The 119,410-nt window shown below is 42.7% G+C and overlaps 2 protein-coding genes across 4 annotated transcripts; both read left to right on the top strand.

Moving 5' to 3' along the window:
- The first annotated feature begins 11,326 nt into the window (after window positions 1-11,326).
- Window positions 11,327-18,143, top strand: LOC124116877 (zinc finger protein 235-like). The gene is made up of 3 exons (XM_046478460.2): window positions 11,327-11,499; window positions 16,389-16,629; window positions 16,747-18,143. The coding sequence occupies exons 1-3, from the start codon at window positions 11,440-11,442 to the stop codon at window positions 17,973-17,975; spliced, it is 1,530 nt and encodes a 509-aa protein (XP_046334416.1). The 5' UTR covers window positions 11,327-11,439; the 3' UTR covers window positions 17,976-18,143.
- Window positions 18,144-49,329: 31,186 nt separating this feature from the next.
- LOC124116880 (pyridine nucleotide-disulfide oxidoreductase domain-containing protein 1-like) lies at window positions 49,330-107,760 on the top strand. Of its 3 annotated transcripts, none has more exons than XM_048384168.1 (15): window positions 49,330-49,497; window positions 73,479-73,559; window positions 73,736-73,855; window positions 75,124-75,195; window positions 75,977-76,033; window positions 77,462-77,535; window positions 78,751-78,920; window positions 82,438-82,515; window positions 84,645-84,655; window positions 87,046-87,169; window positions 88,068-88,180; window positions 91,218-91,340; window positions 103,624-103,761; window positions 104,723-104,795; window positions 105,335-107,760. In XM_048384168.1, the coding sequence occupies exons 1-15, from the start codon at window positions 49,435-49,437 to the stop codon at window positions 105,508-105,510; spliced, it is 1,473 nt and encodes a 490-aa protein (XP_048240125.1). In that variant the 5' UTR covers window positions 49,330-49,434; the 3' UTR covers window positions 105,511-107,760. The 3 variants fall into 3 exon arrangements, 2 of the variants coding, with proteins under 2 accessions (XP_048240125.1, XP_048240124.1); XR_007218349.1 differs by lacking the exon at window positions 84,645-84,655 and having other exon boundaries at window positions 49,334-49,497; window positions 82,438-82,526; window positions 105,335-106,452; window positions 106,673-107,760; XM_048384167.1 differs by lacking the exon at window positions 84,645-84,655 and having other exon boundaries at window positions 49,334-49,497; window positions 82,438-82,526.
- The last annotated feature ends 11,650 nt before the right edge of the window (window positions 107,761-119,410 follow it).

Raw genomic sequence — 119,410 nt, 5'->3', positions numbered from 1 at the left:
TCGCTTGGTGTGCCCGTATGAGGAAGCAAGACATGGACCAGAGATCTACCAGGTGGCGATAATCAGTCTTACCTATATGTATGCTTAGTCTGCATCGCTTGGTGTGCCCGTATGAGGAAGCAAGACATGGACCAGAGATCTACCAGGTGGCGATAATCAGTCTTACCTATATGTATGCTTAGTCTGCATCGCTTGGTGTGCCCGTATGAGGAAGCAAGACATGGACCAGAGATCTACCAGGTGGCGATAACCAGTCTTACCTATATGTATGCTTAGTCTGCATCGCTTGGTGTGCCCGTATGAGGAAACAAGACATGGACCAGAGATCTACCAGGTGGCGATAATCAGTCTTACCTATATGTATGCTTAGTCTGCATCGCTTGGTGTGCCCGTATGAGGAAACAAGACATGGACCAGAGATCTACCAGGTGGCGATAATCAGTCAAACCTATATGTATGCTTAGTCTGCATCGCTTGGTGTGCCCGTATGAGGAAGCAAGACATGGACCAGAGATCTACCAGGTGGCGATAATCAGTCTTACCTATATGTATGCTTAGTCTGCATCGCTTGGTGTGCCCGTATGAGGAAGCAAGACATGGACCAGAGATCTACCAGGTGGCGATAATCAGTCTTACCTATAAGTATGCTTAGTCTGCATCGCTTGGTGTGCCCGTATGAGGAAACAAGACATGGACCAGAGATCTACCAGGTGGTGATAATCAGTCTTACCTATATGTATGCTTAGTCTGCATCGCTTGGTGTGCCCGTATGAGGAAACAAGACATGGACCAGAGATCTACCAGGTGGCGATAATCAGTCTTACCTATATGTATGCTTAGTCTGCATCGCTTGGTGTGCCCGTATGAGGAAACAAGACATGGACCAGAGATCTACCAGGTGGTGATAATCAGTCTTACCTATATGTATGCTTAGTCTGCATCGCTTGGTGTGCCCGTATGAGGAAACAAGACATGGATCAGAGATCTACCAGGTGGTGATAATCAGTCTTACCTATATGTATGCTTAGTCTGCATCGCTTGGTGTGCCCGTATGAGGAAACAAGACATGGACCAGAGATCTACCAGGTGGCGATAATCAGTCTTACCTATATGTATGCTTAGTCAGCATCGCTTGGTGTGCCCGTCTGAGGAAACAAGACATGGATCAGAGATCTACCAGGTGGTGATAATCAGTCTTACCTATATGTATGCTTAGTCTGCATCGCTTGACGTGCCCATGGGGTAGGAGTAATAGAACGCGGCGTGTCAGTTTGGTGTGGGAGGAAAGCCCGAAGTGAAGCAGGTTTAAGACGTTTTTCCATTTCCACGAGCCATGATCATATTAGTGCGCCATAGACGACGAGGTAGCCGTTTCCCAAAAAGAGAAGAAAAGAGAAGAAAAGAGAAGAGAAGAAAGGCAAGGCAAGGCAAGGCTCAATCGATAATGAGAAATTGTAACTTTTGCAGAGAAGTCGTTTACAGAATCCACACTGTTTAAGAGCATGGCCAACAATATTTTGGAGCATGCCCTAAGTGCACGTGAACACATAAGGATTATATTTCTAAAATAAATGGGAGAGTAATGGCGATAAAGAAGTTTACTAAAATTCGGATTCCAACCTCTTGAACAAAATAAGGACTGGTGTCATCATTGGTTGGAACAAGTATGTCAAGTTTCAGCTTCTTTGGTCCAGTGGTGTCTGATGAGATGATGTTCACATATGATGTTCACAGAACGCTGCCGACATCGATGGACAAACAAGCCATAAACTCACTTGACTTTCAGTGAGATGAACTACGAGTAATCATTGAAAATATCTTTTATCAACAGTAATTCAGAACAACAGCAAGTGTTGTTTGTATTTAAATTAGTGTCTTGTTCGCAGTATGTATCACTTCACCTTCCCTGTGTTTGAACGCCACCGTGCTGATAGTGCTGAGTAATAGGTTGACGTGGGGGGAGTGTCAACTGTTTGCATCAACACGTCCGCGTGGAATGAGACGCCGCCCGTCACACCCCTCCCCTCGCCGGCGTATTGTGCTACCTCGCCCGACCTTGGTCACCGCCACTTGCCTTCACGACCAGGATACAAAACTATCAACACTCGCGTCTTTGTCCACGTTTAATGATCTGAGCAGGGTAGTTATGTTTTAATCTCCAAAGTCAATAGGCGCCCTAACGGGTTGTCTTGCAGCTCCTTTGCAGGAGTCAGAGGGGAACATCTCCTTCTCCTTCAACAATGAGACAACATGGACCATTTGACAAGAAGCCTCTGTCGGCACTGCACACGTGACTGCCACGTGTCCTATCAGTTGTGCCCAAGATAGTAGCCGACTGGACGTGTATCATTTTTCTATTTCCTGTTGACCACTGGCCACTGAAGTGGTGAACTGCTGCCTCACACACATGCCATGCATCTGCTTCTGTGCACGAGGCTCACGGTCCTACCGAACTGCCATGACACATTATATAAAGAATCTCCCAGATCAACGGTAATTTACCTTCATAATGAAACATTCTCTCCACGAGCCTCCCTTTCCATCATGAATGAATAGTGGGCTTACCTTCGTTAAGTGTGGTACTTGCTATAGACGCAAGTGTTTGTGTGCACACATCGAGGGCCGGGTGGAGGAAGCAACACCCAGCACCCAGGAAATGTCACTCACATAAGTGGGACGGAGTGTATGTGTGACAACTTCAGGGCGTTTCATCTCCCCGACATGCGGAAGATGGGGGTACGGATTCCTGTAGATACGTGCATCAGTGTATTTGTCGTCACTCATTCACACCTTCCATATGTCTTTTCCTAATGATACCACGAGGGCACAATTATGTTTTATTGACACACACATGTGCTACACGTGGCGCTAGAGAGACATATGCCCTGATTACAGTCACCTGCCGTAGTCGACCTTGTGTGTACACGACCATCACGTCTTTCCTTCATCTAATGTCTTCCTAGAAAGGGGCTCCTTTAGCACAAGCTAGAGACTATGTCCCTCCTCTTGGTCCCAGTGCCCTTTAGACTCAGTGTATATCCCCTATGTGGGTGATCATCTATGTACTTTCAATATATGTAGTATTTACCAGTGCATGTGTACTATCAATACATACATACAATAACAATAAACGTGTCCTACCTATATATGTCTATAACTTATCAAAACATGAATAAAGCATCAATACATGCATCAATGAAAGTATAATGTATCAATACATGCATCAATACATGTAACATAGTAACAGTGATGCCTCAACACTGATAACATAGTAATAGTGATGCCTCGACACTGGCAACATAGTAACAATGATGCCTCAACACTGGTAACATGTGAATAATGATGCCTCAAAACTGGTAACGTAGTAATAGTGATGCCTCAAAACTGGTAACGTAGTAATAGTGATGCCTCGACACTGGTAACATAGTAACAGTGATGCCTCAACACTGGTAACATAGTAACAGTGATGCCTCAACACTGGTAAAATATGAATGGTGATGCCTCAACACTGGTAGCATATGAATAGTGATGCCTAAACACTGGTAACATATGAATAGTGATGCCTAAACACTGGTAACATATGAAGAGTGATGCCTCAACACTGGTAACATATGAAGAGTGATGCCTCAACACTGGTGACATAGTAACAGTGATGCCTCGACACTGGTAACATAGTAACAGTGATGCCTCAACACTGGTAAAATATGAATGGTGATGCCTCAACACTGGTAGCATATGAATAGTGATGCCTAAACACTGGTAACATATGAATAGTGATGCCTAAACACTGGTAACATATGAAGAGTGATGCCTCAACACTGGTAACATATGAAGAGTGATGCCTCAACACTGGTGACATAGTAACAGTGATGCCTCGACACTGGTAACATAGTAACAGTGATGCCTCAACACTGGTAACATAGAAATAGTGATGCCTCAACACTTGTAACATAGGAACAGTGATGCCTCGACACTGGTAACATAGTAACAGTGATGCCTCAACACTGGTAAAATATGAATGGTGATGCCTCAACACTGGTAGCATATGAATAGTGATGCCTAAACACTGGTAGCATATGAAGAGTGATGCCTCAACACTGGTGACTTAGTAACAGTGATGCCTCGACACTGGTAACATAGTAACAGTGATGCCTCAACACTGGTAACATAGAAATAGTGATGCCTCAACACTTGTAACATTGGAACAGTGATGCCTCGACACTGGTAACATAGTAACAGTGATGCCTCAACACTGGTAACATAGAAATAGTGATGCCTCAACACTTGTAACATAGGAACAGTGATGCCTCGACACTGGTAACATAGTAACAGTGATGCCTCAAAACTGGTAACATAGTAACAGTGATGCCTCAACACTGGTAAAATATGAATGGTGATGCCTCAACACTGGTAGCATATGAATAGTGATGCCTAAACACTGGTAACATATGAATAGTGATGCCTAAACACTGGTAACATATGAACAGTGATGCCTCAACACTGGTAACATATGAAGAGTGATGCCTCAACACTGGTGACATAGTAACAGTGATGCCTCGACACTGGTAACATAGTAACAGTGATGCCTCAACACTGGAAACATAGAAATAGTGATGCCTCAACACTTGTAACATAGGAACAGTGATGCCTCAACACTGGTAACATAGAAATAGTGATGCCTCAACACTTGTAACATAGGAACAGTGATGCCTCAACACTGGTAACATAGTATCCGTGATGCCTCAACACTGGTAACATATGAATAGTGATGCCTCGACACTGGTAACATAGTAACAGTGATGCCTCAACACTGGTAACATAGTAGCAGTGATGCCTCGACACTGGTGACATAGAAATAGTTATGCCTCAAAACTGGTAACATAGTAACAATGATGCCTCAAAACTGGTAACATAGTAATGTGGTGCCTCGACACTGGTGACATAGTAACAATGATGCCTCAACACTGGTAACATATGAATAGTGATGCCTCAACACTGGTAACATAGAAATAGTGATGCCTCGACACTGGTAACATAGTAACAGTGATGCCTCAACACTGGTAACATAGTAACAATGATGCCTCAACACTGGTAACATATGAATAGTGATGCCTCGACACTGGTAACATAGTAACAATGATGCCTCAACACTGGTAACATAGTAACAGTGATGCCTCAACACTGGTAACATATGAATAGTGATGCCTCAACCCTGGTCACATAGTAATAGTGATGCCTCAACACTGGTAACATAGTAACAATGATGCCTCAACACTGGTCACATAGTAATAGTGATGCATCGACACTGGTAACATAGTAACAGGGATGCCTCAACACTGGTAACATAGAAACAGTGATGCCTCAACACTGGTAACATATGAAGAGTGATGCCTCAACACTGGTAGCATATGAATAGTGATGCCTCAACACTGGTAGCATATGAATAGTGATGCCTCAACACTTGTAACATATGAATAGTGATGCCTCAACACTGGCGATATATAAAGAGTGATGCCTCAACACTGGTAACATAGAAATAGTGATGCCTCAACAATGGTAACATAGTATAATGATGCCTCAACACTGGTAACATATGAATAGTGATGCCTCAACACTGGTAGCATATGAATAGTGATGCCTCAACACTGGTAACATATGAATAGTGATTACTCAACACTGATAACAAAGTAACAGTGATGCCTCAACACTGGTAACATAGAAATAGTGATGCCTCGACACTGGTAACATAGTAACAATGATGCCTCAACACTGGTAACATATGAATAGTGATGCCTCAACACTGGTAACATAGTAACAGTGATGCCTCAACACTGGTAACATATGAATAGTGATGTCTCAACACTGGTAACATAGTAATAGTGATGCCTCAACACTGGTAACATAGTAACAGTGATGCCTCAACAGTGGTCACATAGTAATAGTGATGCATCGACACTGGTAACATATGAAGAGTGATGCCTCAACACTTGTAGCATATGAATAGTGATGCCTCAAAACTGGTAACATATGAATAGTGATGCCTCAACACTGGCGACATATGAAGAGTGATGCCTCAACACTGGTAACATAGAAATAGTGATGCCTCAACACTGGTAACATAGAAATAGTGATGCCTCAACACTGGTAACATAGTAACAGTGATGCCTCAACACTGGTAACATATGAATAGTGATGCCTCAACACTGGTAGCATATGAATAGTGATGCCTCAACACTGGTAGCATATGAATAGTGATGCCTCAACACTGGTGACATATGAATAGTGATGACTCAACACTGATAACATAAAACAATAGTGATGCCTCAACACTGGTAACATAGTAACAGTGATGCCTCAACACTGGTAACATAGTAACAGTGATGCCTCAACACTGGTAGCATATGAATAGTGATGCCTCAACACTGGTAACATATTAATAGTGATGTCTCAACACTGGTGACATATGAAGAGTGATGCCTCAACACTGGTGACATATGAAGAGTGATGCCTCAACACTGGTAACATAGTAACAGTGATGCCTCAACACTGGTAACATAGAAATAGTGATGCCTCAACACTGGTAACATAGTAACAGTGATGCCTCAATACTGGTAACATAGAAATAGTGATGTCACCATTCTGGATTAAAACTTACTTTGGGTGGCAGGTGATCATGTCATATTAATCATAACAACTTGCGCAAATAACCTGAATGTTCTATGAGAAGTATAAATACTTCCATAAACCTTAAATATTTAAGTAGGAAACTATTTAGTCGTTTATTGACTCACTGTGGCGTGCACGAATCTCATACTGCATTTGGACGCAATGAAGATTATTACAGAGTAGCCGAAGCAGCATCTTAACTTCAAGATGCAACCTGGGATTAGTGTATCCCATTTCTCGTAATCCAGTGTTCTGTCGGTGGGCTTCTGCCGTACGGCGTCGCAAGACAGCCGTCATTGTTTCCCTGACATACGATACAGTCTACATGACCCGTACAAGAAGTTTAAGGTTTGAGAGCAGAAGTTCTGCAAACAAGAACACCAGCCGACATGTTGAACAGAATGTATGATGTGTGTATCAGCAATAACAAATCAGTTAGTCTCAAGGTATTACGCTTCGTTTCTTTTGTATGTTAAGGAATATGAACTTTGAATATTCTGGGGATGTAGAAAGTTTACTTTCAGTGGGAATTATTTACTTGCAGAGAAAAGCGTTACCAAGCACAAGGGTATGTGTGGTGATAACTACACGTGTACGTATGTCTTGCTTACGAATCCTGTGTCAGAAAAGATGAATTTCCCAAGTGAGTAGTGAAAAGTGTGTGTTTGTGAGAAGTATGTGTTTGTGAGAAGTATATATATATGTGTGTGTGTGTGTGTGTGTGTGTGTGTGTGTGTGTGTGTGTGTGTGTGTGTGTGTGTGTGTTTTATCTCTGGGAAAATCTAACTTGCGACATTTGTTGCATCAAATGCATAAACATTATCAGAATGGCAAGCACTAATGCGGGTTGTTCAGTGAAGACTATTCCCACAGTTATCCCTGGCAGATCCTGGTAGGCTACAGTGTAAAGTAGTTCACGAGAACGGGAGTTGTGCCAGGGAGACGGTAGGGGTTCTTTTATGGATTTTTTTCTGATAGGTTTCCCTTGTATCTACAAGTTTGTTCCGATTCACTGTATTTGTGGGGTCACGTGGTTAGAAGGCGTTACAGGTGCTCCCCAGTCCCGTCATATGGGCCTCTCCCTGCCCTGCCACACGCTACTCTGTGCTACATCAGGCTCACGTCACACGGAACGGTGCTTGCACGTGAACCGCACGCGACTCCATCTCATTCGTCCATTAACACGCAGTTTTACTTCTATTGGACACTCTCCTGCCTCACGCTTGCTTTTTCTTTGGTAGCCGACACGCTGCTACTTCTCCGGAGAAGATTCCTCCAAGTAACACCAGCCTGACGACACTGGCTGGGTGATCTTATCTAATGCGAACTCGTTCCACAGAGCAGTTCAACCCCACCCCGTTTACTCAGGCGACCTCGGTTGCCATCAGCCCATTAATGCAGTGTAGCGGTAAAGGAGCGGAGGTGGACGGGGGTGAACGAGGGGCCAGCCAGGCAGCCAGCCGGGTAGAGTTAACATGTGGTGTATGGGCAGGCCCGTTCTCACACTGCCACACCCAGCGGCCTCGCTTCCTCGACCCCCTGCACGCGACACGAGCCACCCTCTATCATTTCGGCCTGAATTCATTCGCACTGACTATCAGATAACAAAAAAATTACCGGTTTCATTCTTTATTTCTTAAACCACTACCTTGGGCAAAACTTTTACAATAAACTGATTAGCAGGGCTTTCATTATAAGCCGTTTTTAGAGTTGAGGAAATCTGAGTTGTTGAGCGCTGAGTTGCACCTCCGAGAGCCGGCGGCGTGACAGCATGACCCGCATACAGAGTGTCCTCGGAGAGCCAGGAGTTAGGTCTTGTCTATCATCACCTCACAGAGTATACACAGACCTGAGAGCTGAGGAAGAGTCTGTTTCGGGCGGTGGGGTGTACCTGGGGGGGGGGGGGGGGGGGGGGGGGGCGTTAGGGGCGGAGTGCAGTGGCAAAACACAACCGTGGATGAAACACGCTGCCGCCCGTCTGTGTACCACGTGCGTTATGCATGTGGCCGGCAGACCCTTGCTCATCGTGCGGCAACTAACCTCCGAAGTAGTTATGGTGCTTTCTGATAAACAGAGATATTGTAACCTATCTAAGTTGGAATATACACAATATTTTGCCATGACATCAACATTTTAGAATGTTAAATATCGGGAACTGATTAGGACTGTCGCAAAAGAACGAGGCCTTCCGTGTATAACATACACACATAGTATACGTCCTCCGCATATAGCATATCCACATGGCATACGTCTTCCGTATATAACATATCCACATAGCATACGTCTTCCGTGTATAACATATCCACATAGCATACGTCTTCCGTATATAACATATCCACATAGCATACGTCTTCCGTATATAACATACGCACATATTCTTCCCACACAGCTTCCGCACATAAACAGTAAAGAGAAACCCTTATAAAACACATAAACAAAATCAATGCAAACACATAAACAAAGTCCATGCAAACACATAAAGTAAGTCCATGCAAACACATAAACAAAGTCCATGCAAACACATAAAGTAAGTCCATGCACACACATAAAGTAAGTCCATGCACACACATAAAGTAAGTCCATGCAAAACACATAAAGTAAGTCCATGCAAACACATAAAGTAAGTCCATGCAAACACATAAAGTAAGTCCATGCAAAACACATAAAGTAAGTCCATGCAAACACATAAAGTAAGTCCTTGCAAACACATAAACAAAGTCCATGCAAACACATAAAGTAAGTCCATGCAAACACATAAACAAAGTCCATGCAAACACATAAAGTAAGTCCATGCAAACACATAAAGTAAGTCCTTGCAAACACATAAAGTAAGTCCATGCAAACACATAAAGTAAGTCCATGCAAAACACATAAAGTAAGTCCATGCACACACATAAAGTAAGTCCATGCAAACACATAAAGAAATTAATTATGATCTCAAAATTATTTTGTTCATGCTTTATAATTCTATTCAATCGTCGCAGTAGATAATTCGAAAGTTCGTTACAGGTCATTGGAATTCGTAGACATATATTTACATCCTATATAATGATTTTGCACTCGTGTCACGCAATAATTACATAAAAACACGCGCTTTTTCATGATTTTCTCGCCACTCACTTGCCTGGCCGTAAGGAATGGCAGATCTTATTGCCTACAGTGCAATCAACTTCAGGGCTTGTTGCTGCCAAACATTCATTCAGTGTAATGATGGAGCAAACAATACAAACATATGCTGGTATTGTTTTGACATTTTTGGAATTGATACTCGGAATGGGTGTGAATAGGAATGCAATTTTCACGAATTTGGAGTTTTATAACACAAACGAAGTAAACATTTCTTTTCTCTTGGGTCGCAAAACAGAACTATTTATAAACAGGTAATGGCGCCACATACTTCTTTGCGTGGACTCGGATAATTGTAATTATGTCATAATAGTTATAAAGAACCCAATTTGCTGAGATATCCCGAGTTTCATGTTTGTTGATGGGAATCTTGGAGTCTAGATTAAATTACTAATTTCAAGTGTGATACACTGCTGCAGTGTTTGATGTATCCATGTCATACCTAGCATAAATGTTTCTTTCACTGTGACTGTCACAGACTTGATACTCAAAGATATTTCACAATGATCCATATATAACATTCATGGGGCTTTGTTTTTAATGTGCCATGTTTTAGATATTGCAGATGAACAATGATAATAAACATAACAATATATACATACATGTTAAATCCCAATTTTCTTTGCCACCAGAAAACTGTCGCACGGCAAACTGTACCAGAAACTAACTACATTAACTTCACTAAACACAATAGCTGAGGGCAGCGTTAAACAAAAAACAAAAAAACAAATCAAAACAAACTAAAAACTAAGGACAACTGCACTAGATACTACCATACAGGGAGGTGAGCTGCACTGAAGGCAATAAGAGATGGAACCGTTTCAGAAATCATCATCATGGATTTACAGCCTTCTGTATGACGGGGGGTTTCCCTTTGGGTGATTGGTTGTTTTACTCCTCCCTATTGGCCGTGTAGCCACCACGAGTGTCACCACACCAGACACTGGTACGCTGGACTATTTACCTGATCACCATTAAACCTGCTCAAGCTTAGCGATGTGTTCTGGCTGGTAACAAGTGTTCTTATTCTCACATTATGTGGTAATTTATTCTAGACTAGCAAATGCCTGTTTGCTTTCTGACTTTTAAACATTCCCAATAATTTGTGCAATATTTGTGAAGCAAAAAACATAAAGGAGATAAAAATCTATGAAAATTAATCACTTTACATCGTCAGCGAAGCGAGAAGTTGAAAGAGATTTTGGGCTAGGTAGCCACCTCATGTTGATCATATTGTGGAGGTGAACGATCACTATGATTAATTAATCACACCGCCCACTCTACGCTATTGGTTGGAGGGGCGGGCTCTTTGCCAACCGGCGCATGCGCGCACGAGTCGGTCGCGCGCGAGTCCCGAGGATCCGTTAAGCCCGACAAAAGTTAATATTATTAAAAGAATTCATGAGAAGATTCCCAGCTGTAGAACGCAAAACGTTTCACATACATGCATGTGCAGCCTGCGTATACCAGAGATTTAAAAACGGCACAGGCCCCGCTCTACACATCATTTGGAAATTGGCTGCAATGTCGTCAGACGAAGTTATAGTTCCCAGTTCCGTTCCTGTATGCGCCACCTCCTTCAGGGGCAATACCACCGTGGTTGCAGGGACAGACATCCCCACCCACAGCAACGTAGGCCCCTACCCTATGGACACGCTCATAGGGCTGCACACGATGGATTCTCAAACTATTGGACATGTTCTTGAGGTAAGGCCATTTTCATTATATTTGTACCCCAATAAATCATAGTTATATGAATTCATTTAAAGAAGTGCAATCCAAACATATCAAATATCTTTCGTTATTTTTATTTCTGTTCAGAAACAAAATTGTTTAAGCATTTTCTCTTATGCATTTAGCTATATAAAATTTGATTTAGAACTAGTTAAGGGTTATGTTTAAAGTTAATGGTGCTGTGGTGTCATATAGATGATTACGTCCACATGTATCCAAATATTACTGTTTAAAAAAGATCTCCAAAGATTCATATTTATTTTGGATCCTGTTTTCCATAAAAGGACTAAGTTTAGAGTCCACTCCTTTAGTCCTTTGTTCTTCATGAACAGGAATTCAGGGTTGTTGTTTCCTTCACAGATGGAGATAACAAATTCCAATGACACTGATTTATCTTGGAAATAATTTTGTGACACAAGCACATACGCATTCCATTATGTTAAAACTTGTTCACGTGATCACATGTATATTTTCATGCCATCTGAATCCAATCGTTTTTTTTACCGTGTTCAGCATTTTGAATAGCAAAGAAAGAAATGACATTCTAATGTATATAGACAAAGATGAATGAAAATTATGTAAATAAGGAACAATAGTGTACGACCGTTCAAACCTGACAATAAAGCTTCACACGAAGACACAGGAGAAGCGGCCTCACGAATGAGCGACCATTCCTAATTCTGGTGGTCTGGCCTAGAGTTTTGTTTGAGATACAGCATGTATTTAGCCAACTTTTAAAGACATACATTTCTTAACGTACTCAAAACTTATTATTTTTCAGAACCTCCAAAATGTTCAGTGAACTATATTTTTTGGGGTGTAAAACGTGAGGACAGTTTTTAAAGGATTTTCCAGCTTCGATATCTGTACACCTATTACCGACTTCCCTGGCTCTATATCACACATCGATATATATATGTGAATCTATTGCCGACTTCCCTGGCTGTATATCACACATCGATATATACATGTGCACCTATTGTCGACTTCCCTGGCTGTATATCACACATCGATATATACATGTGCATCTATTCCCGACTTCCCTGCCTGTATATCACACATCGATATATACATGTGCATCTATTGCCGACTTCCCTGGCTGTATATCACACATCGATATATACATGTGCATCTATTGCCGACTTCCCTGGCTGTATATCACACATCGATATATACATGTGCATCTATTGTCGACTTCCCTGGCTGTATATCACGCATCGATATATACATGTGCATCTATTGTCGACTTCCCTGGCTGTATATCACAAAGCGATATATACATGTGCATCTATTGTCGACTTCCCTGGCTGTATGTCACATATAAATTATGATTTAAGTAGAATTTCTATATAGGCGGGACCGCCTCCGTGGTCTAGTGGTAGAGCGTCCGCCCGGAGAGAGGAATGTCCGGGGTTCGATCCCCGACCGCGTCATACTAAAAGACGTTAAACATGGTACTTGATGTTACCCTGTCTGGCGCTTTAAGAGGCTAAAACAAGGACTGGTCGGCTCGGAGTCAGTATACTGTGTCTGAGTGGGGTATTCATGTTAAACTGCGGCATGGTATCACTAGCTAGCACTATAAATCGGCATCAGTCCGGACTAGTACAAGCAGCCACACACACACACACACACACACACACACACACACACACACACACACACACACACGTGCATGCACGTCGCTATATAAGTGCAATAATATTGGACGCGACGTTAAACCCCATTTCACCTCACCTCACCAAAATAGGCGGACAACTGACATGTTAAATTTAATCCAAACAAGACTGAATTTATCCAGTTCTCCCGAAAAATCTTAATTCTAAACTAGAACTTAAAACGAATGACAATATATTTAAGAAAGTTCAATCGTACAAACAATTTGGAATTATTCTCCAACACGTTTGCCCATGGAATTGCCATATCGGTGAATTAGTTCAAAAAGTTAGTCCTATGATTAACCGCCTCAGGGGTTTTAATATCGTTTAAACAGGAGAAAAAATAGAAACTACGTACATGTCATTTATGCTGCCGAATTTTCACTACTTCTGTCGTATCTGGGTGCAGTCACTGATTCTTGAAAAACTAAGCCTAAATGCGCTTAGGACTACACGTGGAGTTGTTCGTGGTACGAGTTACTGCCAGCTATATACTGAAACAATGTTTATGTCTCTTTGTCAAAGTAAACATAAAACCAAATTAACTCGTCTACTTTGTACAAAATATTCTATAACCTTGCACCTAGCTATCTCTGTGATCTCGTCCAACATTGAGTGGCAGAAACTGATGACTACAACCTAAGGATAGAGTTCTGAACAACATGCTCGAAAGTGTAGAACAACAAGCTATGCAAATTCCTCTCTCCCTGATACAAACTGTGGAATTCCTTGCCAACTGTGTATACTGAAGCCAGTACACTGAATGATTTTAAAACAATGATAAAAGGGGATGAAATGCAGAGCATCAAATTTTATTTAAATTATGGATCTGGAATTAACCATACTGTGCACTGTCGCCTGAGACTTGGCTGTAGTGACTTCTATGCTGACAGGCTTAAAATGTTTACATCAGCTAATCCAAACTGTTCCTTTGGCTACCACCATGAAGATGCACTTCACTATTTCTTTACCTGTACCAACTACTACAGCAGAAGAAAAAACATGTAACTTTACAACAAAGGTTACGATATAAACTATATTTTTAATGGAAATGTATATGTCACAGCAAATATTAATTTAGAAATAGTAAAATCCGTTCATAAATCAGCATCTGAGCGATTTCCTAATTGTATCTGAGTGTAAGCTATCGTTTAAAATCACTTCTATCTCATTTGTGCCAAAACGTTTTCTTCAGTCGACAACTGTGTTTTTGTGCAAAATAATGGCTTTCTAACTTACCCGTGACTGTACACATAATGGAAGACCGTGACATCTGGAGCGGTGTTTATATACAGTAATATAAGAATTGTTATCAGGCCCTCTTATAAAAGGTTTCTGATCCTGATACAAACTGATCTCCTGTTTAAGCTATTATTGTGTCAATTCGCAAGAGAACAGTTCGTTTGTGAACTAATATTCTGTCTGTTTTACTAGAACAGCACATATTAAGGTGCGCTCATAATAACATTTGCGGCTTAATGTGAACATTCGTTTGGATGAATATACGAATAAACTTTATCTTACTACAAGTCTTTATTTGTTTACTAATCCAGCTTCACACAGTTTGTGAAATAAATATGTGCCCCTATTGCCCACTTCCCTGGCAGTGTATCACACATCGGTTAGTGTGGGACTGTCTCCCTGTTTTGGGGAATGTCTGTTATAGATTCCCAACCAATCAAAAGTCGGACATGACATGTTAGTTAAATAAATCAACTGTTAGCGTTGTAGCGCATGTAACAGCACGCCGACGGACATTTTTCTATCGTTGCCAATATGAGCGTTGACAATGTTGGTGGAGTCTGCTGTGGCAGATGGGCGCCCCACTCGGGGAACACCTACACAGGTAGCAAGCCCTCAACACGTCCGCGGCTCATCGCACAACCATCACGACAATGGCCGCCGAGTACCTCTTCACTCTCACAATCAGGGTTGGGCATTGTTCACAAGTCGACAACTAGTAGGGCGACATACGACTTTAAAAGCATCAAGTTGTTTGAGTGTACTGAATTAGCTTCATTGCAAGATGGTCAAGTTTGAATCGGTTGGACAGAGGAACTGGACCACCTGTTGTCTAGGTGACGGGAGACGCTGGCCTTTGAGTGGCACGTGGTCATTCTAATGCCATGTACACTAGAAACGCACTTGTGTTCAGTTGAGTGGATGTGTGTAATCCTGCGCGTGTACACTCAGTTACACCTGTGCACAACACAGATACCGATATAAACGCCGACTTTACTTACATGTATCCATCGTAGTGGTCAGTAAACACACTACGCGTTCAGTTCATTTACTCAGCTGAGGAGGAAAGCACTTGACACAAACACACTGTTACAATGGCAGTGTTGTTAATGTCCTAGCTGACAGCGGCTGTCCAGGGACTCGGATTCAACTCCAGAGTATACCATCGTCACATACTGGCTATTGTCTTCTCAAGTTATACAACATCTCACGTTGTTTGATGTTTTCAACAGGCGCATAGTATTTGTGATACCGATCACGCTCGCTAAGTACAAAGGTGACAAATAATAGTCAGCTTAGATTTAACTTCGCAAAATGAGTTTGGATAAATCATTCATAATAACCTCCCAAACTTACAATGGCGCTAGGTGCGCTAGTTTAATGAATGGGCTGTTTAGGGTTTTGTTTCTCGTTCGATATTGAAAGACTTCAACAAGGCTCAGTCTATATCTCGGGCAGCCGACATAACATAAGGTATCTCGAAGTAAGAGTAAAAACATTCATTTTTACAATTGCTGTACGAAATGCCTGTCTCTGCCAGGGAACAGCTGATGTAAGGGGTAACACCCAGTAAACTTGTGTGGGTACACTTACGTGGCACCGGTCCCATTAACGCAGACATAGACAAGCTTCAGTAGACCACAGGTCTAAATGAAAACTACTTGCAGTGTTTGGTGTTGAGCTCAATCGTGGAGAGACCTGTCATGTGGTGACACTGCTATAGAAGTGCCTTGTAATGCTCACTTGTCCATCAACATATTTATAATTTGGAGTATTTACTCTTCAGATAGGCAGGTTGTGTCCAGTAATTAACTGTTTGAGTTTACAGAGCCACCACAAGGAGTTCCTGTATCCAGCTGGGACAGCTTCAAATATATAGGTTGACATAAAGAAATAAGATATTACTGTACTGACAACAAATTCCGAAAGAAATAAGTAAGTTAATGTTTTCTAATGTTTCAGGTTGTATATAAAGGTGGCCGAGTGATGTTGCCCGACAATGTCACCGACACGTGGTTGCTACACGTACAACCAGCACGTGACCGACACGAGCAGAACGTTGAAACGTACCGAGACGTTAAGGGTCGTCTATTCTTGCGCTTTCTTCGACATGTCAATAAAGGGGAGCAACTCTTGGTTTGGTACAGCGATGATTTGGCTCGGCAGAGCGGCATCCCAATCCTATCACCAGACAATATCAGAGGTGAGTTTCGGATGAGGCTCATCTCCGCTCTATTAGATCTTTCACGTGTATCCGATTAATAATCAATTATCTCTTTTCCATTATTTCAGCTTCATCTCTATAAGTATCTGTTGCCAGGTAACCAACAATACATGTGCACTGAATGCCAGAAGATATTCAAGTATCCCAACAGTCTTAAAGCTCACATCCGCTTCCGGTGCAGTGAAAAGAAGCCCGATGTTACAGACAGAATACATCCAACCCCCATGTTCACTGTCAGGTCCATCCTTAACCTGCCCCTGACTGGAGATGCACCACAATGTGCCTCACTCCCTTCAATGGGAGCTTTCCTTACAAGCAGCAGTAAATCTGGTGCTTCCAAAGATTCCCTAGAAAACTGGTTATTGACAAGGGCGACTGCACAGCTACAGTTGCCGACGGCTGAGCTGTCTGCCTTTAGGCCTCATTATAAGGCAGGGGACGTCAAGGCTGACCCAGACAGAGGCGAGGCCTCACACACTGACCAGGGTGTCCTCAATCTGTCTGTGAGGGAGGCGCCAAAGCACCCACCACCACAGCAAACCCAGACTTCAATGTCTGGCGTGTCTCAGCCAATACAGATATTCAACCACATCCACCCGCCAGCTTTCCCGATTGCTATTGACCACAGTGCCCTTCGGCTCTACTACCCCTATCTGGACCCCATGCACGAACAGACTAGACTATGCTGTGGCTCTCTACCAACTCACACATCCCTAACAGAGCAAAGGGGGGCGTGCATGTCTCAGTATGGTCGCCATCTTCTCAGGGCCACGTCTAATGCCAAGCACGCGGGGCAGGCTATAAGCTCACAGTGTTACCAAGGCAACATAGCAGAACCTCTGACAGGGAAAGGCAGTGTCTCTTCCATGCCATTCCCTTTCCCAATGCCGTCAGATACAGAAGGAGAACCTCTAGACCTGATCCCGAGATCTCTGTTCACAAGCAAATCAAGAAAAGGACACTTGTGTATTTACTGTGGGAAGCTCTACTCCAGGAAATACGGACTTAAAATTCATCTGCGCACACACACTGGTTACAAGCCATTGAAGTGTAAGGTGTGTCTAAGACCGTTTGGGGATCCAAGCAATCTCAATAAACACGTTCGACTTCACGCAGAGGGAGAGACACCATACCGATGCGAGTTCTGCGGCAAGGTACTGGTGAGACGGCGGGATCTAGAACGACACATAAGGTCTCGCCACCCAGACAAGGCGGAGAAACAACTAGAGGATAAGGTGCTTAGTGACGGGGAACACGCCGACACCACGACCGTGGACACTGCCGATACCTGCGACGTCATGGACAGAGAGATTGTAGTCACATGAAAAGAAGACCGATACATAATTGATGAACGGCTGCTGAAGAGGTTAAGTCATAACGTCCGACTCTAGTCCACTTGTAGCCAGTAGCCGCCCACGGCAATGTCAGAGATAGAGTCACACTGTGATACGAAAGTCCGATTTCTCCACTTCATTTTTTCTCACAAAAGACTGTCGGGAAGTGATATGTTTCTTGATATTTCTGATCTTCAGTATTGAGAATAAAAGATTTTTTCTCATCTAATGTATACTGTCTATCTTGACTGAAGTCACCAGATAGAAAACACTGTCACAGAGTCAACAACACAAACATGTACTCTCAATCTCCTACTCCGCCACAGAGTCAACAACACAAACATGTACACTCAATCTCCAACCCCACTACAGAGTCAACCACACAAACATGTACTCTCAATCTCCCACTCCACTACAGAAAACAATAACACAAACATGTACTCTCAATCTCCCACTCCGCCACAGAGTCAACAACACAAACATGTACTCTCAATCTCCAACCCCACTACAGAGTCAACAACACAAACATGTACTCTCAATCTCCAACCCCACTACAGAGTCAACAACACAAACGTGTACTCTCAATCTCCCACTCGACTACAGAGTCAACAACACAAACGTGTACTCTCAGTCTCCCACTCCACTACAGAAAACAATAACACAAACACGTACTCTCAATCTCCCACTCCGCCACAGAGTCAACAACACAAACATGTACTCTCAATCTCCAAATCCGCCACAAAGTCAAAAACACAAACGTGTACTCTCAACCTTCCACTCCACCACAGAGTCAACAACATAAACGTCTACTCTCAATCTCCCAGTCAACCACAGAGTCAACAAAACAAACGTGTACTCTCAACGTTCCACTCCACCACAGAATCAACAACACAAACGTGTACTCTCAATCTCCCAGTCAACCACAGAGTCAACAACACAAACGTGTACTCTCAATATCCCTCTCCACCACAGGGTCAAAAACACAAACGTGTACTCTCAATCTCCCACTCCACAACAGAAAACAACACAAACGTGTACTCTCAATCCCCCACTCAACCACAGAAAACAATAACACAAACATGTACTCTCAATCTCCCACTCCGCTACAGAGTCAACAACACAAACGTGTACTCTCAATCTCTCACTCCGCCACAGCGTCAACAAAACAAACATGTACTCTCAATCTCCCACTCCACTACAGAGTCAACAACACAAACGTGTACTCTCAATCTCCCACTCCGCCACAGCGTCAACAACACAAACATGTACTCTCAATCTCCCACTCCGCTACAGAGTCAACAACACAAACGTGTACTCTCAATCTCCCACTCCACCACAGAGTCAACCACACAAACGTGTACTCTCAATCTCCCACTCGACTACAGAGTCAACAACACAAACGTGTACTCTCAGTCTCCCACTCCACTACAGAAAACAATAACACAAACACGTACTCTCAATCTCCCACTCCGCCACAGAGTCAACAACACAAACATGTACTCTCAATCTCCAAATCCGCCACAAAGTCAAAAACACAAACGTGTACTCTCAACCTTCCACTCCACCACAGAGTCAACAACATAAACGTCTACTCTCAATCTCCCAGTCAACCACAGAGTCAACAAAACAAACGTGTACTCTCAACGTTCCACTCCACCACAGAATCAACAACACAAACGTGTACTCTCAATCTCCCAGTCAACCACAGAGTCAACAACACAAACGTGTACTCTCAATATCCCTCTCCACCACAGGGTCAAAAACACAAACGTGTACTCTCAATCTCCCACTCCACAACAGAAAACAACACAAACGTGTACTCTCAATCCCCCACTCAACCACAGAAAACAATAACACAAACATGTACTCTCAATCTCCCACTCCGCTACAGAGTCAACAACACAAACGTGTACTCTCAATCTCTCACTCCGCCACAGCGTCAACAAAACAAACATGTACTCTCAATCTCCCACTCCACTACAGAGTCAACAACACAAACGTGTACTCTCAATCTCCCACTCCGCCACAGCGTCAACAACACAAACATGTACTCTCAATCTCCCACTCCGCTACAGAGTCAACAACACAAACGTGTACTCTCAATCTCCCACTCCACCACAGAGTCAACCACACAAACGTGTACTCACAATCTCCCACTCCACTACAGAGTCAACAACACAAACGTGTACTCTCAATTTCCCACTCCACAACAGAATCAACAACACAAACGTGTACAACAGAGTCAACAACACAAACGTATACTCTCAATCTCAGTCTTTATCACTGAGACAACAACAACACACACGTTTACTCTCAATCTCCCATTCCACCACAGAGTCAACAACACAAACGTGTACTCTCAATCTCACAATCAACCACAGGGTCAATCACACAAACGTGTATTCTATATCCCCCACTTCATCAGGGAGACAACAGCACAATCTCAATCTCAAAGTCAACCACAGGGTCAACATCACAAACGTGTACTCACAATCTTCCACTCCACCACAGAATCAACCACACAAACGTGTACTCTGAATCTCCCAGTCAACCACAATGTCAAAAACAAAAACGTGTATTCTCAATCTCCAGCTTCATCACTGAGAAAAAAAACAATGTCAAAAACACAAACGTTTAGTCTCAATCTACCACTCAACCACAGAGTCAACAACACAAACATGTACTCTCAATCTCACAGTCAACCACAGAGTCAACAACACAAACGTGTACTCTCAATCTCCCTCTCCGCCACAGAGTCAACAACACAAACGTGTACTCTCAATCTTCCACTCCGCCATAGAGTCAACAACACAAACGTGTACTCTCAATCTCCCGCTCCGCCATAGAGTCAACAACACAAACGTGTACTCTCAATCTCCCGCTCCACCACAGAGTCAACAACACAAACGTGTACTCTCAATCTCCCGCTCGACCACAGAGTCAACAACACAAACGTGTACTCTCAATCTCCCGCTCGACCACAGAGTCAACAACACAAACGTGTACTCTCAATCTTCCACTCCATCACAGAGTCAACAACACAAACGTGTACTCTCAATCTTCCACTCCATCACAGAGTCAACAACACAAACGTGTACTCTCAATCTCCCACTCCGCCAAAGAGTCAACAACACCACCGTGTACTCTCAATCTCCCGCTCCACCACAGAGTCAACAACACAAACGTCTACTCTCAATCTCCCACTCCGCCATAGACTCAACAACACAAACGTGTACTCTCAATCTCCCGCTCCACCACAGAGTCAACAACACAAACGTGTACTCTCAATCTCCCACTCCGCCATAGAGTCAACAACACCACCGTGTACTCTCAATCTCCCGCTCCACCACAGAGTCAACAACACAAACGTCTACTCTCAATCTCCCACTCCGCCATAGAGTCAACAACACAAACGTGTACTCTCAATCTCCCGCTCCACCACAGAGTCAACAACACAAACGTGTACTCTCAATCTTCCACTCCACTACAGAGTCAACAACACAAACATGTACTCTCAATCTCCCGCTCCACCACAGAGTCAACAACACAAACGTGTACTCCCAATCTTCCACTCCACTACAGAGCCAACAACACAAACGTGTACTCTCAACCTTCCACTCCACCACAGAGTCAACAACACAAACGTGTATTCTCAATCTCCCGCTTCATCACTGAGAAAAAAAACAATGTCAAAAACACAAACGTTTAGTCTCAATCTTCCACTCAACCACAGAGTCAACAACACAAATGTGTACTCTCAACCTTCCATTCCACTACAGAGTCAACAAGACAAATGTGTACTCTCAATCCCCCACTTCATCAGGGAGACAACAACACAATCTCAATCTCCCAGTCAACCACAGGGTCAACAACACAAATGTGTATTCTCAATCCCCCACTTCATCAGGGAGACAACAACACCATCTAAATCTCCCAGTCAACCACAGGGTCAATCACACAAACGTGTATTCTCAATCTCCCACTTCATCACTGAGAAAAAAAAAAAAATGTCAAAAACACAAACATTTACTCTCAATCTCCAAGTAAACCACAATGTCAACAACACAAACGCGTACTCTCAGCCTTCCACTCCACCACAGATTCAACAACACAAACGTGTAGTCACAATCTCCCAGTCAACCGCAGATTCAACAACACAAACGTGTAGTCTCAACCTTCCGCTCCACCGCAGATTCAACAACACAAACGTGTAGTCTCAACCTTCCGCTCCACCGCAGATTCAACAACACAAACGTGTAGTCTCAACCTTCCGCTCCACCGCAGATTCAACAACACAAACGTGTAGTCTCAACCTTCCGCTCCACCGCAGATTCAACAACACAAACGTGTAGTCTCAACCTTCCGCTCCACCGCAGATTCAACAACACAAACGTGTAGTCTCAACCTTCCGCTCCACCACAGATTCAACAACACAAACGTGTAGTCTCAACCTTCCGCTCCACCGCAGATTCAACAACACAGACGTGTAGTCTCAATTTCCCACTGCACCACAGAGTCAACAACACAAACGTGTAGTCTCAATCTCCCACTCCACCCAAAGTCAACAACAGAAACGTGTAGTCTCAACCTTCCGCTCCACCGCAGATTCAACAACACAAACGTGTAGTCTCAATTTCCCACTGCACCACAGAGTCAACAACACAAACGTGTAGTCACAATCTCCCACTCCACCACAGAGTCAACAACACAAACGTGTACTCTCAATCTCCCAGTCAACCACAGAGTCAACAACACAAACGTGTACTCTCAATCTCCAAGTAAACCACAATGTCAACAACACAACCGTGTACTCTCAATCTTCCACTTCGCCAAAGAGTCAACCACACAAACATGTACTCTCAATCTCCCAGTCAAACACAGAGTCAACAACACAAACGTGTACTCTCAATCTCCCACTCCGCCACAGAGTCAACAACACAAACGTGTACTCTCAATCTCCAAGTAAGCCACAATGTCAACAACACAAACGTGAACTCTCAATCTCAGTCTTTATTTCTGAGAAAACAATACAAACGTGTACTCTAAATCTCCCACTTCACCACAGAGTCAAAAACACAAACGTGTACTCTCAATGTCTAATTCCACCAAAGGGTCAAAAACACAAACGTGTACTCTCAATCACCTATTCCACCACAGAGTCAACAACACAAACGTGTACTCTCAATCTCCCACTCCACCACAGAGTCAACATCACAAATGTGTACTCTCAATCTCCCAGTCAACCACAGTGTCAACAACACAAACGTGTACTCTCAATCTCCAAGTAAGCCACAATGTCAACAACACAAACGTGAACTCTCAATCTCAGTCTTTATTTCTGAGAAAACAATACAAACGTGTACTCTCAATCTTCCACTCCACTACAGAGTCAACAACACAAACGTGTACTCTCAATCTCCCACTCCGCCATAGAGTCAACAACACAAACGTGCATTCTCAATCTCCCGCTCCACCACAGAGTCAACAACACAAACGTGTACTCTCAATCTCCCGCTCGACCACAGAGTCAACAACACAAACGTGTACTCTCAATCTTCCACTCCACCACAGAGTCAACAACACAAACGTGTACTCTCAATCTTCCACTCCACTACAGAGTCATCAACATAAACGTGTACTCTCAACCTTCCACTCCACCACAGAGTCAACAACACAAACGTGTATTCTCAATCTCTGGCTTCATCATTGAGAAAAAAAACCAATGTCAACAACACAAACGTGTACTCTCAACGTTCCATTCCACTACAGAGACAACAACACAAACATGTACTCTCAATCTCCCGCTCCACCACAGAGTCAACAACACAAACGTGTACTCTCAATCTCCCGCTCCACCACAGAGTCAACAACACAAACGTGTCCTCTTAATCTTCCACTCCATTACAGAGTCAACAACACAAACGTGTACACTCAATCTTCCACTCCGCCATAGAGTCAACAACACAAACGTGTACTCTCAATCTCCCGCTCCGCCATAGAGTCAACAACACAAACATGTACTCTCAACGTTCCATTCCACTACAGAGACAACAACACAAACATGTACTCTCAATCTCCCGCTCCACCACAGAGTCAACAACACAAACGTGTACTCTCAATCTTCCACTCCGCCATAGAGTCAACAACACAAACGTGTACTCTCAATCTTCCACTCCGCCACAGAGTCAACAACACAAACGTGTACTCTCAATCTTCCACTCCGCCATAGAGTCAACAACACAAACGTGTACTCTCAATCTCCCGCTCCGCCATAGAGTCAACAACACAAACATGTACTCTCAACGTTCCATTCCACTACAGAGACAACAACACAAACATGTACTCTCAATCTCCCGCTCCACCACAGAGTCAACAACACAAACGTGTACTCTCAATCTTCCACTCCGCCATAGAGTCAACAACACAAACGTGTACTCTCAATCTTCCACTCCGCCACAGAGTCAACAACACAAACGTGTACTCTCAATCTTCCACTCCGCCATAGAGTCAACAACACAAACGTGTACTCTCAATCTTCCACTCCACCACAGAGTCAACAACACAAACGTGTACTCTCAATCTTCCACTCCACTACAGAGTCATCAACATAAACGTGTACTCTCAACCTTCCACTCCACCACAGAGTCAACAACACAAACGTGTATTCTCAATCTCCTGCTTCATCATTGAGAAAAAAAAACCAATGTCAACAACACAAACGTGTACTCTCAACCTTCCATTCCACTACAGAGACAACAACACAAACGTGTACTCTCAATCACCCGCTCTACCACAGAGACAACAACACAAACGTGTACTCTCAATCTCCCGCTCCACCACAGAGTCAACAACACAAACGTGTCCTCTTAATCTTCCACTCCACTACAGAGTCAACAACTCAAACGTGTACTCTCAATCTTCCACTCCGCCATAGAGTCAACAACACAAACGTGTACTCTCAATCTCCCGCTCCGCCATAGAGTCAACAACACAAACGTGTACTCTCAATCTCCCGCTCCACCACAGAGTCAACAACACAAACGTGTACTCTCAATCTCCCGCTCGACCACAGAGTCAACAACACAAACGTGTACTCTCAATCTTCCACTCCGCCATAGAGTCAACAACACAAACGTGTACTCTCAATCTTCCACTCCACCACAGAGTCAACAACACAAACGTGTACTCTCAATCTTCCACTCCACTACAGAGTCAACAACACAAACGTGTACTCTCAATCTTCCACTCCACTACAGAGTCATCAACATAAACGTGTACTCTCAACCTTCCACTCCACCACAGAGTCAACAACACAAACGTGTATTCTCAATCTCCCGCTTCATCATTGAGAAAAAAAAACAATGTCAACAACACAAACATGTACTCTCAATCTCCCGCTCCACCACAGAGTCAACAACACAAACGTGTATTCTCAATCTCCTGCTTCATCATTGAGAAAAAAAAACCAATGTCAACAACACAAACGTGTACTCTCAACCTTCCATTCCACTACAGAGACAACAACACAAACGTGTACTCTCAATCTCCCGCTCCACCACAGAGACAACAACACAAACGTGTACTCTCAATCTCCCGCTCCACCACAGAGTCAACAACACAAACGTGTACTCTCAATCTTCCACTCCGCCACAGAGTCAACAACACAAACGTGTACTCTCAATCTCCCACTCCGCCATAGAGTCAACAACACAAACGTGTACTCTCAATCTTCCACTCCACCACAGAGTCAACAACACAAACGTGTACTCTCAATCTTCCACTCCACTACAGAGTCAACAACACAAACGTGTACTCTCAATCTTCCACTCCACTACAGAGTCATCAACATAAACGTGTACTCTCAACCTTCCACTCCACCACAGAGTCAACAACACAAACGTGTATTCTCAATCTCCCGGTTCATCATTGAGAAAAAAAACCAATGTCAACAACACAAACGTGTACTCTCAACGTTCCATTCCACTACAGAGACAACAACACAAACATGTACTCTCAATCTCCCGCTCCACCACAGAGTCAACAACACAAACGTGTACTCTCAATCTTCCACTCCGCCATAGAGTCAACAACACAAACGTGTACTCTCAATCTTCCACTCCGCCACAGAGTCAACAACACAAACGTGTACTCTCAATCTCCCACTCCGCCATAGAGTCAACAACACAAACGTGTACTCTCAATCTCCCGCTCCACCACAGAGTCAACAACACAAACGTGTCCTCTTAATCTTCCACTCCACTACAGAGTCAACAACACAAACGTGTACACTCAATCTTCCACTCCGCCATAGAGTCAACAACACAAACGTGTACTCTCAATCTCCCGCTCCGCCATAGAGTCAACAACACAAACGTGTACTCTCATTCTCCCGCTCCACCACAGAGTCAACAACACAAACGTGTACTCTCAATCTCCCGCTCGACCACAGAGTCAACAACACAAACGTGTACTCTCAATCTTCCACTCCGCCATAGAGTCAACAACACAAACGTGTACTCTCAATCTTCCACTCCACCACAGAGTCAACAACACAAACGTGTACTCTCAATCTTCCACTCCACTACAGAGTCATCAACATAAACGTGTACTCTCAACCTTCCACTCCACCACAGAGTCAACAACACAAACGTGTATTCTCAATCTCCTGCTTCATCATTGAGAAAAAAAAACCAATGTCAACAACACAAACGTGTACTCTCAACCTTCCATTCCACTACAGAGACAACAACACAAACGTGTACTCTCAATCTCCCGCTCCACCACAGAGACAACAACACAAACGTGTACTCTCAATCTCCCGCTCCACCACAGAGTCAACAACACAAACGTGTCCTCTTAATCTTCCACTCCACTACAGAGTCAACAACTCAAACGTGTACTCTCAATCTTCCACTCCGCCATAGAGTCAACAACACAAACGTGTACTCTCAATCTCCCGCTCCGCCATAGAGTCAACAACACAAACGTGTACTCTCAATCTCCCGCTCCACCACAGAGTCAACAACACAAACGTGTACTCTCAATCTCCCGCTCGACCACAGAGTCAACAACACAAACGTGTACTCTCAATCTTCCACTCCGCCATAGAGTCAACAACACAAACGTGTACTCTCAATCTTCCACTCCACCACAGAGTCAACAACACAAACGTGTACTCTCAATCTTCCACTCCACTACAGAGTCAACAACACAAACGTGTACTCTCAATCTTCCACTCCACTACAGAGTCATCAACATAAACGTGTACTCTCAACCTTCCACTCCACCACAGAGTCAACAACACAAACGTGTATTCTCAATCTCCCGCTTCATCATTGAGAAAAAAAAACAATGTCAACAACACAAACGTGTACTCTCAATCTCCCGCTCCACCACAGAGTCAACAACACAAACGTGTATTCTCAATCTCCTGCTTCATCATTGAGAAAAAAAAACCAATGTCAACAACACAAACGTGTACTCTCAACCTTCCATTCCACTACAGAGACAACAACACAAACGTGTACTCTCAATCTCCCGCTCCACCACAGAGACAACAACACAAACGTGTACTCTCAATCTCCCGCTCCACCACAGAGTCAACAACACAAACGTGTCCTCTTAATCTTCCACTCCACTACAGAGTCAACAACTCAAACGTGTACTCTCAATCTTCCACTCCGCCATAGAGTCAACAACACAAACGTGTACTCTCAATCTCCCGCTCCGCCATAGAGTCAACAACACAAACGTGTACTCTCAATCTCCCGCTCCACCACAGAGTCAACAACACAAACGTGTACTCTCAATCTCCCGCTCGACCACAGAGTCAACAACACAAACGTGTACTCTCAATCTTCCACTCCGCCATAGAGTCAACAACACAAACGTGTACTCTCAATCTTCCACTCCACCACAGAGTCAACAACACAAACGTGTACTCTCAATCTTCCACTCCACTACAGAGTCAACAACACAAACGTGTACTCTCAATCTTCCACTCCACTACAGAGTCATCAACATAAACGAGTACTCTCAACCTTCCACTCCACCACAGAGTCAACAACACAAACGTGTATTCTCAATCTCCCGCTTCATCATTGAGAAAAAAAAACAATGTCAACAACACAAACGTGTTCTCTCAATCTCCCGCTCCACCACAGAGTCAACAACACAAACGTGTACTCTCAATCTTCCACTCCGCCATAGAGTCAACAACACAAACGTGTACTCTCAATCTTCCACTCCGCCACAGAGTCAACAACACAAACGTGTACTCTCAATCTCCCACTCCGCCATAGAGTCAACAACACAAACGTGTACTCTCAATCTCCCCCTCCACCACAGAGTCAACAACACAAACGTGTAGTCATAATCTCCCACTCCACCACAGAGTCAACAACACAAACGTGTACTCTCAATCTCCTAGTCAACCACAGAGTCAACAACACAACCGTGTACTCTCAATCTCCAAGTAAACCACAATGTCAACAACAGAAACGTGAACTCTCAATATCAGTCTTTATTTCTGAGACAACAACACAAACGTGTACTCTCAATCTTCCACTCCGCCAAAGAGTCAACCACACAAACATGTACTCTCAATCTCCCAGTCAACCCCAGAGTCAACAACACAAACGTGTACTCTAATTCTCCCACTTCACCACAGAGTTAAAAAGACAAACGTGTACTCTCAATCTCTAATTCCACCAAAGGGTCAAAAACACAAACGTGTACTCTCAATCTCCTATTCCACCACAGAGTCAACATCACAAACGTGTACTCTCAATCTCCCAGTCAACCACAGAGTCAACAACACAAACGTGTACTCTCAATCTCCCACTTCACCACAGTACTGTCAATCTCTAATTCCACCAAAGGGTCAAAAACACAAACGTGTACTCTCAATATTCCACTCCACCACATAGTCAAAGACACAAACGTGTACTCTCACTCTCCCAGTCAACCACAAGGTGAACAACACAAACATGTATTCTCATTCTCCCACTTGATGACAGTGTCAAGAACACAAACATGTACTCTCAATCTCCTATTCCACCACAGAGTCAACAACACAAACATGTACTCTCAATCTCCCACTCCGCCACATTGTCAACAACACAAACATGTACTCTCAATCTTCCACTCCACTACAGAGTCAACAACACAAACGTGTACTCTCAATATTCCACTCCACCACAGAGTCAACAACACAAACGTGTATTCTCAATCTCCCGCTTCATTACTGAGAAAAAAAACAATGTCAAAAACACAAACGTTTAGTCTCAATCTTCCACTCAACCACAGAGTCAACAACACAAACGTGTACTCTCAACCTTCCATTCCACAACAGAATCAACAAGACAAATGTGTACTCTCAATCCCCCACTTCATCAGGGAGACAACAACACAATCTCAATCTCCCAGTCAACCACAGGGTCAAGCACACAAACGTGTACTCACAATCTTCCACTCCACCACAGAGTCAACAACACAAATGTGTACTCTCAATGTCACAGGCAACCACAGAGTCAACAACACAAACGTGTATTCTCAATCCCCCACTTCATCAGGGAGACAACAACACAATCTCAATCTCCCAGTCAACCACAGGGTCAACAACACAAATGTGTATTCTCAATCCCCCACTTCATCAGGGAGACAACAACACAATCTCAATCTCCCAGTCAACCACAGGGTCAATCACACAAACGTGTATTCTCAATCTCCCACTTCATCACTGAGAAAAAAACAATGTCAAAAACACAAACATTTACTCTCAATCTCTAAGTAAACCACAATGTCAACAACACTAACGCGTACTCTCAACCTTCCACTCCACCGCAGATTCAACAACTAAAACGTGTAGTCTCAATTTCCCACTGCACCACAGATTCAACAACACAAACGTGTAGTCACAATCTCCCACTCCACCACAGAGTCAACAACACAACCGTGTACTCTCAATCTCCAAGTAAACCACAATGTCAACAACACAAACGTGAACTCTCAATCTCAGTCTTTATTTCTGAGACAACAACCCAAACGTGTACTCTCAATCTTCCACTCCGCCAAAGAGTCAACCAAACAAACATGTGTACTCTCAATCTCCCAGTCAACCACAGAGTCAACAACACAAACGTGTACTCTAAATCTCCCACTTCACCACAGAGTCAAAAACACAAACGTGTACTCTCAATCTCTAATTCCACCAAAGGGTCAAAAACACAAACGTGTACTCTCAATATTCCACTCCACCACATAGCCAAAGACACAAACGTGTACTCTCAATCTCCCAGTCAACCACAGGGTGAACAACACAAACATGTATTCTCATTCTCCCACTTGATGACAGTGTCAAGAACACAAACATGTACTCTCAATCTCCTATTCCACCACAGAGTCAACAACACAAACGTGTACTCTCAATCTCCCACTCCACCATAGAGTCAACAACACAAACGTGTACTCTCAATCTCCAACTCAACAACAGAGTCAACAACACAAACGTGTACTCTCAATCTCCCAGTCCCCCACAGAGTCAACAACACAAACGTGTACTCTCAATCTCCCGCTCCACCACAGAGTCAACAACACAAACGTGTTCTCTCAATCTTCCACTCCACTACAGAGTCAACAACACAAACGTGTAGTCACAATCTCCCACTCCACCACAGAGTCAACAACACAATCGTGTAGTCTCAACTTTCCGCTCCACCACAGATTCAACAACACAAACGTGTAGTCTCAATTTCCCACTGCACCACAGAGTCAACAACACAAACGTGTAGTCATAATCTCCCACTCCACCACAGAGTCAACAACACAAACGTGTACTCTCAATCTCCTATTCCACCACAGAGTCAACAACACAAACGTGTACTCTCAATCTCCCACTCCACCATAGAGTCAACCACACAAACGTGTACTCTCAATCTCCAACTCAACAACAGAGTGAACAACACAAACGTGTACTCTCAATCTCCCAGTCCCCCACAGAGTCAACAACACAAACGTGTACTCTCAATCTCCCGCTCCACCATAGAGTCAACAACACAAACGTGTACTCTCAATCTCCCGCTCCACCATAGAGTCAACAACACAAACGTGTACTCTCAACCTTCCATTCTACTACAGAGTCAACAAGACAAATGTGTACTCTCAAACCCCCACTTCATCAGGGAGACAACAACACAATCTCAATCTCCCAGTCAACCACAGGGTCAAGCACACAAACGTGTACTCACAATCTTCCACTCCACCACAGAGTCAACAACACAAATGTGTACTCTCAATCTCCCAGTCAACCACAGAGTCAACAACACAAACGTGTACTCTCAATCTCCAAGTAAACCACAATGTTAACAACACAAACGTGAACTCTCAATCTCAGTCTTTATTTCTGAGAAAACAACACAAACGTGTACTCTCAATCTTCCACTCCGCCAAAGAGTCAACCACACTAACATGTACTCTCAATCTCCCAGTCAACCACAGAGTCAACAACAAAAACGTGTACTCTAAAACTCCCACTTCACCACAGAGTTAAAAACACAAACGTGTACTCTCAATCTCTAATTCCACCAAAGGGTCAAACACACAAACGTGTACTCTCAATCTCCTATTCCACCACAGAGTCAATAACACGAACGTGTACTCTCAATCTCCCACTCCACCACAGAGTCAACATCACAAATGTGTACTCTCAATCTCCCAGTCAACCACAGAGTCAACAACACAAACGTGTACTCTCAATCTCCCACTTCACCACAGAGTCAAAAACACAAACGTGCACTCTCAATCTCTAATTCCACCAAAGGGTCAAAAACACAAACGTGTACTCTCAATATTCCACTCCACCACATAGTCAAAGACACAAACGTGTACTCTCAATCTCCCAGTCAACCACAAGGTGAACAACACAAACATGTATTCTCATTCTCCCACTTGATGACAGTGTCAAGAACACAAACATGTACTCTCAATCTCCCGCTCCACCACAGAGTCAACAACACAAACATGTACTCTCAATCTTCCACTCCACTACAGAGTCAACAACACAAACGTGTACTCTCAATCTCCCACTCCACCATAGAGTCAACAACACAAACGTGTACTCTCAATCTCCAACTTAACAACAGAGTCAACAACACAAACGTGTACTCTCAATCTCCCAGTCCCCCACAGAGTCAACCACACAAACGTGTACTCTCAATCTCCAACTCAACAACAGAGTCAACAACACAAACGTGTACTCTCAATCTCCCAGTCCCCCACAGAGTCAACCACACAAACGTGTACTCTCAATCTCCCGCTCCACCATAGAGTCAACAACACAAACGTGTACTCTCAATCTCCCACTCGCCACAGAGTCAACAACACAAACGTGTACTCTCAATCTCCCGCTCCTCCATAGAGTCAACAACTAAAACATGTACTCTCAATCTCCTATTCCACCACAGAGTCAACAACACAAACGTGTACTCTCAATCTCCCACTCCACCATAGAGTCAACAACACAAACGTGTACTCTCAATTTCCCGCTCCACCATAGAGTCTACAACACAAACGTGTACTCTCAATTTCCCGCTCCACCATAGAGTCTACAACACAAACGTGTACTCTCAATCTTCTATGCCACCACAGAGTCAACAACACAAACGTGTACTCTCAATCTCCCACTCAACCACAGAGTCAACAACACAAACGTGTACTCTCAATCTCCCACTCCACCACAGAGTCAACAACACAAACGTGTACTCTCAATCTCCCACTCAACCACAGAGTCAACAACACATACGTGTAGTCTCAATCTCCCACTCCACCACAGTGTCAACAAGAACACATACGTGTAGTCTCAATCTCCCACTCCACCACAGTGTCAACAACAACACAAACGTGTACTCTCAATCTCCCACTCCACCACAGAAAACAACACAAACGGGTACTCACAATCTCCCACTCCACCACAGAAAACAACACAAACGGGTACTCGCAATCTCGCTCCCCGCCATTGTAAACAACAACAAAACGTGTCCTCTCAATCTCCCACTCAACCACAGCAAACAACAACACAAACGTGTACTCTCAATCTCCCTCTCCACCACAGAAAACAACGCAAACGGGTACTCACAATCTCACTCTCCGCCACAGTAAACAACAACAAAACGTGTCCTCTCAATCTCCAACTCAACCACAGCAAACAACAACACAAACGTGTACTCGCAATCACAATCTCCGCCACAGTGTCAACAACGGCACAAACGTTTACTCTCAATCTCCCACTCTTCCACAGAAAACAACACAAACGGGTTCTCGCAATCTCACTCTCCGCCACAGTAAACAACAACAAAACGTGTCCTCTCAATCTCCCACTCAACCACAGCAAACAACAACACAAACGTGTACTCTCATTCTCCCTCTCCACCACAGAAAACAACACAAACGGGTTCTCGCAATATCACTCTCCGCCACAGAAAACAACAACAAAACGTGTCCTCTCAATCCCCACTCAACCAAAGGAAAAATTAACACAAACTCCCACTCCACCACAGTGTCAACAAGAACATAAACGTTTACTCTCAATCTCCCTCTCCATTACAGTGGCAACAAGAACACGAACGTTTACTCCCAATCTCCCACTCCACCACAGTGTCAACAAAACACAAACGTGTACTCTCAATGTCCCACTCCACCATAGTGTCAACAAAAACACGAACGTTTACTCCCAATCTCCCGCTCCACCACAGTGTCAACAAGAACACAAACGTGTTCTCTCAATGTCCCACTCCACCACAGTGTCAACAACAACACAAACGTGTTCTCCCAATCTCCCACTCCACCACAGTGTCAACAAAAACACAAACGTGTACTCTCAATCTCCCACTCCACCACAGTGTCAACAACAACACAAACGTGTTCTCTCAATCTCCCACTCCACCACAGTGTCAACAAGAACACAAACGTTTACTCTCAATCTCCCACTCCATCTCCCACTCATCGGTATTTCGGTGGTGCTCAGATGAAGCACAGTTGTGCATAGTCAGAACAACACATTTTCGTGTTGATCACTCGAAGCATACCATGGCGTTTCCTACACGACTTGAGACACAGGGGTCACTGGACCCATAACGTATATACACAGAGACATTAGACAACTACGGGACTAGACTAGACTAGTTTTCCTGCACGGTATAGTACATGTATTCCGCACGGCTATAATCTACTGTTTAGTGACACATTTCATTACATATACATCATTACAAAAACAAAAACAACTAACAGAACGACTATTGTTAAAAGGCAAAGTTATTTCAAAGTAATATTGTAAAATTTAGAATAAACTTCAATACATTTCTTTCTTTATCATCTAACATCATCATTAACATATTGAATATCCAACTGTATTTAAAATGTACTGTACTTCTACAACGATGTGTACCTTGCTGTGAGCGGCTGTGGGACGACTTTCTCGGAGAATGTCTTGCACCTTGCAATAAGAGCCCTGCAACAGTACCCCTTGTGATGAGGACAGGCATAAACCATAACATTGGTTCTTCTATTGGCGGGAGTGATTATGCTGTCTCATTTTAAAACTTATCTCCGTTACATGGTTGCAACCGGACGTCAAGTCCTATAACGATCACGGACAAACGGTGCACACTTGTCTTGGTAATAATAAGATCGGAAAACATAGTTGCTTGCGAAAGAAGTTCTAGTTTGTAAGTATACTTACCATTGTGAAAGAAACCTGCTTCTGCAAATAAAACGCTTTGACAGAATTAAACTTGGTTCATTTCTGAGATTGTAAAAGGCCAAATAAATTCTTTGAGCTTTGGAGTTTCCAACATAGTATTAATGCCACTTGTCTGTGAACATGAAGTCCTTCCTTAAATTGTATTAAGGATTTTGGTCAATCTCTGAGACAGGGGTTTGGTGGTACATTGCTGGACTCCAACAGTATCCATACTGAATTTAGAGATCCCAGTTGGTAGGAGGAGGAGGCTGCTCACGATATTTTGGTTTATATTTGAATAACTGACGAAGGTTGTTATTGTGCACAATACAGAAGTAACCTGTGATTATATGACCTACAGGTTGGTAGCAGTAGGACGTGTGGAAGTTACGTAATGAGCTGCCAAGTCCAGGTTCTTCAACACGATGAAATGGTGTTCGTATGGGAAAGTTAAATTGTTGCTGATTCCTGGAATTTGAAATATAGTGAGACTTTGGGGAAATTGATTTTTGTCTGAGAATGTTACTTACATTTAAGGTATCAGTTCCCTTCTCAAGAACATACCGTCTTTATCTGGAGTTTGTTTCTGGTTTGGCCAAACGTGTCAAAGCAATATGAAGAACTATACTATCTTGTCGCTAATGTGCATGGGCTCTTACTGTTTGTAGATCAGCTAAAGTTGCTTGAGTCATTTCATTCCTTCCAATGGGTATAGTCATGTTCTTACTTTGTGTCGTCCCAGTAGTTCCTCTTGGAGATGCAACGAATCCAAATGGTATCATTGGACTTCATTCTTTCTTGTGACCATGGTGTGTCGATGTCTTTGGGATATCGGAAACAGATTCAATACATTGACATTGCAGTTTGTTGATTAGCAAAACCGCCAATCCTTTGTTTTGTCATTACACCCATATGACATTGCTGTACACAACAGTCTAATCCAATGATTTTATCTGGACATTCAATAAAGTCGACTGCATTTAAGGCTATTAGATGGATGGTATTTTTTCTATAATATCCTCACCTTCGTCCACATGATGGAGTGATTTCAGAATTGAAATGTTGTAGACACAGTTGGAAACATTTCTGTTGATGCCGATAATGTCGATAATGTCTGTTGTGTCTCCAACATTAATCAATCCACAAATGGTAACCTAATGCCATATAGGACATTTTAAGTTTGGCATGATAGGCCTTCGAAAGGTTTTGAGCAGTATGTTTTAGTTATAAAGTTTGATTTGAATTCAGGATCAGATATCAAAACAGGACAGATTTGCAATTTTTGTGCCACATAAAAAAATACTGCATTGAGATGGCTCAAAACGAAACATTACTGAACATTTTTTGTATGATGTTTGTAAATGAATCTACGTTTTTGAAGAAAGGAATCCCGCTGGGTCAGCAACTGTACTTCTTTGAACATGGGTGCCAGTCACCTGTGAACAACCATAGGTTCCATCCCTAGCTGCCAATCACTACACGTGCAACTGCAACTGAAGCAGACGACTTTGTCTCCCTGGTTACGGTAGTAGAATCCGGCCGCCGACATTCTGTTGGGCCGCGCGGCCGGGTAGGACCATATGTGGAATGTTCCATATCTGACGATTTCACTGCTCATGTCCATAGTATCTACCCTCGGGGGAAAAGCCGGTCTGGTCTTGCATGGACCTGGCTGGATGTGGTGTGTGGTAGAGTGCAGTATATTGCCCCTCATGTGATGAGGTTGCATGAACCTGTGTGTGTGGTATTCTAACCAAAAGGGAATTACATCTTGCTGATTCGTAAGGAACCTTAGAAAACGATTTCTACATGCGTGTGCAGAATTTCGCATCTTCTGGTGTACCCCAAGTTTCATTTATCACCTGTTGGACTTCCATATTCGTGACATTTCGTGGAAGATGACGGATGACAAAGAAGACACAATTTATGGATAACAACTTCTCTTTTTATACTATTAAAGCGACGTTTCGGTCTTGCTTGACAACAGTATAAGGGTCTGTTAACATTGATTGTGTGGACAAGCACTTTTGTTAGCAACAGCTATACATTTTATGAACAATATCTGTATGAGTTTTACAAGTGTCCACCAACCAACAATTTGCTTTGTGAAGCTGGCAATGCAGGTATCCGTACATGCGAGCTCCGTGCGACGAGTGATGGAATGCTGTTCTAATTTGACCCAGTTTGGAGACTCTTAATGTCGGGTGATATTGAATTAAACCCAGGACCAAGGTCGGCAAGGAATACAGAACAGAGTCGCGAGAAAGAAGATTAGGATCTCGCCACTGTCTTATTGAAGGACTCTATTGAAGGACTATCCAACCACATGGTAACATTGACAATTACTATGAGGACATTGAGTGAAACACTGACAGCCCTGAAAGAAAATTGAAGAAAATAATGCACGTGTGACTACACAGCTAAGACGATATTCAGAAAAAAAAACCTGTGAACTTAGGTCAATGGTGTCAAAACAATCCATTAAGATTGCGGCCTTAGAAGATAAATCAGATAGAAGTGAGAGCTACTCAAGAAAAACAATCTACTTTTTTTCGGCATCAAAATGGACGGGAGGGAAGATCCATATAAAACAAAAAAAAGTAAGAAATTTATTGAAAGAGAACTTGATAAGAGTAATTATGACACCATTCATTTTGATACGGTTCATAGACTGGGTGCTAAACGTGAAGAAGGATCGAACCGCCTATAATTGTACCGTTTGTGTCAAAGGGATGCTAAGGCACCTGTATACTTCAAGGCCAACGAGCAGTTATAGGGAACTACAGTACCGTCGGAAATGCTAGAAAAATGCTTTTCTGGCTTCATTTCATAAATACGACTCATAGGGCTATAAAAACAGCATATATCATATATATATATATATATATATATATATATATATATATATATATTGACCTAATCTAGCCTACCTAGCTATGAAACGGGATTGGGGTATTGGAAGGTTGCGGTTTTGGAATCAAGATGTATTTGTTGTATTTGTCGATACTAACACCCAAAGGTATGATAACTGTTTCAACCAGGCTGATATCTCACTTTGACATGTGTGAATTTGAATGTTGTGTTATGTCTTGCCACGAACCCTTTACAGTTAGCCAAGATAGGCACAGTAGATTTGAGCTCACAATGTCTGACAATGTCGCCAGCACATATGTCTTGCACTTTACTGGTTTCTTATTAAGACCAACTTCCTCTCTGAGTTGAACTTTCGTTTCAGATGGTCTGAAGTCGACAATGTCATGTATTCCTGCATGGTCGCCTTCAGTCTACTCATGGTCTTATTCCTGGACGTTGTATTAAGTGGCGTTATCCATGACAATGACACTGAGGTTGTTTAAAATGGGCTATACCATTTGTTCCAACACATTATCTCCTATAATTTCGCCTCGAAAACTAGCACACATCTATCAATAAGCCCCAGATCACGGGTTGCGGCCAGCAAAACAATGACACGATTACCTTTACCTGCATGATGGTACCATCTGCTGATACCCACATATAGTCAGTAAAATGATCAAAGTAAATGATCTGGAAGCCCTGACTGCGATGAATGGTGCGGAGATCATGTGACCTCACCGTCAGGATGGTGAGTGAGTGAGTGAGTTGGGCTTAACGCCGCTTTTAACAATATTCCAGTTATATCACGGCGTGTCAGCTTAATGAGGAAAGCCCGCAGTGATGCAGGCCCCAGACGTTTACCACTTCGGTGAAACCCATGAGCACGGGTATGGTGCTGACAAACCTAGAAACATAATCGGGGCGAACCGGGATTCGAACCCACAATCATAGGTTTCTGGCGTGCCCAAGGGACGCAACTCTGCACAGCGAATCGCGGCGCCTTAGACGACTGGGCCACCCGTGCCCCCTCGTCAGGATGGAATATTTTCCTCTGAAAACTGCTCGGTCGTCGCCACGCGCAGTGTATCGAAATCGGCAATATTTAGTGCAGTCCGGGAAACATTAATTGTATCTTTAATCTGCTCCCGGATTTTACAACAGGTCGGGGGTACATTCTGCTCATAAAGCTTGTACACTATATCCTCTTACGTCCCGGTTTCGTTTATTGAGACCACCCTTAAACCTTTTTGTTTTATTTATCAATCAGTAGACTTGATGGTATGAATCGAAAACCCCATAGCTTGGGCAGTTCGGTAATTCGCGCTGTCTAAACTTATAAATGTTTTTCCTTTATCTCTCACAAGTGTAAAGAACTTGTCTAATACAAACTCCATGTCGTGTACCATGGCTAGCGCTATGCAAGTGTAAAGAACTTGTCTAATACAGACTCCATGTCGTGTACCATGGCTAGGGCTATGCAAGTGTAAAGAACTTGTCTAATACAGACTCCATGTCGTGTACCATGGCTAGGGCTATGCAAGTGTAAAGAACTTGTCTAATACAGACTCCATGTCGTGTACCATGGCTAGGGCTATGCAAGTGTAAAGAACTTTTCTAATACAGACTCCATGTCGTGTACCATGGCTAGGGCTATGCAAGTGTAAAGAACTTTTCTAATACAGACTCCATGTCGTGTACCATGGCTAGGGCTATGCAAGTGTAAAGTAACATGGATCATGGGAGCAATGTTGACAAAACAAACGCTGCGTCATTTTGTTATTTTAGAAGATGCAATCTAGAATTTTCTCCATATGATTTATTTTGTGTGGATTAGATGTTTTATGAAGACTACAATATTATCATTATAACGGAGTCACGTGCGCATATTTCTATAGTCCGTTTTAGACTGACATCATTGGACAAATGGATAAATGTGAACTTACTGTTTCGTTCGAATTTTTCTCCTGTAATCTTGTGACTGAAATACTTCCAACCACAGTTAAGTCGATCGGTAGTTACTCGATATTACAATAGCAACATCCTGTGAAAAATGTTATCATTGTCAAACGGGCAAAAATATTTTTTTCTAGCATTTCCCACAGTACTTTACCACGTATCGCATGTCAGAGGACACTTCGTTTAAAACCAGGGAAGGGAGAAAGAAACTTGTCGTGTATATGATAAATGCTAGAGAAAAAGGTGAAAAGTTCTATTTTGATGATCAGACAGAAGACCTTACGAAAGTAACGACGGACAGAGATTATGTGAAGTCGCCGCCAAGTGATCTCTCATCTGACACCCGTTATGAAGCTTTATAACGAGGAGGCCCTGACCCTGAAACAACGTCAATGGATGACGTCAGCACGAAATGCACGTGCATTTCTCCAGCATAACAACTCACTTCTGTGTTGTGTTGGAATGTGAACTGTTTATACTCTAACATAAACAATAATGACTTCCATCACTTTGTGTGTAAGCAGAATATAATCTGTTTAAGCGAAACGTCAGTTCGACCTAAAGAGAAGAAGGCATGTCGCTTCAGTGGAGGTGTCGCGGTATATGTTAGTGATAAACTTTCACCTTATTTTTCAAGGATACATGACGAATGGGTTCACTGTGTTTTCGTTGTATCCAATGATGTACGCACTACTGGTAGAAGGCTAATACTTGGATGTGTGTACTTGAAACCTGAAACATTGAGCTATAATGAGGGCATTGAAGTTTAGAAAACTTTCTTGCAGAGGTCATGGACGAATTCCCGGGAAGGGACTACATCTTGTGTGGGGACTTTAATAGTAGATCTGAAACCGTATTAGTTATATTGGTTTTGATGCAGTTGATAATCTACCAATGGATGATATTGTGTACGATCAGTATGACAGTCCTGCAGAGCGAAAGAACAAGGACTAGGTTGTTACCAATTATGGAAAAGATTTCTTACACGTTTGCAAAACGTTTGGTTCATATTTACTAAATGTCGGGTTTTCTGATGAAGGGGATTATACCTATGTTGGAGCAACAGGTGGTAGCTCACCAGATTGTGTTTGAGTGTCAGCATCTATGTACAAGAATGTAAAGGGCTTTAAAGTTATAAGTCGCACTGAGTCAGACCATCGTCCCTTATTTGCCTCTTTCTCATCATTGTTTAATGTAGCAGACACTCTACAACAGGATTACAGCCTCGGCGAGGACAGCTGTAGATATATATGGAACACATATAAGAGTGAAGACTATATGAATAATTTTGAAAGTGAATTAGTGCAAGAAATGTTAAATGAATTCATTAACTGTGTGGAAATTGATATTGACAAAGCCGATAAAGAGAAGTTACAGCATATAATACTCTCTTCAAAAAAAAGAAACGCATAGTTAAAAAATAAGGATATTTATTAAGCGGATGTAAAAGTATATACACAGAATATGCGTGAACACAATCAAATGAAATTAGACACAGTGGTCGACAAAAGCATTGTCGTAATTGTCAGCATTAATTCAGTTCAGTCATCGCGCATATGTAGCAACAAGGGGGCGTCATGGTCAGTACCTGGTCACACCACCTCTTGCAGCCGTCACTGCTCGACACCTCCTTGGCACAGATTGCACAAGTCGTCGGATTTTTTCGTGGGGAATTCTTTGCCATTCCTCCTGTAAGGCGTTGGCGAGTTGTGCCAGTGTGTGGGGGCGCTGGTGACGTTGACGGACACGTCGATCAAGTTCGTCCCACAAATGTTCAATCCGGTTGAAATCAGGCGATTTGGGCGGTCATGGAAGGACATTGATGTTCTCATTAACAAGGAAATTAACTGTTGCACATGCTGTGTTGGGCCGAGCGTTGTCATGTTGGAACAGCTCCCTCTGGCGGTCCAAAGTTGGGAGGAGGTTAGGACGCAGAATTTGGTCTATGTATCGGTTTGCTGTAAGATTGCCCTGGACAACCACTAACTGTGATCTACCCGTGTGGGATATGGCTGCCCACACCATGACACTCCCTCCACCAAATCGGTCCACCTGTCGAACGCAGTTCGGCGCAAAACGTTCATGTCGACTTCGGTATACACGTTGTCTTCTATCCCGTCGTTGAAGAAGAAAACGTGACTCATCGCCGAACCAAACGCGTCGCCAGTTCCTGAGATCCCATGCCTGTGTAGACGTCGCAAGACAGATCCAACTTTTGGTCGTCTCGCTCGAATTCCCACTTCCCTCGATTCCTGATGGTCTGGTTAGAAATTCTTCGCATACCAGGCACTTGTCCTGCAGTGTCCGTTGCTGTAGCAAATCGATTCTGAAGGTGATGCAACCGGATTTACCGATCCTGAGCAGGGGTGGTCACTCTTGGTCTTCCACTTCTGGGATGATCTTGAGTCGAATTAGTGCGGGTATATCGATTCCATAGTCGAGATATGGTGCTTTGGTGAACGTTGAAGTGTCTTGCAACGGCAGACTGGGACTCCCCTGCTTCCAAACGTCCAATGGCGATATTCGGTCAGCTGCAGTTAATCTTGGCATTTTTCGATCTCCGTTCACGTCAGAAAATTCGTACGGTCTTTTATATTCAGTGTCTCCACTCTTGTTTCCAACATTTTGCACGTGCATTGTGCTGAAAACTTTTTCTGAAAGCAATTTCCGTGCATCCTTTGCATTTTTGCTGATAAACGTTCACAAAAAAACATTTTGAGATGTGTTTGCGCGCAATGCACAACAAACATGACATGGTTAACGGGAATCAAACATAAGAATTGTCTTTATGACGATTGCTGGAAAATAAAAATCTAATTGGAATTCTCAAAACACCTATGCGTTTCTTTTTTTATAAGAGTGTACAATACTGTATAACCTTCATTGGGGATTCAGTTGATGACAGAGATAAAATTTATGTATTTGATGCTTTTGTGCATATGTATTGAATCAATACAAGTTAAACAGAATATTATGGAGTTGTAAATCCAGTCAAACAATTGTGTAAGGTAAAGGAATGCAATGTTTTCAATTCTAAAGAATTTTACAAAACTTTATTAGCACAGGAGTTTGTTAAATTTCATGGCATTGAAAAATGGGAAAGTACACTAAATAAGACATTGTAACGGATTGACAAGAACATATATTGATGGCAAAAAGATGCACACGGGCTACAGAACTGCAAATACAGTAGCCTATGGTGAATGTGGCAAGTATCCACTTCATACTTTTTTATAATGTAAAGTGCATTAAATATTGGCTTAAGATAATGCAAATCAGTCCAAACAGATACCCATACCAGTGTTATGAAATGTTATTATCCATTGCTGATAGAAAACGTTCTAACTGGGCATCCCATATCAGACTTTTGCTAAGTCATTATTATTTGTACATATGTTCAGAGAAAAGGTTAAAGCTTGATCGTTTCAAGACCGGCATGCATTTCTAGGCAGCAAGACCCTCTCAATCTATAAACTGCATAAATCTTATATCGTTTGCGAAAAATATTAGGCATTGTGAATGTAGAAGGCTTATAACCAAATTTAGATGTGGACAAAATACTCTTTGTATTCAACTTGTTCGTAGGGGTGTTGCCAATATTGAGGAAAATAGTCTATTATGTAAACACTATCATGTAATTGAGGATGAACTTCATGTTATTTACAATTGTCCACTTTACACATGTTTATCCAAAAGACAGTTAATCATCATTATTTTTGTTAGAAAGACTGTCAATTATCCAACAATGATACAATGATAAATCTTGTTTGTATTTTCAACAAAAGAAAGTATCAATTAGGTAACTGGTAGATAAAAATATATAATGTATTTTGTACCATGGGTCAACTGGCCTTTATAAAAATAAATCTGTCTGTCTGTCTGTCTGTCTGTACCGAAACGTCGCTGTAATAGTGTAATAAAGACATTCAGTCTGCGTATTTCAACGTCATAATTCAATTCTTCGGATATTTTGTCAGTTTGAAGATGAACATATTTTGGTCCTTCTCCGCCTCCCAGACCACTTACAACCATCGGGCCTACTGGGCCAGCGGATGTAGAGTGACAGTGACGTGGTGGCCAAAGGTACCATGGCTACAGTATTTGTTGGTGTAATGGGTACAGCGGTGTGTGGAGGGTGCTTCATTGTTATAATTCATATTACATATAACACGAATTTCCAACTTTTATAACTATGTGCTTGATCCCAAATGAATTACGAATAACTCTGAAATATTGACGATCGGTAATTGTTGCAAATTAAAAGTGTGTATTTTTAAGGTGCAATCTTGACACAGTTTTATTGTGAAATAGAAGAAGTTTGATTCATTGATAGTACATGCATAATAGTGTAATTATCGCATTTCACCAAACATATCTACGTATTTTTTGCGTTCAGTGGACCACGTGTAATTCATTCCAGGCGTACAGTGATCCCATGTCGTGACTTTCCTCCATCATGGAACTTATTGTGTAGAAACCTGTGACATGTTTTGACGAAGCGTTGGCAAGGGAGTTCTCCTGTCGTCAATTTTGACTACGGTATGGGATCACTGTACGTCAGGAATGAATTACACGTAGTTCACTGTACGCATTACTAATAATATATAACTCTTCACAGAGGCATAAATGTTAGGTCGTAATAGTTCTGGGGAAGTGAAAAATAAAATGAAAGTTTTGATACACTTACATGACATGAGTCTCACTCAATTAACAGATGGGTATGTTGTCCCGTATCTCCGTATACATTTTAGCAAAGATCGAAATGACGAGATTCGGTGCTATAAATAGCCGGGGAATTTCAATTTCTTTGGACGTTAAGTCCTCATACACTGGTTCCAGTGCAAGCTTTAGTTACTAAGAGTTAGTTGGAAGCCCAGTCTTCAGTTGAGGGCCCCGTTGTATTACTCTCTGGGTGAAGAGACAGGTGGGGACAGTAAGTCACACCTGTGAGGTACAAGGTGATTTCTTTATTCGTTTTGATTTGATATCTCTGATCCCGCTAAGGTTACACATACAAGGTCATGCTGCAACGTTTTTTTTATTCGTAAACAATAACTAGACTTTTTCGATATGAACAGTTTATTAAACCTCACGCATCAGACAAATTCCAATCATTCTATACCTAAGCTCATAGTTATTACCCCATTTCACCTTGCTTCCCCCATCTTCCCGAGGCAAGGGAGTTAATTGACTATAAAAGTCCATTTTCCACCCTTGCCGAACTAGGCTGGAAGTTCTGGGCTCAATCGTAGCGCTACCAGTGGCAATTACGAGTTATGTCCCGTCTATGTCCCTCTTATTGACCAATCAGATTCAACCTCTCATATCACTTGCCATTGCTTCAAACAAAATGGCAGCGCCCAGTCAAGACGAACTGATTGATAATCAAAATCTATGTTGTAATAAAATGGGCCTTTCTTCGCGAAGTTCATCAAATCACGTGAGCACCTTGATTAAAACAACAGATTTGGAAAATATCTGTTAGCGCGTTCTGATTGGACTATGCATAGACTCGTTAGTCTAGCCAAAATAAACTGCATAATTCCAGCCTAGTTCAGCAAAGGTGGAAACTGGACTTTTAAAATCAGTTAAATCCCTTGCCTCGGGAAGTTGCAGCTCACTCAACAACAGACATTACATTCGAGTTATATAGCCTAGCCATTTGCAATGTACGATTACAGACAGGTCGTTGTCCCCATGAGCGTGGTGTCACCTGACCACTTTTGATTCGAAAACACGAAACATAAACTTAGCTCCTCTTCATTTAACGACCTTTCATTGATTCGAAAACGCAAAGCATGAAATGGCAGACGACAAATTGATAAGAACAAGAACTGCTAAAACAAGATAACGGCGGGGACTGGTACAGTTACTTAACGTGAAAGTTGTATTCCACAGTATGAAATGAGATTATTTTCCACGAAAAATGAGTTATAGCAGAATGGCAAACTTTTATTCCGAATATTTCAGAAATTCAAATAACACAAAAAATATGGCGATATTAAACTGATCGGTAAATAATGTGTGTCAAAACTTTATTTTTTTAAACAAAATTATGGACTATGATTCTTTTTATTAAAAGTTTATTTTCAAAGAATCACGCTAAAATGGCGCCACGCTGAAATGGCACCAAATTGTCCCAGGGAAACAGAACCACAATGTGAAGTAAGTGGAAACCTGAAGAGCGAGCGCCATGGCATATTTTGTATCACAAATTTGTAATTCGGCATCTAAGTAAAGAACAAAGGCATCTCGGACACCCAAATATTGGCACTGAAATAACATTTGGAAGAAAAAATGTTTTTTTAAATGTCTTCAGTTGCATTTGTCTAAGCATTTCAAAACCTTACTGGTGCAACTTTAACAGGCATTAAAATACACAAGAACCATCTTTTTGTTGTGGATAGGCAAACAACGCTTCGGAGTATCGTTCTCTTTCATTAACGAGATGACGAATACATTTGTGTGCGTGTGTGGTGGTAAACTGTGGTCATTATTCTAATCAGCGATGTCGCTTTGTAAATCTGCCCCAGAGATCGAGTTGTATTTTCTTCTTATTAATTCCAGTGGCAAACGTATGTTTCTAATCAGATCCGAAGAACTAGTGAAACCATAGCTTTATATGTTTTAATAATGTTTATACGAAAAGGAAAAACAATGCTTAGTCCTTTCATCAATTATGGTATAATAGGTTAATTTATATGTTTATTAATAACTCATATTTTTTTCTGAATGTGTACTAAAATAGTGCATTATCACTTTTATTTGTTTCAATTTCATATTTTTTAAATATATTTTTAAAGGAAGTATTTCGATCATTTAATATTTTCCCAAAGCGCAGCAGTAATGTGTGTCTGTGTGCATGTTCGCTTGTTATTCAACTGGTGCAACCAATTGCCCCATGGCCAGAATCTTCATATGCTGACTGGCCAAGCTAACTCCTATTGATAAACTGCATGCTTTGATGACACTGCATACTCTCTCAGCACACGAACTGACAGAACTGATCAGACCTGCAAGGAAAAAAGTTGCGTATATCAGGTGAGTTAAACGAATACAATCTCTATTTTGTGTGGTATTGAAATAAAACAGTATGTTTAAAGTGTTCTATTAAGTAAACTAAATGTACGTAATCCGTTATGTCTAATTATGTAAATCTGCATAAGGTAAGCTAAACAACCATTATTTATCACTAAAATAGTATATCACTTCAATGAAATATGTGTCGAAGTGTTTTACTTCTAGAATGTTTTAAAAAGCTTTGTGATGTACAGATTACCGTGTTCAATAGATTATATGTTAAATAGTGTTTTAGTTTATATATTAGTTATTCAGATCCATGACTTTGGTGTTGCCCTAAGTGTGGCAGTGGGGAGTGACACCCTTGTGTCCACTGTGGTTGTGTCACCTAAAGGGTATGCATTGCATTGTTTATATTTGTCTAGGACTTAAGGTGTAATCTAAATATTAAATATATATATATATATATATATATATATATATATATATATATATATATATATATATATATATATATATATATATATATCATTAAGTTCTGTCTTAAAGTATTGTATATGTTAACACAGAATGTGTAAGCATTGTGTATTTATTTTGTGCATTATAGTCAATATAAAAGTCAAGGAGTTATCTCCCTTGGATGTCAGTCTTGTGTATCATGTTTATTACTGTATATGCTCTAGTATAAGCGTCTAGCGCACAGTCTGTCTAGTGTTTTAATGGATGATTGATATGTAATACTTACGTGTGATAAGCCAATGCTATGTATATGTATGTAGCGTTGATGATAATGTTGTACCTATTATTTATTGTGCAATTATGTGTTACACGGTGTCTTAAATCTTAGATAATTGATCTTTGATCTCCTAAAATAACGGCAACGCATTAAAGACCTCAACTCCGTAGCGTTTATTCACTTTACGAAACGACATCCACTACACTGCTAGATAGATAGCTAGATAGCTAGATAGATAGATAGATAGATCGATCGATAGATAGGATATAGATATTCTGCGCATTGCTTCAGGGCGATTTGCACAAATGCCATAAAAAAGGGGGGGGGGGGGGGGGGAGGGGCTAAGCGCGATTGATACATGAGAATGCGTGCACACAAACTAGAGAATATGTTGTATCACATAGGGGACATGTCGCTCTAGAACTGGCAGTATCATCCTATGGTCCTTGCAAGCAGACTCGGGGGTGGGGGTGGGGGGGTTGACCTTAGACAGGTGTGGGGTAACCATGGCAGAATGTATCGGCCCCCGACATACCACCTCGGGTAATTCCCTATTCCAAACTATTAAATCACATTTTACACTAATCAGGTTAAAATGTGTGCTTCTAATGTTCTCGGGGAATGACACTTTTGTATTATATTAATGTCAATTAATTAAGATGTATTTTTATTTTCTAAACTATTTTCTAAATATAAAAGAAAGAGCGGACTGAAGTACTTGAATTGTGTGTGCGAAGTATTTTACGCGCGTTTCAGATGGATGATAATTGTCTCGACAATCTGAGAGGGGTTATGACCAATCTCATTAAAATCAGATCTTAGTTTTAGCTTTTGTTTAGCGATAGCGAGAACTAAGATCTGATTTTAATGAGATTGGTTTAGGACCGTTGTATTTATATAACATTATGTAACGGCCATTTACTACCTCTCATGTCAAAGATGTACTTTGCGTGCAGTTCGCAACACATTTGTACAACATATACAACGCCTTCTAGTTCTCAGTCAAGTGATCAAAACTAAATGATGATGTTTATTGCAAGTAAAATGGATGTTTCTTGAAAAGCGCACCCTGCAATTTGTGTCATTGCTGTAATGTCCCTTATCGGCGGAATGACTTGTTTTCACTTGATTAGTGTTCGAATACATGCAGCTATCTTCGTTAATTAATCATCGCGATGTTTCGTGATTGTGTTGCAAGTGGCGAGGACTATAGTGTATTATCGTGATGTCAGCAGACACGCTCCCCTCGGAACCATCGGAGGTTACTAGTGTTCCATATTATTCACTGTTCTTTGCGATTTGTCGCGTAGCTATCTTAAACGACGAGTGATCGTTGTTTATCGTTTAAGAAAACACTGGAGAGAGAATAAACCACGAGGGGCGCACGTGGTCGTTCTTTGTCGTATACAATAAAACACTGCAGGGAGAATAAACCAATCCGTGGATTGTCTGGTCCAGACATAATTATTTACAGACCGCCGTCATATAGCAAAATATTGCTGAGTGCGGCGTAAAGCAAAGAAAAAAACCAAAATAAAAACAACAAAACCAAAAAAAACAACCCAAAAACAACAACAAGAAAACAAAACAAAGCTAGTGCTAGCATGTGTCCTAACTATATATTAAGTGTCCATGGTGTCATCTGAGTGATAGATGGCCCATAGTTCAAATTATGTGGCAGACTTGGCCTTCTGCACTATTCATTCCGATCGAGCTTGCCGTCGGCGATAAGATGGATATGAAGAGGCAACACGTGCGATTCTTTCTTCAGGAGCGGGTTTGATTATGCTGTAGGTTAAAGCTGTTACCTGTTACGCAAGTCATTTTCTGATAAGATAAGATTAAACAATAATGTAGATCTATATATTTCATTACACAGCAGTCGTTACCCGTAAACTGAGTTCTAACAGCTGCTAGACATACATGATTTTCCAAATTATATTTCCGAACCAGTTAATAATTCACAAATTGTATATTGCGTTGTGTGAGACGGGGCCCAGCTTATGTGTACCTGCCCTACCCAACCAGCCGAAAACCAAGACAATCTTCCTACATCGACAGCCAGTTTGGTGGGTGACGAAGGTGTCACGCGCTGGGAAGGAAATGAAGGATTATCTCCCCTGAATGTTCGTCTTGCGTTTGTGGATATGGAAACATATACTTTTGCAGTTGTTGGAGGAGGAATAGCTGGAATTTCCTGTGCCGAGACGGTGTGTATATGATATGATGGTAATTAAATGTAGAGTGGCTAGAGCCACTTTACCACATCACTGGCACCAACAATAATGGCCAATGTAGGCCTTCTCAAATTATAAGCGGATAGTGTATTGCGTATCCTAAATTCGTGAGTATTCTAAGTTCGTGATGTTAACAAACCACAAAACCTGCGTTTTGATTGCTTCGCTTTGAGAAGTAGGTCATGTACAGGTGAGGTTATGGAGTGGTACCTTACTTCCGTTTACCCTCATAAAATTCTTACACTTAATCAGGCCAAAATTGCTTGGAGAAAAGGGCACCAAATTGCTCTAGGTAACAGTGCAGTTGTCCGGGCGCAGGTTTAATGTAGCGCTAATCCCTTAGCCCTTGAATCCCCTTTGATTGATTTTTAGAAAGTTTTATAGGTGTTCGGGCAACTAGGCCCATGTACACCTTGCCCATAATAAAGGTTTGCTAAGTACCTAGATAGTTCATAGAGTAGTGAAACTGCCACACGCTTTAGGTTAGGAATTAAGAATGTCTCCTTAAGACAAAACATCTGGGTCAAAACTTAATACAAACTTTAAATCCTGGACCGTTAGCACTGAGTGATCTAGCATCAAGAGATCCATAAGAAGGATGGATTAAGACTTCCATTGTTGACCCTTAACCATGCTCGTCAGATCATCAGGGGACAATCTTAACCCCAAGAGGGACTGGGCAGCTGACGCTATCGTCTGAAGACCATCAGACTTGAATGCACGAGTAGTGCCAAGATTAGCAACTATACAAATAACAAAGTTGAGAAAGTCAACAGGAGAGACATTGTTAAATAGAGGTTTGCAAGATGACTCAGGCATGATGTCAACAACAGGATCAGTCTGACATTCAACTTCAAGAGTCTCAGTCTGAGTACTAGCAGTCACCATGACTGGAGAAGACACAACATCTAAAATTGTAACAACCTGAGACAGTGGTTTAGCTGCAGGAGGTGGTTTAGGGACTGCTGGAACCTGAGCGACATCAAAATCTCCACGCACCTGTCGAACAGCCTGAGAATAAGACAACTTACCCTCCACTCGGACTTTCTGAATCTGGACAGCTTCCTGGTATTTAATGCAACCTTTATATGCCGCAGAGTGTGCACCACCACAGTTCTTACATTTAAGGGAACTTTCATTGCACTCCTCGTATTTGTGCTTCCCTCCACATTTAGCGCACACATGATGAGTGCTTCTACACTTAGCAGAGACATGCCCAAAGGACTGACACTTGAAGCATCGAAGAGCAGGAGGAACATATATCCGGATTGGAAATCTCTGGAAGAAAATGACAACATGATCCGGTAAAGACTGGCCAGTAAATGTAAGAAGAACAGATTTGGTGGGAACTTTATCAGGCCCACGAGTCAGACGCACAGCAGAGCACATTAGAGGTAACACAGGTTTCAACTCGTCCTCAATTTCATTCATCTCAATATCCAGATCAATACCATAGATGACTCCACGTGTTCTCATTAAGGATTCAGGCTCATGAGGGGTGACAAAATGTTCATCAAGTTCTGTGACTTGCAAAAGTGTTTTGGCAGCCTCAACGGTTTTTGCAGTGACACTAACATCTCCCCTGGCCATCCGCTTAACACTGACTATTTCTGTAGTGATCTTAGCCAAGGCTCTAGCCAAAGCACGCTGTGTCATAAGTTGACAGAGGGTCGGTGAACCATCATCATATTCATCTACATCGGCTTTGAAGATAACAGTGGTTGATTTGACCCGCGCTGGCTTATCAAAGACAAAAGTAAGATCAGACCTTGCAGTAGGAGGGACAGTATTTGGTTGCTTGGCAACACAGGCTTTTTTAGAAGTACCATCTGAAGCCACCACTTTAAATCCTTCCTCACATTCCATTCTGTTGTCAGCCATTGTCGAGGACAATCCCCAACAACTGACTGTAACAATCAGCAAACACCAAATAGAAATTAAAAGTTTGAATGCACTCCAACACAAGAGAAATCAAAAGCCAAAGAACAAAAGAGGAAGTATCATAAACAATAAGTGTGTTGTATAACACTAGACAAGTTGCTGAGAAGCAAAAGACGTCCGAACTCGACGGCAGTCAAGACCGAACTCCTTGAATCCCCTGTTGTGGAGACAAAATAATAAAAACAAAAGAAACATTGTTTTGTTTCCTGTAACATGAACATTTAGCATAAACGCCCCATGCTTCGTGGAAATCAGATCGTGGCATTAGTTTCACGTGCAGAAAATGAATGCTGACACGTGATGCATTGCAATCGTCAGTGCAGGTTTTTTGTTCGTTGGAGCAAGACACACTTTATGGTCGTTGACCAATATTCTCGTTCTTTATACGAACTAGATGTCGTTGGACCAATATTCGTGGTCTTGGTATCAACTAGATGGGACAATATACGTGGCCCTTAGAAACATAAAGTGTGTACTTGCTCCTATAGTCAATTATTCATTCCTGCATTTGTGGTCATGGACCTTGCATAGTTTCTTTATTTTTCATTAAGAAGAGAATCACATTTAGTTCCCCACATGTCATAAAAAGGGAATCACGTTTAGTTCCCCATTATGTCATAGGAAGAGAATCATGTTTAATTCCCCATTAATCGTATAATTTCCAGTGGAGTAGAAAAGACAAAAGGTAGACACGTGAACGTTGCCTTCCACTGCGCAACAAACATTAGTAGCAGAGCGTGGTTACAAACGTGGTTTTCTGCTTATTGAGTGTATATATTTTGTCTTTCTTACTTTACTTTGATGGTTCAGATGGTTTCTTTGTAAATCATTTTTCATTACATTACCTGTGAATATAAGGCTTTATAGGCCTACATTTAAAAAAGGATATTGTCTCATAGTTCGGAATCAAAAGTGGATTCTAAAGGATCAGAATCCCCAGATGACAGTGATAAAGTCCAAAAGTTCTAAATCAAAAGTGGATTCCAAAATGGCTGAATCCACAGATGATGATTTAGATGTCATAATAGCAGCTTTAAGGCAACAAAAGACAGTTGCTAAATCAGCGTTGACAAAAAATAAGAATAAATTGTTGGAGTTGCTTGAACAAGAACTTCCAACACGTAAAACAATAAGGGAAACAATTGATAAAGTATGTTCTCTTCACAGTCAAGCTGTTTGTATAATTGTAAAGCTCTCGAAGGCTTACAAAAAAGCTGGTAAAGTTGATAAGGCGAAGAAAACAAGCATTGAAATAGATGAAATTGAGGAAGTCATAGATTCAGCTATTGACAAAGCACAAGTGTATATTAGCAACACGTTGATTCTAGTTCGTCTAAGTCTATGCTATCGGGAATACCTGATATATACTCTTCAAAAAAAGAATCTTGACACTGACTTTCAAAATGTAATATAATGCGATTGTTTCAAAATAGGACACAGAAACCATAATTGAAACACTGTTTGAAGATCAATGTACACAATATTCAAAACATTTAATCATGTCACCTAGACAGACACACGTACACGATACAGTTAATGTCACAGGGGTACAGAAAATGTCAGTATCGGTTGTGCCCACCACGTGCATCAATCGCCGCTTGACACCGACTACCCATAGATGCAATCAAGTTGTCAATAACACACTGTTGGATGTGCTGCCATTCATGCTGAAGTGCATCAAGAAGCGCCGGAAGTGTTTTGGGCGGTGGATTCCTTCTGCGAACGCGTCGATCCACCTCGTTCCACAGATGCCCAATCGGGGACAAATCTGGTGACCGGGGTGGCCAAGGTAATGTCTGGATGTTGTTGTGCTGTAAGAAGTCCTGACAAACACGTGCAATATGCGGTCGAGCGTTGTCCTGCTGGAACTGTACGCCATGAACGTTGACGTGAGGAAGAATGTAAGGCTGTAGGCCGTGATGAATTCCTGCCCATACCATGACACTCCCGCCGCCAAATGGGACAACCTGCTGCACACAGTTGGGGGCGTAACGTTCACCCCGACGTCTGTAGACACGTGCGCGCCCATCAGCACGTGTGAGTAGGAAACGGGACTCGTCAGTAAACAGTACATTTCTCCACCTTGCACGTGCCCATCTAACCCTCTGTTGGCACCAAAGCAGACGGTCCGCCAGATGATGTTGGGTCAATACATGACGTCGAACAGGTCTTCGTGCAAAAAGTCCAGCCTCCCTCAGTCTGTTGCGTACCGTTTGATCTGATATTCTGCGTACCCCAGGGATCTGTGTGGTTGTAGACGTGGCTGTGGAAGTGCGGTCTCGGAGGTGTTGCAGCCGGATTTATCGATCTTGTGCTTGGGTTGTCACCCTTGGTCTTCCTTACCTTGGTCTGTCGTCAACTCTGTTGGTGTTTTTGTATCGGGTCCACAGTGCGGAGATTGTCTGTCTGGATACGCCAAAGTGCCTGGCCACTTCTTGCTGAGTTGCTCCAGCTTGTAATCTCCCAGTGGCGTTGTTCCGTTGAGCTGCATTCAGTCTTGGCATTCTGTCACCGCCTCTACTGCTGTTATAAGGACTGTATGAACAGCCGTTGATGTGGATTTTTATACCCATTCAGCAGGGGGGCCTGCATGCCTAAATGCAGGATCCTGTGCTGCACAATTTTTACAGGCGGTTGCGTTTGGATGAAGCTGTAAAATTGATCCCCAAACGCTACGTTTATGTGCTTTGCATGTGTTTTTCGCGAATTATAGACACATCATCTTTCTGTTTGACTTATTTGGTTCTCATTTAATGTAATCATTTTAGATATTTGGCAAAAAGTGGTTTTACATCTATGTCAAGTTTCTTTTTTTGAAGTGTATATTTCATTCAGAAAAAAGTCAAACTTCTCATGGAGCAAAAGGTAGTAAACAGGCGTTTGATAAGGGAGCGAGTGTTGATGGTGCTCAGAGCTGCAGTTCTGATGGTAAGTACACACAGCAAAAATCTAAGAATGATGAACAGGTTCCACATCCCAAACCAGAAATTGACGGAACTCTTGATTCGAGACTTCCGTGTCACAGATATCATAGCACAGGTAAGTCGAATCAAAACAGTATTGGCCAGGATTTATGGAAGCAATTGAAACGAGTTTCAATACCAACGTTTTCTGGAAATACACTGATGGAATAAAATAAAGGATCGCATAGATGGCGCAGACATAAGATTTTAATACAACACTTGATCACATGAAAGCTACATGGTAAATAATGACTTAATCTCAGTTCTTCAGTATGACGTGTGACCACCACGAGCTCTCACAACAGCCTGACAACGTCTTGGCATACGCCGAATTAATGCCCGGATTGTAGCCCTTGGAACATTGTGCAACTCTTGTCTTAAACAGTCAAACATCTCGCCCAGATTACGAGGTTGATTAATGCGATCTCCAACCCGACGACCAAGAACGTCCCATAAATGTTCTATCGGGTTAACGTCTTGACTTTTAGCCGGCCATGGAAGCACAGCGACCTGGTTCTGCCTAAAAATATCGGCTGAAACACGAGCAGTATGTGGCCTTGCATTGTCCTGCTGAAACTCGAACAACCGCCCAACTCTGTTAGCGAACGGAAGCACCACTGGGCTTAACACTTCGTCACGGTAACGAACACCAGTTAGACGACCATCCACAGGAATCAAATCTGTTCGGTTGTCGTAGGTGATTCCACCCCAGACCATCACTGATCCACCTCCGTATCTGTCATGCTGTTTGACAGTGCATGCTTGGTATCGTTCATTACGTCGTCTCCAAACACGTATCCGACCATCTGCATTGTCCATATTGAAACGAGACTCATCGCTGAACATGGTGTATCGCCAGCGACGCAGCTGTCTGGCTCCATGCTGCCTTGCCCACTGTAACCTTCGCCGTTTGTGTTCTTCGATCCCCTTGGTATTTTTGCACCTTTCATCATAAGGGCCAAAGTTATCCTCCAAGAAATATGGACAACAGGTGCAATTAGAACAGAAAGCATGGCAGTGGTATCATGAAATAGAACTTCTTAGATTCTTCGGGTACCAAGATGCATTCAAGTGGCTTCTGCTTTAGAAAATACAAAGCTGCACGTTTTTACAGATGCTTCACAAGAAGCATATGGGGCTGTTGTATATGTAGTCACTATGGACAAAGGTGAGGTGGTCTCAAGTAATCTCGTAGCTGCAAAGAGTCATGTGGCACCTCTTAAAGCAGTCAGTATTCCAAGAATGGAATTGCTTGCAGCTGTCATTGGAGTTAAACTTCTCAATGCTGTTGTAAAGGCCTTTGCAATAACACCTCAGTCTGCAACACTTTGGTCTGATAGCTTAAATGTGTTGTAGTGGGTGAAAAGTCCGAGTAGAAGTTTCAAGTCTTTTGTGGCAAATCGTGTTGGATACATCCATGAGAATACAAATCCTAGTCAGTGGAGGTATGTCCCCTCACAACTGAATGCCTCAGATATTGTCAGCAGAGGTGCTAAAGTTCTAACATTGGAGAACAGGAAATGGTCAAACGATCCTGAATTCCTGACTTCAACAGAAAATGATTGGCCAAAACAAGTTGTTGACTTCAGTAACTGTGATAAACTTGAACGAAAAATTCCTCAGATGGCAGTTACAATGTTGTGTGAAACAGATGAAGAAACACCATGGCGTTTAGAACCTTCTAGGTTTTCAAACTGGAAACGACTTTGCAGAGTTCTTGCATGGATTTTCGGATTCTTCAACAACTCTCGTATACCAACCTGTATTCGTATTAAAGGTGAACTGGATCTTGAAGAAATTGAAGATGCTCAAAATGAAACTGTTGACGAAAACACAGAAAGAGGCATTTTCTGAAGAATACAATGCCTTGGGTAAGGGTAAACCATTGCCCAAAACAAGTAGGATTCTATCTCTCAATCCAATGCTTGATGAAAATGGCCTCCTACGATCTGGTGGAATATTGAAATATGCAAAGGTGTTATCTGCAGATGCTAGATTTCCCATTATACTTCCAAGACGAAAATGGGTTACAAAACTGATTGTCAAAAATTACCATGAAGAAGGTAAGCACATGGGTACAAACAGTGTTTTGGCAGCACTATCGTCAAGATTCTAGATTATTTCATCCAGGGAAGAGATTCGTGAGTGGGAGAGAGAATGTTCTTGGTGTCGACGCCTGAAGACAAAACCCACACATTTAATCATGGCAGATCTTCCGGCAATTAGAGTGAAATGTTCATTACGTGCATTTACTCAAATTGGTGTTTATCACCGTGCAAGGTAGAGGAAAACATCGACAAAAGCGATGCCTTTGTCTCTTTACGTGTCTTTCTACATGAGCTGTACGCTTAGTGATGGCGTATGGACTTGACACAGAAGCCTTCTTGAACGCCTTTTTTAGAATGGCACATAGACATGGAATGCCAAAGGAAATAATTTCAGACAATGGCACAAATTTTGTTGGATCTGCAAAGGAGTTGAAGGTTCTTGTGTCAGAACTGGACTCAGATGCAGTAAAAACCACACTTACAAACAAAGGAGTTATCTGGACATTCTATCCTCTGCATGCTCCCCACTTTGGTGGTGTCTTTGAGTCCATGATTAAGTCGGCCAAACGCTCTATCTTTGCAATATTGAGCGCTGGAGATGTTACTGATGAGGAGTTAATGACTGCCTTCACAGGTGCAGAAGCTCTTGTTAACTCTTGACCATTGACTTACCAGAGCGCCCATCCACAAGATGAGACACCTTTGACACCAAACAATTTCCTTCATGGACAGATGGGAGGAGAATTCGCTCCAGAAATTGATTCATCGTTCACTCCAAGGAGGAGATGGAGATGAGTCCAAGAGCTTGTGAGACATGTATGGAGACGTTGGATGAGAGAATGGTTGCCAACTCTCAATGTCAGGAAAAAATGGTTCACTGCAACCAAAGACTTTAGAGTTGATGACGTTGTGATTGTCGTGTCTCCGAATACACCTCGTGGTTGGCCTCTTGGCAGGATAGTAAAGATATTTCCTGGACAGGATGGTCACGTTAGAGTTGTGGAGATTCAAGTTGGACAATCAAAACTTACGAGACGTGTGACAAAGATATCCATTGCGACCGACGAGTGAATGAGACTGCTTATCATTTGACTAACAGTGTTAGAATATTTGGCGCAGTTTTCAAATTTTGGTATGTTGACATGTGCCTTTCATATCTGTTTGAAGGCTTGATATTCCAAGAAAATAATGTGCATTTAGTTGAGTAAGGGAATGGAATGTTTTACAATGAGAAAGCTGTCAAAATGGATCCAATATTAAACAACCTAGATTTTTAATATTTTGGCTTCATCTATTAGAATCTTGAATGGTTCAATTTATAACATCAACAGTAAAAGTAATAAGATCTACTCACAATATATAGATAATCGATTTCTGAAAGACAAAATGTTTTCAGTGTAAATGTGATTTTGTTTTGATGTTTTATATAATGTTTTATATAATTCCATTACCTTCACTGACCTACGATCATTATCTATTTCAAACTGTTCCTTTAGTAGAATGGGATGAAATGGGAAACTACTGGAAATAAACTATCACGTATGTCCTTAAATGTACATGTATACTACCCATCAAAAGTTTAGACTCACTGAAACCACTCACTATATCTCGTAAGAAAATCGTATTTGTGAAAGCTACCAATACAAAATAACAAAATCATTCATTTAGGTCTTCATATCCTTGTTCACAAGGACGTGTGCATTGATGATTAGTGAACCAGAATGCCGTATTGGCTAGTACCATACAAAAGTGAAATTGCAAAATTTAATAACGGGTATGACCACCCCTGGCTCTAACACAGACATTGCATCGACGTTGCATACCACGAAAGAACAGTTCAATCTGCCGCTGGGGAATGTTTGCCACTCCTCAAACAAGACCGCCTCCGTGGTCTTGTGGTAGAGCGTCCGCCCGGAGAGCGGAAGGTCCAGGGTTCGATCCCGGGCCGCGTCATACAAAAAGACGTTAAAAGATTGTACTTGTTGTTACCCTGTCTGGCGCTCGGCATTAAGGGGCTAAAACAAGGACTGGTCGGCTCGGAGTCAGTATACTGTGTCTGAGTGGGGTATTCATGTTAAACTGCGGCATGGTATCTCAGTGAGCTAGCACTATAAATCGGCATCAGTCCGGACTAGTACAAGCAGCCACACACACACATACACGTGCATGCACGTCGCTATATAAGTGCAATAATCTTGGACGCGACGTTAAACCCAATTTCACCTCACCTCACTCCTCAAACAATGCATTGCGAAGTTGGCGAAGGTTAGCAGGGGGAGGAACTCTGGCATAAACACGCCGGCCCAGCAGATCCCAAACATGCTCAGTGGGGTTCGTATCGGGCGATAATGCTCGCTAATCCATTCGATTCACCACATTTTGTTGTAAACAAGCTGACACGATGCGAGCTCTGTGAGGCCTGGCATAATCATCTTGGAAAACCGCGTGACCTGGCATGGCCCTTACGAATGGAAGCACAATAGGAATGATGATCTCGTCCCTGTATCTCTGGCCAGTCAGATTCCCATCCTGTTCCAGTAAATCAGTTCTTCCAGTCAGGGTGATACCTCCCCAGACGATAACGGATCCACCTCCACATTGATCATGCTCAACAACAGCAACGTCAGTGTACCGCTCTCCCTGACGTCTGTAGACTTGGATCCGACCATCGTTGAAATGCAGATTGAACCTTGATTCGTCGGAGAAGAGTACCCTTGCCCATCTGCGGGGACCCCAGCGTAAATGTCCATTTCCCCAATTCAGTCTGTTCTGACGGTGGCGTGGTGTAAGAGGGGGTCTTACAGCTAGACGACGTGCCCGCAGTCCGTAGTGACGTAATCGGCGGCGTATTGTTGATACAGATACACGTCGTCCTGTAGCTTGTTGGAAAGCATTATTGGCTGCTGTGGCTGTAATGTTTCTGCCCTGCGAAACAGCAAAAAAACGCATCGGTCATCTTGCTGTGATGTTACCCTTGACCTACCCGACCTGGGTCGATCCTGGACGGAGTTGGTCTGTTGAAAGCGTACCCAGAGGTTGGAAACTGCCTATTGGGATACGCCAAGACGTCTGGCAACATACCGTTGTGATCTGCCATCTTGCAGCAGTGCCAAGGCTTGGTGTCGTTGCTCAATACGGAGACTTCTCCCTCTACCCATGCTTGCATCAAAGAAGAATTTCTCCACTAACTCAGAGGAGCCAACTGCAATCCTTATAAAGATGAATTGCACGAGTATCCCGCGTCAAATTGCTGCTAAGACACATGCATTATCGTGCATGTGAACACCTGCGTTTTGGTGCGAATTTTGTTTAAAAATGTGCGACATTTCACAGAGTTTTATCAATTAATGAACGAAAAACTCTAATCTTTTCACCGTTACAGATTTGGTTTTACGCCACAACAGTTCATGTGTTAACAGTACCTGTAAAAAGTTTAGAATATTTGGCATTATCTGGTTTGAAACAGTTGAGTATAGTGAGTGGCTACATTTACACTGGTGAGTCTAAACTTTTGATGGGTAGTATATATACCTAGGTGTAAATACACTTCTAAAGTCGTATTTATAAAACAATATGAAAGAAAAAGTTGCATTTCATGGACTGGCCATACATGTATATTTTGAGCAAAGGTCTGAGTAAGGCAGCCAAGTGCGAAAAACTAGCTGAGATGAGGATGTAGTTTTCTAGTGGTCATAGTGAAACAAATTTGTTTAGAGTTTTGAGCACATGAACTGTATATACATTGAACACTACTTTAATCTAAGCAATTCATATTTTTGTAATTTTCTCTTTCACTTAATCTAGATATTATTTATAATTGTACTGTAAAACAATAACATGCCTTCTTTCACCTGTACTGAGTAAGTTATCGTTTTCCTTGTATTACCGGTAAATATAGCCTACTCTACTCTTCTTGAGCTTTCAAATTCAAGTATTTAAATTGTCCAATTAAATCTCGTTTCAAGCATTATATGAGTTAGATTTAAACCATTAACAACACATCATGACACCCGAAGTATCAATAAGCGGACTGTGTGATTGCACAACGAAGCAATGACACATGGCACCTGAGTTGTGAGTGATTGAAAATAGGTTTGTTGAATAGATTTGCTGCCCATGAAAACGTTTCTACGATTTTGATTGAATCTACATGTACTTATTCTTGGGTGGTACTACGTTAGCTTAATCTTGTTAATTATTAAGAAATATTGTTGATGTCCGGTATTAAGCGATGTCAATTTGAGTATTGTTAGGACTGTTTAGCGATCTTTCACATTTTGTCCTTTGAAAATGTACAATGTCAATTACCCCAAAGTTCTTTTTATCACTAATAAAAGAGCATGGTCACTGAAACACACATGGACGTAACCGGGATTTCTTCAAGGTATACATTCCAAACTGTCATTCGTATTGTGACATAATCTTTGAAACAGTCTGCATATGAATTAATCATGACCACTTCCGTCAATTTTGTTTTGTTGTCAAAAACACGCACAGTTTCATCGGGATTTTTTATCGGTAAATATAACTCAGGGAAAATCGTCAGTGAATGTGTACTTCAACATACATGTCATATGTCTATCACTGTTAGGACATGTACTTGCCAATGATATGAGTTATTGGACATTTAGATTTCAAACAAGGGCGCTTACTTGACTTTGATTGCCATATTCATGTGCTTCTATTTTGCGATTAATGTAGAAAAGTAGGAAACTTATAATACCAGCACTTTTATCAATGGCTAAGCAGTGCATAGATCTTTTGGATTTGGTGACTTTAGATGGAAAGACAATCAACTCGAATTGCATGTTATACAATTTGGTTACACTGTGTGAAGAAATAGAGACATTGTAACACTTTTGATACAATGTATATGTTTTTGAAACCCGCGACGTCATCACAGTGCAGCACTGAGCGGTATGCAGGCTGACTGACGTCCATGCACCATGAGGGTTAAAAAAGAACCCACTCGTCCGATGGTAGATGACCAGATGGTGGAAACACGAAGACACACATACACCCGAAACACAAGTGTCAGAACTTGTGGTGTCACCCTGGGCAAAGGACTTTGTTCAAATGTGCCTGTGTTCTTCCCCGGGGGCACGGTTTACCCAGTTGTCTAAGGCGCCGCGAATCACTGTGCAGAGTTGTGTCCCTTGGGCACACCAAAAACCTATGATTGTGGGTTTGAATCATGGTTCGCCCAACTTATGTTTCCAGGTTAAACCCAACTCACTCACTCTGTTCAGCCTGCTGGGTGGGTACCCGATATGTGAGGTAGATGTAAAAACCTTCTAGTGCCCCTAGGCAGCTTGGGTTGTATACTCCCCAGGGAGTTGAGCATAATAACTCGAATGCGAACGGATCCACTGGTCGGGGAACAAATAAAACCACATTTGAGCAGATTCCAGTACCTGGATACCTACAGTATATAAATGTATAATACAGGGCTCAAAGTTCACTTTTTGACTAACCAGTAGAGTGGAGGCGGGTATTACTTATGATGTGGCAAATCCCATCTCAAACATCTCAAATTTACCATCATAAATGCGCATGTCAATAGTTAGTATACTTTCTTTTCCGGATTGAACCTTCGATTGCCAAAAAGTACTTACTATCAATCCATAACAATCGATGTGCAACACGGCCTTCTTGAACTCAGTGCCACATTGCCCATAAGCCAATCATATCTTGCTGAAGTAAGGTTTCCACCAGATATTTATAGACTAGCCAACCGTGGACTCGATGACATATTTCCTCCCAAACTGCAGTCGTCCCGCCCCACTGGCGGTCGTTATAGACTGTATCAGTAAAGGCCTCCACTTGAAACGTGAGTGCAGCATTTACCAATAACTCAACCACCGATAGTCCTAGTTGTATATGCAAATATTTAGTGAATTGAAACAACTGATGTTTATGTTTTCTTTATCTACAATTAACATATATGAGATTTATACATAATATATGCAAAATTTGCACGAAATAAAATTGAATGCAAAATACACAAGAAAGCCGTGCTCACTTGATTTACAGTTAGATGAAATTATTCACATACCTAAAGTAAAGCGCTAATGTGAATACATTTAGAAGACAAAATGAAATATATAATAGATCTAGTTTGAATATATTTATCTATATAAAACATATAATATATATTGTAACATGTGAAGTATTTTCACCAAAAAGACAATGTAAATCTTTATATCACATTGATAAAAATTAACGAATAATGTTATAATTATAGCATTTAGTAGAGTAAATTTCTTTTTTTAAAAAAGGCAATCTTCAAACAGTAATCTTATTTCAGGAAACAATGACTCGCCAAATCGGGTCTACCAAACAAAGACAAATATGCCTGTGTGTGTTATTAATACATGAATTTAAATAAAACGTAAAAAGAAAATGTGTCCAAAGAATATTTAGCGTTTCTGTTGTAATCTAAGGAATTTTGAAACAAGCTATAGTCCATCAACATCTTCTCATCACATTACCACATTGACATTATTTGGGGGCTTACACGTTTAGGATTTCATAAATATATCTTTAGCACTTCTCACAGGTACTAATTACTTAAAGGTGGGAGTTCAATTTAAATTATCGGTAATTACCGACAGCTGTCATCGGCAGACCCACCCTTGATTGGTAAATGCTGAACTTCCGGGTTTGTGTTTTCGTGCCGTGTTACGGACCCACTACGCCCAAAATACGGCCACACTGCATATTGTCGTAATAGTTGACTGAAAACACATTTGAGAGAACTCGTCACCCAAATGCACTATAATACCCGCCTCTGCTCTACTTTCTAAGTAAATATTTTTAATCAGGAGCAAAGATGAAACACTAGTGGCCATGCAACTTTATCCATTACAATCGTGATAAAAAAAGATTAAGTTATATTTGAAGTTGTTTGTTATTTATTATAATTGATTACAGTAAAAGACATCAAATTTGAACACAATGTTGCAATTGTAACAATGTTAAATGTTTGAGCATTAATATATTAGCTGGCTTTCAAATAGATGTTTGTTTTGAGAACTGTCGAAAATGATATGACATGATCATGGGTAGTCAGTTTAAAAAGATACTTTACTTCAATCTCAATTAGGTACACAATGGTGTATGCCTGATGCCTGATGTCTTGAAAGTTTGAAAAAATCAAAATGTCAGTGAAATTGACTTTTTTTTAACTTGTCACTGATTTGTGTAAATTGAAAGCTCCCAGAGACTCTTGTGTGATAGAGGAAGTCAACATTTATCAAGGAAAATATCTGCTTGTAAAACATCTTTGCTACTACATGTTATACACCATTTGAAAGGTCTAATCCTACTGTTCATACACATGAAAGCTATGGTTATTACATTATTTAAAAAATACATTTACAACTTAATTAAGTTTGTTTTAAATTAAGATGTAAGCTCACACATTCATAACGTCCAGATTATGGACCAAGGAAGGGAAAAATTGACTATTTGCAGCAAATATAAGATTTCATAAAATCCACTTACCTATTTCTTCTGTATTTTCATTGTTTACGTAATATGAATTTTTTTTTTTTTTAAATAAAAAAAATGATATGTCTTCACCCATTTCCCAATACAGTGGCTGTCCTCTAAGTAACATGAAGAAATACCTAAGGATTCGAAGCTTCGTATGAATAACACATACGTCGAAGACTGCCATATGACACACCATTAGAAAGCTTATTTTTTATCTACATGACAGTTACCTGTCCCAGAGTCTTTTTGTTGCTGTAACATACAAATTTATTGGATAAAAATTTATTTCTAATGACGCTTTCTTGCTGAAATCTGCTACAAGGTTTGGTCAAATTTGAGCATGTAACCTAGGGCAGCCAATCAAATTACAGCAATGGTACTGTCCTTGTGCATGATGAATTTCAAGTTTTGACGAAAGTTTTTTTGATAATTCGTGTTATTCTGAACATTTTAAGCAGGAAATAGCGATCTGTAATATATAACTGGAACTTCATGGATGTATTGTGCTAGGTTACGAGCTTTGACAAAAGTTTTTCATGCATATATTTAATTTTGGCAATAAATATCCGAGCGGAGATATCGAGGCAACAAAAGGAGAGATGTCATTTGACTTACACTACACGCAATCGCACGAAAAGATGGAAATAATAACCAAGCTGTGATTTCACAACTTTTACATATATTTTTGTTGATTATTTAAATTACTTTGTATAGTATATTTAAAGAGTTGCTTAAAACATGTCATTGCTTTTTGACATGTCCGATGTGGACCGGTTGTCAAACTTGAAGCGTGTTTTCAATATCATTGCGGGAAATTAGTGAATATTTTTTTTAATTTAGTGATGAAAAATGATCAAATGAAATGGAATACTCTTTCGTACATTGTGAAATGCGAGAGATTTAAAAAATGAATGATATGACAGGTAGGTTCTTAAAATTATATACTATTTTGACGTGATTACGGTTTGGTTGGTCTACCGGCCTGCAGTGTCTGGGGACTGAGGCTTCTTGGCCAGTATACCGGCCTACAGTGTTGAAAAAGTTAAATTCATGATTTTTTGTCTGGACTCCCAAAGTGATAAGTGTTTTTAAATATTTGGTTGCATTTCTCAAACTTCACTCGCAAATGCGACAAAATCACTCGCAACTTTGGGCCCTGTAATATAATATAAATAAAATTTTAAACTTATCCTATCTCACACTATGCATTTCTTCTTATTCGTCGATCTTGGTGTGGAAACTTCCAAGAACAAATTTTCCATCTTCAAAAACACCACTAACCCAAACACATCCCTTACATCACCAATCACCACTGTGATCCTGGTTCACGCACCACTAAAATCCCGTGCGACACGACCCCAGCGACCTGATCACCTGACATATCCAGCACCCTCATTCTCAATTCTATTGCTATGGTGTTCGGACGTTATTCTTGAACAGAGAATTTTTGTTTGTTTGATTTTTGTTGTTTTTTTATATATAATATTTAAATACACGACATCACTACTAAAGTTTACCATTACCACTGAGAGTGAGTGGTATTAATAACGATGTCTACTGTGTACCACATTGCCAGAATTGGATCTCAACTTACTTAGCTTAGTGTTCGATAAAGGCGACTGTTCGTCGGTTCAAGGCGTTGTTTACGGTTTTCGTGCATGTTGTTTTTCCTCCGCTTTGAAACCCAAACGATTGTGTTATCCCCTGTGGCTGTACCTTAGTTTTCTTGCTTAACCAAATTTTATAGTCAATTTGGCTTGGTTACATCGCTATCCGTAGAGGAGGATCGCTTTCCGTCTCGTTTGACTGCTGCGATTCCCGCCTCTGTGCGGACCAAGCCCCTGTGCACTTGCCTGCTCCCTGGCTTCTACAGTCGTCCCACATTTATATGGCCAGTTCATCGTGTTCGACTACGGCTCTTTACTCAGCTTGGGAAGTCAAGCCGTCAACTGAGGGTTGCCTCTACCCCCAACATGCTTGTTACTCGGGTCATCACTTCTACAGAGCTCTGAGGATACAGCTACACCTCTTCGGCTTTCTAATGAAGACAACCCTTCTGACCGAAAACACTACAATCGTCAGCGAGGAAGTGATAGCCGATTGACGACGGATCTTCACTCACGGGATCGTCCACCTTCGCTGGATCGTAACGCCCGAGTGATCAAGGGATCATAGATGACCGAGGGATCGACAGATCGACATACTTCACCATTATCGACAAGACGCTGATGTTGGATGGGCGGTCAGTCGGATCGTACCTTGGAGGATCGACAGTTTCGCCTCTCTTACAGATCGATACCGAGGGATCTCCACTCTACGAAACACATCGATACATCGATACGTCGACACAGGGATAATTCGATACATGGACACAGGGATAAATCGTGTAATGGATAAATCGATACGTCGACACAGGGATAAATCGATACAATGGATAAATCTATATGTCGACACAGGGATAAATTGATACGTCGACACAGGGATAAATCGATACAATGGATAAATCGATATGTCGACACAGGGATAAATTGATACGTCGACACAGGGATAAATCGATACAATGGATAAATCGATACGTCGACACAGGGATAAATCGATACAATGGATAAATCGATATGTCGACACAGGGATAAATTGATACGTCGACACAGGGATAAATCGATACAATGGATAAATCGATACATCGATACATCGACACATCGTCCGATCAAGAACTCGTCCGCTTGTACGACTTTACTTGCAGGAAGCCTCGGTGGCTGAGTGGGTTAGATCACTGACTTTGTGTGCTGGCGATTAGGTCCCTTACTCTGGCAGTGTGGGTTCGAATCCCAGTCAGGACTCAACCCCATAAAGTACGAGCATGTACTTTACTTAGAAGAATGTGAATTACAACCATTCCAGGATCTCCATTCCTTGGGATCAAGTCTAATGAGCCAGACTAACATCCTAGTACCAGAACACATTGAGGAAACACCTCTTGTGAAGGAGAGTGGATTCGATTGTGTATGCAGGAACTTGTTTACACAAGCCGGAATACAACATCCCCGTGTTCATGGATGCCTCACTTCAAGGTCGGGAAACTCACTTCAACTTGGAAGTAACATCAGGCCTATGGTCAGAAGCAGACAGATCTATGACATCAATTATCTGGAATGCGAGGCTGTAATCCGGGCAATATTTCTTTGGACCCCACAGACAAGAAACCTATGTCTGATGATCGGGACACTCATTTCAACTGTGGCATGCACCTTCAAGGCACGGTGAAATCAGAGACCCTCCTGCAGTTGACTTTCACTTTTGGTTGATAAGCTCAACTTACAGATAAAGGCAAGACATATACCGGGAGCGGCAAGTGGATTAGCAGACACCTTGTTCAGACTATCGCCAACAGAATGGAAGCTACGGCCAAATCATTCCAACTGGCAATAAAAGAAAAGGTTGTCTACTAATAACCCTATTTGCATCAGATAACATTGTGTCACCAGCACCGGGCCCACCAGCCTGGTCAATCGATGCTCTGACAATATCATGGGAGGACCTAAACGTGTATGCGTTTCCCCCTACCAGCCTTGATACCAAGGATTCTACAAGATTCTACACATGAGCTACCTACAACTGCTGTTGGTAGCGCCTTCTGACCGACAAGAACTTGGGTTCCAGAGATTGTCGAACTGGCAGAGATTCCACTACTAAGACTTCCAAACTGCTCACATCTACTGCTACATCCTCCCTCCAATCAGGTCCATCCAAGACCAGAATTATACAAACTTCATGTATGGAGTATATCAAGAGCAGTCTCGTAAGATGATTTCCATTAGAGCAGCTAAGGCAGCCTCCTTAGCACTTCGTTAATCAACGAGAACACAAGTGACTAAACCAATTGCTGTTCGTCACACAGGATACCATAATACAATCTTACCTGGACGAAGGGATTCAAGCCCGGATATCAACAATTACTCAGACTACATTTTTTACCCGGTAATTATTAACTCAACTACGTTGGTTAATAAATAATCAGAATCTAGGTGACGATAAATGGAAAAGTTTCACCAGTTTGCAAGATCCAGGGTTTTCTGCAGCCAAGCTACTATACCACAAGTAGCAGATTACCTATGTCACTTAAGAAGTACAAGGCACCTTATGATTCGACACTGGGCACTTACTGGGCAGCGATCAGTTCTGTACCAACTACTCACTAATGGGATAAAACTTGCTATAGCTCCCGAACCGATAGATCTACACAGGTCTTTCAGACTGCGAGCAATTCAGGCGTTACCATGACTTCAGGTTTTAAGTTTTCTGCTGTCGCGGACCTTCGGACATTGATTCACTCATACCACCTTATGGACAAATCTTCCAGACTTCGCCCTCCAGCATGGGATCTCCCTGTATTCCTCTCCGACTTCTCCTGGCTGGCTATAAACCACTTGTGGATAAACCTCAAACTTTGCGTTCATGACGATCTTCCTGCTTGCGTTGGCTCCTGCAGCTCGTGTAAGAGGGACTCTTGCTTAGACGTCGGTTTAGTCCAGTTCCAGCGTCTTCAATAAGATACATATTCAAGGACAACCGGATCGTCTTTTCAGCCTCCACCACTCTCATTGATTGAGAAATGATGTTATGGAAGACGTCTCGCTTTGTCCAACCTGAGCCTACAAGATCTACTTGAAGGCATCTCAGACCATCCGTCGCTGTCACAAGCATGTTTTCATCCAATTGTCGACGGCTGCAACTTCTGATGTATCTTGAACCACCATCTCCACTGGCTGCGTTCTATCATCCTCAGGGTCTACACCTTTGAGGGACTACCACCCCAGCTGCTTCCAATCCTCATGAGATGAGGGCAGTGACTTCCACCTTGGAGTTGCATAGTATTGCACACTTTCAGCCATCATGGAGGGATGTTATGGCGTTCTGATATGGTCTTGCCTCCTACTCCTTTCGGAATCTCAGTCGCCGATGTCCAAGGTCCCAGCAGCCACACAGCGCAGATGAGGAAGCCCAGTGGACTACAAGTCCCAAGTCTGGTTTCCTGTATATACTGCAATATTTATTGCTTATGTTAATCGGGTTTCCCAGACAAGCTCCCAAAGGGAGGGTATATATGCTTGTCTGTTGGGACTTCGGTCTACGTCAATAGAAGTCACCATCCGGTGCGGCCATGTGTTAAATGGTGTCCCAATCTTCTACCTGCCACCTCTGCCTTTGAGCATGTGATGTCTCAGTAGTTGATTGAAGACCTGTGTGATAAACGGGTATCGTCAATCGTTCCTCTTCTCGTTCTTACCTTATTCAATCTCCACGTGAGTTTGATAGGTTGACGAAGCGATAAAAGAGATGCCAAGCTGGTCCGCCTTACATCCTTGGGAGCGTATGTGTGAGGTCTGTCTTGTAGAACCTGCGCCTGGGACTGGGTGTTTGAAACAAAACACCTCTTCCTATCCGGGGTGAGGTTAAGTCGTGACCGGGTAGGTGTCGCCTGGCTCATGGTTACGCGGTCGTTCCTGGAACGGCGTCCTGTGTGAAACCAAGGAACACATGATTCCCCGATGTCATGATGTATATATCTTTGTAGCACAAAGAGAGTTTTTTTATGTAACCCTTACACAAGTTTATCACTAATCCTCGTAAAATTCTTTGAATTTTCCTGATTAGTTCCAGCTTCCTCGTGTACGTGTCACGGTTGAAGTCCTTACAGGCTAGGATATCTGCGCCCCACCATCCAACCGTGGGATAAATGCATGGTGTGAGATAGGATAAGTTTAAAAATTTGTAAATTTTCTAATAAATTGTATATTTGTATACTTATCCTATCTCACACGCTAAAGGCCCACCCAACCATACCCGCATCACAGTTACACCCGCCTGTACGCTCTAGACTGAGAATGAGGGTGCTGGATACGGCAGGTGACCAGGTCGCTGGGGTCGTGTAGCAACAGGATTTTAGTGGTGCGTGAACCAGGATCACAGTGGTGATTGGTGATGTAAAGGATGTGTTTGGGTGAGTGGTGTTTTTGAAGCTGGAAACTTTGTTCTAGGACGTTTCCACACCAAGATCGAAGAATAAGAAGAAATGCATAGTGTGAGATAGGATAAGTATACAAATATACAATTTATTAGAAAATTTACAGTAATATTAATAATAATAATAAATATCGCTGCAAAGCAGCAATGGCGAGCTCCAAGTTACACTGTACACAAACATTCATGTTCGAATCCTCAAAGGGTTTCCTTGTACCAAATCCGTCACATGTAGGCACAACTTGCAGGGTATCGCCGCTACGAAACGTGTGTGCTGAGTCTGTTCTAAACCCATTTACGACATCGAGCATGTTCGAATCCTCAAAGGGTTTAATTGTACCAACTCTGTCAAAAGATAGTCACCGTTTGCAGGACATCGCTGCTACGAACTTGGCGTGTTCCAGGGGTGTCCCAAATATTAATCAAATATTACCACCAAGTGGAGTTACTTTTTCCATGCACCCATGAACAGAAAATAAGATGCATATGACACACTAACTTCAACAAACTAACAAGATATGATCTTTAAAGTAAAATTTCATCAAAATCAAAATCCAATACAACCGCAACTAAAACAGATATCCAAAAACGGCTATTACAGTTTGTTGTGTTCTATATGGAGACAATTCTCAGAAAGTTTGGAAGCATTTCATGCAGTGGACTCGGAGTTGTTTTGCGTTTGAAGACAGGTGCCCAAAAGACACTGTGAAAACTTTGAATCCAATATGGCCGCAACTAAAAAAGATATCCAAAATCGTCTATAAAGGTTTGATCTGTTATGTATGGAGACAATTCTCAGAAAGTTTGGAAGCATTTCAGACCGCCTCCGTGGTCTTGTGGTAGAGTGGAAGGTCCAGAGTTCGATCCCCGGCCGCGTCATACCAAAAGACGTTAAAATATGGTACTTGTTGTTACCCTGTCTGGCGCTCAGTATTAAGGGGCTAAAACAAGGACTGGTCGGTTTGGAGTCAGTATACTGTGTCTGAGTGGGGTATTCATGTTAAACTGCGGCATGGTATCTCAGTGAGCTAGCACTATAAATCGGCATCAGTCCAGACTAGTACAAGGAGCCACACCCACACGTGCATGCACGTCGCTATATAAGTGCAATAATCTTGGACGCGACGTTAAACCCAATTTCACATGGAAGCATTTCATGCAGTGGACTTGGATTTGTTTGCGTTTGAATACAGGTACCCAAAAGACACTGTGAAAACCTTTAATCCAATATGGCTGCCAAACCACGTGACCAATGACCAAAGAAAAGAACAAAAAATGTCAAGCGGCTCAAGCAGCAGATACATGCAAGGTTTCAAAGTAATCGGATAAGCGATTGCGGAGCAATAGGGCGAAATACATCTTTAAAAAATTCTTGTATATAGTTATCTGCCCTTGGCCTTTGGGCCTACGGCTTTGGGATTTTGGAGGAATCTAGTACTCACAGTTTTTCACACACATACAAAATTTAAACAACATTGAGCCAGTGCTTATTTTGCTAGCTCTGGTAAAAAAATTGATGGAATAATAAATAATAAATAATAATAAACCGAATGATTACAATAGGGCTCTACAGCCTTTCGGCTTGGAGCCCTAATGATAAATCAAACAATTACATTGGGGCTCTACAGCCTTTCAGCTTGGAGCCCTAATAATAACTGACTATAAAAGTCAAATTTCGATCCTTGCCGTACTAGAGTGCAATATTATGGAGCATTTTGTCTGGACTAACGAGTCTACGCATAGTGCAATCAAATTTGCGTAACAAACTAGACATCTGGTTCATAAACAACATGGATTTCAATGTGCAGATTTCTGTCAACTGCAGAATTTGCAAAGCATGTGTACCGCCAACTGGGCGTTGACAGATATTTTGCAAATGCTTTCATGGTTTTAATCAAGGTGCTCATGTGATTTGATGTAGTTCGCAGGGTAAGACCCGTTTTACAATATAGATCTTGATTATCAAGCAGATGTCTTGACTGGGCACCGCCATTATGTTTGAAGCAAATGCATGTGATATGAGGTGGAATCAGATTGGTCAATAGGAGGAACATAACTTGAAATAGCCACTGGTGTCGCTACGATTTTGGCAAGGGTGGAAACAGGACTTTTATAGTCAGTTAACGCCCTTGCCTTGGGGGACAAATGCATAGGACAAGAGAAAACTATTTTACTTTTCTAAGATGAACAGTTCAGTCATTTCTTTGGTCAGTCAAAGTTCGTGAAAGGTCGTTGTTGGGTGACCTGTACAAGGACGCTCTCAGATCTTTGTGTGGAGATAGCATCACTATCAGATTCAAATACCAATACATGTATATCTAAAAAATGTCTGCGGACAAGTAGGCCAAATGATAATTTTAAAGTGTGTATGGGTCAACCAAAGAATAAATGTATTTCTTTATCATTGTGTACTGGTCCAAAAAAATTGTGAATGTGCATGTGCAATAAAAGTTGTCAGCAAACTGCCACTGTCTCAGTATCTGTGGCAGAATGTAAACATGCCACTTCAAACTAAAGGTTTATGCCCGCGACATCTGCGTAACTCTATCAACTACCCCTCATCATGGAGACAACTTATTATTCTATTCACATCTGCATTCTAACCTCGTGTATGAGCCACATACAGTGAGACACAGATCCTAATGAAATACAAGGACACAAGCCAGACCAGAAATTATTTTCAATGGTGGATAACGGTTCACGAAAGTGCTTCTCAAACTTGTAATGAAAATGGAAGCAAATACAATAGAAACTGCAGTCTCTGGAAAGAGCAAGAAAGTGTCAAGGGATTATCTTAGATTCATCCTGGTAATGGTCCTTGGTTTGCCAGCACCATACCCATATTTCTGTGTTCCTCCAAGGTGGTATCTGCATCACTGTGGGATCTCACATCACTCTACTCATTCTAATGACACTTTGTGTCAATAGCCCTTAGAAACTTTGTTGAAAAGGAAATACTTCCATAATTCATTCTGTTATGACAAGGAAATATGTTGTTTTAATATCTTGATATTCTGTTGGGGGGCACGGGTGGCCCAGTCGTTTAAGGCACAGCAATTCCCTGGGCACGCCAGAAAGCTGTGATTGTGGGTTCGAATCCTAGCTGGTTCGACCTGATTATGTTTCTAGGTTTGTCAGCACCATACCCCTGCTCGTGGGTTTCACCGCAGTGGTAAACATCTAAGACCTGCATCACTTCGGGCTTTCCTCCCACATCAAGCTGACACGCCGTGATATAATTGGAATACTGTTAAAAGCGGTGTTAATGCAAATAACTCTGCCTTTGAACTACAAAAACTAATCATCAAACGATATTGTACACCAAGACTGTAGACTTGATATTTTAGAAATTAAGTGTCACTAAACACACAAGTCCTTATCAGGATAATATTGTGATAGTCAAGCACATAATAGGATTGCAATCTCTATGCACTGTTGATGTAATCTGACGGTGTGACTGAATTTAGTTACTGTTTCCTTGTAGTTGTCTGCATTGTGCCCAGATGAGAGAGTGTTGCTTGTTACTGCCAGTGATCTTGTCAAGGCTGTAACCAACTACCAGAAGGTAAGCCTAACAGATAATAGAAATATTATGTTTCTTTAAAAATTTATATAAGGTCTAAGCGAAAGATATATAGATAAGAGATGCTATTGTGACATCAGCAGACGTACTACTTAACACCACTGTGTGACTTCAGTGTCTAAATATTGAGTTAAGCTGGAAAGTGTTACTTGTTGCAGCTATCTCGAACCTTGGAGACATTTGATGTAGAAGAGAAGCCCTCAAGCTCTGTGGAGGCTGACTGTCCCAATGTGCAGGTTCACAAGTCTACAGTCACATCGCTGGATGCTGTCAGACATGTAAGAGTGAGTGAGTGAGTGAGTGAGTGAATGTTGTTGTAAGTCTCAGTCAGCAGTGTTCCAGTGAATATGAACTATGTCTTCACAGCCTGTATACCATGGTATACAAGGTATATTCTGCATATACTCTAAATCAGGACATAATGCCAGTGTACCTTGTACACGTGTTGCTCATAAGACTATAAGAGGTCGGTGTGACAAGTCGATACTAGAATTGAAATGCAAAAAGTCATTTGATAGAAGTTAATTACAAACAAATAAACAGGTGCAAGCTAGGTAAGCATGGCCAAATCATACATTCTCAGGCTGGAGAATTGTCCTATAAACCCCATAAACAATCACATGGGATTAATTAAGGAGTATGTCAATGAGTCCATTATCTCTATGTTAAGGTCTCAACCTTCACAATCATATGATGAATGACATGACACAATTCATTATTGCTCTGAGGTATTTTTTAAAAAGGTTTTCCATTTTCACAGCAAATGAATTCCCGTCCTCATCACAATACTCACTTGTTTTTCTCTATGCAAATTTGCTATCACTATTTTCACAGTCATCGTGTACCTCAAATCAGCACATGCTATTATGTGCTATTGAACTCACCACTCGAACTCTTTGTTAGCTGAGACATGCATATATCCATTGTACTACTTGTCGCTGACCAACCACTTCCCCTTTCTAACCTACATCATTTGAATATGTGCTGTTGGAATCTCCTGCCTTCGAATTCGTGTCAAGCAGTTAAAGTAAGTTTGTGAGAAGATGGCAAATGATTTTATTCAATCGAACTGCTATCACTACATATCATATCAAGTACACAGTCTTGGTGTACAATATCATTTGCTGATAAGTTTTTGTAGTTCAAAGGCAGGGTGACTTGCATTAATTTCACGACATATTGTGGGCTTTGGGTTGTCACTCGTATTGATTTGGTGACATATTTATTTCATGGGTTTGGGACATCCAATTATGTGCTGGTTATCTGTTACCGTTGTTGTCAATGTTAATCTGCTGCTTATCACAACGTGTCATGCATATATACCTCTCATCACTTGGTTGTTGTCACTCCAGCTTGATAACGGGTAGAATCTACATCAAAACGTCGCTATATGCAATAAACCAGAAGTTGTTATCCACGAAGTTTCTTACTTATCTTGCCAACTTCTAGAATGCCAATCAAACAGTTATTGCTCCCCATTATGTGTTAAACCTGTCAGCCTAGCCTCCTGAATGCCTGTTATAAGAAATATATCTCTCTGAACCAGGAACTACGATGTGCTGATGGGCGGACTGTCCAGTATGACAAGCTGTGTATATGCTCTGGAGGAAAACCAAAGGTATATCCACTTAGCAAATTATTAGCTCAACACATTCAGTTACCATGGTTACCATCAGTTTAGTGGCAGACTCAACAACCCTGATTAATTACCAAACTTTGATTTCATCTTGGACACATCATGGATGGGATTGGTTATTTGGGGATATCCAATGAAGCTGGATAAAAATTTCATGTTTCCAGATTTGCAACTGGTACTTTGAGCTTATCTGTTTCTAGCATACAGATTCTATATGTGGGATTATTTGTCAGTCACAACTCCTTTTTAACAAAAAGAATGAAACGACCCTATTAGGTTACAAAATATCCCCCAATAAAAATAATACTGTACAAGCGGTCTTGAAACAATATCCAAACTGTACAAACCTTTCATGTCCGTTGTTCCTCCATAAGGAATGTGCCTTATTTTACTTTGTCTCTGGTCACTCATATCAGGAATTATAGATCAACATGGGAATCTGCTGTGAAAGGGAAATGGTTGAGCATAAAATATTGCTTTTGAAAGATGTTGTCATTTCGATATTGTCTGTTTATTATCTCTATATCATGTTTTACTAATTGCAAAATTGTTTATGTAGCATTAAGCACTCACTCACTCACTCACTCACTCACTCACTCACCAACTCACTCACTCACTCAAACTAACGTGTGCACTGACACTTTCTCCATTAGGTAGATGTCACAGCTCTGTAGCTGGTCATTTATGCCCACTTAAGAAAATTAATTTCTAACTGACCGGAAAGTTGATAATGTTAGCCCATGTTGTCATCTCTGTTTGTCAGGTGATCAGTAATGGCAACAAGCATGTCATTGGCATTAGGGATACAGAGAGCGTGAAGGTAGGAGTCATCACAACAGTCTTACATATTTAAGTGCTATCATACATGCACAAATTCCCAAATCTTCCATATCTATTCTGGGTGACAATGTGGAAAAATGCTGTTTAATCACTGATCAGATGGCATAATATATATCTTAAAGTTCAAACTCTTCACAAAAGTCCGCTGTCTTCAGAATGGCATTACTTTATGCAGTTCCATGCAAGGAATGCTCTAAGTTCTTGTCCGAATCTGACCTCCACCACACCCCCTCTTCTTGTTATTGTAAGAATTATGCTTGGACATTTCACAGATATCATATTGAGTATACCTCCTTTATTGCCCCTTGGGATTTTGTGTGTGACATTGATCAGTCATGTCAAGAGTTCAAGTTATACTCAATGTCACAGCATGAAAGTTGTTGGCCGCCTAACCCAAGAGGCAGCTACTGTATGTAAGTGGGACTTGGTGAGGCCATCTTAGGGTAATGGTTGTTAGTAACCTACATATGGGCTCAAGGTCACAGTGAAGGTAATTTTCTTGTTTGTCATTTTTACTACAAAGCATTTTCCTGCAGATATTTTCAAGTACTATTCATGTAGTGGTTGAATGATATGAATACTTACAGGTATATATGTGTCAGGTGACCAACCGAAGAAAATACTAGTAGGTCACAGTGATTTACCACCTGAAATCCAAGTATTAGTATATGGCTTATTCCGTGTGCTTGGTTTAATTCCATGTAGAGATATTACATTTGGTTGACATGCTATATAGCCCCTAAGAATGTTCCTATAACACTTGTAACTGATGTTGATGATCAAATTCACTGTCAAAATTGTTTACTCAGAAATGTATTTGAAATGATAACTCAAGAAGTATGTAATGTCATGGTTTGAGAATGATTTTTACATGTGGTCTTTAGGGTGTAGCATTGATGTGGTCAGGTTTTAGGTGACCTGTGATAGCTACTGGAATGATCATTCTGAAGGTAGTTCTGCTTCTGTGTGTAGTGAACCAAATCCTGTATTGGTATGGCATGCTTTATAACTTTATTTCTTAATTCATCAAAGAGGTATGGAACTTTCTGTTTTAAGTCATATTTCAGTTGACATTTTTCCATACCAGAAGTGAGATACTTGAACTGGACATGCAAATATGTTAGGTAAAACATTGTGCTGCATTTGAGATGCATGATGTCATAGATATCAGAATGGAAGTGAAATAGAAATTGATGTAACTTTTTTCATGTAAGTATTGAGATGAATTAGACTTTTTGATTTGGAAATTTGGCTGGAAATGGCTGTGAACATGTTCTTCAAGAAACTGTCCATCAAGAAACTGTCCATTAGGGCTGTGAAACTGCTGCCTGAAAAGCCCTTGCTGTGATTACCCCTGATTGATGAACTGTGCTTTATCCTCACACAGTATATACTCTGTATATTTCAGGTGTTCCAACAAAGACTTACTGCTGCAAGACGGATTGTAGTGGTTGGCAATGGAGGCATCGCAACAGAACTGGTGTATGGAGTTTAATGCCTGTTACTTGTAGTTCAGTGTAGATCCATAAAATGTCTTACAACAATGCTAATAACATTAGTATTACAATGGTACAACAGCAGATTAGATGTTAGATTTAGACTACCTACATATGATGTATACTCGGACCCCATGGTACCGCGGCATTCATCGTATCGCGGCATTTGTGATTTCCGGTAGTTCACGCGGGACACGCCTCTTAGCGGCTGTCTTTTAATGCTAATCAGTAACCAGGAAGTGCACACTTCGTAAATAGTTTCAATTTCCTCGGAATGTTCCGTCTGCTGTAAGTAAGGAGTTATTAATGCGTTGATACATATTTCTGGCATCTTTTGTAATATTGCCTTACCCCCATCTACAATGGCCAACGATATAACCGCAGTTCCCCAAGTAAATTTTCTCTATCGACCCGAACTACATCATCTGCATATTCATGGCGACTAAAAAGGTAACGGAAGTTACGTAGTCCGCACATTTTCTCCCGCTCTGTGTCCAGAATCTATTGGGAGATCATAAGGGCCATAATGCCAAACTTAGAAATACAATCTTCACTAGTAGCCAAAGATAAATACATACTTTGGGCATACTAGGAGTGTTTTTTATATATTTATTGTTAACGTTTAACATTTTTTCCATTATGTGACAAATTATTATCATCCAATTTTTTTTTATAAACGATCTTAGAATATCATTTCTGATATTTTGTTTTTGATTTTTAAAATATTTTTCTCTTACTTTTCTGTAAACATGCATTGAATACCTATTACAGATAACACATTTAGAATTTTACTTGTGCTGTCTTTGCACTTGTCTGGAAAAATCACTGATATCTGGCAAGATCATACTAAGTGGTTTGTAGAATTATGTCCTCTTTTTGTCCAATTCGGACCTCCATACACAACTTTTCTCTGTACCGCGATACGATGGAGTTCTCTCCCCTATCAAACTGAGCGCGAGGCCCAGGTTTTACTCGGAGCTACTAATGTAAATAATGAACTTTTATCAATAAAATATGCATCGTTTGATAACATGAATGATATCTGATACAGAGAACACGAATAAACATAAAGGTTAGTGAGTGCATTTTGTTCCGTTTAGCGTACATGACAAGTACCGCGATACCCCGATGTTGCAGGCTAAACAGTATGAAAATTCACGATTCTGTCTGAAAACCACAATTGTTTGTTTCCTGTGAGCAGCTATGAGATAGAGGGATGTGAGGTGGTATGGGCCATCAAGGACAAGTCCATAGCTTCAACATTCATAGATGCAGGTGCTGCTGAGTTCTTCCTGCCGCAGCTCAACCAAGACAAGCCTGACAGCAGTGGCCCAGTGAAGAGACTCAAGTACATGCCAGAAGGGCACACAGGTCAGCATAAAGGCAGCAATGCCACTTGTTACCATTTCTAGTTTCTTGACAATAACTCCAGAAATATTGATGGATGATTATCAAGTTTTGTTTTTGAATTGTCCATTATAACAATCAAGTAGAAACTGGTAATGATGAAGTAGGTTCATGTGACGTGGGATTTGTTCCTGGATGATAACAAATATTAATGGTTTTACACCAAATTAGGTAAATAGATAGTCCCTCACATTTGACAGGGAAAGTCTTTCACAGTTTTGTATATTGATGTTCCCAGGTCAAGTCATTTTCCAAATTTGGTTTTGAGCAATTCCCGAAGCAAAGCTGTTAACATAAGGGCATCAATGGTCTCATGATGGTGCCATGCTAGATCAAAAATGTAATCAAGCAATATGTTCTATAAGCATCCAAGTAAGTGGCCAAAGGTCACTGAATGACAAATATTTAAGAAATCTAATTTTACAGAAAGTTTAAGGGTGCAGAAATCTTAATTTTGTGTGGATGGTTATGGCTATAAGATCCAAGTTTGTTCAAGGAAGCATGATTTGCACTCAACACAACTGATTCTTTTTCCTAGAGCCTTTTGCATCAGTTCTCCTTTAGCCTACTAAGTATGTTTGTTCACCCAAATTAGGATGAAATGTCATAATTTGTTTTTGTAAGTCAAGTGAGCTACAGAGCCTTGTGACTCTGTTTTGTTCAAAAGTGTAATGAAATTGAGTATTTGTTTGGATCATAGTGGGTCTCAACATACATGTACCTTTTTGTGTGTCATATTTAAAATGTTGACCTTGATTTCACCTTTATACATCAACCATACTGATAGCTTAAATTTCTTATGACCATTACTCAGCCATTTCTTTTTGAAAATATAATGAATTGTGGTATATTTTGTACTTATCCTGCATAGTTTGTTATTCTCTTAAAAATGTTCAGTTATAAACTGTAAATTTCTCACTAAATTCGTCAAACGAGACTGTTCGTTTCGCAAAGCGCCATTTTTGTTACTGACCAGCGTGTATTCTTTCTCTTCCAACAGTGGTCTTGAAGTTTTCTAGTATATTTTTGTTAGTTTTGTTTATATTTTATATGATTTTGCAAACATGAATCTACTTTTTTAGTCCCAAATACAGGGGCTTGTGACCCGTCCCTTTGTGTTAGCTAGGGAGAAATTACGTATCAAGGTTTTCCATGTGTCTCATGAAATATCATGTTTCTCTCATCTTGTGACAGGTGAAAAGGAGATATTTTCAATCGTGGCTACGCCAGATTTGCTTTCATTGAGACTGAAATCAGGCATGTACTAAAACCTTTATCCGCACTAGTGTCCACAACCCATGCAATGGAGCACTTTTTATCGGAGGTTAGACCATTTTCAGACAGTGGTTGACTTTCAACAGTCTCAGATCGACCACATGAGGAACAATCTCCATGTAGCCCAAGCAGAGATCACTGTTACACGCAGCCTTATTACTTAGTACTCTCCAACTGGGATTCAGAGTTAAACCCACTTTCGACTCACATCTTCCTCTTGTGGGGGTGGGGGGATTTGTAGGTTTCCCAGCTGGTCACCATCCCCAACTAAGAGGCTTTGACTCTTCCCAATGTTGGGAGTTGACCTTTCGACCACTCAGCTGCTTGTCACCCCAGACGAGAAGGTTAACATGCTACTTGCATTGGCTCAGTACGTCAGTCTTAGACTATAGCTTAAGGCTTTTTTCTGTTACTGCACTGTTACCTGGACATCCTGCATCCCTCATACTCTTGTCTCCTTCCGACGGGGTCAACCCCCCAGTCATCGCTAAGAAAGCTTCGCTGATTGTCTGGATCTTGTCGAGGGTTTTATTGGGGATCACATCTGAAGGTATGCCCTGCATTGTACCTCCGATAAAGATGCATTAATGAGCCATGCAGGATAAGTTAAAAAATGTTGTAAAATCTAGATATTTTTTATATTTGTATACTTATCCTGCATTACTATGTCTGAACTGACCCACCTGTCACAGAGCTACCTCACGGCAATGTCTTAAGATGTTCCGATCTACGGTAATATGTTGGTCCGTGACATCATCACTTCTGTGGTCACATGGGCGCTATGTGATGGGATGGGTTGCACAATTTGTTGGAACAACTTCTTCAGCTGGACCTCACACAGCTTCATCTTTCTGTCAAACAACAGGAGTAATGCAGGATAAGTATACAAATATAAAAAAATATCTAGATTTTACTAGTATTTTGGCCTTGTTTTGACCATGCTCTTAAATTCTCTCAAAATGCATATTTGGCTCTGTAAACTTCTTTGCCTTTGCCTTGTATGTATCTCATTATGATGACATATTTGTTCAGGTCATTAGAGTTCAGTATTTATGCTGACATTTTTCTGAATATCAGCGTTTGCATGGGCTGTGTCAAGTGGCAGTCATAGTTGACATTTTAAACTGTTGACTACATATTCAGGTGAGCTACAGTGCTGTGGTACTATTTGCTGTGGTACTTCAGTAGATTTTTACCATAAATCATGGAATTAATGTGAGCATGAAATTAAAATGAAAAGTGTGAGTGTCCTGTGCGCTCTATAATAAGGTGACACATTTGTATCTGGACATATTGGTGTATATTGTCATGTCAGGTTCACTGCACATAGGTGGAAACAATGACGTACACAACAGAGCTCCCAATAAACAATGTAATGGAGTGCTTCAAGTTTTCCCACCGAGTTCAGTATCAAGTGTGGTTAGTTTGGTTACACAATCACCAATCTTTGTTCTTGGTAACATGTCAAATAATGTTATGATTACAAGCAAAACACCACTCGCTCATGAAGGGAAAATGTCCAGTACAGGAGTGAGTGAGTATGGTTTTACGCCGCTTTTAGCAATATTCCAGCAATATCACATCGGGGACACCAGAAATGGGCTTCACACATTGTACCCATGTCGGGAATCGAACCCGGGTCTTCGGCATGACGAGTGAACGCTTTAACCACCACTCTACCCGACCGCCCCCCAGTACAGGAACAGCAGTCGTAGTGAATACATGACACTGCTCAATATGTTCATAGGATTGTGTAACAATCCATGAAACAATCATTGATCTGACCTATCTCATTTGAATATGACACCTTTTCATTTCATTGTAATTAGATCACATGTCAAGCAGCTCAAGTTAAGTTTTTGATGATATAATATATCAACTGAACTGCTATCACCCCATCCTATATAATGGAATAATAATTCTAGTCTTGGTGTTATTGTTTGCCGATTAGGTTCAAAGGTTCAAAGCGCTAATCAGATTGATTTCATGACACATTTTAGGCCTAGGGTTGATACTCACATAAGTTTCATGATTGACAGTATATGGATATAAAACAACTTCATCATGTGATTAGAATATTGGTCAGACACATGCCCACAACTGAGTACAAATCCACAAGAATTCCTGGTTGATGGATTGTTCATACTAATTGAGAGATGACAATCAGCTGCATGAAGTGATAATGCATCTGATTGATTGCTCACAGTTAGCAAGAAGACATCTGATGACAGACCACATGGTGGAGCTCTTGGGCCTGACTGGGCAAGCAGTAGAAAGATGGCTGGTGCAGGGCAGGTAGGTTACAGTTGGGATGTCTGCTGGGGTGTGTTTGTATATAAGCAGTAGAGAGATGGCTGGTGCAGGGCAGGTAGGTTACAGTTGGGATGTCTGCTGGGGTGTGTTTGTATATAAGCAGTAGAGAGATGGCTGGTGCAGGGCAGGTAGGTTACAGTTGGGATGTCTGCTGGGGTGTGTTTGTATATAAGCAGTAGAGAGATGGCTGGTGCAGGGCAGGTAGGTTACAGTTGGGATGTCTGCTGGGGCGTGTTTGTATTTAAGCAGTAGAAAGATGGCTGGTGCAGGGCAGGTAGGTTACAGTTGGGATGTCTGCTGGGGTGTGTTTGTATATAAGCAGTAGAGAGATGGCTGGTGCAGGGCAGGTAGGTTACACTTGGGATGTCTGCTGGGGTGTGTTTGTATATAAGCAGTAGAGAGATGGCTGGTGCAGGGCAGGTAGGTTACAGTTGGGATGTCTGCTGGGATGTCTGCTGGGGTGTGTTTGTATATAAGCAGTAGAGAGATGGCTGGTGCAGGGCAGGTAGGTTACAGTTGGGATGTCTGCTGGGGTGTGTTTGTATATAAGCAGTAGAAAGATGGCTGGTGCAGGGCAGGTAGGTTACAGTTGGGATGTCTGCTGGGGTGTGTTTGTATATAAGCAGTAGAAAGATGGCTGGTGCAGGGCAGGTAGGTTACAGTTGGGATGTCTGCTGGGGTGTGTTTGTATATAAGCAGTAGAGAGATGGCTGGTGCAGGGCAGGTAGGTTACAGTTGGGATGTCTGCTGGGGTGTGTTTGTATATAAGCAGTAGAAAGATGGCTGGTGCAGGGCAGGTAGGTTACAGTTGGGATGTCTGCTGGGGTGTGTTTGTATATAAGCAGTAGAGAGATGGCTGGTGCAGGGCAGGTAGGTTACAGTTGGGATGTCTGCTGGGGTGTGTTTGTATATAAGCAGTAGAAAGATGGCTGGTGCAGGGCAGGTAGGTTACAGTTGGGATGTCTGCTGGGGTGTGTTTGTATATAAGCAGTAGAAAGATGGCTGGTGCAGGGCAGGTAGGTTACAGTTGGGATGTCTGCTGGGGTTAGTTTGTATATAAGCAGTAGAGAGATGGCTGGTGCAGGGCAGGTAGGTTACAGTTGGGATGTCTGCTGGGGTGTGTTTGTATATAAGCAGTAGAGAGATGGCTGGTGCAGGGCAGGTAGGTTACAGTTGGGATGTCTGCTGGGGTGTGTTTGTATATAAGCAGTAGAGAGATGGCTGGTGCAGGGCAGGTAGGTTACAGTTGGGATGTCTGCTGGGGTGTGTTTGTATATAAACAGTAGAGAGATGGCTGGTGCAGGGCAGGTAGGTTACAGTTGGGATGTCTGCTGGGGTGTGTTTGTATATAAGCAGTAGAGAGATGGCTGGTGCAGGGCAGGTAGGTGACAGTTGGGATGTCTGCTGGGGTGTGTTTGTATATAAGCAGTAGAAAGATGGCTGGTGCAGGGCAGGTAGGTTACAGTTGGGATGTCTGCTGGGGTGTGTTTGTATATAAGCAGTAGGAAGATGGCTGGTGCAGGGCAGGTAGGTGACAGTTGGGATGTCTGCTGGGGTGTGTTTGTATATAAGCAGTAGAGAGATGGCTGGTGCAGGGCAGGTAGGTTACAGTTGGGATGTCTGCTGGGGTGTGTTTGTATATAAGCAGTAGAGAGATGGCTGGTGCAGGGCAGGTAGGTTACAGTTGGGATGTCTGCTGGGTTGTGTTTGTATATAAGCAGTAGAAAGATGGCTGGTGCAGGGCAGGTAGGTTACAGTTGGGATGTCTGCTGGGGTGTGTTTGTATATAAGCAGTAGAGAGATGGCTGGTGCAGGGCAGGTAGGTTACAGTTGGGATGTCTGCTGGGGTGTGTTTGTATATAAGCAGTAGAAAGATGGCTGGTGCAGGGCAGGTAGGTTACAGTTGGGATGTCTGCTGGGGCGTGTTTGTATATAAGCAGTAGAGAGATGGCTGGTGCAGGGCAGGTAGGTTACAGTTGGGATGTCTGCTGGGGTGTGTTTGTATATAAGCAGTAGAAAGATGGCTGGTGCAGGGCAGGTAGGTTACAGTTGGGATGTCTGCTGGGGTGTGTTTGTATATAAGCAGTAGAGAGATGGCTGGTGCAGGGCAGGTAGGTTACTGTTGGGATGTCTGCTGGGGTGTGTTTGTATATAAGCAGTAGAAAGATGGCTGGTGCAAGGCAGGTAGGTTACAGTTGGGATGTCTGCTGGGGTGTGTTTGTATATAAGCAGTAGAAAGATGGCTGGTGCAGGGCAGGTAGGTTACAGTTGGGATGTCTGCTGGGGTGTGTTTGTATATAAGCAGTAGAGAGATGGCTGGTGCAGGGCAGGTAGGTTACAGTTGGGATGACTGCTGGGGTGTGTTTGTATATAAGCAGTAGAGAGATGGCTGGTGCAGGGCAGGTAGGTTACAGTTGGGATGTCTGCTGGGGTGTGTTTGTATATAAGCAGTAGAGAGATGGCTGGTGCAGGGCAGGTAGGTTACAGTTGGGATGTCTGCTGGGGTGTGTTTGTATATAAGCAGTAGAGAGATGGCTGGTGCAGGGCAGGTAGGTTACAGTTGGGATGTCTGCTGGGGTGTGTTTGTATATAAGCAGTAGAGAGATGGCTGGTGCAGGGCAGGTAGGTTACAGTTGGGATGTCTGCTGGGGTGTGTTTGTATATAAGCAGTAGAGAGATGGCTGGTGCAGGGCAGGTAGGTTACAGTTGGGATGTCTGCTGGGGTGTGTTTGTATATAAGCAGTAGAGAGATGGCTGGTGCAGGGCAGGTAGGTTACAGTTGGGATGTCTGCTGGGGTGTGTTTGTATATAAGCAGTAGAAAGATGGCTGGTGCAGGGCAGGTAGGTTACAGTTGGGATGTCTGCTGGGGTGTGTTTGTATATAAGCAGTAGAGAGATGGCTGGTGCAGGGCAGGTAGGTTACAGTTGGGATGTCTGCTGGGGTGTGTTTGTATATAAGCAGTAGAGAGATGGCTGGTGCAGGGCAGGTAGGTTACAGTTGGGATGTCTGCTGGGGTGTGTTTGTATATAAGCAGTAGAGAGATGGCTGGTGCAGGGCAGGTAGGTTACAGTTGGGATGTCTGCTGGGGTGTGTTTGTATATAAGCAGTAGAGAGATGGCTGGTGCAGGGCAGGTAGGTTACAGTTGGGATGTCTGCTGGGGTGTGTTTGTATATAAGCAGTAGAAAGATGGCTGGTGCAGGGCAGGTAGGTTACAGTTGGGATGTCTGTATGTTGTAGGTGTAAAAGTGAGACTGTATGTTGTAGGTGTAGAAGTGAGACTGTATGTTGTAGGTGTAGATGTGAGACTGTATGTTGTAGGTGTAGAAGTGAGACTGTATGTTGTAGGTGTAGAAGTGAGACTGTATGTTGTAGGTGTAGATGTGAGGCTGTTTGTTGTAGGTGTGAGACTGTATGTTGTCGGTGTGAGACTGTATGTTGTAGGTGTGAGACTGTATGTTGTAGGTGTAGAAGTGAGACTGTATGTTGTAGGTGTAGATGTGAGACTGTATGTTGTAGGTGTAGATGTGAGGCTGTTTGTTGTAGGTGTGAGACTGTATGTTGTCGGTGTGAGACTGTATGTTGTAGGTGTGAGACTGTATGTTGTAGGTGTAGAAGTGAGACTGTATGTTGTAGGTGTAGAAGTGAGACTGTATGTTGTAGGTGTAGAAGTGAGACTGTATGTTGTAGGTGTAGATGTGAGGCTGTTTGTTGTAGGTGTAGAAGTGAGACTGTATGTTGTAGGTGTGAGACTGTATGTTGTAGGTGTAGAAGTGAGACTGTATGTTGTAGGTGTAGAAGTGAGACGGTATGTTGTAGGTGTAGAAGTGAGACTGTATGTTGTAGGTGTAGAAGTGAGACTGTATGTTGTAGGTGTAGATGTGAGTCTGTATGTTGTAGGTGTAGAAGTGAGACTGTATGTTGTAGGTGTAGAAGTGAGACTGTATGTTGTAGGTGTAGAAGTGAGACTGTATGTTGTAGGTGTAGATGTGAGACTGTATGTTGTAGGTGTGAGACTGTATGTTGTAGGTGTGAGACTGTATGTTGTAGGTGTAGATGTGAGACTGTATGTTGTAGGTGTGAGACTGTATGTTGTAGAAGTGAGACTGTATGTTGTAGGTGTAGAAGTGAGACGGTATGTTGTAGGTGTAGAAGTGAGACTGTATGTTGTAGGTGTAGAAGTGAGACTGTATGACTGTATGTTGTAGGTGTGAGACTGTATGTTGTAGGTGTGAGACTGTATGTTGTAGGTGTAGATGTGAGACTGTATGTTGTAGGTGTAGATGTGAGACTGTATGTTGTAGGTGTGAGACTGTATGTTGTAGAAGTGAGACTGTATGTTGTAGGTGTAGAAGTGAGACGGTATGTTGTAGGTGTAGATGTGAGACTGTATGTTGTAGGTGTAGAAGTGAGACTGTATGTTGTAGGTGTAGATGTGAGGCTGTTTGTTCTAGGTGTGAGACTGTATGTTGTAGGTGTAGAAGTGAGACTGTATGTTGTAGGTGTGTCACAGCATCCATGTGGAATATAATGTGGAGGTGCATCACGTGTTAGATGGAACAGAGATGACGACTTATGGATATTCAGCTTCAGAACCTTTCAAGGCTCCACAGTCACATGTTTCAGGTAATAGACGTTACTTTAACTCATTGAATACAGTCTTTGGCTAAACACAACTATAGATTTAACCTGTATAACCTTGGACTCATTCTCATGTTCCAGAAAATAAAAAATTTATACGTAACTGATCTGATAACAGATGATATGTAGATATACAAAAGACGCAGGCCTATACTTTCACAAGGCAATCGTAGAGCTGCAATCATTGTAAATTCTTAATATCATTATCTCGTCCACTTGCACAAAGTGATTCAAGGCTAAGGTCATAAGGTTGGATGAGATGGTATTTAATTGTGTATAGTGGGAAGTTAAGGTTAATTGCTATTTTGTGTATTGTGCACAGCCAAAAACTACATCTTATGGCTTCAGGTGAACATGCAGGAGATAACAAACTCAGTCAGTGAAAATGAGAAATTTGATGATTTACCATTTCAAATATATTTCTTGTTATGCGAGACATTGTTTTATATGCAGAGATTAAGATCACCGTGTGTTTTTGTCTTATAAACTCGGACAGAAATTGCAATCAGCTGTACACACATTTTCCCCCAATCTACCGGTGTTAAAGTTAAAAAAGTACCCAATAATATTACTTAAAAGAACTTTGAGGCAATGATCGGAAGAAATACTATCTGAAACTATTATTTTATCAGGAATAATATATTCTGATATTGTGTTATTTTAGTTGAAGCTTTTGCTATATAGTTAAAATAAAAAAAACCCAAGCTTAATATTTTGGTATATTCCATAATATCTAGGTATGGAACAATGTGAAGTTATTTCTCCATTTTTCCAGGTTTTCTGGCTAAACGTTGGAGTATGTCATTCTATTCACTAAATTCCTGTGACTCCCTGTAATATTTCGCAAGTGAGATGAAATGAAGTGTAAAATGTTTTGTTGTAGACAGTTGGCCAGTGTATGTTCGTCTCAGCAATGGGAAAGTTTATGGTTGTGATTTCATCGTCAGTGCAACGGGCGTAGTCCCCAACACACAGCCATTTGTTGGTGACAATTTGGTACGTACCCCTAACACAAGCAGTTGAGATGAGACACATCCTGAACCAATAGCAGACTTGCTGTACAATCAGAGTTAATTAACATGATCAGATGATGCTTAATGTGACTTTCAGTATGTACTTCTATGCTGCACAGTGTCATGTACCAAATATATTCACTTAAAATCTGTTTCTAAACAGATTGTTGTATCAAAATTTCAATGTAAGTGCCGAAGCAGTGTTTTTTTACTGTGAGTTTTGCCACATCGTCTGACCTGTTAGGTGAACAACTCCACATTAAGCTGGAGAACTGTACCATACATCTTAGGTGAACCATGGGCTGCATCTCCACATTCAGCTGGAGTACTGGTACCATACATGTTAGGTGAACCATGGGCTGCATCTCCACATTCAACTGGAGTACTGTACCATACATGTTAGGTGAACCATGGGCTGCATCTCCACATTCAGCTGGAGAACTGTACCATATATGTTATGTGAACCATGGGCTGCATCTCCACATTCAGCTGGAGAACTGTACCTTACATGTTAGGTGAACCATGGGCTGCATCTCCACATTCAGCTGGAGTACTGGTACCTTACATGTTAGGTGAACCATGGGCTGCATCTCCACATTCAGCTGGAGTACTGGTACCTTACATGTTAGGTGAACCATGGGCTGCATCTCCACATTCAGCTGGAGTACTGTACCATACACGTTAAGTGAACCATGGGCTGCATCTCCACATTCAGCTGGAGTACTGGTACCTTACATGTTAGGTGAACCATGGGCTGCATCTCCACATTCAGCTGGAGAACTGTACCATATATGTTAGGTGAACCATGGGCTGCATCTCCACATTCAGCTGGAGTACTGGTACCATACATGTTAGGTGAACCATGGGCTGCATCTCCACATTCAGCTGGAGTACTGGTACCATACATGTTAGGTGAACCATGGGCTGCATCTCCACATTCAGCTGGAGAACTGTACCATATATGTTAGGTGAACCATGGGCTGCATCTCCACATTCAGCTGGAGTACTGGTACCATACATGTTAGGTGAACCAAGGGCTGCATCTCCATTCAGCTGGAGTACTGGTACCATACATGTTAGGTGAACCATGGGCTGCATCTCCACATTCAGCTGGAGTACTGGTACCATACATGTTAGGTGAACCATGGGCTGCATCTCCACATTCAGCTGGAGTACTGGTACCATACATGTTAGGTGAACCATGGGCTGCATCTCCACATTCAGCTGGAGTACTGGTACCAAACATGTCAGGTGAACCATGGGCTGCATCTCCACATTCAGCTGGAGAACTGTACCATACATCTTAGGTGAACCATGGGCTGCATCTCCACATTCAGCTGGAGTACTGGTGCCATACATGTTAGGTGAACCAGTGGCTGCATCTCCATTCAGCTGGAGTACTGTACCATACATGTTAGGTGAACCATGGGCTGCATCTCCACATACAGCTGGAGTACTGTACCATACATCCTAGGTGAACCATGGGCTGCATCTCCATTCAGCTGGAGTACTGGTACCATACATGTTAGGTGAACCATGGGCTGCATCTCCACATTCAGCTGGAGAACTGTACCTTACATGTTAGGTGAACCATGGGCTGCATCTCCACATTCAGCTGGAGAACTGTACCATACATGTTAGGTGAACCATGGGCTGCATCTCCACATTCAGCTGGAGTACTGGTGCCATACATGTTAGGTGAACCATTGGCTGCATCTCCACATTCAGCTGGAGAACTGTACCATACATCTTAGGTGAACCATGGGCTGCATCTCCACATTCAGCTGGAGAACTGTACCATACATGTTAGGTGAACCATGGGCTGCATCTCCATTCAGCTGGAGTACTGGTACCATACATGTTAGGTGAACCATGGGCTGCATCTCCACATTCAGCTGGAGAACTGTACCATACATGTCAGGTGAACCATGGGCTGCATCTCCACATTCAGATGCAGAACTGTACCATACATGTTAGGTGAACCAGTGGCTGCATCTCCACATTCAACTGGAGTACTGTACCATATATGTTAGGTGAACCATTGGCTGCATCTCCACATTCAGCTGGAGTACCTTACATGTCAGGTGAACCATGGGCTGCATCTCCACATTCAACTGGAATACTGTACCATATATGTTAGGTGAACCATGGGCTGCATCTCCACATTCAGCTGGAGTACCGGTACCATGGTCAGCTGTGATGTCACCGACCTCTTCACCAACATCCCTTTACAAGAAGTATTTGACATCCTCCACAACAAAAATCAACGACCTAGACACCAAACTCACCACAGATAGCATCATCAAACTAGCCTCCAGCTGCTTTGACACCTCATATTTTACTGGCCACAGGGCATTGTGTGAATGTGATGAGCAAAAGAAGACTTTATTCAAGGCATCACAATGTTGTAAAAAAAGGTTTTTTTCTTTTCCCCCGACCATTTCTCTAACTGAACATTTTTGTACTTGAATATGGTGAAAGTGTCATAAAATTAGTACTTCATAAGCCAGGATAACTTGAAGCCTGGTGGCTCTATTTACTTCTGTGAACATGCTTCTCCTGTGAACATTCTGAAAAAGACAGGATGAGGAGCTGCTTCTTATGACACTATTGTGTTCAAATCATTAGATTTAGTGTTGATTACATATCCAGGTGAGCTGCAGTGCCATGTAACCACTTGTCTGCAGATATTTTTAAAGTCTCATGCATGTAGTAGTGATAATATTATATCAATATTTGTGTATATGGTAAGTGATGACAGGTCAGAGTGACCTTCTTTCGATGAGTTGCACAAGTTACATTTTGTAAATACTAATAAGTGATTTTTCACCCAAACTTGAGAAGTGTTTTGCTTAGAGGGATGAAATGTCACATATATATCATCTTTAGGGTGGTGGTATTGAAGAGGTAAGGTTTTGAGTGACAGGTTGTTTAATAGGCATGTTCAACAGGGTAATAATACACAGGGTTGTTGGACAAGGATGTGATGATGGGTTTATGACTGTATGTTCTGTTTGCAGCTATCAGTGTCCCCTGATGGAGGTATTGAAGTTAACAGTTGTATGGAAACCTCTGCTACTGATGTATATGCTGCTGGTGATGTGTGCACAGCATCATGGGAACACTCCAAGCACTGGCTCCAGGTACCTGGGAAATCCCCCTTTAATCACTCACTTCTTATTGTTGATTACGTTCAAGCTGTTAGCGCAATTGGCGCCTGCTCAAGAGAAAGACCACAGCAGTTGAAGCATGGTATGATGCAGACTCTTTGTATTCAGGGGAAGAGGAATATGTCAGATTAATGGTTTTGAATTTATGTAAGAAGATGACAAATTTACTAATGTTCTAGTATTGATGTGTGCAGATGAGGCTACAGTACTGTTGTTGTTTGTTTCTGGAATATTGTAACGTTTTGTGAAACAAGATGGTGTCACTTCTTCTGTCACTTCTAAGATGTGCTCGGTTTGCCTCACTCACACAAGAGGTTTTCGCCAAGGTTGCGAAATCGTGGAAGTAGGCGAAAGGGAAGGAAGTAACCAAGAAGACAGAGGCACTGACTGCAATCACTGCTGTCAATGAAGAGCTATGTCCTGAGCTGCAGGAGGATATCCCAAGACCTTCCCCAGAGCCTCAGAGTCCATCCCAGGCGCCTCAGAGTCCACCCCAGGCACCATGCCTACACTGTCCATAAACATGTTAGAAGAATTTATGAAGACACCTTACCTGCCATAATGGATCAGTGTCTGACAGCGATTTCTTACTTGGATGGCTGCCATCAGGCAAGATCAGCAATCACCCCTGCAGGACATGAGTGGTGGAACAAGTATCTTGGCTGAGTTAATTGGAGCAGAGAGACAACATTAAAGATTACGTCACCATAGGCTTGAAACGGGAACTGTATGGTGGCATGGAAGGCCAGCAACTGTCAGCCCCACAGAAGAAAGCCTCAAAACTGTCAACATTAAAGCTTGCTACACGATCATTGCTGATCTTCATCTTAGCCTATCATTTGACAATCCAGGGAACCGGTCGGGCACCAGCAACATCACAGGCTAGGATCTTGGCCCAGAGCTGGACACAGATGGATCAGGATTACCCCTGAACAAACAAATCTATTTCGCGCACGTATCACACAAAACCTCAAAATATGATCAAACCTGGAGGAAGAAGAGATTGACTTTTCTGACTGTCTGGCAACCAGATCTTTGAGAAGAAATCCTTTCCAACTGGCTATGTATATGGCTTAGATTTCAATCTGATGTGTTATATGGAAGTGTATGTAATTGTTTAACAGTGATTGTAGCTGTGTTGCATTGTTTCTTTTGGGATTTGGTATAAGCTCATTGCATTGTGTTTGGACAGTGATCAGTCATCAGGAAGTTACTATATTTAAATGCTAGTGTGGTGTGTAAACTTCTGGTATGGTGTATATCGCGGATGGTGATAGTATGTTAAGGAAAATTCTTGATGGTACAGTGCTGATAGACTGGTGAGGACACTGTGTGGAACCTTACTGTGGCTGGGTAGGTTATGTATAAGGGGACAATAGCGTGTTTACATTTCTCTCACGCATTACTTCGCTTCAGAACCAGCTTTCATGTGAGGATCGCTGTTGCGCAGTGGAAGGCGACGTTCACGTGTCTACCTTTCATCTTTTCTACTTCACTTGAAATTATACGATTAATGGGGAACTTAACGTGATTCTCTTCTTAACACGTATGACGAACTAAACACGATTCTCTTTTTAAGACATGTGGGAAACTAAATGTGAATCTTTTCTTATGAAAATGAAGAAACTATGGTAGGTCCATGACCACGAATGCAGGAAATGAATAGCTAACTATAGTACACACTTTACGTTTCTAAGGGCCACGAATATTGGCCCATCTAGTTTATACAAAGACCACGAATATTGGTCCAGCGACAACTAGTTGCTATAAAGACCACGAATATTGGTCACGACCGTAAAGTGTGTCTTGCTCCAATGAACGAAAAACCCAAAACTGACCATTGCAATGCATCACGTGTCAGCATTCATTTTCTGCACGTGAAACGGATGCCACGATCTGATTTCTGTGAAGCATGTGGCGTTTATGCTAAATGTTCATGTTACATGAACCGAAAAAATGTTTGATTTGTTTTTATTATTTTCTCTCCTCAACAATTGCTCATCCTCTCTGATTCCCTGTCTAGCCCATTTCGGAAACTTGACCACTTGTGGTATCACCGCTGTAATTTTATATTTGATACTGACCACTGCCATCATATTATTTTTTGCAATTGAAAATTCTACTACCACTCTATTTTGTACTGCCATTGTAATTTCTGTGCAATAATTTGTCTTATTTTTTACTTATCCTGCATTACTCCTGAAAGCATATTACTGCTTGTTCTTGACAGAGAAAAGAGCTGTGTGAAGGTCTTGAAGAAGTTGTTCCAACTAGCTGAGAGGCCAACCCTATCACGCAGCTCCCACATGACCAAAGGAAGTGACGTCACAGATCCTCACATTACTCTTGTCACTTGCTGAGTGAAGACCTGTTTTTTTGCTGTAGCATAAACTGATTCAAAACCTTACGTGTTTGCTCTTAGAGTTATTGTTTTTTGTCTTTGTGTTGTGCCTACGGTTTGCATTTTGTACATTCTGTGTTTGATAAACATGTGCATAACGTAATTAGATACTTACTGGCGTTTTCTCAAAAGAAAACATAATGCTAGGTGTCTTGTTGTTTCAAGTAGGAATCTTGAATATTTTACGTGGCCAGTGAGTTAATGAACTGGCTTGTGTTCTATATTCTTTTTGTTTGGTGCCCCATGATTGGCGTATCCTCGCAAATATGTTTGTTTTCATTGTATGTTGTCTTACGTTTGTTGTAATAATTGTTTCATAAACCCACGCAGTGGGATAAACAAATTATAGCATACATAATCGGGCAGGGACGCATTGTGATTTTACACTGCTTAATTGCAGATATCATGTCATCCTGCTCAAAGTACCGGCGTAATATGTCGGCGTGGGATCCCCACCCCCTGTGCCTTAATTGTACATCTCAATGCCTCCATGGTCACCGATGTAAAGACTGTCTACTGCTTTCACCCACAGCTTTCAGTCAGTATCTCTGTGTGTCTAAGAAACGTGGAACACAACAGGCCAGGAAACACTGGCGCAGGATGTCCAACCTCTCCGAGAATTCGCCTACCAGATTGTAAATCTCGGATGACTACCCTCGGACTTCAACTGCTACCTTAATGTAGGACCCCATGGTCTTGGTCTCGTCCCTGAGCACTCTGACGACCACTACAGCGTCTCTATCTTTACGGCGGCGGCCACCTTGACACCCGGCATGGTGCTCACTTACCAAACGACGCCTATACTTTCCTCCGGACAGACGCTTGGTCTCCCACAGGCGCCCCCACCTACGGCACATGACGCCCATGATAGACGCCTCTCTCCTTCAGTACATTCAGTACTTGCAGACCAGGCAGACGTCGACGCCAGCACCCTTACAGACGCCTCAACAAGCGCCTCCTATAGCGCCTCTGCAGACGCCTCTTCAAGCCCCTATCTTTCCTACAGCGCTCGTGCCTCTGCCTCTGCCTCGTCGGTCGACTATACAGACGCCATCTACCTCTCGTTACTCCGTGGACTCAGCTTCCCCAAGTACGTCTTTACGTCGGAGTGACAGTAGATCTGATCATCAGTGTCATCGATTAAGGAGCCGCTCCCCGGTTCGCAGACGCTATCGGTCTGACTCCTCGGAGGGCGCCTTCGTCTCGTGTTATGACGACACCCCCACGGACAGAGAGTCCCACCTGGGTTAAGACCCAGTTTGCAGACTTTCTGGCCGACAGAATGGAGGCAATCGCCCCCTCACCCGGCCTAGAAGTCTATAGCAAGACAGCCATCCGTGATGACCCTACTTCGATCCCACCTGACCCACTGATCAGAGACATGTCCTCCAGAGCCATACTGCAAGACTTATCGGAGGATAGCCCCCATAGGATTGACCACCTAACAACTGTCATATCCTACCTCCAACATCAAGTGGAACAAATGCGCTCTCATATGCGCGCCGCTCTGATTGAGGTCACAGCCAATAGACGCTTAGAGTACCTTGCCTTGTCGGACTGGGACCTAGAGTTTAAGAGAGACCTTTTGCGCCAACCTTGGTCTGCCTCTGACCTCTTTAATGGACAGGTATCCAAGATGCACTCCCGGATCTCAGCCTTCGCCCGAGATGAGACGGCGCTCAAGCTCCTGGCAAGGGTGTCACAGCCAGCCTTTATTAAGGTGTCCTAGTCTGGCTCTTACCAGCCCCAACGCCAAACCCTCCAGACTCGGGGTAGGGGCTCCATCTAAACCTCTCAGGGCAGAGGCAGAGGAAAAGGGAAGTCCTCGGGCGCATACCAGTCCCACCGCGGCCACCCCCAGCCGTCCAAGTTGTTGACACTCCATTAGGTGGGAGACTGGGTCGATTCTGGCAGAATTTGGAGATCCTGGGGACGAACATTATCCGACATGGGTACAAGCTGATGTTTCTAGACGACCTGCCACTCACGTCGTCCACCATAGCTGACACCTACCCCCCCTACTCAACAGAAGCTACTGAGCCGGAACATCACGGCGCCGCTAGACAAGAAAGCCATAGAGGTTATACACTCCCCAGCCATCACACTGGGCTTCTATTCACCTAGTTCCTAAGAAGGACTCGGACAAACACAGGATGATCCACAACCTCACCGCTTTCAACAAACACTACCTGTCGCGTCCACCTTATTTCAGGATGACCACGCTCAGGCTACTGCGATCACGGATCCAGGCACAGGATTTTCTCATCAGCGGGGATATCGAGGACGCCTACCTACATGTCCCTATACACCGCGAAGACTGGAAATTCCTCTGCTTCATCATTGGCAGATTTGCCAATACTCGTACCTCCATCGCAGGGACATTCAGTTCGAGGCGTACTGAATCATTGGGACACTGTCACTCTACTCTGCCACAGGGACTTCACCATCTGGCTCCTGTACCAGCAGGACTTGACCTACAGAAGAAGGCTCCAACTGCGCCCAATACAGATGTTCCTGGCTCCTTACCAAGCCGATAGACTCGTACCTCCATCGCCGGGACATTCAGTTCGAGGCATACTGAATCATTGGGACACTGTCACTCTACTCCGCCACAGGGACTTCACCCTCTGGCTCCTGTACCAGCAGGACTTGACCTACAGAGGAAGGCTCCAACTGCGCCCAATACAGATGTTCCTGGCTCCTTACATCAGGCGCTAGGACCCCTCAGTATCCATCGTCCTCCCGGATCTCCGGTGGTGGACAGTGGAATCGAATGTCTTAGGCGGCGTCCCCTTGACAGGGCTTACGACCTCTCTGCACCTATTCGTAGACGCGTCCCTGCAGGGATTGGACGCACACCTGGAGGGACAGGTCTCCTCTTGGCTGTGGTCTGCCGATCAGCGCCTATGGCACATCAACAACCTCGAACTTGAGGCGCTTATCTTGAACATCGCTCATTTGAAGCAGGCCCTTAGACACATCCTGCTCTCCATCTCAACGGACAACTTAACCGTCATATGGTGGGAACGACTCATTCAACCTCGCACCTTCAACAGACGTTCCAATCATCTGGGTGGATCATCTGGGGATTCAGTTCCAGGTTCAACAGGCAAAGTCGCACCCTTAGAGTGGAAGCTTCACCCAGAGGCCTTCGCTCTTGTTTGTCGAGACCAACCATGGTCTCCTCAACATAGACCTATTCGCCACCAGCCAGAACTACCAGATCCCGACCTACATATCTCCGGTCCAGGATCCACTCAACTCTGCATCGCCTCATTCCTGGCAGGGTTCATGCTCCATCTGCATCACAAGCGTAAGGTCAAGGGCAGTACCACCATGACCTACCTTGTGGCACTCAACTCCGTCCTGGCAGTTCCGAAAGATCGGCGCATGACGAAAATCCTGGAACTCCAGGCTCTGTTCCACTCATTCAGGCTGGAAGACCAAAAGGCGAAATTCCGTCCTCCAGCTTGGGACATGAATGTCATTCTCACCTTTCGAGCCACGATGTCATTCTACAATCTGACGAAAAAGTCTGTCTTCCTACTGGCGCTCGCTATAGCAGCCCGTGTCAGTGAGCTACACGCCCTGGACGTCACGAGCATCCCCTTTGAGCATGGAACACACGGAGCCGTGCATCTGGGCCTGTGCTGGGACTTCATTCCAAAGAATCAGCTCCCAGGACAGCCTGAGAGATCGTTCCTCATCCCTCCCCTCTCATCGGTTGTGAGCATGGAAGACGAACTAGAGCTCCGCCTATGTCCGGTTAGAGCGCTTTGTTGCCGCAACACGATCGCCCTTTGGCTACGAGCCATCATTCTCCAGGACTACGAGGCCGTGGGATTGGACCCTCGACGCTCCAACAACCCGCACGAGATCCGAGCGGTTGCCTCCGACATGGCGCTACATAGCAACTGCTCTCTATGCGCCATCATGGAGATATGTTTCTGGCGATCCAACATGGTCTTTTGCCAGTCACTACCTGCAAGACGTCACATTGGAGGATGTGCAATGCACGCACAGCTTTGGTCCGTTAGTAGTGGCCCAACAGGTCACCACTACTACACGTCACTGACCTCGCCTCTTAGTCCAGAGCCGGCCTTTCGACCTCCCCTGGCGTATGCCCTGGACTAGAATTTCATGCCCACTTTAATACGGCTCGGTACTCCAGTGTAGACCTAACTGAGGACTATTGTCAGGCTGCGTAGTACCAGGACACAACACATACGTGACTCTTCCCTTCCATGTAATGGTCATCCTGGCTATCCATACAGCCAAAGACGGGCTGAGGGAAACAGAGTTTTCCCATACATGGAGTGGTCACCCGAAGCCAACCACACAGCCAAAGATTGGCTAGGGAACAGAGTCTGGAAATAGTCTGGAAGAAGATGAAAGTCCAAATCTGAAGGTATGCCTTCCACCATTTCCGTCCAATAAAGATGCATTAAGGAGTAATGCAGGATAAGTAAAAAATCTAGTAAAATCCTAGATATTTTTTATATTTGTATACTTATCCTGCATTACTGCGTCTGAAGGGACCCAACCATCGTAGAGCTACCTCCCCACGATGCCTTCCGATGTTTTGGACTCCAGAGTAATGTGAGGATCCGTGACGTCACTTCCTTTGGTCATGTGGGAGCTGCGTGATAGGGTTGGCCTCTCAGTTAGTTGAAACAACTTCTCCAAGCAAAGACCTTCACACAGCTCTTTTCTCTGTCAAGCACAAGCAAGTAATATGCATTAAGGAGTAATGCAGGATAAGTATACAAATATAAAAAATATCTAGGATTTTACTAGGATTTATAATTTATGTAATTCATTTATTGATTATATACCGCTTGTTGGTTGTTTTTTGGTTACAAACTTGGTTCTTTTACGTACAGATTTCTGATTTCTTATTGCTTCAATTTGGGAATCAACATGTAAGATATGCCAACATCAGGACCAATGTGGGGAAAACTGGTAACATTCGCAGAAAATTGGAAGCCCATCATGTCTGAGGATACAACAGCTGGACAATGTCCTCATCACTTGGGCGTTCAGTAACAAGGATGTCTCGGTCTGCGTCTATGTACTCTTGGAGAGTCACTTCAGTTGGGATGTCAATTTCTTCAACTCAGTGGGGATATCCCTCAAGTCTGATAACAGAATGCCTTCAGGTTCGTCACTCTTGGATTCAGCCTCACCATCGGTCGACACGAAGCAACCATTTCGGAAACAGTTCTTGATTCATGTTGCATGTTGCGGTGAACCGAATCTCAATTGCATTCAGTATGCTTATCACATGGTCTTGTTTTTTATCCAAACAGGATAGCATATTTGTCATCATCTCATGTTTGTAATGTTGTTTGAGACTAGTGATAATGCCCTGGGCCATCGGTTGGATCTTAGATGTTGTGTTTGGTGGCAGAAACACAAGCTTAATGTTTGTCAGATTAGACACAGTTTGGTGCACAGGGCAGTTTTCGGTGCCCGTCATATTGGCTGATACTAACAGATTTATGGAAGTTAAGAGGTTGTTGGAAGTCGTTGACGATGTTTGTGTCAACTGCTGTGCATTCACCATGCTTAATGTTTGTTTTACAGACAAGATTAGTCTTGTCACAGGTAAGATTAACGTAAAGCAAGTTTTACATGGTTGAATTGTCACTGCTGATAGTGTTGATTGCGCATAGCCAAGTGTCAGTGACACTTGACACTGAGTGAGATTTCTCAGTTCGCTATACACATCACTAATTAGTGGTATTTGGGCTTGTCGGGGATCAGGTGTCAGTTTGCTATGTACATTAGTTCACTGTAGAGAGTTTGTTATATACGTACATTTTATATGATAATATAGAGGAGATAAATCTGGGGTTTTGTCACACTTTTTATCCGTTTGTACTCTATCTGTGTTCGTTAATTTTTTAACTTATCTTTCATTACTGCTTAATTCATTTACCTTGTACCCTGTCGTACCCTTGCGATATTATCGTTATTAAAGTGGTGTTTTTTCGTGTCCCTTGCGTAAACTTATTCTTCATAAACCCACATGGCTGGGATAAAAGATAACATACATAATTGGGAATGCATTTTGATTACATACTGCTATCATTGCAGATACATGCCATGTTGTATCAAGTGCCACGGCAATAAGTCTGGGTGGGACTCTCATCCCTTGTGTCTCAGCACCACTGTCTGCTCCCAGGTTACTAAAAGTACCTTCAGGTATCTTGGAAACTACAGACACACCAGGCCCGGAAACGTCGACCTGATTCGTCCAAACTACTATACCCCCACCAGCCACAAACATCTCTGTATCAGGCAGGATCCCTTTGGCGTCCATTACCCTATCTATGTCTTCTTCGAGGATTACATCTACCACCTCATCAGCCATACAGACCATGTCCTCCTTTGTTGATACAATGCTCACACTGATGCCCATCCCTTCAGCGTTGATATACTTTTCTTCATCTTCTACTATGACGCCTGGCATGGTGCCGAGGACCCTGATCTCCTCTCTCTGTCATACCCGTTATCGATGGCGCGCCTCCACTTGACTTTGCCAAGCTATCCCTTACCCCCTCCTTCAAGGTGCCCAAATACAGGAAGGACAACTTTCCTGGACATTGCGGACAGCGCTCATACACTTTATGATGATTTGCACAGCATGAGGGGGTCCAACCGTTCCACAACCATCCGTGTCCCGGACACAAGATTCGCATACATTGGGACGGAGATACGTCAAGCCTCTATCCTTTATGGCATCCACCTCCAGAGCCATCATCCAAGACCTCTCCGAGGATAACCCACACCGTCTCGACCACCATGCCACTGTCATGGCCTACCATAGCATTAGATAGATCATATGAGGGCTCACATGTGTGCAGCATTTGTAGAGATCACCACTCCCAGACATTCGGCTACCTGGTGCTCACAGGAGTGGACTATTTACATGCTTCACCAAGCCGGCAGCCACCTACCTTCATCTGAGCAATGAACATCGAACACTGCCTTCTGCACCACCTCATCCACCAGGGATTTTACATAATGCCTCCTTCATCTGTTGGGATGGATCATCAATGTGTGGAAAACGGAGATCAAGGTCGTTCAATCTCCAGTTCATCGGAGGCCTCTTTCAGACTGACCAACCCTCCTCTCTGTACCCAGAGACAGGTGGCACAGAATCCAATACCACCTCCCCCCAGCACTTCAACAACCCCATATCCTTTGCCAGTGGCAGGCGCTTCTGGGTCTACTCACGTCAGCCCTTGACCTGACCTCCAGAGGAAGGCTTCAACTGCACCCAAGACAAATGTTCCTTGTTCCCTCCATCGGGCGCCAAGACCAATCCGCCTCCATTGTCCTCCTAGACCACCTCAAGCCAATGGTGGACAGTGGAGTCAAATGTCTAAGGAGGCATCTCCTTGACCGAGCCCGCAACCTCATTATGCCTCTTCGTCAACGCCTCTCTCCAAGGCTGGGGAGCACATCTAGAAGGCCAAGTCGCCTCGGGGCTGTGGTTCGCTGTTCAGCATCAGTGGCACATCAATAAACTAGAACTAGAGGCTCTCATCCTGGCTCTCTCTCACTGTAAAACAGATGCTTTGGCGCTTGGATCACCACATCCACGGACAACATCACCATCGTATGGTACCTCCACAATCAGGGGATGACCTACTCTGCCTCCCTGTTACGGCAGACGTTCCCTCTCCAAACCGGACGTGTTCGATCTTGTCTGTCGACACCTCGGCAACCATAACATCGACCTGTTTGCCACCAGCCAGAACTTGCAGGTCTTGATCTTCATAACTCCAGTGCTGGATCCACAAATCAGGGCAAATCCACAAATCTAGGCAGTCGATGCCCTCAATGTCCCCTCAACGTCCCCTGGGAAAGACAAAAAGCGTACACATTTCCACCTCCAGTACTCCTTCCCAGGGTCCTTAAAAAGATCAGGTCGACCTAGAGCCTCGCTCTGACTTTGATAGCACCTTGGTGGCCTGCGAGGGGCTAGTCTGTTGACCCCCTAGAACTCCCAGATTGGCCAAACCTCACAGCAAACGGCCCAAACCCAGCTCCAGACAGGTTACATCTTCACGCCTGGTCCATCTACAAAGAGCCCTAAGCGCCAATGGTTACTCAGCAAGGTTGGCAAAGGCAATCACCTTGGTGCACAAAGCTTCTTCCAGGGACCTGTATGAAGACAAGTGACGCTCCTTTGACAGTTTCTGCCACCTCTGCGTCAGCCCAATTCTTGGCTGAATTGCTACTGTTTTTGCACCACAAGCGTTGTCTGAAGGGCAGCACCATTAGGACCTACATTGTGGCCCTTAACTCCATCTTGACAGTTCTGGAACATCAAAAGATGACCAAGATTCCTTTGAGCCATTCCACTCGCCGTCTTACTACAACCTCACCAAGAAGACAGTCTTCATTTTGGCTCTAGCAACAGTAGCACGGGTGAGCGAACTGCATGCAGAGGGCATGGAGCCGTTCATCTTGGCCAAGAATCAACTCCGAGGACAGCTGGACAGATCCTTCACCATCCCACCGCTCTTTTTGATAGTGGGGGTTGAAGATAAACAGGAACTTCTACTATGTCTCCCAAGAATCGTTGATGACAACATTGCTGCCTTTTCATCCCGGTATCTACGGCATCGCAAATAGAATTCACATGCAAGTAGTTTGCCCTATGGCTTCGTGCCACCATTTTTCAGGCCCATTAGGCCGCGGAACTGGACCCTTCTTGAGCCAACAAACCGAATGAGACCCAGGCGGTCGCCTCTCTCAACCTTGGCGCTTCACAGCAGCTGCTCCATCCCTGCTGTTATGGAACAGTCTTTGCCAGCCACTACTTGCAAGATGTCGCCTTAGAAGACGTGGGAGGCGTCCACAGCTTTGGCCCTTTTGTGGTTGCCCAGCAGGTCACCGCCTCAAGGCACCACTGATGCTTCCACATGACCAGAGCCGACCTTCCTACCTCTCCAGTGTGTGTCACCCTAGACTAGGAGGTTACACGCTGCACGCATTGGCTCGGTTCCTTACCGACAGGAATGGTCACTCAAGGGCGTACATCGCTGTTGCTGATTGATAGGAATCTATGGAGAGTTTATTGAAGATCACATCTGAAGGTATGTCCTCCACCATGCCGTCCAATATAGACGCATTAAGGAGTAATGCAGGATAAGTTAAAAAATCAAGTAAAATCCTAGATACTTTTTATATTTGTATACTTATCATGTATTACTTCGTCCAAAGTGGTCAACCAGTCGCAGAGCTGCCTCCCCATGATGTCTTCAGATGTTCCGGCTTTTAGCAGTAATGTGCTGATCTGTGATGTCACCCCTTCTGTGGTCACATGGGAGCTGTGTGATAGTGTTGGCCATTCAGCTAGTTGAAACAACTTCTTCTTCAGCAAGACCTCACAAAGATCTTTCTCTGTCAAGCAGTGAATGCAATATAAAAAATATCTCGGATTTTACAAGTGTCCTTGTTCTAGTGTACTTTCATTCTCAATGAAATTTATGACATTGTAGGCCAAATCTCAAGCCTGAGAATGTATGAATTCCTTCGCTGCCCCGCTACATGCATCCAGGTCCCCTGGATGGCTTTGTATTATTGACTGAGTAAACATCATGTTGTACCAGCATCTTGTTCTGTTCCATTTATGAACTTCAATGTATCAGATTGCTTCTGAATTAAAAATTTAAAATTATACAGTATGTTGTGATACATATCGCAATATGGCCTTGTGCATCGCAAAATATTGTGATACACTTTAAACTTCCAATATAGGACACTGTGATGTAGATGTGCTGGTGCACACTGAACACTAAAGATGAGCACTTTATGTTGCGTGGTTTTGTTGTATAGGTTCGACTGTGGTCCCAGGCCAGACAGATGGGGTGCTTTGCTGCTCAGAGCATGGCTGCAGCAGTGAGAGGAGAGAAGATTACACCAGACTTCTGCTTTGAGCTGTTTGCTCATGTCACTAAATTTTTCAATTATAAGGCAGGTATTTTTTTTCCCTTTGTGTCAAAGGCATATAATATATATTATCGTTAATACATTGAAATCCACTCTAGCATAATCATATTTGGTTGATATGCTGTGTAGCCTTTGGAAATGTTCTTAAATACTTGTATAGGATGTTGATATTCAAATTCACTGTCTAGGTTTATACACTCAAAAATGCATTATGTTCCTAACTCGAAAAGTGTTTACTGTCACTGCTCTAGTATGATGTAATTTGAAGGAGTAAGGTTTGAAGTGACTTTAAAGACGGTGAACTTCCCTGGAATGGAACATTTGCATCTTCATCACAAACAAGCCTGTGATTGACTAATTTAGTGTCAAGGTCATTAAACAAGAAGTGCAAATAACTTTGTTCATTAAGGTAATCAGATGCAAAGTACTCCGTTGTTTAGAATTATATTGCATTTGGCATGTTTTTAAAAAAAACAGAAATGGTGTCATTAGACTGGAAATGATGTTTTTTTAGTTTAGCAGAGTTGCATGTAGTTTTCTCTTTTGAATAGGGAGAGGAATGGTTTTCTCAGACCATTCAGTAATGTCAAGAGACCAGAAATGTCTTTAGGTTCCCCATTATATTAGCAATAGGCAAGGTACTTTGATCTGGTTTGAGGTTGTAGTAGGCACATATTTTCCCTAACATAAGGTAATGGTATCAAACTAAGGTGCATGGTGGTATGTAATGATATCTGTAGTCTTACAAAATTGTCGTTGAAGGGGCTACTCCTGTTTTGGCCAACACTTTTCCACAGTGTGAATATCAGGTCATACACCGGAGTCTGTGGCATGTGTCATTAAGGGATCAAAGTTGTCCTGAAGTTTGTTGGAAAATAACAGTTCCAAATGTTATATTAATTATAAATATGACATGAAAAATTGGGAAAGAAATGATAGTCTATGAGAAGCATGAAAGAGTGTTCATGTGTTGTTTGTATTGCAGGTGGTACTACTTGGCAAGTTCAATGCACAAGGACTTGATGCAGGGCATGAGCTGCTTCTCAGGGTTACTGAAGGTAAAAATGCCTTTGCAATTTTGTAATATAATTATCCTATCCACAATGAATATGAACCTTGAGGAAAAGGTGAAGCTAAGTATCTGTTCACATTCGTAACAACTTCCTGAGTTGGTCCAAGGTGTCATCAAGCTGACACTGAAGTAGGATGGATCTCAGCATGAGGGTCATTATGGTCATGTGGACGGTCTCAGGAGGCTGACCATGTGTGGCTTGGTAATGATGGTAGGAGTAGACAATTTCGATGCATATTTTGTGCAATAAGGAGGAATGTGACATATATAATAAGCCAGGGCTGATAATCATAGCAATTTTGTCACAAGCAATGATATGGAAGATCACACACAGACCAGGCTGTAACTGCTGTCTGTGGTTTAACTTTGACATATGTTTATATCAATCCAATTCAACATGAAACATAGGCCAAATTCTGTCAATATTCATGAAACGGATGCAGTCCAAGCACCTGGAATGCCAATTTAGACACAAATCCCAAAGATTTCTCCATTTTATATGCTTCTGATATTATGTCATTTCAGGTAAGGAATATGTTAAGGTGATTATACAAGATGGCTGCATGAAAGGAGCTATCTTAATAGGTGAGACGGATCTGGAGGAGACCTTTGAGAACCTGATACTTAATGGGATGGACTTGACCCCATTTAAGGAACACCTTTTGGACCCCAACATTGATATAGATGACTTCTTTGATTGACTCTCTCCATCAGGGCATTTTTAGTAACTGTGATGCAACAAAATAACAATGTGACTGTATATAGAGGTGTCAAGTGCGATGGAGACTGTATACACAGGTGTCAAATGTGATGGAGACTGTATACACAGGTGTCAAATGCGATGGAACTGTATACACAGGTGTCAAATGTGATAGAGAGTGTATACACAGGTGTCAAGTGTGATGGAAACTGTATACACAGGTGTCAAGTGTGATGGAGACTGTATACACAGGTGTCAAATGTAATGGAGACTGTATACACAGGTGTCAAGTGTGATGGAGACTGTCTGTATACACGTGTCAAATGCGATGGAAACTGTATACACAGGTGCCAGGTGTGATTGAGACTGTATACACAGGTGTCAAGTGTGATGGAGACTCTGTATACACAGGTGCCAGGTGTGATGGAGACTATACACAGATGTCAAGTGCAATGGAGACTGTATACACAGGTGTCAAGTGTGATGGAAACTGTATACACAGGTGCCAGGTGTGATGGAGACTATACACAGGTGCCAGGTGTGATGGAGACTGTATACACAGGTGCCAGGTGTGATGGAGACTATACACAGGTGCCAGGTGTGATGGAGACTATACACAGGCGCCAGGTGTGATGGAGACTATACACAGGTGTCAAGTGTGATGGAGACTATACACAGGTGCCAGGTGTGATGGAGACTATACACAGGTGTCAAGTGTGATGGAGACTGTATACACAGGTGTCAAGTGTGATAGAGACTATACACAGGTGTCAAATGTGATGGAGACTATACACAGGTGTCAAGTGTGATGGAGACTATACACAGGTGTCAAATGTGATGGAGACTATACACAGGCGCCAGGTGTGATGGAGACTATACACAGGTGTCAAGTGTGATGGAGACTATACACAGGTGCCAGGTGTGATGGAGACTGTATACACAGGTGTCAAATGCGATGGAGACTGTATACACAGGTGTCAAATGCGATGGAACTGTATACACAGGTGTCAAATGTGATAGAGAGTGTATACACAGGTGTCAAGTGTGATGGAAACTGTATACACAGGTGTCAAATGTGATGGAGACTGTATACACAGGTGTCAAATGTAATGGAGACTGTATACACAGGTGTCAAGTGTGATGGAGACTGTCTGTATACACAGGTGCCAGGTGTGATGGAGACTGTATACACAGGTGCCAGGTGTGATGGAGACTGTATACACAGGTGCCAGGTGTGATGGAGACTATACACAGGTGTCAAGTGTGATGGAGACTATACACAGGTGCCAGGTGTGATGGAGACTGTATACACAGGTGTCAAGTGTGATGGAGACTATACACAGGTGTCAAGTGTGATGGAGACTATACACAGGTGCCAGGTGTGATGGAAACTGTATACACAGGTGTCAAGTGTGATGGAGACTGTCTGTATACACAGGCGCCAGGTGTGATGGAGACTATACACAGGTGTCAAGTGCAATGGAGACTATATACACAGGTGTCAAGTGTGATGGAGACTGTATACACAGGTGTGTGTGTGTGGGGGGGGGGGGGGATGTCATCTCCTGATGACTTTGTTAATAACAGGTCGAATCTACATGTAACGTTAAAAACCTATAATTTTTTTACTCTGTCAGAGGCAATTGATCTTAACAGGAGACACAACTTTGTTATAATACCATTAATGGCATCGGTTAATCCAGTTACCGACTTCTCACTACTTAGTATATATACAGTGAGAGAAAAGATGGAAGAGAAACTTGGTCAGTAAAAAATCTACATTAGAGGCTATTGTCAAAAAATTCATAAATCAAGAATAAAAGCTTTTTGGTGCAAAGAATTGCAAAACTCCAGGAACAATGTATGACTTTTGTAAATTATTCAGCCCACACTTGGCTGGTGTAAACAGGGAAACTCAACCTAAATAAGATGATGTTTAAGTATGTTATGACTTTAATAATAAAAATATAAATTGTGGAGTCCTTAACATACCTATTTCAAGGTTGGAAAGTCTTCAGTGCTGTCCAGGCCATGAAGCTGAATAACACTGCAGGAATTGACCAGATACAGGCAGAAGTGTTGAAGAACAATTCGAGTGTTGATGTTTGACAGCGAATGTTTAAACTGTTTTCAATAAAGGACCCCAAAACAAGGTGCATCCTTTAGGCCTTATTTGGCCTGAATTATATTTGTGACCATAGTGTATATAATTGTAAACATGACACTGTAATAAACTATATTATTATTATTATATTATTATATTATTATATTATTATTATATTATCATTATTATCATTATTATTATTATGATCGTTTGTGAACAGACTGCCTCCGTGAGGTGTAGTGGTAGAGCGTCCGTCCGCATCACACCAAACGACGTTAAAAGATGGTAATTGTTGTTACCCTGCATGGGGCTCGGCATTAAGGGACTGGTCCACTGAGTCAGTATACTGTTTCTGAGAGGGGCATTCATGCTAAACTGCTGCATGGTATCTCAGTGGGCAAGCACTATACAATCAGTGTTAGTCCGGACTAATACAAGCAGACAAACACCACACAGGTGAATGCATGTCGGTGTATAAGTGCAATAATATAGGATGCAACGTTAAAACCCATTTCACCTCATCTTTGTGAACACAATCTGTGATCACCTATATTTGCGTATTTTGTTGTATTGAAGGTATTGAGAGTCTCATTACCCAAGTCCAAGACCTAGTTTCCATTTTACCTGAACTGACTGTAACATGCAAACCGAACAGTATGACCTCAAGTTCTGTTGATGATATTGCTGCATCAATTATTCAGCAGGACACTGGCAGGATGCTGAAGACTCAGTGCACTGAAGGTGACAGCAGAAACAGGAGCGCTGTACAACACTGCTCAACGCTTTGGCATGTATATTCAACAACAAAAGTTACTGTGACACCAATATTTCAGTGTATTTTTCAAACAAGTAAAGTTTGGTTTTCAATATTGTAATACATGTATGGAATCAAGTTACCAAAACGCAACTGCTACAGAAAAGGATGCATTCCATGCAAAAGTTGACTTTTCTGCAAGCCCCATGCATTTCACTACCCAAGAATGGGTATAAAAACGTGCGTTAATGGGATTCCATTTGCATTGTTTAGCATCGTGCTGACAACAACCACTCAGAAAAACAAAAATATTACGCAATTATTCAACATTATGGAATGCCACGCCTGTCCGAAAATGAGCCTCTGTGAGCCATTGGTATGCTTGCAGCAGGATCGAGTCAACGTGATGTTGCAAGACAATTTAAGGTCCACAGAAACACCATTTGGTGTTTATGGCAACGTTGGCAACAGACGAATGCAGTCGGAGACCATCCTCGGAGTAGTAGAGTAGTTTGATAGTGGTAGAGGGAAATCTCAATGGACAGCACTACCGCGAGATCATCAGACCTGTTGTTCTACCGTTTTTGCGTCGTCATGGCCAGGCATTACCTTTCAACATGCATGTTGCTCGGCTTGTTCAGGATTCTTTTCAACAAAACAACGTGAATGTCATCCCCTGGCCGGCTCGCTGCCCTGATCTCTCACCAATCAAGCACATGTGGGATGAGATGGATTGGCGCCTTCGACGTCAACCACGTGTTTCACAGACACTCCAGGAACTTCGAAACATGCTTGTTACGACGTAAATCGTAATAAAAAGGTAAATTGTAATACTTGCAGGAAATTGTAATAATTTTGACGTAATTTGTAATAACAACGTAAATTGTAATAAAATTTGACGTAAATTGTAATACGCAAATTGTAATAAAAATTGATGTAAATTGTAATAATCTCAACTTGCGGTAAAATGTAATAACTTTTTACGTAAATTGTAATAACCTTATAAGTTTTGTGTCAAAGGCGTTAAATGACTAGAACCTATCCTTGTCAGGGTTGGTACAGGGTTTATCGTACAATCGTCATTAAAGTATGGGTGTGGGGGAGGATTGAGGTCGTTATCGTACATTGTTGTATAATTATATGTATATATAAACGCATTGGAATTTCATTTCTATGGTTGTCCAGACGAAGATTAATTACTAGAATGAACTTAGGTTTCTTATTTAATTGAGAAATATTCTGTGTGTTTTGTACTTAATTGTTATATATCCTATTGACGATTTTCATCAGAATTGTTCATATTTAACCTAATGGAATCATATTTCAATTGGTAAAGTAGGTAGTTATATACACAATGGAATAATTATAACGTAACAAACTTACACAAATATATTGATGTGTAAATGTGGAAAGTCTGACTTTTACTGACTGAAGCAAATTTATTTATTTTGCAACTGTATATTTGTGCATATTTTATGCGGAGAGGGGTTTACTAAGTTGCAAGACCTTGTCCCCAATACAATTCTCATTTTGTTCTGTGAATAAAATATTTTTAAACTAAACTAAACTAGCAAATGGATGACATGTCATTCTGCAGTAGTCTTGTGTGCAAGCTGATTTATACATGTTCATATACATAATATCAATTTATTATTATTCAAGTTTCATTTTTTTTAACGTTGCTCGGAGGATGTAGAGAAAATAATGACAATGTCCTGGCCGCTGTACATGTAGGTATGTGCACCCGCAAGGACTACCTTAATCAATTATTTTACGTGCAGCTTGTGTCATGTCTGTATTGTTAGAATGATACTCTAGCAACTGTACACATCGAAATTTATGACTGAAAGATCCATCCTCGGGTTAAAAATGATGGATGACATTAGGTACGTCTATTCGACAAATAGCTTAATTGATTTATTATCCAATAGTAGCTTAGCTAGGAGTCCATTGCAATAACATTGAGTTACGAGTTGAGATAAGGAGCACATGACCGTTTCCTGGAACAAACGAGACAATTCAATCGTATTTATACATTATATTTTGATGAAGAATTCAAATACAACAAATGAGTGACAGATCTCCTGTGCAATGTCAAAGGAAAAAAACCAGTTGTCAGCAAATGCAGCATAGATTTCCCATGCATGGGAAAGGAGAATACTTAATACATAACATTATATGTGTTTATTAATATCAAAAGAGGGGCGTGGATATTCTTTACCTACATTGCATATACTATTAGATATTGTGTATTCTCGATCTCTGTGAACTTCTCACAGATAAAGAAAAAATATTAAATAAATGCAAACCATGTTAACATATGCAATATTTGTAGCAATGTATGATTAACATATGGATCATTAATATAACATAAAATATTTCCTTTCATAGGAAGAAGTATATTTAATGAAATAAATGAATAAATGTAACTGTCTGGATTCCTTTCATATGACCTGAATAACTAACAACAACTTACTGACAACTTTGGCTGGGATAATAACTCCTTGCCCCAACAACAAAAACAGAATCCATCATGATAATGGCACGAAATCATAATTCAAAGCATACACAAATAATATCCGGTATCTTCGGGAATGTCTTGTTGAGTTTCAAAGAGCATCAGAATGTATAATAAATTTGTTGCAACCAATTATTGCTGAAATATATATGTTATGATCAAAATTGAAAGGATGGAAAATCTATAATGAAAAGGGTTTTGTCACTAACGTACATATTCTCTTTGACCTTGTACGAAGAGTATTCTAAGATCATTAAACTCGGCAATCGGTGGATTGCGCCAAGCAACCTTGATACCAACTTAGGTACCTCACGTATAATGCGGTACATAATTTTCGAAACAGATAATTACGTTTTTCATAAGTTATCACTAATTTGTGACATATAAACGAACAAAAATTACCTCAGATGATAATCTTCTCTGGAGGTTTAAGAGGATTAATATAATTCCAGCTAACATCAAGCACTGTAATAAAATATTGAAATTATAGCATACCTTCTTAACATTCCAATGAAAAGAATAGTGAGAAACCAAATTATATTTATCTCCGATACTATGCCCTCATCAGTATACGCACACACACATACATACACACCAACACACACACACATAGGTATGTATGTATGTGTGTGTTTGTGTGTGTGTTTATGTAGTATGTATGTATGTATGTAAATACGATAATGTTTTACTGTAAATGTTTTACTGTACTCCGAACAGTTGGAGTACATATATATATACAAAGGTACAAAACTGTATAGGGAAGTTTGGTACAGCATTTATCGTACAATCGTCATTAAATATGACTTAGTGTGGGGTGTGAGAACTTTTTGAAATTTGATACATCGAACATTGTTGTATATATATATAAACTCACTGGAGTGTTATTTCTGTAGGTTAAGTACGTGGTTATCAACACAATGTATTTATATATAAAAATATATGTTTGGGATGCTTTCCTTGCATTTAAAGTGTGTTAGCAGTTGTTGAAAAGAGCGATTCAGCATGTCGCGCGCACCTCAAAGAGGGCGTCGCCTCCGTGTCCGGTTGTGCGTGCACCTCCAAGAGGACGTTGCCTCCGTTTTCCGGGGGAGGAGGAGGAGGAGGGAGGGAAGGGGGAAAAAACCCAGGGAAGCGGTCGTAAAACGTGAACAAGAAAAGAGTTTTGTTGTTGTTGTTGTTCTAAACATAGACGTGGTGGTGGTGGTGAAGGGAGGGTGGTGGTGAAGGGAGGGAGGGAAGGAGGATGCGGGTTCATGGTGTGGGTGTTTGAGGGTCGTCAAAGCAAAGGATGAAAGCGTTCTTTCGGGAGAGATGGGTGGCCCTGGAAAGGGCCGTTGGAAAACAAACTGGAAACCGGAAACGGCAGGAACACTGGAAAAAACTGCAAACGATGGGAAACTGGAAAAAACAGTGGAGCGTTAGTCACTTTGCTCAGATGATCTATCTTCTTCATCCTCTACATACATCTCATCCTCGGACTGAAGGTGTCGTCGGCGCTTTGAAGCATGTTTTCTTGAGAGGCTTCTGTCCCGTTTTCTTTTCTCTAGACGAGGTGTGATGCCCGCACGGAGTTGTGTGAGGCATTCTTTTAGGTCGAGGACATCGATATGCGTGTCTTCGATGAGATGAAGCACTAGTGTCACGGGTGTCACCGGTGTCACCGGTGCCATGGATGCCACGGGTGTCGACGTGGACGGTGTTGCTGACGTTTTCTTTCGACTAGGTTCTGGACAATCTGCAGCAATATGACCCACGACTTGGCAGTTGTAACAGGGGCACTGGGGTGTCTTCTTTCGACTGGGTTCTGGACAATCTGCAGCGATATGACCCATGACTTGACAGTTGTAACAGGGGTCCAGGTTCTGCTTCTCTTGACTGTTCATCTTCGGACAGACATAGTGATGGTGACCTTGAGCGTGACACTCGAGGCATGTCACTTCAGGGCAGTACAGGTAACTGTGACTGTCGGTCTGGCACTTCATACAACTGTATCGAGCTGGCATGGTTGGTTTCATAGAATGCATTGTGTGTGAGTGGCTTCGCTCTTGTTTTGTTTTTATAGGAGAGCCAATGACACCCTGCTTCCTGATTGGTTCCCCAGGCAGTGCTCCCGATTGGTTCATTCCGGTGCCTGGCCTGCACCTCGGTTTTCCAAAACGGACCGACCCTTGTATTTCTTTTCCATAGGAAATGGATTTTACCATGGGAGAGAAAGCACAACCCCCGGTTCGGCCAGTCAGAGCCCAGCATGGTCCGAGCGCGGTCTCTGATTGGTCGACAACCCAGGCTTCGGATTGGTCCGATTTCGATCCGGTTTTTATCGGGGTGTGCATTTCGATCCTGTTTTGTTTTTTCTTCATCCTACACACAACATAACACTACTATGTGTTCAACTTTTTTAATCCCCCTGATCACATGAACCAACACAACAAAACAAAAGTCACAGGATGAGGGGGGACATCCCTGTGATTTTTGTGAACACGAGGGGTGACCATGGGGGTGACCACGAGGGTATGAACGTCTGTACACTTTGAAAAAAAGAAACTTTGTCACTTGGGGTGAACAAGACACTCGACTCTTCTCTTCCGTGCTTCTTGGGACACCAAACGTCTGTATTTTTCGTTCACTTCTCCATCAGGACAAAACACACACAAGTATTCGCAGGGGACTTTGGTGTGCTTCAGATGTTCTTTCCAGGGTTGGTCTGTGGCTTCCCATTGGCAGAGTGTCACACCGCAGCAATAAAAGATAACACGGTCACCTCGTCCTGGATAGAAATAGCCAGCCATGGCCATGTCATAAGGGGTCTGGGTCATCTGTTTAGGCCACGTTTGAAAAGACCTCAGACGTTCTTGAAATGAATCATAGTTGGGATGAGAAGGATGACACAAGGTGTAAGAAGGAAAAGGTCTCTCCAGAATGTCACTGAGTCGCCATGTGTCGTCCATCAAGAGTGTGTCGTCCATAAAGAGTGGGCGTTTTCTCGCTTCTTGTTCTCCCGCCTTTTCAGACACCCACTCGGAATCGGGGACGACATCTCGGGAGGATGACATGGCATTCATAGAACGTCTTTGCTCCATGATGACTGTGACTTCACTGAAAGAAGGTCTGAGGGTTCGCCTGCTTTTATGAAACTCTCCACCCTACCCCCTTCAACGGAAGGTCATGACCTTAGCTTCCACCTCCTCACGTGACGTCATCCTGTGCTTGGGCTGACTGACACACGGCATGATACATGACATGACACATGACATGACATGGCACACGGTGGTAGTGGTGATGTGTACTGGAATGACTGACACCAGGCAGCTGATCTTTCAAGCATGGCCTTTCTCTTTTATCTATTTTTTATTCTTTATTTTATTTCATCACTTTGGTGTGCACTGACATGACAGACGCACAGACAGACAGACAGACAACGTAGACGACATCTCAACTCAACCTCTACCCTCAGTTCGGCACTCTATTGGAGTTGAGATCAATCAAGACACAAAGAGTCAGTTCAATCAACCACTGTTTAATAATGAAAAAAACAATCACAACCAGATACATTGGAAATACGAAAAGACAATGGAGGAGGGAGTGCATTGCATGTCCCTACAACAACAACAACAACGCGACAACGTTTCCTCTTCCATCTTCAAGCTCTTCTATCTTCAAGCTCTTCGAGTGAAGATGGGTCACCCTAAGATGTGGTCCTCCATTAAACATGTGAGAGGTCCATCAGTTAAACAAGTACAGTCTATGGCCTCCCTGAAACAGACATGACACATCACTTGACCACTGTTGCAGCTTACATGTTGTAAAGCTCTTCGAGTGAAGATGAGGATCACCATAAGATGTGACCCTCCATCATACTGTCCCAAACAGGTCCCGAACATGCGAGAGGTCCATCAGTAAAACAAGTACAGTCTATGGCCTCCAGACAACAGACATGACACATCACTTGCCCACTGTTGCAGCTTATGTATCTTAACATGTTGTTGTGTCGGCAAACACTACATTCACATTGTAGGGGAGTGAGTTGAGCTTCTCCATAAGGATCCTGGTCAACGATGTGATCGTCGCAAACCAAGGGCATACCCAATCATATGAATAGGCATATTCATCATCAACATCGGCATCGGCATCAACATCAACATCATCATCACATCAAGAATGACTGAGACAAAAAAGAGCATGGTACTTACAGCTGTTCTTGATGAGAGATCTTCAGAGATAATTTCTTCCGTGATCGTCTTTTTGCAGATGTTGCAGGTGTGCAGGTTTTAAAAAAGCATGTCCCCTTCGTTTCGGTGTCTGCTGCTGCTGCTGCTGCTGTGGTGGTGGTAGTGGCTGCAGCCACTGTCGGTCTTTATCTTCGCACACATCACGTCGTACACTTCACCCTACAGTTCAGCAGTCATGTCACCGCTCCCATCTCCATTCGCTTGGCCACTCATGTCGCTCCGTGTCTTGACATTCATCGGTGTGGACATGATGTTGTCGATTGTCTGTTGTTGTTTTTCTTTCCAAGTCTTCACGGATGTGTGTCAACACTTGATGGTACTCTCCCCAAACACGTGTTTCTTCAGGATAAAACGCCAACAACCAACACAACGTGTTGTTGCTTGGTCCGTTCATTGAAAAGTGATGACCGGAGAGCGTTGGTCGTATTAAAAGCCACGGAGGTCCTGCTTTCTGATTGGCCCGTTCCGGTGTGTGGTCTGAGCTTCAATTTTTCCAAACTGGACCGACCCTTGTGTTTCTTTTCCATAGGGTTAGGCTTGTAACGTGAGAGAGAAAGCACTACCTCGGTTCGACCAATCAGAGCCCAACATGGCCCGAGCACGGCCTCTGATTGGTCGAAAACCCAGGCTTCGGATTGGTCAGATTACGATCCGTTTTTTCTGTAGGGGTCCATGTCGATTTAGTTTCGATCCGCTGTGATACCCCCATGGTATGAACTATTTATAGAAAGTCGTCTCTGTACCCAAAGGGCAGCGTGTCTACAGGCAGCCCTGTGGTTTCATCGTAGACGAGACGTCCCTTGTCGTACACGGTACGATAGTCTTTTTGGGTGGGTCGGGTCACAAGAGCATTTTCGTACCGAGGTCCTTTTCGAATGATCTGATGAGGGTAATCCAAACTGATTTTCTCCCCCTCTTTCCCAGGCCGTTGGCCCAGTATCAGTCCTTTCATGGTGTCAAAGTTGAGATGTTGTTGGTTTCGGTAATTCAAAGTGAACCCTCGCACTTTGCAGGTCGTACGCGTTCCATCGGGTCTGGGGTTCATTAACTCATAGCCATAGTTTTTGGGACCTCCTGACACAAACGTCTTGATGGTGTTTCCGTCCAGTTCATCTGTAAACTCGCCCAACGAATGGCCCAGCTCTGGATTCGCGTTGTGGGGTCGATGAATGTAAATGACGCTGTCCGTGTCAAAGTACAAGACCCTGCGGCCACCCAGGGCAAGGGTCTGGTACAGCTTGAGACGTGCTTGGGCGGTGACCCAAGCAGCGATGGCGACATTGAAATGAGAATGAGGGGTTTGGAATTCTTTCTGCTGGGTATAGGTCACTTCCACCATGTGTTCGTTTACAACGGTAACATCCTCGATGGTATTGCGTTCATTCCTCCACAAGGCAAAGTACTGTACAGGATCGTTCATATAGATGTTCTGACTGTAGTCTACCCGTTGTCCAAACTTGCCCCAGAGCGAATTCAGTTGCATCTTGGCAATCGTGCGACGTCCTGGATTATTTTCGATGCGGTCCTTGTCCAACCCAATGCCTTCTTTGTCGTAGATCTCCTGGATGTAAGCGTCATGATCTGTACATCCTTCGGGGTCGATCGATATAAGTGTCAAAGAGTCCTACTTGCTGGGTGTCAGGGTCATGCTGTGCAAAGGTGTCAGCACCTGGTAGTCATACTTCTTCATGGCTTCCTGGAGTTCTATGGTGGCGTACGTGCCCACCCATGACCTCTCTTCATCCGTGTGCTCGCAGGGGGAGTCTGACCGGGTATCGGCACACGTACGGCACAAAGGACAGAGCAGTCTGTAAGGCAGTAGCAGATGGTAGAGTCGTTTCGGGTGTAGGACATGGCATTGGATCAGGCCTTTCAGTTCAAACGTGTCCACAGGGGGTTGATGGGGAAGGGTCGGGTGTCCCGTGGGAAACGCTCCGGTCTTACAAATGTAAGGATAAAGGGAACAAATATCGATGTACTTGATGGTTTCACCTTCTTTGGCTTCGTAGCATAATTGCGTGGCATTGGTGCGTCCTTCATAGAAGGCGTCGCGAGGGTTGAGCGGCCCAGGGACGTGGATACAGTGGGGCCCCTGCAAGAAAGCACGCAGAGCGGAGTCCCCCTGTTGCATTTTCGTAAACTCATGCTCCCACAGGGTGACGATCCGTTTCACCTCAGGGTGTTGACTCAAGAGACTCAAGCGGTAGTGGGTGTCGGTGTAACGGGCTCCCAATGACGTGCCCAGGACGGGATGCGGTTATCCACGTTGGGTCTTGTGACAGGTCTGGCACCCATGCCAGAAACAGCCCAGGAATTCGTAGATGGTGCCTGTCGCTGGATCGTAGCCATCCACACTGTACCGATGTTGGCCCTCTCCACACGTGAACTCTTTTTCACCTCCATTCCTGGCGTGCTAGAGGTGCAGATGGGGGTCCGTTTCCATCAGATAATTGAGCCAGTGCATACAGGCCTGGGAATAGTTTCTCTTGGGTTGCTAGCCTTGAGGTGGAAGAATGGCGATGGTATTGGGTTTCAGGTCGTGTTTTCTGAAGGATTTCATGGTGAACGCAGCAGCTGTCATCACTTCTACAAAGGGATCCATGCCAACCGAGGTGATGGCGTTCTGTCGGAAGTCTGCGCATCCCCATCTCAAAATGTCCACATCGCTCTGGCAGTAGGCTAAAAGTTCTCCTTGTAAGTCCAACAAGGCTCCTTCTTGCACTTTTTGGGTATGCCACTGGAGGAAGACTGTGCATTCCATGGGAGACATGCCATCGGGATCGTACATGACGGCTGGTGGATAGGGACCTCTGTAGGTCTGGTTGGCTTCGGTATTGAAAAAGTGCGGAAAGTACCCTTTCTTCAGTTCTTTCAGCCCAAAGCTCTTGGGAAATGCTTTCAGGGGGTAAGGTATGAAATATAAGCTGTCTTCGAAACACAACCGTCCCAGGGTCACCTGCAAAATTTGTTGACCATTTCGAATCTTGGTGGGGAGTTTCACCAGGAGAGGGGACAGACCCTTCAGTGTAAATCATAGGATCGTGCATTATGGGCCATCACATAAATGCGATCCTCCTTCTGGGCTGTATTGGTGGTGGTGTTCTTGTTCTTTGGCTTCTTTGTTTTCTCCACTTCCATGACCTCTTCGCCCTCCACCTCTTCCTCTTCCTCCTGCTGGGGTGATGAATGTCGTTGACGTTTTGAAGTGTGGTTTCTTGAGGGGGTTCCATCCCATTTTCTTTTCCCCTGGCGTGCTGTTGTGCCCTTGCGTGTGCTGCCCTCCTCTTCCTCTTGGTTCTTCTTCTTCTTCTTCTTGGGTGTTTCAGCCAGCGTGGTCAACCACACACACACATCATGTCGCGTGGTGGGGCCTCAAAACACGATCTCACGACTTGGACCATACCCTTCTTCTCTCCATGGACAGTGTTCGCACAAGTCCTTGCTCACTTCACTGATGCACCATCCACATCCCAACTGCACCACGCACAAATTTGGAATGTGTTCCCCCGTGTCTTGCATGCATTCAAAATTGTAGAAGACGTATTGGACATTGTCTCGTAGGTGATGTTGTTCCTCTTCCCCCTCTTCCCCTTCTTCCTCTCCCTCTTCCTCATCCTCGTTTTCTTCACGGAGAGGCGTCATGTAACAGCGATGGTCTGGGGTCATGGGTTCTCGGCACACCAAGCAGGGATGTTCTTCATCTGAGCACTCTTGGTGAACCATGGGCGTCTCCAAGACGCGGACCATCTGAAAACAGGTCGGGCACCTGTGAATCGATTGACAGGCGCTGGGTTTTCCCTCTGACGGTGACTGGAGATGTCAGGTGTAACACTGTTGACTTGGGAACCATCGTTGACATGTCAAGCAAGGGATCCCGTGCTCTTCCTTGGGTCCGCAATAGCTAGAGTGAAGGCAGCGGTGGCAGCGGCATTGCTTGGTGCAGGGGTGTTTTTCGGGATGGTCGTAACGTTTGTCGCAGTGTTCGCAGTAATGGTTAGAGCCATAAAAAGCTGACATGGAAGTGATGACATCGTAGTGCTGATCATGATGATATACATGTAGCACGGTGGCATGGGGTGGAGCCTCATCACTTGTACAACAGTCTCTGGTCCACCTCTTGACTGTAGACTTTCAGTTGATAATTCAGGTGGGCCAAGGCGCATCCCACGCGTGCGAGGTCGTCCAGGCCCTGACAGGGACCTTCAGGCAGGCCAAGGCGTCGAAACAAGCCCCGTGCCCGTATGCCTTGAACGTCGACGCGATCCGTTCTCGTCAGTCTCTTTCACTGGGCGGACC

Source organism: Haliotis rufescens, unplaced genomic scaffold (genome assembly GCF_023055435.1).
Source record: "Haliotis rufescens isolate VD_foot unplaced genomic scaffold, xgHalRufe1.0.p SCAF_5, whole genome shotgun sequence".
Lineage (NCBI taxonomy): Eukaryota > Metazoa > Mollusca > Gastropoda > Lepetellida > Haliotidae > Haliotis > Haliotis rufescens.
This window is presented reverse-complemented; position numbering and strand designations above follow the sequence as displayed.

Coding starts and splice junctions, on each gene's coding strand:
- LOC124116877 (XM_046478460.2), top strand. CDS start 11,440: ATGGACACGCTCATAGGGCTGCACACGATGGATTCTCAAACTATTGGA. Junction 11,500..16,388: donor CTATTGGACATGTTCTTGAG/GTAAGGCCATTT, acceptor CTAATGTTTCAG/GTTGTATATAAAGGTGGCCG. Junction 16,630..16,746: donor ATCACCAGACAATATCAGAG/GTGAGTTTCGGA, acceptor ATCTGTTGCCAG/GTAACCAACAATACATGTGC.
- LOC124116880 (XM_048384168.1), top strand. CDS start 49,435: ATGGAAACATATACTTTTGCAGTTGTTGGAGGAGGAATAGCTGGAATT. Junction 49,498..73,478: donor GAATTTCCTGTGCCGAGACG/GTGTGTATATGA, acceptor GTTTCCTTGTAG/TTGTCTGCATTGTGCCCAGA. Junction 87,170..88,067: donor TCCACAGTCACATGTTTCAG/GTAATAGACGTT, acceptor GTTTTGTTGTAG/ACAGTTGGCCAGTGTATGTT.